The sequence below is a fragment of the Lepisma saccharinum genome, chromosome 1 (genome assembly GCF_977018435.1).
Source record: "Lepisma saccharinum chromosome 1, izLepSacc3.1, whole genome shotgun sequence".
NCBI lineage: Eukaryota > Metazoa > Arthropoda > Insecta > Zygentoma > Lepismatidae > Lepisma > Lepisma saccharinum.
The window spans coordinates 202,714,997-202,859,175 of record NC_139229.1 but is presented as its reverse complement, the minus strand read 5'-3'; the positions used below and the strand labels follow the sequence as shown (position 1 = coordinate 202,859,175).

At 37.3% G+C, this 144,179-nt stretch overlaps 3 protein-coding genes across 12 annotated transcripts; 2 read left to right on the top strand and 1 right to left on the bottom strand.

Moving 5' to 3' along the window:
- The first annotated feature begins 37,053 nt into the window (after positions 1 to 37,053).
- On the top strand, positions 37,054 to 88,049 carry LOC145978332 (protein-L-isoaspartate(D-aspartate) O-methyltransferase-like). Of its 10 annotated transcripts, none has more exons than XR_014440681.1 (10): positions 37,054 to 37,212; positions 45,983 to 46,115; positions 51,377 to 51,519; positions 53,734 to 53,838; positions 54,608 to 54,728; positions 57,844 to 57,929; positions 59,100 to 59,272; positions 61,040 to 61,330; positions 76,705 to 76,768; positions 87,882 to 88,049. XR_014440681.1 is itself a non-coding variant. In XM_083110963.1 (9 exons), exons 2-8 carry the CDS (start codon positions 46,061 to 46,063, stop codon positions 63,464 to 63,466), a joined length of 699 nt encoding a protein of 232 aa, XP_082967089.1. In that variant the 5' UTR covers positions 37,061 to 37,212; positions 45,983 to 46,060; the 3' UTR covers positions 63,467 to 63,507; positions 76,541 to 76,674. The 10 variants fall into 10 exon arrangements, 5 of the variants coding, with proteins under 5 accessions (XP_082967051.1, XP_082967089.1, XP_082967070.1 ...); XR_014440680.1 differs by lacking the exons at positions 76,705 to 76,768; positions 87,882 to 88,049 and adding exons at positions 63,451 to 63,507; positions 76,541 to 76,674; XR_014440684.1 differs by lacking the exon at positions 61,040 to 61,330 and adding an exon at positions 63,451 to 63,507 and having other exon boundaries at positions 37,061 to 37,212; positions 87,882 to 88,048.
- A 19,532-nt stretch (positions 88,050 to 107,581) lies between these two features.
- LOC145978330 (uncharacterized) lies at positions 107,582 to 122,562 on the bottom strand. Its single transcript, XM_083110898.1, has 3 exons — positions 122,419 to 122,562; positions 112,868 to 113,494; positions 107,582 to 111,186 (listed from the first exon to the last, which is right to left on the bottom strand). Exons 2-3 carry the CDS (start codon positions 113,332 to 113,334, stop codon positions 110,271 to 110,273), a joined length of 1,383 nt encoding a protein of 460 aa, XP_082967024.1. The 5' UTR covers positions 113,335 to 113,494; positions 122,419 to 122,562; the 3' UTR covers positions 107,582 to 110,270.
- Positions 122,563 to 123,142: 580 nt separating this feature from the next.
- Positions 123,143 to 133,670, top strand: LOC145991223 (zinc finger MYM-type protein 1-like). The gene is made up of 2 exons (XM_083127184.1): positions 123,143 to 123,283; positions 130,332 to 133,670. Exon 2 carries the CDS (start codon positions 130,443 to 130,445, stop codon positions 132,750 to 132,752), a length of 2,310 nt encoding a protein of 769 aa, XP_082983310.1. The 5' UTR covers positions 123,143 to 123,283; positions 130,332 to 130,442; the 3' UTR covers positions 132,753 to 133,670.
- Positions 133,671 to 144,179: the final 10,509 nt, after the last annotated feature.

Sequence of the window (144,179 nt, the reverse complement as noted above, 5' to 3'; positions counted from 1 at the left end):
AAATTTGCAGGTTACGTAGGCAAGAATGGGAGAATCTGTTCATATTTATTTCATAGTTTCGCCTCTGGAGTTATATTAACATTGCTTTCACTGCAGTCATTTTATCTCTTAATATCCAGGAAATATAATCCACATTAATTGTCGTTTGGCAAGGTTGGTATAAACTCATGATTCAATTTCAATAATACCAAATTATACTGCAGGTACCAAGGAAAATACCCCGGGGTTAAATTGACATGGCCCTCATTAAATTCATTTTACACCTATTTGAAACGCTCGGGTGTAAAACATGGTAAGTGACATTGGTCATTTCTGAGTTCATTAAGTAAAAAGGCTATTAGAAGCTACACTGTAGAAAAATTGTTTGCATGTTGTGTTTACCAATTTCAGAAGGCTTCACTCAGTCCAATGCAAATTGTACAGGGTCATCGAAAAAGGTGTCCGTGATTTCAAAATGACATAGCTAAGCTTATAACAAACGTAAATTATTTATTAATATACCAAAAGATGCAGAAAATATTCAAGATTTTTACATTACCTACAAAGTTTCAATGTGAGCTCCCCCTGTTGCTCGGCAAACATCTAGGCGATAGTTAATCTCAGACCATGTACGCTGAAGCATGTCCGGAGTCACAGTTGTTATCGCGGCGTTGATTCTTTCCCTTAAATGGCGCAAGTCCCGTATTTTTTCAGCGTAAACAATATGTTTGAGATAACCCCAAAAGAAAAAGTCCAGAGGAGTAAGATCGGGGCTTCTAGGTGGCCACAAAACAGAACCCTTCCTTCCAATCAAAACGACCAGGGAACTTGTTATTGAGAGCTTCTCCTACAAAGAGGCTGTAATCAGGTGGTGCTCCATCTTGCTGAAAAATTACACTTATTCCCTTTTCTCTTTCAATGTCATCAATTTGTAGGAAAACGTAAAGGTTGAGCATACCAAATAAGTGTCACCTGTAATCGTGTTCTCAGCAAAAAGAATGGGCCTACAACACGATCGTGCATTAGTCCACACCACACATTTAGCTTAGGCGAACCACGAACGTACTGGAAAACTTCATTAGGTTGCTGAGCAATTGTTCGCTCACAGTACCCGTTTTTCTTTGTCATATTAACTTCAGAACCGTAGCTAGGGTGCGGGAGGAGTCGGCATTGAGCGCCGAACGATCTAAGTGAAAAAAATGTAATAGAAAGAATGCCATGACGCCACCGTGAAATAATTTGCGCCCTTTTCAATCAATATTGTTTCCAGTTTGTAAAATCTTGGATCTAAAAATTTTCTTCTTTTACGTCGCTCCATGTTGCATTATGTGTAAAACATATTATGTTGTACATGAAAGTTATACATGTTATATATGGGGTGTAAGGGGTGCTCCTTCCACGTAGCGCACACAATAGTCAACCTCACTTCCACATAGTACACCCTGGACTTTTAATAGGGACACTTAGGGACGAGGTAATCCAGCCTCCACTCGCCACTCACACTAATCACCCTCTCTCTTGGCGTACTTAGCGTCGCTTGCTACTCTAGCTGTTTCATCTTACCAAGAGCGGTTGTGTCCCTTAAGGAAGGATTTCTGTAGGAAGAGGATAACAGTAATAGTGGAAAGGAAAATTACCTTGGCACCTAATAATGAATTTAACCAAGGTGTGTTTACTTGTTTTAGTTAAAAACCTAAGCTTGTATCAACTTTAAGAATAAATACAAGGCATTCCCTGACATTCGCTTCGAGACTCGGCTGTACGTACACGTTCGTCTACTGTAATTCTCCCGATTTCTCGTACAATAGTCTCTCTTAACTCATGGATGGTGTGCGGATTGTCTTTGGCTTACATTTAAGAATTTTAGCGGCTCTAAATGCTGTGATTTTTGAAACACCCGTTTCTTGTGAGAGGCGGCGGATAGATTTCCGAGGAGACTGTTCTAACCTTTGTCCTATCTCATCGAGTTTTTCCTCAGTAAGTACACGTGGGTTTTTCTTTCCTCTTTTATTCAGAACTGACCCTGTTACTCTAAACTTTTTACGAGGTTTAATATTGTGGTCCTATGTGGAACGGGAACACCAGGAAATTTCGTTGCAAAACGTCGTCGCACTGCTCCACAATTCCTCTTTCCGAAGTAACACTCGACAAGATAAATCCTTTGTTGTAATGTAAACTTTTGTGGTGCCATATTAAGCCACAATCTTCAACACACGGACACGACACAACAAACGTCCGAGGGAGTATTATACTGGTGTCCGTCTGCAACGTCAACAGGAAGGGAAAGAGAGCGAAGGCAGGGAGAGCGAAAAAAAACAGACTGTAGCGTGCGACTGTCGCAGACCCCGTTCACCGGGAAAGACAATCTCTGACGCCGGGCCGCTTGCCGCCCAGTCTCGTAGCGAATGTCAGGGAATGCTCTGTATATGTATATATAATAGATTATGATATGTGGAATAAGATGATTCGTTTTACGATACTTAATTATGTGTTAGATGCTTAGATCTTAATGGTTCACATGATTGCATGGAACCATATTAAAAAGTTTAAATTCCACATAAGTGTAAATATAACATCATAATTTAATTGTATAGCTTAAAGAGAAAATATGATATGATATACAAACTATAATAATGTATAATATAGAAACATACTGTTAGGTCCTTAGACCTGAAACCTCCCTGGGTGAAGGGAGAGAAAGGACGACACTTAATGTTGATACTGCGATTGATGATCGGGTCCATGGACCCTTTGACCTCCCAGTATAGGAGGGATAAGATAGTACAAGAAGTAATATTATAGACATATAATTCGGTCCTTAGACCTTGTAGCCTCCCGAAGTAGCAGGAGTAACTTATGGTTGGGACTACCCTGAACTAGTTGGGAGTTTCCTGTCTTCTTCTTGTTTCCATTGAATGGTCTTCTTCTTCTTCATTCAGCTATCTTCTTGACTTCCTCCCTTAGTCATCCTTCTTAGCTTCTCTTGGACCTCTTGTGGGATTCCATATTGATGTTATTATTCTTGTAGTTTTCAATCTCTAAATGTTGGTCCAACATTGTTCAGTCCATTTTATCAGGTTCTATCACTTCACTTCACTGCACTATTGTCTCTTTAATAAACTTGAGGATACAGGGTCATGCCCTTACAATTGACGACACTGCAGACTGGACTGCAGACTAACGAGGCTCTGGCGACTGGCCCCATGGCCAGAATAATTCTGCGTCGTCCTGTGTTTTGTCCTTATTTGTGCTGAGCGCCATTTTTAGCCTCAGCTTTTAACCAAGGTAAGGAAGTTTTAATTTTCAGACACGCTTTCATTTTTGTTATGATAAGGGGCTGGACCCCGTATAGTGTGACGGGTGCAAAATAGCCTCAGTGCTGACGCACCCAAAATATTTTAATTCAAATTCAAACATATATGTTATATGCAAAAATATAATTATATTCGGAATGCATTGCTCATGCATTTTCTACCATTAAAAAATACAGTTTGTGTGCTTGTTTTTCATTATTAATGTGAAATGTAACGTTATGGAAAAACAATATTCAAAAAAGCTCTCTTGTTCCAACAAAAATGTTCTAGCATCGACTTGTACCCCATTTTTGCGTAATTTACGAGGATAATGACGTCTTTGATACTACTACTGCCACTACTACTACTACTAATAATAATAATAATATTGGTTCGTTTATACTGGTACTTGCTCCCCTAGTGTTCAGTTCTTTAAAGTCATCGGAAATAAGCATAGTCGCAACTAGCGAGGAAGAAGGGACTAGGAATTTCCTAGCTTCCTAACTGATGCTCTTATGCAGGCCAGAGAGCGCTCCGTGCCACAGTGTTCAATTCTCACAATCTAGCTGGAAATAATTCATTTTTCGAATCTTGTATTCACGGCTAACTGCTACACAGGTGTGTTAGGAAATAACCAGGGGTAATTGTGATGATTGTTTTTCATTTGACTTTGAACCGGAAGTTATGTTTAGATCGTCATGAACCTCGTGTCACTAGGCAACAAGCGCAGAGGCATTTAGTTCGCGCGTGGAGCAGCTCATGTTTAGACGCGTGCTGTATTGTTATTTATTGTTCGTGACTTACTGCGTTCATTGTAGTGGTAACGTGGGTATCTCTGCTGTGTTTGTGCGGGGTGTTTGTGTAGCCATATCGTAAGTACTGTTTGCAATAATGTTAAGTGAAAAATGGTGCTACAAAAGTATTATGTTATTCCCTGTCAAAACTTGACGAAGGATTACAAAAAAAGTACCATATAGTACACCCGTGTAATTTGCACATGTTGCGTAACGAACTACCCGCTTGCGTAAAAGGTTAACACTACGTGCGCGTAGGTGCGCGATTTACAACAGCGTATAGTTTTATTGCGCAGTGCACCCTGTTCAGGCGGGAGTTGTTTGATGTATGTATGCAGTCTTCTCCCCAAAACAGAAGCGAAGAACTGTACAGATTTGTTGGGGATAGATTGGGGACACAAGATTGTCCTCCAGAAGTCGAAGAACGTATTGTCAGTGTAATTAAACTGTATTGTGTGAAAATTAGGGCCCGATGGTTGACGAGTAACAGGCATAAAGACAGGTTTTTGTGAGGTAACGCACAGTGGCTCAATGATCAAATCAGTTTTCCACCAGAGGTATACGGATGTGTTCCTGGTACGTCCAGTGGATGTGGTCCAGGTCGTCCTACGAAGTTGTTCCAGGAGAGTGGCCCAAGGACGAAGAACAAGGCAGTTGCAGATCCGGTGCGGAGCCGAAATCAGGGAGAATTGTCACAGTTCACAAGATTTTAGTACATGGTGCAGACATTATTCGGTCTTGCATTCTGCCTATCGGGCAGCTGTCAGAGGACGTACAGGAGGTAAGACATAAGGACATTAGGAAGTTCAGGGAAGGTCATAGCAACAAATGAAGATTTACTGTACATTCTGCTTGCGTCCTCGGATCCGGTAATATCATCGCGCCGAAAACTCCCAATCAAGAAGTCCGGAGCACTTTCACCAGCAGTTCTAGGTCTGCTTTCATCCGGTCTCCAAAGAAGGGGCAGTTCTACCATACCAGCATCTGACAGTTCTGGGAGCAGCAGCGCGAGCGGAATGAATGAGGACACTGATTAAGATATGTACATACAATTCTATCATTGCAATCTAAATGTCTTGACTCAACATTGACCTGATGTGTAATCATCTTTTGTAATTCAAATAATATTAGTAATAATAATTCATTTGAAGTGCATTTTTTTCATTTAATCATTTATTCTCTGTGCAATTAATAATGTCATCTTACTAGTATCAACAATTAAATTATTAGTTTCATATTTGTCAGTATCAATTATGTGACAGCTTTCCAGCTCATTACAAGCACACAAATATTTTTTTATTCTAAAGTACTTCAGTTATAAGGACCATCCGAAATTTAGAAAGTAGTCTGATTAGTGTAACTTTCTACGTCACTCTCGGTGGCAAAATTAGTGCGCAGGAGTAACAGCAATACCAAGCATGGCTAAATATTATGAAAAGAGGTTAATAAGATCAATGGAGGACAAGACAACTAGTCTTAGGATTTTTTCCAGCTAGATTGTGAGATTTGAACACTGTGGTGCGTTGCGAGCTTCCCGCCTGCACACTGCTCCTCCAGTCAGTAAGCAATAAAGCCGGAGAGCCGCTTGGCCCTGTTTCATCTGTTGTGATTATAATGCCAAACTGGACTCTTACGAATCAGCTGACGAGAGGATTCCCAGTAAAGGCACTTGACCGACAATTAACGGGGTTACTGTTACAAACATATGTAATGACCCCGAGTTTGCCATTACTTCGTGGTTTTATATTATTATTATTATATATATTATTATTTCATGCTTATTATAGTTGGTATTATACAGTTCATAATTCATATATATATTCATAAATATATTTGCCTTTAAATGTTCTAAAGATTGTTGTAAGTTTAATTTTAATCAAGTTAGTGAAGCCTAAGTTAATAATTTCTGAGTTAAATTATTTATATCTATTTGTTGTTTCATGTTTCTGGCAAACGCAGTTCGTTTCTCTTATATTTTGAAAGCCATTGTTGATTTATTTAAACTCTTGTGGTGTGAGAAGATCACGCGCTTTTCATTGCATTGTTGCCACCACATACCTAAATTCACTGTGCCAGATTACTGTTGGCTTTTATCAAACTTCCTAGTATTAAAAGGTTATTGTGTCTGGTAGCACTGTGTAACTGAGGAGGTGTTTTTGCCTTCCAGAAAAACGGTTACTAGTCGCGCGGAGAGATTTGAAGTAGCAAGAGGTGATTCGCGTTACGGGAAAGATAGGCTTACGCATCTCGTGCTGTACCGTTCGAAAGTATTTGAATTGTAATTTTAGTCTTACATGATATACGTGCCTGCCTATAATAAACGTAAAGTTGAACATATTGCGGTTTTTCTTTATTTCGAAAGTGTATTTCGTAGTTATGGATACCTGCATCAGGAGGACAACCTCTTGGGTTGTCATTGGACTTCACCTGTGGATCCAAGGGGAAGGAACGCAGTATCTCAACCCGAACCCTGGGATTATCCAGCATGCTCTGCTGAGCTTATAAGGTAAGTGTACTTGTGAAGTGCACCGCTACGCGGGACGTAGCACATACCTATACGTTTCTTCTCACTCTCAGTGGCTTCCATGTTTAATATGGCTTCTTTAACTTATTTTATAGTGGTATTATGGTATTATTTGCACATCCATTTTCATGTAATAATTTCATTGAAATATGAATAATAATTAGCTTCTGTTTTAAAATTAGAAAAAAATTTGCTAAAATACGAGTATATCAGTGCCCCTGTTTTCAATCAATTGCAGCAATGTACCTGTTCATATAATTTTATTTCCATAATAATTTAAAGGCAATTTAGAAGTTAATCCTTAAAGGTTTGAAGAAATTTGAAAAAATCACTATAATTACAATCATATTCTAGTGTTGTGTACAATTTTGCTGTGTTGATTATTATTTGATTACATTATCGATTTAAAAATGTTTACTAAACCAGAGGGATGAGTTTAGATCCGTTAAACTAAGGTTGCACCGAGAATGAGTTTGGGAGTTCAACATTCTGAATTCCTTCGAAATAATAATACTAAGAATAAAACATGAACAATTAATATGTGTCCACTTCTTTTACATCGCAATATACAGGGTGTCCGGCTTAGAGCTATAAAGAAAGAAACTGTCCCAAAATCTGTTTGACCAAGAATTTATTGGGAATGAAGGCAGGGGCGGATCCAGAAATTTTCGACAGGTTGGGTAGAAGCTCCATATTGATAGATTAGGGTGGGCAGAATAAATGTAAGACCATATAGTATAGTATATATATCGTCGATGTTTTCACGAACTGGCGAATATGTCAACTCCCCTGCATCACGAACCGGCGAATGTGCAAAATTTGACATTTTGAGTTTTTGACGCTGTATATGTTGGAGCAACTTGTACTTTGCTCTGGCAAAGTTTCAAGTTTCTATTAAATATTGCTTAGGAGATAAAGATGGACAACGTTTTGACGAATATGAAAACTAGTATTGTGATAATTTCACGAACCGACGAATATGAAATTCGCCACTTCGTGGAGAAAAACATGATATAATTTTGCAATCTATTAAGGATGTGTCAGTTCGACGACATCTTGCCTAACAGATGCGGCTGTAATAAAACGTTTTATATTTCATTTTTTCATAAGAAATATAACCCATTTGTAAGATATCAGAAAACATGTAAGGCACAGTTGTTTGTATTTATATTGGAACAATGTACAGTCTATATTTTGAGACTTTCAATGAAATTGGCAATCATCTGGTTTACTTCTCGCAACTAAATTATTTCGAATGGTTTATAAAAGAAATGCCAAATTTCTTTGATATTATTTTGAAGAATAGCCTTCTAGTGGTGTGGCTCGTTGTGTAATTATTCAGAAGATATGAATAAGGACGTGCTTGTGAAGTGGACTGATTGCAGTACCAACATCGTCAGAAGACAAGAACTTACACTCCCCCAAGGATAACTCCATTAAGCCTTGTTTCCATGATTATGAAAAACTAAATATGCTGACCAAGGCAGTAATTTATTTTATTAAAACATAAACTAACGTAACGTTTCAACCTTCTAGCAAGGTCTTCTTCAGACTCTGTATCAAGTACCTCCCAAGGAATGAAGAAGTTGCAATATGTAGCGGAAGTAAAAATGTGGTGGGATCCTGAGAACATTTATTATGAAGGTGTTGTGATCGGGATGGAAGAAGATTCTGAAAGTGGTGATACAGGTGATGAACTTCCTCTGTCAGTGTCAAAGAAGAGCTCAGGTGGTGTGATCAATGACTCGAGTGCAGTAGTTAGTGACTTTGACAGTTCTTCAGAAACGTTAGCGGACGATGAGAATAAGGATCCTGATTATCTTAAATCTTCCAGTGAAAATGAATCGTCCGTACATTCCTCACCGAGGAATGTTCACGCTGTATGTAGTTCCTTGCATTGTGAAGAAGAAATATTTGCTGCATGCAGGAATTGGTTTGTTACAATCACTTCATATTGGATTGCGCCGAGCACAACAGACGTGTTAGTGAACAAGAGAAAAACAACCCTCCGGGATCAAGCCACACAGATTTTAAAGTGGATGGTTTTCAAAAGGAGGATGTTACTCCAGTAAAGCTAAAGGTTTCCGAAAAGGAAAAAGTAAGAAAAAATGTAAAAGCCTGTCGTTCTTTGGGTTATGACTATGTAAGTGAAAAGAGTCATCAAGTTATTCCTTCTCGCAGATTGCTTCGTCCACGTTGTCAGTCACGGACATGCCAAACAAGAGGATTGAAGTGCAACGATTTTGATGACAACACAAGAATGAAAGTTAATAATGCGTATTATAATTTAGTAAATTTTTCCCGACAACGAAAATCGTTAAGTAAGTTCATCGCTTCCAAAGCTCCTGTAAGGTCAGCGAAGTCAGAAGACAAAAAGAGGAAGGAAAGAACGCTTCATTATTTCTTAACAGATGACCATAACGTAAGACAAAGAGTATGTCGTAAAATGTTTCTTAACACACTTGCAATTGCTAAGAGACAAGTAATGACAATGATAATGAAGTTAAAGAACCAGTCCATGGTAGAAGAAGAAAAGAGAGGTGGACGTCAGACAACGTTAAAAGAAAGAGACGAAAAAATGCGTACATATATTAAAAAACACATAAATATGTTCCCTAGGATGAAATCTCATTTTTGCCGCAGAAGTTCTAGCCAACAGTATTTGTCGTCCAACTTGAGTATTGCAAATATGTATGAACTATTCAAAAAATAATTTTCAAACAGCTCGGCATGTTACTCCTTATACAGATCAGTTTTTAAATGTATGAAGTTAAAATTTCGTTCTCCAAAAAAAGATCTTTGTGGTTTGTGTGAGACGTACAACTCATTGACATCAGCTAATTGTTTATCTAATCATTCTGACTTGATTGAAAAATATAACAGGCACATACAGGAAAAACAAAAGGTGAGGGAAATTAAAGGTGCGATAAAAGATACAGCTGTACAAAATCCGCAGGAGTTCGTGGCTGCTTGCTTTGACATGGAACAAGTCATAAATCTACCACAGAGCAAACGAACTGAACTGAATTACAAAAGAAAATTATCAGCCTACAATTTTACAATTTATGAACTACTAGCTAGTAAAAGCGGTCATTGCTACGTTTGGCACGAAGGATTAACGAAAAGAGGTCCGAATGAAGTTGCAACAAACTTAAGGAAGTTTCTGCTGATGAAAGATGAACAAGGTGTAAAACAGGTAGCGTTCTTCGCCGATGGATGTGTATCTCATTCTGCCTTCTATGTTCGTTTATTTTTTAAACAATGAAGCACAAAACATCAACACCATACATGTTTTCTTCTTCGAAACGAGTCACGGACAAAGGGAAGGTTATGCTATTCACAGTACAATTGAAAACGCACTTCGACGGAGTGAAGATATCTTCATCCCTGCCCAACTCATGCCGGTAATCAGGATTGCAAGAAAGGAATAACCATATGCTGTTCATGAGTTGCATACTAAAGACGTCTAAGATTGGAAACAATATTCGCACTACCTGCGTATCCTAAAAGTTAGAACAACAAATGAGGGTCAACCCGTGGACTGGACAAAAGTCATGCAAATTCAAGTGCGCAAGGGTTGTCCCAATATATTTATAAAAACTTCGCATAACCTAAACACACACTCAAGTATATCACTTCCTAATCCACGCAGTGCTAAAGAGGACAATTTACCACCAAGGGCTTTTACTTCAAAGCCAAAACTGCCTATGAAAAATTACCAGGACTTGCTGTCATTATGTCAAAGAGTAATACCAGTAATTTCTCATCCTGATTATAAAGACTTCTATGTTAGATTACCTCAATAATTGTACAACCATTTTGCGTCTATTAACTTTGTATTTGATAACAGACTAGTGTTGGTGAATGTATTACTATTTTGTTCCTTACATTTTATTTCCTGAATTTTATTATTCTTGAAATTTATTTGCGGATACGTCTAGTGTTGTGTGAATTTTTCTGTTTCTCACTGTTACGTATTAAACTGTTATGGTGAATGTTATGATTAGTGTATTAAGGATTGGCCTCATATTTAACTCTGTATAAACATCCAATAAATAAGTTGAAAGTTTTAGCCTTGAACTGTAGAATTCGCAGTTTTAGTGAAAATTATAATGACGAATCAAGCTAAAAATATTCCAATTTTTTTGTTTTGTTTTCACGAACTGACGAATAGATTCAATGAAATCCTTTGTTCATTTATTGTTCACTAAAATTCTTTCTACGGTGTTCTTTCTCATGTGAACTAACTTCTCAAACAGCATTTATTGTTATCTCAAAATATAGTTTAGCTCGAATATTTTTTTCAATGATTCGCAAGTAACGCAAAATTGGCTACTTTCAACTTCGTGTTTCTCAAAATCAATATTTTGCACATTCGCCTGTTCGTGATGCAGGGGAGTTGACACATTCGTGAAAACATCGACGATATGTATGTAAGACGTATTTATCCCCCTCTCTCTTACACTCCAGATTCTCCTCTTACTTCTTTTCCCTTTCCTTTTCTTGTTTTCCTCTTTATTGTTTTCTAATCTATTCTCGCATCTTGTTCCATTTTCTTCAGCTTTGTCTCTGATGGACACAATCATTTCAAGGAAGTGCTTATCCATGCGCAACCATACATTATAATCACATTCTTTCATGCATGTTAACACAGTGAAATAAATGTGAATTAGTTTTAAGCTTGTGTTGCAACTACAGGCACATACTTGATTTTATGTATTCGGCGACAATGATAGACAGCGCGATGGTAGACAATCGTGAAGTAATTTAAATGCGTGTTCCTGAGCACAGTATTTTAAACGTATGAGTTTTTGACTGAAAGAGTTTTCTTACTCCTTGGGGGTCACTTTACTTAGCTTACTTGGTTCGTACCACTGAGAAATCTATCTGAATGTTTGCAGCAGCGGCGATTGGGTGCCAACATTTGAGGGGCAAGGACAATATACGTTTTCTTGGTAGAAAAGTCTTAGCATAAAGAGGTCATTGTGCGGGGGCAAAATGTGGAGGGGAGTACTGCATCCGCCACTTCCCGCTCCTTCTAATCGCCACCACTGAATGTTTGGATTAAAATGAATGTCTTATTAGGAATAATTTAAAACACACACGGAAAACCAATTCTTTGTTCATTGTCCATGAAGTATTCCTAGGCTAATGAAAGGCTATTTTGACAAAATATCACTCATAAGTAATAAACATGTAAGATTGAAAAATCTGTTCAGAATTGAAGAGATTATTAGCTAAGTTGCTATTTGTTTTCGGAACTGTCATGTTACTAATGCGGGAGAAGCAATACACGTATGGTTACATGAACGTATTTTCTGAGGTAACAAAATGATTTAGGACACAAGGAATTCATCAAAGTTCATCACCGTACCAGTAATAATTCATCTATTTTTCACAGATGTATTGGGTTGTATGGCGTGACCATTTCGAACACACTAGAATGTCAACCTCTATCCTGTGCAGCATACCCTAGAAACTTCTTTCTTTCAGGGCAACGAGTCCCTGGCGCCTGGAACCACTGTCAAAGTAATAATTTATTAGGGTTCGTATTTTGAGTGTCAGCGTATGTTTGTTTTCGACTCTTGGTTACTTTCATCTAATCACATTGAACCTTATCGTCGTCATTATCAAAATTAGCAGAAAAATGACTTAAAACAAATCAACCACAACTTACCCTTCCAAAAATGGAGTTTCATTAGTTCATACCTCTTAGAAAGTTGAGGTGGTACTTTCAGTTGCACAGCGTTTCATTAGTGGATCCAGGCAGCTAATTCCGTGAACAATGACGTTGTTTTCCGAAAGTCTCAAATATGTGTCTCAGGGCAATTATCCTCTTAAAATGGACGCATCTTCTGTGGTGATAAAATGACACGTTTGGTGCGAGTTCTTTCTGTATTTTTTTCCCCCAATGGCATAACTTTGTCGTTATAATAATGTCTGTTCGACTCCCCGTCCTCTGGTGGAAGCACAATGCACACTGGTTCGGACTACACGTTAAACTGTAGGTTTGGTCCCGATTAGCCTATCTGAGCATAAAAGTGGGCTTAAAGACAAACTAAAAAAATCGACTTCTACACTCTGTAAAGAAAAAATAGCGACACTTGCTAGGATATGTTGTTCACAAGATTCATTAGCCAACACCCCCAGTTCTTTTCTATTTTCATTTATTGTTTTATGTTTCAATGCAAGAGGCTCCCTCTGGTGCTACTCTGTTACATGGAGGCCGATGAGTGCTTCGTGCGATGCGAACTTCACGCCTGCACAATGCACCTCAAGAGCAACAGAGTAGCGCCAGAGGAAGCCTCTTCCATTGAAACATAAAAAATAAATGAAAATAGAAAATAACTGGGGGTTTTGAATAAATGTCTTCGTTTTCGCAAAACCACCACCTGTTTCTTCTGCGAGGATAGGAGGGAGTGAGAGAGGCATTACATGACGAGAGGTTTTCTATCGAACGACTAGGACTGACGATGCCTCCTGTCCCTCTCACTCCCTCCTATTCGGTCCCTTGCAACGTTTCAGCAGCCCTGTATTCGAGAACGCTCCTTCACAAATACGGCTGGTGGACAAATCCTGCTTTATCTAATTGTTTAGTTCACTTCATAATCTCGTGAAAACCATATCCGAGCAAGTGTCGCTATTTTTTCTTTACAGAGTGTATATACTTCGTGGCATAACTTTATTTTCTTTACTTCAGCTGTATCTATAGATTCTGTTGACATTTTTGGCTGATTCATGTGGCAACATTTAGGTGTGCAACGAGGATTTCTAAATACCATAAACCAACTCATTAGCAATTGAATAATTACAGCTTTTCCCATACTTAAAATGTATTCACTTTGGTATTGTAGTGATTATTGTGATTCCTTCTTATACGAGCAGGTAAGGTAAACTGACACAATATCGGATACCCGCCCAATATCGGATACCATCATTTCTCGGCTCGTGGGTGCTGCCATCTGCAACAATCCACTGAACTACGTTCGTCGATTGCCGCCAAGACTTCATTGTAACAGTGATGCCAAAAGCAGGGAAATTTCCCTCGGCACCGGGAAATTTGAGGGTGAAAAGGGAAAAGGGGGAATTTAATGAAAAATAGCTAAAAAGTAGGGAAATTTAAACTCACATTTTCGTTTCATTCTTTTAAAAAGTTCGAAAATATTTTTTTCAGTGTGTACTTTTTCCAAATGAATAGTTAGCAACAGTGACAATTTTCAGTAAGCTTTCTTTCTCCCTGTTATAGATGCACTTGACCGGTCAGTCTTATATTTATCACGTTTCCTAGAAAGGCCTCAAGGCACGAGCCGCGTTGCACCTGGAAAAAAATTGGGACGCGATTTTCAATTTTTTTCTTGTTCCATCCATCATTTCAGAACGTGTCTTAGTGGCTGTGTGTGTGACTTTGTGTGTCCTGTGTCGTTGCAAGGAGAATGGATGAGGGGACTGATAGGAACTCCCAAAAAGGTTAGAAAAAGTCGTGGGGATTTAACTGCGGATGAAAAGATATCTGGGAAACATGTGAAAAAAATTCATATTGAGTGGCTGCCCATTACTTCACACTTTTATGATTTTCATAAATATTTAATAATAATAATAAAGTTTGTTCCTCAGGCAAAACAGGCGTGAAAAGAAAAATATTAACAGCAGGCCCCTAGCTAAGCATTGACAATGGGTGGGTTTCAAAGTCCGACAATCATTGCGCCGCAGGCCCCCCCTGGAAAATGAAAGTCAACCAAAAATTAAGTATTTTACACATATAATTTCATTTTAGCCACAATAATATATGTATTAATTATTGCATGAACATCATAAATTCAAATTTAAGCAATGTTTTTTTTTAGGGAACAACACTATTTTTGGAGAAAATGTGCTTTGTTTGCCCCCCTGGAAAAAATACCTTCCTTGCCCCTCCCTGGAAAAAATCCTGCGGACGTCCATGGCCTCAGACGAAAATATTTTTGGTTTGGGGATTTTTTCAATACATTAGTGTTTTATTTTAAAAATCAAATGTTTATTTTAGGATAATTATATTATGAAACTATGATCAGTATCTAGTATTTTATTCAATGGGGGGGGGGGGGTTGAACCCACTAAACTCCCTTATATACGGTCCCGATTAACAGTTATAGTAATACAAAGATGTGTTTTGAAAATCGAGGGAAATTAAGGTCGAAAAAGGGAAATTTTACACTGGTAAAAGGGAAATCCTGCATTCGGAGATTGGCAACACTGCATTGTGAGTGGGAACGCTGTTGAGCACACTTCGCGTGCACGATCGACGAAAATAGAAATTTTCAGTTTCTGAGTTTTTGGGAGCATTTCATCATCATAGGTTTTCACATTGAAAGTAAGGAGAAACTAAAGCTTACTTATATTTCATAGAAAGATAGAATAATAGAGTTTGTTGATATGCTAGTCCTGTTCCGTTAAATCTCTTTGTTTGATATTAACATTATGTTTCCCACGAGGCAGCGTTCGGCTTAATATCGGATAGTGAGGCCTGCCAAATATCAGATATCCGATATTATGCAGGTTTCACAACGGGTTCTTCATTGTTCTGTTACAGATGTCGAAGAGAAAGCAATGGAGCAAGGAGTCGATGCTGAAGGCAGTGGGAGCTTTTAAAAATCATGAAATCGGTTCAAGGCTTCAAAAACATTCAATGTACCGCGTTCGACACTTGGAAATTATGTTAATCATCCAACAAAAAAGACTGTGGACCTTGTAGCAGTTCCTTTAAGACGGAAACCAACTCTCGAAACAGACCTAGAAAATGTGTTAGTTAAGTATTGTGAAGAACTGGATAGACAGTTTTATGGAATACGGCTGCGAGATATTCTGACACTAGTTTGAAACTAGTTTCTACTGACGCCGATGATTGTGACTGCATCTACTGTGGCGAGGCCTACAAGCACGACAGCAGGGGTGAGAATTGGATTCGTTGCCTTCAATTGGGCACATGAATTATGTGCTGATAGTGACAACTGGAAGACATATGTATGTAATTTCTGTAAAGCATAGCAAGTCATTCAATTCTCTTTTGTACTAATCATACTTTTGTGATCCATGTTATATTTGAGCATTTGCATACTTCCAGTAAAGTAAGCAATACGTTGCTTCTATCATGAGATGTATTTTATTTAAGATATAATGTTAATATGTATATTATATAATGTTAAATTCCTATCCGATATTAGGCATACCCACTATCCTATATTCGGACGGCTTTTTTCGATTCCTCAAATTTCATTGTTTTTTATTTTGTACTGTACAACAAATCATTTAACAATAAGGGAGATAAACACATAACAAGGCAAAAGGTAAGGTACCAATAGTTCATATTACCAAAAATTATGCATTTCTGTTAAATTTTAGTGGGTTAATTATGGTGATTTCAAAATGTATCCGATATTATATTGGTTTACCTTACATGTGTAGAACGAATATAAAGTTGATATTTCGCAGACCATATATACCTATATAAAAATTGTAATTAAGTAAAAAAGGGACACTTCTGGAATTCCAATGCAGAGCTAATTAAAATTATATTATATTCTGTAGCATACTTAAACCCGAAGGTTTATGGATGCAGCAACACAAGCCTTCCATCTGTCCCTATCCTGGGCAAGAACAATCCAATCTTTCTCATCCTTACAGATTTATTTTAGGTGCATCTCAACATTATCCCTCCATCTTCGTCTTAGTCTTTCTACTGGTCTCTTACGATCAGGTTTCTCAACAAGAATCCTCTAAACTATTATTTTCTCCGCCATTCGTGTCACATGGCCTGCCCATCTAAGTCTGGTTGATAAAATTATTCTAATAATTAAAAAGTCGAAATAATTTATTGTGTTGCTGGAGGAAGTAAAGCTAAGATGATGTTTTGATTTGTTTATTTGGAGATTATTTTAACCATACCCGGCCGGGATTTATATACGTATGTGGAGGTCCGGAGCTTACAGCACCAAAACCTCACTCCAATCCCCTCTACACAGTTTCAGTTACAACTTCTCGCCAAGTTACATGGAGTGGTGTGTTATTATATTTTTTCAGCATCCGAAGTACCTAATTTTTTTATTATGTGGTACTTTTCAAAGCAGTCTTTCCCAGTGAAGGCCTGGAGCTGCAGTCCTGATGTTCACCCTAAATTCTGATCTAATCTTGATCATACCCTGCATAATTTTGAGCCTCCTAAGCCTACTAGCTGCTTTTAATCATGGAAGTGTTAATTTGATCACAGTTCTTTCGTTTCAATAGCTGTAGTAATTACTTTCACTTTCTAATGACAAAATTGGCTTTTTTATGGGTTGATAATATGTGAACATTTCTAGCATATATATATATCATGATAATATTCACAAGTAAAATATACATGTTATGAACACCAGAATACACTTATATATTGAATCATTCATATATCCCCAAGTATATGTACTTATTGAATTTGATTGGGTGGGCAATCATTTGGGCACAGAAACTTTTGAGTGGGCGCTTTCCCACCCGTGCCCACCCCTGTCGCCGTCCCTGAATGAAGGTGTATCCTGATACACAATACCTTGCCATTACACATCACAAAATGAGAGACACTGGCTCAGTCACTGTCACTAACAACACTAGGGTCACGGACTTCAATTCGACAAATGATAACACAGAACACCTTTTGTTGTGGAGTCCACTCCGCCATGTTTGTTTACTGCGCGCGACACCGTTTTGTGTTTTTCGTAAACGGCAACAGATGGCAGTACCGTATGTAATGACCCCGAGTTTGCCATTACTTCGTGCTTTTATATTATTATTATTATTATTATATCTTATATTATTATTTCATGCTTATTATAGTTGAAATTAACGTATTATACAGTTAATATTTCTGAGTTAAATTCTTTATATCTATTTGTTGTTTCATGTTTCTGGCAAACGCCGTTCGTTTCTCTTACATTTTGAAACCAATTGTTGAGATATTTAAACTCTTGTGGTGTGAGAAGATCACGCGCTTTTCATTGCATTGTTGCCACCACATACCTAAATTTTCTGTGCCAGATTACTGTACATTTCTAATATATTACTGTTTGCTTTTATCAACTTCCTAGTATTAAAAGGTTATTGTGTCTGGTAACACTGTGTAACTGGGGAGGTGTTATCGCCTTCCAGAAAAACGGTTAGGAGTTGCGCGGAGAGATTTGAAGTAGCAAGAGGTGCTTCGCGTTACGGGAAAGATAGGCTTACGCATCTCGTTCTGTACCGTTCGAAAGTATCTGAATTGTAATTTTAGTCTTACATGATATACGTGCGTGTCTATAATAAATGTAAAGTTGAACATATTGCGGTTTTTCTTTATTTCGAAAGTGTATTTCGTACTTGTGGGTACCTGCATCAGGAAGACAACCTCGTGGGTTGTCATTGGACTTCACCTGTGGATCCAAGGGGAAGGAACGCAGTATCTCAACCCGAACCCTGGGATTATCCAGCATGCTCTGCTGAGCTTATAAGGTAAGTGTACTTGTGAGTGCACCGCTACGCGGGACGTAGCACGTACATACACAGGTTTTGGCTGTGGCAGGTATTCGTAAACTGTAGTGAATGCTTCTTTTATTATATCTATAAGCCGGACACACTGTATTTAAATCATAACACTGGTTTTATCTTATTCATAGTTGAAGTGCAATAAACTGAAAAAGATTCAAAATTCCTATACCAAGTGTTCATATTAATGTATTGTTTTAAATATATTACTATTAGAGAGAGAGACAGAGAGAGAGAGAGAGAGAGAGAACCCTGTCAAAAAACCTCCACACTTTCTTTTGTTATGGGCACGCGTTAAAATCTGCCTTTATATATGTGCAGAGTCATGTTTTTCTTCCTCTAATTGTCACTTCTATAGTTATTACCGGCAATAAAAATGGGACATCCAGATCCTGAAATACTCGCTCCCCTGCAAGGCGTTCTGTGTGTTGCCTAACTCTAAGGCGAAAAGTAAATTTTTATTAGCAAATTTTCAATGGCAACTTCTAACAACGCCGTAGAGTTAGGCAACACACAGAACACCTTGCAGGGAAGCGAGTATTTCAGAATCTGGATGACTCATTTTTATTGCCGGTGACTGTACCTTGCTATTTTATATTAAAATACATTGTACGAAATTGAACCACCGAAACAACGAAAGTTGCTTAAAAATTGTACGTAGCTAATGCCCTGAAGTTGGTGTCCCATGAGGCTTACTCTGATGAACTTCTAATGTGCTGATTGAGATATAAGTATAACTGAAGCTTCTACGAAGAAGCTTAAAAACAAAAAGTTGCATCGTTCTTTCCATAAATCTTCGCTGCGGAGAAAAACAAACGGATCGTGTGAATGTTCAGCAGATGTCGTTAGTTGTTTTATCAGCTTGGCAGAAGCTTTGTCGAGGAAGGCGTTATTGGAATCCGTTAGGGTCCTTGTCTCAGATATTGGTCCTGCATTCCAGGAACGGAGTGAAGTAAACAAATGGGGAAAACGGAAAGGTGGAAACAAATGCTCTATTTGGCACGCTAGTTTCTAAGTATTGATTATAAGTATTACTGTAACTGGAGGAAAAGAGGTCTATTCTTTAAAAATAATGCAAAAGTTTGCACCCTTTTCCCAAAATAGCGGGAGAAGAAAGGTCGAACGCCAAATTTTTATTTTTTTCCATAGAAATTTGGGAACTTAGCCCCTCCCAACCACATTTGTCTCACTTGGACATTCTGAATTTATACGGTTGCGTGCTCCGATGTTTTTGCTTACAAATAAAAGTTACCCGAAGTAGATTGCTCAAATAGTCTGAGATATAACGTTTTTCTAAAATAAGTGTAAAAATTTGAAAATCGCGCGGAAAAGGCCGCGGCCAGAGAGGGGTTACTTTCGAAAACCAGTTCGGGAGTCTAAAGGTTAATGAAATCGAAACGATCCGTAGTATATTTTAATTATTATGGACAACGAACTCCAACTTCCAGTCATTCAACCATCGTTTTCCAATCAAGAAATATTCAAAAACATTACAGGAATGCAGTGTCAGACAGCACTGAAGCTCTTCCTGGTCATCAGCGGTATAAACATGTAAACAGACGAAATCCAGTACAGTCCTGACTGTGTATTTGTTTAGTAAATTGAATTGCAATAAATGTCTGGCAGGCAGAGAGTTCGGGGTCAGTTCGAATTGAGGTATTGAGGAAGAAGTTACGATTGAATAGAGAAAGAGGAGGAGGTTCTAGGGAGAGTGTGTTAACGCGAGTCGCAAGTCAGACTCTACGAACAGTCACAAGCATAACCTCTCCCAGTAGATCTTCAGTTGGAGTACAGAGACAGGTATATCCTTACATTACCCATGCTGATCCAGTCTTTAGGGGTGTGAAACTCAAGTGTCGTGCATTGCCATTCAAGTGTGTAAATTTAGTACCTCTAGCGCCTTACCACCAAGCTCACCACGAGCAGAGAGTGCTTTATCATCAAGGATGAATGATTAGTGAGCTACATTCCCAAAAGATCCCCCCATACCAGAGGGTATGAGACGTGGATGGAGATGCTTAGGGCTTTCATCCATTTTTTTTACGGAAATGAGATGAAAATTGGTGATTATCCTACGTGGTGATATACGCAGGATTTTACTTATGAAAATTTCAATTTTAGAGCATGAAAAGTGAAACCACCTAAAAATTAAACCATTAAAAGTATGCATTTTGAAGCACAGAATCTGGAAAGTTGCGCGCGGATTTATATTAAGTATTAAGTACCAGCGGGGAAAAATAGTGCAGCAAACAATGATAGATGTCGAGTTCCAACTCGAGGATGAATCAGATGAAACCCATCGACCTCAAATCAGGTCGATCACCCGCAAAATGTAAAGATGCGGAGGAACCTACGCCCTAGCTCCGTCGCGGTTATCCGCGTTGGGCTGGCGTTTTGGTATCAGGAGCGTCCGACATTCCGCATGGCGGAAGGTTCTATGTTCGGCTTTAGGGAGGCCTATTTTGCCAAAAATGCGGCCGGCCCCGGAACGTCCGTGGACGTTTCCCTATCAATCCGCTCCTGGTAGCGCTGTGGTTCGTTCGCGAATCCGGTACCCTGGCTACAACAGAATTCCCACCTGGGAAATTTTTACCTTTCCCAGAATTTTAAATAAGGTAGAAGAATAAGACATTTCGATTCGATGGTTTCTTGCATTTACAGTGGTTTTTAGAACGTAAAAGTTAGGAATTTTTTTTTTATCATGATCTTGGATACGAAAATTATCACAGCGTTGTTTATGAGAGTTAAAATAATGCAGCAAGCTACAGTAATTTTAAACATTTTTTTGATATATATCTAACGTTCCTGTGCATTTTTCTCAGATTGTGATTAGGCTTATCCTTAAAATATTAATTAATTAAAAACGTGGATTAAAAGTGAATATTGAAGTTATATTATGAATGAGGAAAATAAATTACAGTTTATTGACTCTGACTCAGTGGCACTATTGTGCATTTTAACGAGTCATAGCAGAGAGTATGCCTTTTTGAATCAATATTTTGTTTTTGTTATTATTATTAATTGAAATTCCTTAAAAGTTTAATTTAAATTTTGTTTAAAACTGACCGTAACTTGTAAATGATTTAGAATGCTTGAACGAGGATATCACATTTTTACAAATATATAGTTTTGGGAAGGAATAAGGCCCCGAGGACCACTCATTTATATTCTTAATGACAGAAGTCTCATAGCACCTCATGAAGGGAGCTTAGATTAAGGAGATAGTCAAGTTTATACGAGTAGTCACTTGCCTTATGTTACCTTAACTTACGAATACATTGCCTCATTTTAAAATTCATGTTAATATGTAAAAAAACGAAACGCTAATTATATTCCTTGACACGCTGTACAATTTGGCGTACCGTGATTTAGGGTATAAACCGCCCGATTAATTAAAAGTTCTAGTTTAGAAGTTATAGATGTATAAATAGGCTGTAGTGACGTGAAATGTCCGTACACAGATAAGCAGCAGTGACGTGAAAGAGTCCGTACATATATATACATATTCTTATGCTTTAAGCACAGTTAGGCACAGCCAATATGGATAACTAGAAGAGAATTAGGAGAGCACTTTACACGGCGTGGACGTTTCTCACATATTAACGAGATTTTTTTTGCTATTATATTTTTTTTTCTGTCCGAAATATTGTTTTGTTTGACAGTTGAATATTTATCCTTAGCATGTTATAGCTTCGAATGTTAAAGACATTAAAATGTAGATTGTGTTAAATTTTAAAATATCAATATTGCAATTTTTGCTCCAAGTTACGGCATTTATTAATGTTAAACAGGTCCTACACGACTCAAGTGTGTACAAAGTAAGTTTTTTTTAAGGTCTCTATTAATTTATTCAAATTTCATAATATGCGATAATATTTTGTTTAAGTGGTATAATTTATACTAGCTTAGTAGTTACATCACTAAACTTTTAGTTATACTTCAAAAGAAGGTAAACATTTATATTAGCAAAGTTTTGTATCAAGCGCAAGTTATTGAGAATATTTATTTCATATGAATACGCCGACGACAAGATTTTATTGCGCCCAAATAACAAGTATTTTCCTAGGATATTGGATCGCGACCAAATCCATTTTGCTATCTCAGAATGATTATGGTTAAACCACAACGGTTTTAGTTTTAAGCTGTGCTACAATAATATGCTAAGCATATTTTAGAATGGATAGAGAGAATGATAGATTCTTCATTTTTAGTGATTAGCATAATATAAGGCAATTATCGCATATTTATAGATTAATTATTTTATTTTTTGGATGGTCGACTTTAAATAAGCATCGTTTCGCGTGTAATTTTGTATTTAAGTATTTTTTTACGAGCACTTGCACACTATGAGTAATATAAGAGACTAAAATAAGATTTTTTTTTACACAGCAAAGTTTAAACAGGCTTCTACAAGTACATGTAACCAGTAGGAAAAATAAGTGCAAGGCGAAAAATAACATTATTACTTGTTTAGCTTTAAATACGTTTTCATATGTCCTTATAGGGTCATTCCACATCAAATCAACGCAAAAACTAAGATTTTGACACCCATTAATTCCGATTTCGATTAAATTTGGTATACGCCCTTCCTTTATAGTTGAAAGAAACACCCTATTTTTTTCACTCTATCTCAAACGGTTTTCATTTTACAGCACTTTGAAATGTCATCAAATCAGTGTTGTCTGTCACTCTTGAGACCTTCGACCAGTGATGTGCGTCTACGCGTAAACAACGATAGTCTACATTCTATACGCAGACAATTTTATACACGTAGATGACGTAATCTAAGTAAACAACATGGCGAAAGGTGATAACTTAATTAAGGGCGCCGTGGAAGTAAAACAAAATTATACTACGTATCAGTTGCTGATGTGTGAAGAGAACTTTTCATACTCTTTCTTCCAAATTCGAACAATTTCTCACCTAGGAAAAACCTAAGATAGGAAATATTCTAGTGTTTTATGGGAAAAATACTAATTTTGCCTCACGACTGCCATCTGTTGTTTCTTTTGCATACTATTTATTTTCTTCCATAGTTGATAATAGAAGAGAAGAGAAATTTTGTTGTAAATAGGATTCTTTTCAGTTCGTTAGGTACCAATATAGTTGAAAATGTCACTTTCTTTTCATGAAACCCTTGAAAATTAATTTTAATGCACTTTAGATTGTCTACGTAGTCTATGTAAACTACAATCCAACGTAATATACGCGTAGATTACGTGTAGACAACGCATGTAGACGTAAACTTATAGTCTACGGCACATCACTGCCCTCGACACAAGATACACTTACTTACATTTTATTTCTTTTGTCCTTAACCAATCATCAGATCTCTTTGAAATTTTACACAAAGTTCAATGAAATAATGAGGATTTCAGAAAAAAATACATCAGCACTCAAAAAAATTTATAAATGCCTATAAAAAGACTAATAATGGATTTGTAGCCTAATTTTTGTGGTGGGAAAACTAGGTTAAGAAAATCTGAATTTTCATCATGTGGGTATGATGGAACCAAAAACTTTTGATGTTGGAAATCATTGCAAAGACATGCTCTTTCCCTACAAGAAATAAAATTTTTGGTTTTTTTATTCCTTCTAACGAAAATTTTACGATTTTTGGAAATTGCCTAAAATTTCAGGGTCAATCCGTACCAAATGGTCCAGTAGTGATCGCTCGACCATTTTAAAAATTTTTCATTTGTCTGTCGTTGTAACTACAAGGGTAGTTCAAAACAGACATTATTTTTCTAAAACTAGACTTCGTTTGAAAATAGCGGCCATTTTTGTTTTATGACTTGCAACATTTTTGGCCTATGCAGACAGTTGCGATAATTATGATAACTCAGCTAAGAAAAATTATAGAAATTTGGGGTAAGAAACATTGTTTTCAGTACATTTCAGGCTACATTTTATGTTTCGTATATCGAAATCGGAGTTGGTGGGTGTCATGACCTCGTTGAAATGGCGTGGAATGACTATATAGTAATATGGTATTTTCATTTCAAATGCACAAGACTGGTTTTCTCATCAAAAGTAAAGTAGAAGAAGCAATACATTCAATCAAAGTTAGCCACCAGTATTTCACAGCAAATCGTTATGTATTTTAGAAGTAATCGATAAACAAACTGGGCGTACATACGCAAACGAATCTATTTTCTCATTGTCATTGTACAGTTAAACGCAGAAGCATGTTAAGGACATAGGCATTGATGTAGATGCATGCAATACATTATTGACGCAAAGGTACATTTCAACGGTATCAGAGAAACACAGCAGCGGCCAGAGTTTAGTTACACGGCTTTACATATCTTGCGCCCTCGAATCTATGACCGGACGAAGAATTTTGCTAACGTAAGAAATATCGAATAATAAGGTAGTTAATTTCTAAGAGTAACCTTTCTTTCACCTCAATTTTCACCTTTTCTAAGTGGTGTATCCTCTATAATATCACTTTGCCTGCTTACAATACCAACTTGACTAACAAAAAAAAAAATAATGTTGTTTTAGTATATACATGTGTGTGTGACTTTCGTTCAAGATTCCAGCGCCGACTTGGAAATAGGTTATTTCTCATTCATATATGTCCTTTAATCGTCGCGATTTACCTAGGTTTTAACCAGTTTTAAGAATTGGAAAATATAATTTTATGTGGATGGTTTTAAAACATCACGAACATTCTGAGGACCACAAATCGTCATCTGTAGTACGGGCATATTATTCTAAGTGTGGATCGTTAGTGACAACTCTAATTAGTGATTCAAGAAAACCGACACTACATGTCAGTTGTTGTGGATGCATAGCGGTATGTTACTATTCATTCAGGGACCTCCTTTTCGAGATGATGAGTCTGAGATAAGCCTTAGCAGAGGAAATTTCTTGAACCTCTTGAAGTAATTTCCAAAATGAGGCGACATTATTCGGAAATGTATTGAACTTGAACCTTAAAGTGCAAATTATACTCACAACTTGATTCAAAACAAATAAATCTGCGTAATGTCCACACTTATTCTCACCACAATAAGCCAGGACGTGGATGAGGCGAAAGTATTTGCACTGATGTAAGATGAAGCAAAAGACATTGCGAGAAAGGAACAGGACAGATATTTGTATTGGATTTGCCGTCCTTCAATCACTAGATGCAGATTCGCTCTTTGCACATATAATAATTATAGAACATATTTTCAAGAACTCCATAGATGCCTGTAATTGTGTAGCACAAACATACTTTGGAGTGGTAGAGTGAGAGGTACACCAGGACAGAATATTTCTTGAATTATGAATAACTGTAACCTTTTTCAGATTTTAATTCCTGTGATATCATTTCCCTGATGAAATGTGAAACGCAGATTTTGCCCAAAACTCTTCAGCATTACTAAGTAATCCACTTCGCCTTCGATATCTTAGGAAAGTATAAATTGACATTTTACAAGGTTCACAGTCTACTTGTATTCTCTGTAAAAATCCCAGTTTCCAATGCAGCATGTGAAAGAACCTCTTCTTGTTTTAAGCCTTTGAAAAGATTTGCTGGTAAGACTGCAGAATATGGGCTGCTTAGAAGGAATGTGGTTCCTAATTTTTTGGTAAGGTATTGAAGTAAGTAATCGAATAAAGTAAGTTGTAAAGTGCGGAAATGTTTTTTTATTTGAAAAAAAATGAAAAATACATGTCCATGCTAGAAGGTTTGCATAGCGGAGAAACAATCGAAAAAGCGACATTGTTTATCACGTTCCTGCATGAAAATAAAGAAAAGGGTAAGGAAATCCAAACCAATAATGTATTATAACAAAACATAACCGAAATTTTAATGAAGGGAAAGCTACCTGTGCAGTCCCAAACCATTTTTACGGAATCATCTAATGCTGCGAAATGACAGCCGATAGTATGTCTATGCGAAAGGTCTAGCTTATCGCACAACACTTGAGCACACGTGAAAAAGCTTGTTAATTTAATGCCGGGTGCCTCCGTTTTCACATAAGACTATGTTGGTTATGTATTTATGCTAATGAAACCTAACCTAACAGACCTAACCTAACCTTGTAGGCATTCCTCGTCAGTAGGCATTCCTCGTCAAAAGAAATGAAAATGTCTATAAAGAATATGACGTCGGAACACAAGGTGGCCAAACTGTTGTGCGGATAGGAAGACTCCGAAACAAATGAGGGCAACAGTTGTTAAAGAATATGGACGCGAACGAATTGACAAATGCATTGCTTTTAGTACCAGGAAAAACATTTTTTTACGCTGAATAATATAATAGTAATCCGAAAAGGAACACCGGAAAATCGAAGCAGAAGGTACGTACTTTGTGTAAATATAAATTTTGTTCGTGTATTCAGAGGAAAACAGCAGCCCATGTTCTGCAGTGAGACCGATTTGCTCGAAACAGGATGCTGGATATCAGCTGCCTCATTTGACTGTCCTCGCTATTGAGAAGAAATTTCAAGTCTTGAACGTATACCGAAGGTGGTCAATGTGTTCTCCAAAGCACACACAGCAGAATTCTCGTACAGGATCATTACACTTCACCAAGCGACTTTCGTTGTTTCTAATACTTAAGAAAATTAATTTCTTCAAACGTGATGTTTAGTTTTGCAAGAAAATCAAACTCCTAGAAACATTTTTTCGTCGTTTATATTCTTATCTTATAACTTGAATATTTATATCAGTAGTTTCATCTCAAGAAAGACGATGAATTGTAAAATTATAAATGAGGAGCCTATTTTATAACTTTTTCTACCTGTCTTCCAATGCTGAAATAAGCCAGTAGAAACGTCACAACTTACGGCATTTCCTACGAATAAAAAAATAATTAACGCCTTTATTAAAACGAATCATATGGAGATAAACTTGTAATTAAGAACTAAATTTAGGCAGTATACGTCTACTCTCAATAAGGGACAAACACAAAATACCACATATGAATGTAATAATAATAATAATTATTATTATTATACATATGTAGTGTTTTCGGGAGTTTTAATGTGACTGCCCCCCTAAAATACTTTCTCGTCCCCGCTAAAGCCCAGAACAAAGTTTGGGTATCTGAAAACGAAGACACACCAATGTCAGTGCGAAAATCACGATCTGTGAAAAAGAGAATGGTGTGCGTGTTCTTCACCGCTGGGGGGGGGGGGAGGGGGTTGTGGAGCGCGTGGTGCTGGAAACACGGAAGACAGTCAGAGGCAAGTGGTACACTGGGGAATGCCTGCCCAGAATTGTTCAAGCACTCAGAAACATCCTTCAATGCTCAAGGCTCAACACGTTGATTTTTCACCATGACAACGCTCCTGCACACCGTTCCAAAGTCTGCACCGATTACTTGGAAGGTTTTTGGGATGAATGTAATGCAGCATCCTTCCTACAGTCCTAATCTCGCTCCATGTGATTTCGCACTGTTTCCTCACGTTAAGAGCAGGCTCAAGGGGAGACTGTTTGCCAATGACGAAGACCTTCTAAGGACCATCGTCTGGGGGAGCTGGTTCGGCGGTTGGTTTCGAAGAATGAAGAAGTGCATAGAGTGTGGTGGAAGATACTTTGAAAGAATGTGAAAATATAAGCAATATTGCAAAACTTTCCTAGTGTCTTACCTAGTGCCCGTTCTACACTACGTATCCAGTACCTTTGTCGAATGGACGAAAATAACATCAATCGCTCATGTTCTGATGCAATTAGTAGGCGGGTGAAGTGACTCTTTGCATGTAAGATAATTTGATGCTTACTGCTGAATTTCAAGTTGCCATTTTCTAGCCTACTTCCAGCATTCTCTGATTGTCCAGAAGAGAACTTACATCTCATCTTTAATATTTTTGCTGTTACACAAATTATAAAATTGAAATTGGATTGAAAATGCTTTAGCGTTCGTGCTAAGTTCACTCTTGAGTCCACCATTTAAATAGAAACTTGATGCCATTGGCCGTCTGGTCTGCACGTAAAAATAAATAAATACATGAGCACTAATTCCATCTCGAGTATCATTTTGTCCTGCTACTCTTAGATTCTGCTAGCCTTGCTTTTTTTACTTCAATGTTTGCCCACCCCCAACCCTATAGAACATAGAATTGATTTCCGACCAAGGTTGGGGGGGGGGGGGGTAATGACATCCTGTGGTAGAGCCACTGGCTATCTTCCGTCTGCCCTAGATGCTTCGGTGTCAGGACATAACGCGAATTGCACGGCAACTTCATCTTTGTTAAAATCCCCTTCTGCCTCACTATCCTACATCAACGAACTATAAAATTTCTTCGTGAACTTTGTGCTCCTCGGCAAAGTCTGAAATTGTACTTTACTGATCATGTTACGTGCAACATCTAGAACGTACTAACAGGTTAATTGCCCGTCACGATAGAACTGGCGTTAAATAATTTCCAGAGCACAGCCTGATGATATATCTTGATAGCACCTGAAATTTTTGTTCCAGTGCGACTTGAAAAAAAGGAACAACAAGTAGGCGGACAAAAAGACCGTTTAACAAAAATACCGAAAAAAGAACTCGCTGAGCTGTAGGCAAATATTGAAATACACAAACAGGCCACTTAAACCAAAAGAATTGATTGATTGATTTGGTGTTTGAAGTCCACGTTATGCACAGTAAGGCTAATCGGGACTGGACCTACAGTTTAAAGTTGGATCCGAACCACTTGTGCCTCCACCAGGTATCGAACCCGGGACCCCTTAATTACAAGGCGAAGACGCTACCACTGCGCCATCGGGGAGGCCAAAAAAAATAAGAAAAAACTCTTAACAACAATACTGACGAAAGAAAAGACAACGGCCTCTGATCCCTATAGAGACTGCCGACAGTAGAGAAAAATATATGTGACTTGTCTTTCAATGATTGGCTGTTGTATACAATAACAACGGTCTCACTACAATACCTAACATTCGGGCGCTCAATGTGACTACGACATGACACTAAGAGTTAATGTTTTCAACATAGGTTTTGAATATGGCTGCTGAACGGGGTGCGGAAGAAAATTAGGGGTTCGCGGCCCCCTGGCGCCGAATCCGTATCACACCACAATTTTTATTGCTTTCTAACAGAAATAATAAATGTGAAACACTATCACCTTTTTGTCATGTTTGATAATTGACCCAGTTACCTGTAATACATCTTTCACTAGCCGACCTCCTTTGTGGGGTGGTTATACAACGCAGTGCGACGAAAGGATCGCTGTGCAAACCCCAGCCTGGGAATAGGTGTTGTTTGTGAGTGCCCCTAAATCAATTTCATATTATCACTCGTTCTCATCGTCGCGATTAACTAGAAGTGGCAGGAAAGCGATGTTAAGTTCCAAAAATTAAATATCCACTCTCTCTCTCTCTCTCTCTCTCTCTCTCTCTCTCTCTCTCTCTATCACATGCATCTACATCTACACATGAAAGTGACTTCATGATTTCGTTTTTTTTGGGGGGTACGTATATTTTCTTTATCTAATAGATTGGTTGGTGCTTCAAGTCCATTTTCTGTATGCACAGTATGGCTAATCGGGACTGAATCTACAGTGAAAAGTGGGATCCGAACCACTGTGCCTCCTCCGGGAATCGAACCCGGGACCCCTTGGTACAAAGCTCTATCTAATAGAACAATTTCAGGTTATATAGCGGACTTTTTTTTATAGCCAAAGCTCACAAATTGATCTCTCAGTAGCTTCTTTCTTATTGTTATCACCTGCATAACGTATTTCACATTTGATTAATTTTGTAAATGTATTAATTCCGTTGAAAAGGTTCAAAAAGTGTGGGTTTTTAAAGCAAGGATGATGTGTAAGGGGTTATCCTTTTCGAAGACCCCAAAATGCCAACCTCTCTTTAACGTAGTACACCCTGGAATGCATTTTGCAGACTTGGCGTCTGGAAGCTCAGGCAGTAAAAATCTCTGTAGGGCTTGTCTCTTATCCTGTCCATTCATGTTTGTGATTATTCCTTCGTCATTTGCATCTTATCGCCATTCATCTTCATCTTCAACCTATTTCACCACATAGTTCACATTAGCCCACTTAGGCTAATAAGGCCGGGAACATGAACCTTTTCCTGGCCTCGTCCCAGTCATGAAGTATGGCTAGGGTTCCCAGACGTCCGGTTTTTCCCGGACATGTTCTACATTTTAGCCTTATGTCCGGCGTCCGGGACATTTGAAAAATATCATAAATGTCCTACATTTTGAGCGTCACATAATATTATTTAGGAAAATAGGTAACAGAAAGAAATCATGCAAGTTACAAGTCTATGCACTACGCTTCCAAACTCAATAGTGAAATTTATTTTGATTCAGTCATTGATGGCCGTGTGCACGAACGAAGATCAATTTTAAACTCGGATCGGGAATGGATCACTGGAAAATTCCATTGCACGAAGACGGTTCAACACATGATCGCGATCTCGGAACATCAAAACGAGTTTATCTTCTGATCGGCCATTCGCGACCGTTTTGGTGTCTGATCCTGGTTCACGATACTGACGCTTCGACTGCAGGCAGTTGCTTTTTTAATATAAAAAAAGCGGAAAGTGATATCGAGGGCGTGCAAACGCTAGAGATGTTGGATGTACAATGCTGATAATTCGAGAACTATGTAAACTAAAAACTGCCAAAATAATAATAATAATTTGTGGTTCTGTGGTGCAAAGTCGTAATGTCTTTAAATACTGTACTTTCTATCCCAGAAAACAAAACATATATAAATGTCATATATTACGTGCAAGGTAAATTAGAACAGAGCAATGTTTACGATATTTCTACATGGTGTTGAAAATATGATTGTATAAATTTACGAAATATACATGTTACTGGCTATTTACACGACACGACAATATAAATATATAAGAATTAAGAAATGAAAAATTCTAATACTTACCACAGTACAGTAATAATAGAAATAATAATAATAATATATCTTTATTGTGGGCGAGGTTCAGCGTACGCTGTTCTCTCAAAATCGAATGCATTTCATAAGGCATTAAAGTCCAGTAGAAGAAGGTTCCATGCTTTCTCCTCCTTTTGTGTTGTGCCGTCAGTTCTTTTTTAATATAATTATTTCCTTACACTCCACTACATCCTTGTACATATTGACAAGGTAGATTAGTACATCTCTCAAATGCAGAGAAGTTTGCAGCCCGAATTATCTTCTTCTCCTACATGTTGATACTTTACCACATCACATTACTCTATGGGGTTCTTGATTGTCATTTGTTTTAGATAACCAATCAGGTATAGCCTTACAAATTAATCTCGGATCAGTTGAACGGAATCTCCTGAACGTCGTTTTTCGTTGTTGCAATGCAAATCTTTAAGCCAAGTTAATTTAGAATGGATTAAAATTGATCTCGTACATCTGAACTTCGAAATAATCGGCGTTGGTGCACGCGGTCACGAGTCATTGCCCAAAAAGAAAAAAAAAGTTTGTTCTGCTATTAAACAAACAGGAAAACGGAAGCACTTAATGAACAAAGTTTTGGGACCACTTTTGATAACGTCACTGTTCAATGCCTGAACAGAATTTCTTGCCTTAGGGTTTAAACTAATGGAACAAGGTGTTGCCCATTCTTATTCAATATTCAATATAATTTGATTGTAAAGCAGGGGTATAGAGAACAAAATTATTCATGGTGTCTGCCAGTCAAGAAAGTCATGGTAGTCAAGAAAAAGTAAAGAAATTAACAAGTAGGTCAAGAAATCAATAAAAAGGCAATAAATTATTCTTGTGGTCAAGAATTTTTGCTATCATAATGACTGATTGGTTGATTTAGTTTATTTTACTTCACTTTTTTCTGTCCCTTTGGCTAATCGCAGGGATGAGGATGAATGGTGGTAAGATAAGATGGATGAAGGGACAGTCACAAACATATAGGGACAACCGACACAAGCCCCACATAAGTTTATACTGGCTGTGAATAGACGCCAAAGCCTCGCTTATCTGCCAAACACAGTTCAGGCTCTTTGGTAGGGTATTTCATTAAATAAAGATTTATTTTCTTAATGACTAATTTTCAACTTTACCTAAGTAGGGGTCGAATAAATAGACATAAAGAAAAACGGAAAAAAGGTATAGAAAAGTCCAGAAAAAGTCAAGAATTCTGGATATGTTATTTTGGTAGACACCCTGGACACCACTCAAGATGAAACTTCTCGAACTATTTTCAATTACGGTAACTGATGAATATTTGTTTGCCATTACAGGTCATAATTCAAATGTTGAGAGAGTACTTTCATTACCATCACCACAATAGACTCACGAGAGAAATTATTTTTTCGTGAAGTCTGTAAAATGTTTGTTTGGTACTGGTCCCTATAATTTCAAAGAGTCTGACTGTCCACTCTAACATAAGTATAGTTTGGCTAAACCTGAAATTTTGATAAAAATTGTGTCCTCTGAGAAGTACCGCTTAAATCATGTAGTGAGAGGTGCATTGAGTAGTATGATTGAAAGTTTTGAAATTTTGCATTTAAAAATTCATTAAGAATTCATTTTTTTAAAACTGAAAAGTGTCACTTTTCAAATACTTTCTAAAGTGTTCTATATAAATATGTATTATTTATTGAGAATGTTTCGTGTCCTACATTTTGACTTAATGTCCTACATTTTGGGACAGCATGTCCTACATTTCCCTTACAGCGATCTGGTAACCCTAAGTATGGCGGCACTCTCTACAAATTTTGACACATCTTCCCTCTCACTGGATGCTCTCGAACAGAAGAGGGCGTAAGAGCGGTGCTTTCTTGCTTCATTGATTTGTTGTTTTAAGTCCACTTTATGCACAAAAAGGCTAATCGGGACTGGATCTACAGTTTAAAGTGGAATCTTGCAATTTTATGTGCTGGCAGCATGTTTAGCATCAATTTCCTATGTATTTAAATGGGAGAACAATTTGCGATTAAAATTACCACCTGAGCTCTTTGTAGGATAAATCTTTGTTTACATTCAGCAGTAGTGCGAAATAGCAGCGTGTTGTCGTGGCTGGTATGGTAGAAACGTTTAAATTACGCGATATTTTTAAAAATTGCGAATGCGATGTAAATTCCAGGAACTCTAACGAAGCTGTGCTGAGAACGAAGCATTTAATTATGATAGGCAAAAATGACACGGAAAACGCAGACGGAACTAATATATATGCACTGGTTCTTCAAAGCAGTAAAAAAACTGCACCTCATGTTTTATTGTAACTTGGGTTCTCTTAAATTGAATTGACCTGTACTTGAAAAGCTGGGGCAGGAGAAAATTACGAATCGTTGCAATTCTTTCTCGAAAGAGGAAGGCTGGTTCAGTGGCGTACGCAAGGGGGATTACGAGGTTTAAACCCCCCTTTAGCTTTTGAAATCTTTTGAAAAATGCTGTGAAGAAAATTAAAAATGCCCAATTTATCACAGTCAAAGATCTGCGACAATATTACTACTAGTACTAATGATAATAATAATAATAATTAATTTGAATTGTTATTCCCATGCAGCATGGAGAAAAGCACAGTATTCCAAACACACCCGTCTTTCATAGTGAATGCCTTGAAAATTTAAACACGATCTTTTTAAAATAAAATACGAGTATGAGGGCAACTAGGATTGAAAAGAGAAAAAAGTTGTTTTGTATCTCAGTTGCAACAATGTTCAATGAGCATTTATTTTTTCAGTAAACAATGAGAATTAACTAAAGAAAGTTTTTGGTTCGTTGTAAGCGGGTAATGTATAGACAAAAGCTAGGCGGACAAGAATACACAGCCACCAATCCGCCTTCCCATTGTTTACACTGGCACGTTTAAATTTCTGATTTCAAACGACAATAAGATTAACTATTGTAAAATGTTTTGTTGGTAAGAACAGCGAGACAATTCAGATGTGAATTATCGGGGACATTTATGCGGGGACAAAAGCTGAAAAATTCCAGCCAATGCTGGGAATCGAACACTGTCAGACGCACTCGACCAGACCACCGTAGCTCCTTGGATGAGTTCCATACTTTGATTATTTCAATTTATTTTAATATATTTTTCTTGTTTGTATGGATTTTCTTCACACTTTAAATGTCACCTCGTTGACTAGACAATTATTTCGTAACAAAGGAAAAAAAAATGTTCTCAGAATTTGAGAAAAATCGAATGACTAGAAAGTAATTTCGTTCTATTCCTTTCATAAATACTATATTTATGCAGATCTCCACTACTTAATAGTAGTAGTAGTATTGGTAGTAATTCAACTAATTAATAAATTATAAGTATTATTATTTATAATTATAATTATTTAATTAAAGTATAATAAAACAACAGTAATGTGAATTTTGATAAAGCTTTAGAAATAACCCCCCTTGATGAAATCCTGCGTACGCTACTGGGCTGGTTTAATAATAATTAATAATATTCACGATTACATGACCAAGTTATCCTTATTGAAAAAGGACAACGTACTGAATGAAACAGCAACATTATCATGTCCATTTTCATTTTCTGGTTACATTTCAAATTTAACATTAATTCATTCTCAAACCCTGTTAATCGACTTGCACCTGTTCCAAATTTCACACATACATAATACATGGATCCATTGGGTAAGCGTAAGACGCTTCATGACTTTTCGAAAAAAAAAGTTTTGTTTATAAAGTACAATTTAAAACTTTACTTTCATGGTAATATATATTTATCTCTCGAAAAATAAAGTGAGCAGACTCCTGCATTCTTCGTAATTTCCTTGCCGAATTACAGTCTTATCCAGGCCAGTAGCTAGAATTGATCTCCGGGGGGGGGGGGGGGGTAACGGGTTATCAGAGGGGGCTTTGTAAACCAAACCCATTTTTTTTTTTTAAAAAAAATGACAGTATTAAATGAAGGTAAATTACGTGTGTCTGTGTCGAAGGGAAAGGGGGGGGGTCATTAAGTTATATAAAATTTATAAATATCATACGAATAGTACATTTTTCTACATCTTTTAAAACATCTCTTGAAATGGTAATTGAGTGATACTGAAATTATTCGTTACACACTCCATACTATTTTAGATGATACAGACAATTATATCACACAGAACAAAAAGCGTACAGTACATTCCACTCCTGACTGTAGCAACGAAACTCCCCTTTGTTCCCAAAACCTGTGATCTATTGACCTTTGATGCAGATGTGGAGGGAATTTGCATGATACCATCAGTAACAGATTTCTGGCTAAACGGGAGGTCGCAACAGGGACAGTGAAGATACAGATAAAGAAGCTTCCCTATGAAAGAACTCGACTCATAAACAAGATGAGAGAATGAGCTGCTGTCCATGTTCTGTGCATTTATCCTTAAAGTTGTGAACTGTCCACATTTTCACTCTTCGCTGCAAACAAATTACACAAAATAGTTGTACCTAATGTCAAGGGCTGATGGCAGTGCCAGGGGGGGCAGACGCCAGTTCCAGGGTGGTTAAACCCCCTGGCCCCTGCCTGGCTGCGAGCCAGGTGTTATCCCTCATGTCAATCTTCTGTCAATCAATTACGTTTTCCCTGATTTATTTATAGATTTCATTTTGTTGATTCCACGGGTGGAAACACACAAACTTTTAATTTCTGAGCCATAAAACGATAGAAAAAAAGGACTTCAACACAACTTATCCTACTATAGAGTAGTTCCTGAAAATCTCACCAGATGGCATATCGGTTAATTTCAATTGCGAATTGCCCATCAAAAGCGTGGGTACACAACAGGGGTGCTGTCACCTACAATGGTTTGCTTTGACCAGGCCCATTTACGGGTCCTTTAACAACCCTGTCAAGTGAGTGCCAAGAGGCACTCTTAAATTGAGTGCGATAAGTAAAACCCCTTAGAATATAGAGGGTAAAGTATAAAAGGTATAGAGAGAGCGTGTGTGACGTCAGCTGAAGCCAAAATAGCTTGCGGTGGCCACCATGTTGGGATGTTCCACACGGCTGTTGCGTCTATTTGTAAACATTCAGTGAGAGGGAATTTCGTCGGCAAAATCAAGGCTGCTTGCTATGTTTCTTTGTTTAAATCGTCAGAAACAATAACACGAAGTTCTTAGTAACTAGTTTTGACGAAAAAACGACGACCTTTTTAAGTACTGTGGCGTGTTCATTTACCATATGTAATGCTAAGTTAGTATACCAGAAAGAGTTTCATGAAATAACAATAGAATCAAAATAGGAGTTGCATTATAACTCCTACACTCGTAAATGCATCACGAAACATTATTATATAAAAATATGAGCTACGTACAAAGTTTTAACACGACTTAATAACAATTTACGCCACCTCAATAAGTAAGCTTAAGTCGAGATTATAGGTAGATTTCGGACCGATACGCGACACTCGAGAAGCGACAAAAGACAGGAGCCCGTTCATTTAATGGAAGCATTCAGACCGAAGCGACAGGTGACAAGCGATAAGTCTCTCTTGGCAACAGACTCTCAGAAATGAATATAATTTTTTAAACCGAAGCGACACGCCAAGCTGCACGTGTCGCTCAGAATGGGCTGTTTTCTAAATATCGTGTCGCCTCGGTTTGTTGGCGGCGCATGCAAGGTTAATTTTTTTTGCTTCAGACTGAAGGGGCTTGTGTCGCCTCAATAATACAGTTTTCAGATCTAATGTACACGCGACTCGTGTCCCGTCGGAATGTCATTTCGTGACTGCAAATTATTCCACAAATATAACTGTTTCCATCAATTCACGTACCGCCTTTCAAGACAAACAAATCTACATAATATATTCCAAAAACTAACAAAGCCGCATTACTTTCATAACAAAATTAGCACCGACATTGATCGCACTGCCATCTATGTTTCTCATCCGTCTGGGGAACCAGTTTCTTGGGTCGTTTTCCACACTATGTCATTCAAGGCGCTGTAGTAAAACCCGACAAATACAAACATGCGGGTCTTGTAGTTTGTCCAGCATTGGACATCACACCATACAGCCCCACAATTTTGGTTATCTCATACCATGCATTCATTCCTTCTATGACATCGGTTAATTATTGCCAGAAGCCAGCCAGATTTTGTGTCCCTCCTATTTTTTATTGTTTATATTAAATCTTCACTTATGCTACGCTGTGTTGGACAATTAGTAAAACACCTACACATGTTGTAGAAGAAGAAATGAAGTGGAGAATCTTACTTGACGGTGCGTATTAGTTCTTTAAAAAAGATAAATTTCTAAATTATGTCGATAGTACGTGCAACAGTTGGTAACAAACTTCCACATTTGTCAACGTAATACGTGCTCACACCCCACGCGACGAGCGTAAAGTAGATGGCAATATATACGGATGGCTGCAAACAAGAACAGGGAGTCGGAAGTGCGTACTATAATCCACAAATGAGGATCTCTCAGGTGACACATTAATATTCACTGCAGAATGCTTTGCCATATTAAGGGCTATAGCATTCGGAATCAATCCTGCCCTCTCTCACATGTTAATCCTTGCAGATGCAATGAGTGTTCTTCAAGCATTAACAACATCCTATCCTCTCCTTTGTAAAGTATCACTGTATGTTCGGTTACTTATAAAGCATGTACAAAAGGCAGTGAAGCAAAACATAGACATACAATTCACCTATGTTGCCGTCCCCCGTGGTTAGCACATCACTCTACTACGACGCCAGGGGTTCCGGTCTGGGCATGTATATTTGTGAGTGTCCATTCATCATGTCATCACTCATCCCAATCTTCACAAATTAGCCAAAAGTGACACAAAGAGCGAAGTAAAATAAAACAAATCATGGTACTATTATCGTATGGGTGAAACACCTACGAATCATATATTTCGGACTTCTTTACATTGCTAACGTGTTGCGGAACATTTCTTAAGGCGAAATAATGCATTTCTAACTAAGATAATGTTTATTTTCTCTATTTACGAGTACTTACTGTTACTTGTTATTTCGAATCTGTAACACACTATGGCCGTGATAGCATACTGGTTTAGGGGGCGTTCTGAGAGTGTTTTGTTGATTTATGCAGTGGTGCAACCTCGTTCACCGGAAAATATCTACTTTCGTGCCCCTATTTGAAATTATGCTAATACGTCGCATTTACGTGTAGAACTTGTAAAATAACCTTGCGATTTACCACGTTCATTGTCCATACACAGCAATTCGGAACCATCTTTCTTTCGCAATTCGGAACCATCTTTCTTTCGCAATTCGTTAATGCTCTTCCTTTACGCACAACACTCTTGCAACCTTGAATATTGACGTCAGACGAGGAATGCCTACGTGGTTAGGTTAGGCCTGTTAGGTTAGGTTCCATTAGCATAAATACAAAGAAAAAATAATATTTTCGCTAAGAGACGCGTTACCTTTGGATTGCCTAACATGAAAAAGGTCTCTCCTGTGACGTCAGAACACAATGTTGCTAGAGTGTTGTGCGATAAGTGACACCCATTCGGGTCGGAACCATGTTTCTTTCGAAATTTGTTAATGCTCTTCCTTTACGCACAACCATCTTGCAACCTTGAATATTGACGTCAGACGAGGAATGCCTACGTGGTTAGGTTAGGCCTGTTGGGTTAAGTTCCATTAGCATAGATACAAAGAAAAAATATTATTTTCGCTAAGAGACGCGTTAGCTTGTATTGCCTAACATGAAAAAGATCTTTCCTGTGACGTCAGAACACAATGTTGCTACAGTGTTGTGCGATAAGTGACACCCATTCGGGTCGGAACCATCTTTCTTTCGTAATTCATTAATTCTCTTCCTTCACGCACAACAATCTTGCAACCTTGAATATTGACGTCAGACGAGGAATGCCTACGTGGTTAGGTTAGGACTGTTAGGTTAGGTTCCATTAGCATAAATAGAAAGAAAAATTGTAAAAACAGCTCTCTCCTGTGATGTCCGAACACAATGTTGCTACAGTGTTGTGCGATAAGTGACACCCATTCGGGAAAAATGGCTTGTTCCGAACTTGACAGGTGGTTCTAGTGAAAACACGGCGAGGCTGAAACACTGGCTACGGGGTTGCATCGTCTTAACACACGGAACATTGCACTCTCATGCAAAAAGCAAATGGCGGGAGCAGAAACAGCATGTCGGTCAGAGATTTTCGCAGAAAACAAAACGCATTCACATTAAAATGGATCAAATCTACATTCAGGAACTTCCAAAACGCTCAAGAAAATGATTTCCGTAAGTACTTTCTCCTGTAAATTTGAAGGAATCCGTTTTACCCATACGATAATATTACCCAAATCATAACAATTTACCTATGTTAAGGCACATTATGACAACACAAACAATCAAATAGTAGATGTAGGCTATATGCCAAACAAGCTATAAGAATAGAGAGTGTTACTGTCACCCACCTCCCATACACAGATTTCTTACCAAGAGTCAAAAAGAAATTAAACTCTCACTGGCAACGATGGTGTGAAGACCAATTTTCAGACCACAGGTCATACATACAAATGGGTGACATGGTTTTATGCATGTAATCTCCCCAAAAATCTTTTAGACCTTCATCATCCGATTGCAGACAGGACATGTCCGTACCAACTCTCATTTAGCTCGTCTGAACATTATTAAAAATAAAAAAAAGTAGGTATTTGTGGGGCAAAATGCCAAGATACTAATCATTTATTTTTCCAATGTCTTGAATTCAAGCAACAGCAATCATTACTATTCGATGGGTTAAGAAAGTGTCATGTCCAATTCCCAACTTCTATCATCACGCTATTATCAGAACCGCCATTAGTTGTAATGTGGATACTATATGGATATGCCAGGAGATGCAAAATACTCATTTAAATATATGCTTTTCGAAACATAAACAAAAAAGAACGAACAAACAAAAAAAATCAAACTACAGTTGGGGGAAACAGTGTGCAGTGTGATATAAAAAGTGAAAACAATCTAGTGATTGGGACCACAATATGATTCAGTAAGTGTGACCAAAGTTGACATAAGTCGACAGGATCAAGAAGAGAAGAAGAAAAAGTAGATTGCAACAGCAGTGCGTATCCAAGAGGACAGTAAATGAATAGATGCCCACAAAAATCCTGCAGGAGTATCAAGAGAGAAATCATTCTCCAGAAAACACAGTCATAACATAACAACATAATTACTAAGAGTCTGAAGTATGTGTTAAAATACATAAATAGAAACCGAACCATGTAAAAAATGTCTGTATATGTACCACAATTAATTCGGAATAAAACAATCGAAACTTGAGCCAAGGTATTACTACGGTCTAAAATACAGAAGTTCACACATAACAGTTTTATGTATTTTTATGTTAATTCTTAGTATTCAGTATAGAGTTCAGGTAGGAACTCTAACCTAGAATATCCAGTAACCAAATAGTGAGTTCAGTACTAATAAATATATAATTTGTTTTTGTAATAAATGAAATGTAGTCGACAAATATTAAATTGAGAATTAAGCCAAATCTAGAATCATTTGAAAGAAAATTAGCTAGAAGTTATTTCCGCGGTAAATGTCTGTTATATCGGAGACACATTTCTTCATTTTTACAAAATAAACTACTTACGGAAATGAGTTTCTGTAGCATTTTGAAAGTTCGTCGAGGTATTTTCTCACCGTAGAATGCTGCACAACAAGAAATTAGCACTTTTGATATAATAAACTTTCATTTTGTGCAAAGCGACAACATTATGCCGTTGTTTCCATTATGTACCTGCAGATGGCACAAGCATCGAAAGTCACGCGGTCTCGCCAGTGTTTCCAAACGTTCCTTTTTTTACGAGAATTTTTTTAAATTTTTTTAACTATGCTTACCTAACCTTGCTGGAAATGGTCCGTGGGGCTATCGTGAATGGTTTTTAGGGCTATCCGTCAATGGTTTGTAATGACATAATGAACACGAAAGTAGGTATTTTTCAGTTAAGAAGGTTGAAACACTGCATACCCACTCCAAATCTACAAAATACAAGCGGGACGCACGATGATCCACAGCTGTGCGTGCCATATTGTATCTTTCGCAACGGAAGAGAGGACCCAAAAGAATTACTCGTAATGTGAAAAATGGAAGTTATTTTCATGTAAAAAGCATAATTGCACCTTCAACTATGTTCCGCAATACACAATTGGTAAGTACGAACCATTTGAAACTGAAAATATCCGATAGAAATGTGTCTCCGATATAACAGACATTTACCATTTCCGCTTAATTTTCGATTGGTGAATGCTTCCATTGATAGGTTAGGCCATTTGTGTGTGACAGAGAGAGAGTGTGTGTGTGTGTTAACACTTTAATTTTAGAGTAGATAATACAGGAACTGGCAAATAGGAAGGTGACTAGTATAAAAGTTTCTTTCAAGTGCAAGGAAATCTAATGAGTGTTGGCAGAGCTCTGTTATCAGTTCTTCTCGCCTGTTTATTGCAGTGAAGGGGAAAAGGGAAGATGAAAAATCCCTGACTGATGTTCAGCGTGATATCCTAGGCAGTTGTACTGTTATTTCTCGATTTGGCCAGTTGAATGGAATGTGGCAGATGAGAGAATTGCCACTTCCGATTACATTTGGTGTGGCTATGGTGAACGTTTTCTCCAATCATATGGCAGAAAGCTCAACAGCTTTTCTAGTTTCTGTTCTATCCCAAACATTTGCAATGAATAATTTCTTTATCTTACAAATGTTGAAATTATGTTCTCAAAGCTGAAGATTATTTGGTAACACTTTACTATACCGAGATGGATTTCTTCAAATTTACAGGAGAAAGTACTTACGCAAATCATTTTCTGTAGCGTTGTTGATGTTCGGGAATGTAGTTTTGATCCATTTTAATGCGAATGCATGTGGTTTTCTACGAAAATCTATTTCCGACGCGCTATTGCTGCTGCCGCCATTTGCTTTCTGCACGAGAGCACAATACGCCATCGTATTGTCCGTATATGCTAAATTGAACGAAAGGAGTGCTAATGGAACCTAACCTAACAGGCCTAACCTAACCTAGTAGGGATACCTCGTTCCCATGATGGTTCGTGGGGCTATCGTGAATTTTGGGGCTAACGTCAATGGTTTTTGGGGCTACCCATGGATGGTGTGTGGGAAATAAGGAACAACAGTAAGTACACGTTAATGTAAGAAATAGACATTATTTTCGTTAGAAATTCATTATTTCACCTAAAGAAATGTTCCGCAATGCAGAATAGTACGTTAGCAATGTAAAAAATTGCGAAATAAATCATTGATAGGTGTCTCCGGTATAGTAAAGTAGTACCGATTATTTAACATTATTTTTTTAAATCTTGCAAACATGTTCTATGTCCTCCAGTACTCTTTTTAAAAAAATCATCCAGTATGTAGAAATTTTACTGATTTCCTTATGTTAAAACATACTTTCCTGAAATAGCCTTTCCATTTTGTATTTTTTTTTTAAAGGTTTGGAAATTTGACACTTATGATGCATTTAATGCATAATAATCTAACCAGGTTCATGTTGAGGTTACCTTTGGCTCTGAAGTATAATTTAGTCCTCCATTGGTAGGTGTGTGCGTGCATGGAGTTACATGGCCTATTGTTTTTCTTCCTTTTAGCTTCTTTTTGAAGTGTTGAAATGTCAGGATTTAGTATTTGTCTTTGGAGAGAGGAGCGTGACTTGGTGGTCCAATCAGATCAAAAACCTAAAATTCTACAAGCAGTTAAACCAAGTGTCAAGCTAAGTTTGCAGCAGGTTTCATGTATCAATCCACGCGAGAACTGAGCTCAGAATCTTCCGTGCCAGTCTTGCCTCAACCGCCGAGCTGCTTACATCATAGACACTGAGAAAATCCACAGTATTTCCAACCGCACAACACATCAAAACCTGCATGCATGTCAGGCGGAATGTATTTTTGCTTCTTTTTGTCTCCTGAAACATAAAATTTTAGAAGTGCTTTTTGCGCATAGATTATTTAATAAATGTGTCATTACGTAATATAAATGCAAAATAACTTCTAAACATGAGAGCATGCACAAAGAAGAAGAAACAAAGATAAAAGTAAACAACGATAGGCCCCTCTTGAATTTAATGACAAATTATTGTTTTTGGTTTAGAAATAAATAAATTTATCAAAAACTTGGTTGCTTCGTTCACAATACATCCGTTACTGTAAGACACACACACTTCAAGTTATACCAGCAAGAAAAGCATGATTTGTTGTTGGTGACAATCAGGTGCATTGTCTGCTGCTATTACTCTGGTTTCAATTTATGAATCACTTCACTAAACCAGGATTCAAATCTTGGTCTGTCCATTTCTTGCTGATAATCGCCCTTTCTTTGCACGCAACAGTAAATATGCACCTTCAACGAAGACTTCATTGGCGCCAGTGGGTGAAACAATAAGCCTCCCCCTTCCCCTCTTCTTTTCTCGTCGGTTTCTTCAGCCCTGGCGGTGGTTTTGTACGGTGGTGTCCTTCAATGTTTGATTGGGGGGAGGAGGCCCCCCGCCTCCTCCCCCCACCAACTTAAAGCACGTTTCGTCCAAATAATAAACATGTTTCTTATCACAGCGATATCTTTTAATACCAGGGAGATTCTTTTGTCGTCAAACAACAAACAATCATGTCCTCTTCCTAAACTTAAACTGCAAATCATTCAGCACCCGTGATACAGTTCGTGCGCACATTCACGGCAAATCACCTCATGCCCTGTTTTACTTTGATCATGTTGTTGCAAGGAGGATTATGCATTTAAAACAACTTGCTTGATTTGAAGAGTTTTTCCCTTCAGATGAAGCCCAAAATAACACTCGGGTAAAACCACATGCTGAACAGGAGATCTCGATTCAGCCATTCTCACTGCTCTATAGCACCATTATTAATCAATCACATCACAATAAACATAGGGTTAAAATAGTGGGATGTGCAACACTTGTATCACGGATTCCACGCACTCTGCAACGTATTCAGTCTTGCTTGACTCACTCTTGATCTTCAGTGCAATACAAACTCCAGTTGGTGAATCTGCAGATCCTAGTTCGTCTGCACAGTGATTGTAACCGATCAAGTACATACCTGCTAATGGATGTATTATTTTGTCTGTATTTTACAAATTAAATGACTGTTTTCTTGCAAGTATGCAGTTCTGTCTGAATAGAACCCATCTCAGTGGAACTATATTCTGTGTGCCCTTTTGGATCTACGTATGTGAAAACCTGCTGCAAAGTTGACTTGACGTTTGACTTAGCTAAGTCTAACGATAATGTGTTTCACAATATTACAGAAGTGATAACTCTGAAGCTACATAAATATTATAGAGACTTGCAAGATGATTTTGAGGAATTTTGAACAAAGGCACTTGAGATAGGGATGTCAGCTGTGGTAATGTTGAACTAAAAAAGAAAACGCCTTGAGGCTTGATCCTCACCTCACCAATGGCATTATGAAACAGCTCAATCAAGAAAGGGTATGTGGTTACTGCACCTGCAATGCTGCTTCTTTTTATTTTTATTTTTTACATTTACGAATCCTGCACAATTATAGGTATTCAATAGTTCTGCATATATATCTTGTAATAACACTTTTATGTAGATTATTATAAACATTGCCAACAAGTATACTGTCCATGAAAACCAGTGCAGATGTTTTTGATGAAGTACTATCAGCATTACTGAAAAAAACATGACTTTTCCAAGTATAAAATATAACAGGCTTCTAAAAAGTACATATTGTTTTTCTCAGAGTTATACGGAATGACAGTATTGTATTGAATCAGATGTTACCTCAAAAGCTGACAGGTGTTTACAAGTAAAACCTTAATACACAGGTAAAACACATACAAAGGTCAGTAGTGCATATGAATGCATGTAGATGTACACTAAGCTCCTAATAGGATTTTGCACAACCATGATATATAAACAAACATTCCTTTGGTTTGTGAATGCAGTTTTGTAAATTTGATGATATATGCTACACTCCGTGGCAAAAAAATAATCACCACCCTCCCCTAGTGATAAAATATAACATTTTCTTTGAAGCAGTATGTTTTATTCTTTTTGTAATTATTTTGACAATTGTACATACTGTACGTAATTTTAACATTTTGTGATAATTTACTTAGCCTAACAATGAAGGTAATAATGAAGAAATCGACAAAGAAAGTGGTTAGTTGATTACATTGTTAAGCTTTATGGTCTTTATTGCCTTCCGCTATTGTTTAGTTACCTTTGTTTGGTCTGATGTATAGTTCAATTGTTACATTTGTTTAGGGATTTGTTTCATAACCTCGCTGAAAGGTTTCTTGATCAGAAGTCATCCTTTTTGCTCACACAAAGTACAGTAAATCGAAATGGGTAGAAAGTAGGGTGTTGGAACATTATTTTGGCCACCCAATCCACCGGACCAGAACCCAATAGAAAATCTATGGCACATAATGACAATGCGTCTCCTGAACAAGATCTTCTGTAATCGATGGGAGAGCTCACTGAGGCACTTGTTAATATCTGGTACCGAGAAATTTACTCTGAAACATGTTCCCATTTAGTTGCTAGCATGCCTCGTCGACTTGAGCCATCACGAAAAGCAAAAGGTGGACAAACGAAATACTGACTTCCGGCAAAGAGGTGAAATCGTACATTATTGTACTGCAATTACGTTTGGTGATACTGTGTGAGCAAGAAGGAAGACTTCTAATCAAGAAACCTTTCAGTGAGGTTATGAAATAAATCCCTAAACAAATGTAACAATTGAACTATACATCAGACCAAACAAAGATAACTAAACAATTTCTTCATTATTACCTTTATTGTTAGAGTAAAAAAAATTCAGAAAATGTTAAAATTACGTACAGTATGTACAATTGTCAAAATAATTACAAAAAATAAAACATACTGCTTGAAAGAAAATATTATATTTCATCACTAGGGGGCGATGTAGTGTAGTTTTGTGATAATACCGACTGTTGTTTGTACTAGGAAATTGAAACATCATCTATATATATATATTTTTCAGGTATGCCGACCATTGTATGCTTTCATTAGGATTAGTTTATGACCCCTATTTTGCCCGACATTCATTCAAAGAGCAAGCATGGCATGGAGGTCTCATGGAAAGAACAACGCTGACATGGTCCGTAGTCTACGGTGTAAGTATTTTGTTTCTGTATTTTTTATTAACATGGTGTAGCACTTGGAATTGTGCGTAGATAATTATGTTTTGTGTCGAAGTATCATCAGTGAAATTGCCCCCCCCCCCCTCCCATGGCAGAGTGGTTAGCACATTGTGCTACGATGCCAAGGGTCCTGTGTTTGAATACTGGTCTGGGAATGGATATTTATGAGTGTCCATTCATCATGTCATCACTCATCCCCATCTTTGCGATTAGCCAAAAGTGGCACAAAAGCAAAGTAAAATAGAATTCTATGTGGATATTAATGAAGGGGAACATGCATAAGTGACTCATAAGTTTTGAAAAAAAAAATTACACCAGAGTATAAATGTGACACCTGGACATTATATCACTTCCTCAATTTTACTTACAGTTAAAAAATATATGTGCATTTTTAAAATATTGTGGTAAAATACCCTTGCAAGCCCAAATTTCTGAAATTGAATTTTCAAGATGGACTCACCTTTTCGATTCTCCATCAGTAAAGTTTGCAAAAATGTGTGTTTAAGTCCAGTGGCGCAGGAACGTTTTTCATTTGGGGGGTACAAAATTCAGCCTCCCATATATATATATAAACACACATACTACTGCACCTAGAAATACATTTCTGGGGTCCAACCAAGTGTTGCACTAATAATAATAATAAATAATTATATTTAATTAAATTAAAATATTAATTAAATATGTAAGTTATCTAGCTTACGTGTAGTTAAGATCGCCAAGATTTGCATAAAAACCACTGCCCTGGCAAGGAATGTAATGTCAAATAGAAAAATAATTGAATATTTATTGAATAACAAACAAGGAGTTAGATCCAATTAACGAAAAGTAAAGTTTCTGATTAATATTTTATGGATATTATCATTAACAGTGTGTATAAATCTTTGGAACCTATCAAAGCCGTATGAGCCAAATTCCTTGCCTTCCAATAAGTTCAGCAGAAATAACCATCGATTATATAACAAATGCTAAACATTATTCTAATTATTTACTTTTACTACTTGGTAAGTCTTTCGAGGGAGTGTCCGGACCCCCTCCTACATACGTCCTTGATACTTAGGTATAATGTGAAGGAATGGGAAATATTCTATTTATTCTAATAACGAATGTCCTGTTATTTAATGCAAAATTTGCATAACTATTTTTTTCTTTGTTTTTCTTAGAATTTGTGTTTTTTTGACAGATTTTAAAACCAGATATCAATTCTGAAACATATAGACTTCGTTCTGGGCTTATTTGAATTTAACGGTACGGAAAATCAGGAGTTTGAAATGTGAAAATTGCGAACAAAGATACATCTATTAATTTTAATGCAGGTTGAGATTAAAGGGGGTGAGGAGGATCTTGAGCCACCCAACCAGGAATAATCACCTCCCACCCACTGGATATAGAAACCACATTATTGAATATACCATACTTATAGAGTTCCACTTCAGTTCAGTTCATTCTAATTTTAAATTCCCATAGCTACACATAAAAATATCCTTAAACAATTTATGGCAGATGTACACATCTAATGTCTTTTAGGAGCCATGTATTTGGTATTTACTCAGACATCTGTAGGGCGTTATATTAAGAAAAGAAAAAAAAACTGAGTTGAGATGGTTCCCGATCAACTCGTAAGAAGTCTAACTTTGAAATATTTGTGAAACATTTGACAAAGCATTTATTTGTTATATAATTAGATGTACCTAATGACACTCTTCAAGCACTGAAAGTACTATCATTAGTCATTACATATAACTAACTAACTAACTAACTAACTAACTCTCTAGCCTTCTTAAACCCGAAGGTTCATGGTTGCAGCAACACAAGCCTTCCATCTGTCCCTATCTTGAGCAAGATCTATATACTCTTTTCCATCTCTACCGATTTCCTTTAGGTCCATCTCAACGTTGTCCCTCCATCTTCATCTTGGCCTTCCTATAGGTCTCTTACCATCAGGTTTCCCAACAAGAATCCTGTGAACTCCTCTTTCCTCTCCCATACGTGCCACATTCATTACATATACAAAACCGAAATCATTCAGATGTCAGAGGAAGCAAGAAAAGACATACGCTCAAAAGGTTTGTTTTTTTCGTTTCAATCTTTGGTGGACAATATGAAGAACCGCCCAAGGTATTTTTTCGTATGTAGTAGTATTAAGTGCAGATGTGTGTGCTTTAGGGTGACATGTCAATTTCTCATTAATGTGAAAAGGTAAACTTTAATGTAAGCAAAAGCACGTGCGCGTCACAGTTAAAGATTTTCGCATCTACAAAGAAAATGCAAAACACATTCCCACCTCGCCGGCCTCCGTGGTGGAGTGGTTAGCATAGCGCTTTGACCAGTGCCGGATCTACAAGCCTCAAAACCCCGCAGTGCGGGGGGGGGGGGGGGGGGCTGGAGACAAGTAAGCATTTAGGGAGCCCTAAGCCATTGACATAGTATAGGGTTCATATATGCATATGTACAAAATAAACTCAGTTACTCAGGGGTACAGAAATGAATACAATATATACAGGTAAAGGTAAAGTTCCCTGTGCTGTGCACCGTGACATGAAGGCACGGGGTAGGTAGAGTTTCACATATTTTTGTTGTCGGCCATCTTAGAGGTGATGTGATCAGCACCACGCTGCAGTCGCATTTGATTTAAGGCTGGGTGGGCCCTAGAGCCGCTTTATGCTGGGACAAAGCCCAACAAATTCCGATCTTAAGACACCCACCCAGGTTTCCCGTGTGACAGTCAGACAAAATCAAATGAGGCTAGAATTTCACTAGCAATGCAGAGGTGAAGGTTTCTTCAAACTATCTTAAATCAGGAACAACTTACGACTGCATGATTGTAACAAATGTATCATTTTCCAGGTGTGAGAAAACAGTGTCAAATACTCGTATATACACCACATCACCTCCATTTCCATTTTTTTAAAAAAATGAGTTGAATTCAATATGGTGGGCTTCTACTTGGAACACACCAATGTGGTTCTCCCCAAGCCAGTGGTTCTCAACCTTTTTCTGTCTGGGACCCACCTTGAAGGATATTACACTTCATGGAGCCCATAAGCATGGCCGCCGGCAGAATTACTTGTAGGGTTGTGTACAGAGTATAGAATCATATTGTCTCCTAACATCGAGTACTTTAAGAAGCCCTCTTTTACGCTTGCTTATACAAATTACATATACTACATTCTAAAAAAGTAATTATGTAATTTAAAAGACTAACCATGAAAAATTCCAGTGAATTCTTAAAACCGTTTGTTCCATTTGTTCATAGGCGGTTAGCTTTGTAATCTAAGCAATCTCGATAGCACGATAGCAATGTGAAATGACTACAGGTGACACCTCTTGGCAATCGCACATATATATGTGTGGGTGTGTGTGAGTGTGAAGGTTGGTAGGTAGAAGGGGACCCTTTGGCAATATTTTGCGGGAGCGCCTAAGATTTGTAGATCCGGCACTGGCTTAGATGCCAGATGTTCCAGGTTGGTCATGTGAGTGTTCATCTATTTCATGATATCATCACCCATCCTCATCTTTGCGATTAGCCAAAAGTGGCAGAAATGCGAAGTAAAATAAACCTAATAGATCAATCAAACATTCCCATCTCACTCAAAGACCTTGTTAATCCAATCCAAAATCTACCAACAGAACCTGCAGTGAGTTTAATTTATCTCGTGCATTCATCTGACTAATGTAATTTTCTTACAGATTGACTTTAGGGTTTAACTTAAAATGGCGTTGTTTGTGTTGCATTCGATACCAAAATTAGATTTTAAGCCATTAATGTCCATTTATAAGTATACCTAATACATAGGTAAAAATAATTCCCCCTCCTCTGATAATATTGCAAATTGCACCCTGTTTAAATGTCTAGGAAAAAATTCATTTCACCTAGGAATGATATTGCGATGCGATGAGTCGAGAATTGTCACAGCCTCATCTCATCTCCGGTGTGGCGAGGTCCGTCTCGTTCTTGTTTATTTTTGTTTCGGTTTCCACTCAGAAGTCATTAAAACTTATTCTAAATTCACTTCATGCTCAGATAGGCTAACCGGGACTCTATTTTCAAAATCTCTTAATATATAGGTTTAAGTATAGTTTTCCGAACACCCCCTTACAAAGTTATGAAAAATATGAGTGAGGTGAAGTACAGCAGTACATTGTACCCTCAAGTTGGTCTGTAGCGTCTCGTCTCGTTCGTGTAAGTATTTCGTTTTGGAAAATTCCATTTCAAATATTCAAAAGGAAATGGGATCAGTCATATAGCCTACTCTTCTGATGAAGATTTGTATCTTATCTTCAAATCGACGCGACCATTTATTTAGAAAATTGTACCCCCCCCCCCTTTTTCCCAAAGGAGCATTCGTCTGCAGCATGATTTTCTGAGAGCAAATCTGATTCCATCGTTCCACACATATTTTAAACAATTTTCATCTCCTTAAAGAGGTTTCCAAGAACTTAAATCAATGAGCTAACTAGTAGCAACCACAATGTTGTAGAATAAGTTTAGAATGGTTTGAATTTCTGTGGTAAGAAAGATAATGTTTATAAGTTATAAACAATATACACTTTCTTATTGGGCGAACTGAAAATAGGTTCTTTCAATTTGCGTCTGCTGTCAAATTACCAAGGGGGTGGCGGGGGGGTACAATTCAATTTACGGATTTAGGGGGTGCAGTACCCTCTTCAAAAATTTAGGGGGTGCAACGTACCCCTGTACCCCCCCCCCCCCCCCCCCGTTCCTGTGCCACTGTTTAAGTCCATGTTATGTGCTCATTGGAACCGGACCACAGTTTAAAGTGGAATCCCAAACAAAAAAAGACACATTGTCAGAGGGAAGCCTTTAGATTTCCTGTAACAAATATGTATCAAAGTTCTACCTGTTTAGTTGTTCTTAACATTCCGCTGTTGACGAACCTCCTTATTTGCTAATATGGCAACTGGGTTATTTATAAATCTGAAATCAAATTCAGCGTGGACACAAAGGATGGTGCTTTTTACATCAAGAATACCAATTTACAACCATTCCTCATCTTATAGACATATGGGTTACTGCCCTCCATTACTATCAGTTCTCTCCATTCTCTGCTAAATCAGTGGTCATTCTTTTTATATTGTCTTTTCTGATGTCAACATGAATATTTTTAGTGTCCAGTACTTATATTCTTCGATATTTTGACGGAACACACACATGATGATGTTAAATGCATTTGCAAATACATAATTAGTATTACTTATATGTGTGATTGTTTCAGTGAATGGCATAGTACGCAGCAGACGAGTGGAAGAAACAATGTTGTCTGTTGACAGGGGAAAGTATGTCAGACATTCCCCACAGCCATACTTAGATGCTCCACAAAGCATTGGATTTGGTGTTACTATTAGTGCACCACATATGGTAAGTTTGATGATCACTTCAGAATTTCTAAAGCTGTTTGTACCCGATCAAATTAACCATGAAAAAGTCGTTGAATGCAATGTTTAAAGGAAGTGACGTCAGAGCACACGCCATGCTGCTTCTTGCATTTGTGGTTACTGTCCAAGAATTTCTAAATAGGAACTGTTCTAAATAATGCCATCCAAGCCTGACTGTCGACCAAATAGAGCATGTACTTTTGAAATCAGTTATCAAAAAGAAGCATTGAGGTACATAATGCTACTTACTTTTATTCTGTGGTAAAGAGAAAGGCAACGTGGAATAACACGCGAGAGTTGTTTTTGTGACTTGCGAGCAAGAAAAGGAGGAACAGTAAACCATTGTCATCTGTATATATTTAATTGCAATTATACATCATTTGTCATCTGTATATATTTAATTGCAATTGTACATCATTTGTCATCTGTATATATTTAATTGCAATTATACATCAAAGAATGATGTATATTTCTATAGCAGTGAGTAATGTGATAATATACATTCGACATCCAACCACACTAGCAGCACAATACAATGATCTCCCCTCAAGTATTGATATATTTTCCTCAGAGTTTGCCTTTCGGTCTTCTATCAGAAGAAATACTTGTAATTAATATCGCATAGTGCCATCTGTTACTTATTTTTTTGTTCATTTGCTATTCACTTTTATGTTGTTTTGATACTCTTAATTATTTTTTATTTATTATTTTTTTTTAAATTTTTTATTTTTATGCTGATTATAATTATTGCTTTCTCATTGTTGACAATTTCAGTGTAAAATGGCCACCTGTGCTGTATCTGAAATTTTCTCAGTAAATAAATAAATAAATAAATAATACTTTGTGTTGATGATAAATTGAAGTTTAGATAAACACAATGATAAACAACTACTGTATCTGTATGTCTGTGCAAATTAGATTTTTATAAAATTATTTTGTTATGTTGACATTGTTTTTCTGCTGTCTCAATACATTTAGACCTTTAATACGTACGAGAAAATACATCAACATCAATCATGTTTCAAGTTTCTAATATACCCTACATCTTACTTTGGAAGGAAAATTATCTTTGTTATGGCTAATCGCTAGTCTATTTATTGCTTTTTGTGCCATACACACTGCCACGTTTTGGTTCAGTGTGAACTTGTCCAATTTTTCTTTGATTGTGTACCTATGCAGTTTCAGACCATTCAATAGGAACAATGTTCAATTACTTTCAATTGTCAATTTTAAACATTCAACGACTTTCACCGTGATTTATTATGATCATGTAATAAGAACTTAAGTCAAATTATGATGCCATTGTTGCTGTGAGGAAAATGTCAGTTATTATATATCAGTGAGATGTGTGCAAAATTAATAACATGACTAATACAAAAAGTTCATCCTAATTATGCCTTTTGGTCAATGAAACTTCAGTTTGCATGTAACGTTTAGAATTTAACATGCAAGGAGCTAATTTAATTTGGGTGAAACTTGAGTATTTCCTTGTGTGAATCAAACTTGAAGACACAGAAGTTCAGTTTTGTCTGTAGAACAAGCATGTAATACATTGTAGTTTTGCAAGTTTTACTTGAAAAAATGGTGCTAAAAGATACTTATTCAGAAATCTAACATTGGAACAAAGGTTAGGGCACCAAAACAGTAAGCTAGAAGTTCTATTCATATTTTGGAAAATGAGAGATCACTGTTTCCGCAAAGCTGTTTTTAGTTTGTTCTATTAATTTTGGTGGCCACTGCCACCATCCTCGGTGGAACTTGTTGTGTTGTTGCCTGGAGCATTGTTGTTTTTTTTGTTCCTCGATTGTCACTAGGTCACTGGTGTTACAACTAACACCAGTGAACAAATTCAGGAACAAAAAACAACAGAAATGCACCAGGCAACAACTGAACAATTTCCAATGAGCATGGTTGCAGTGGTCACCTAAATTAATAGAACAAACTAAAAACAGCTTCGCGAAAACTGTGAGCAAATGAGTTTCTCTATAATTAATAAGTTGTAGACAAGTAACTTAACAGTGAAATAAATGTGTAATTTGTAGTTAACACATCCTTGTTCACATTAAATATTACCTGATCAACAGAAGTTTAGCCAAGATGTAAAATTTGCTGATGTATGAATGTAAAAAACTTGAATAATGTTGAGCCATTGTGTAAATTATGTACATAGAAGTAATGTATACATTTTATTTCACAGCATGCCCATGCATTAGAACTTTTAAAGGACAAGCTTGTACCTGGTGCAAGAGCCTTAGATGTTGGATCAGGAAGTGGCTACTTAACGACATGTATGGCGGTAATGGTGAGTTGTGTTCTCTCTAGTGTGTGTGTGTCATTAACAGTAATTTTTCCTCAACAAAATATATTTACTGTAAAAATAACATTGCAAATATAGTTGTCAGATAATGCAAAAGGAAAATGGACTAAAATAATGATATAAACTTTCCAGATTTTTGTTAATAGTGATAACTGTTATATTGTGGTAGTGTCACATTAATAAGCAATTACAGTAATCTTTTGATGGATTTTCCCATTCACAGATTCATATCTAGTTAAGCACCAGTAATTTTATGTATTGATCAAGATCAGAAATTAATGTTTGAGAAAAATCATCAGTAAAGTCCGACCAGCCAAAGAATAAACTTCAGGAAACCCAGACTTTTCACCTCCAGTTGTGGGAGTTTCAAGGGGATAAAGCAGTGTTGTTGCACACCTGATTTTTGTCCAGTCGTGCACGACACGTTTTGCTGCCAACATGCATCCCTCACTTGCATTTCAGGGAGAATCAGGGAAACCCATTCGCTTGATACACGGTGGCAACCATTATTTTTCACCATCCCTGTGTTGTTGAGGGAGCCTGTTTCGGAAACTACTTGAAACAAAATATTTGGCAATGCACCACGGCACCAAATCAATTGGTTCAGCGGTTCATGTGACCCTCCCTGGCTTTCGATGGAAAAGACAAAAATAGAATTTTGAAATTTATTTTTTGGCCGAACAGGCTTTAGTGGGAATTATTGAAATATTCTTTTTTACTTTATTCAAATATATAAATATATAATTCTCTCTAGGTTGGAGATACTGGGAAAGCTGTTGGAATAGACCATATTGAAGAGCTTGTTGAATTTTCTATTGACAATGTGGAGAAGGATAAGCCAGAACTCCTGAAATCAGGTCAACTGAAGTTGGTAGGTAAGTTTCTTTTGAAATAATTCTTCAAGCTTCCCTGGAATGGAGAGTTTTTCTCAGGATATCAACCAGATGATTTCCATATAGACTTTTGAGAGCTAACGTGACTCTCATCTTATGGGGTTAAAGTGATAATCCCTTTATTATTATCACTTTAATCCCTGAAGATAAGAGTGAAATTAGCTCTTGAAAGCTGGTTGATATTCCGAGAAAACCTCTTCGAGTTTATTTTGGTTTTGGTGGAACTATCATGTAATCAGATAGCAAGCTTGTCAGCAGTCCAGAAAAATCATCGTTGCAGTATTATTTGGTTAAAAAGATTTACACTTTCAGTGATGTTCTTTAATTCTGTGCAACTTTTGCACTTGAGCCAACAAAAAAAATGGAGATAACTTATTAAAAAATGCTACCAGGACTAATTTTCCAGAAAGCTATCACTACTGAGCAAGCCCAGGTACTGACAACACCACCAAACTTGATACACTGTCATGAAAGCAGTGGCATGGGTGTCAAATGCTTACATCTGGGGGGTGGTTGGTATTGCTCTAACAGTATGGACCACACAATGCATGAGAATAAGACATGGTGGACAATATTTCCAAATAATTTGTTTTACCATTCATATTTCAAAAACTTCACAATCCAACATACATTTTGAAGTGAACATTTAGAGCAAAATAATGTTATTGTACATTATGATAACTCAGGATGATTTTGCATTGCATTGAAAAATATAACCAAGTTTTGTTCATACTGGTAATGTGTGCAACAATGGTTGCATCTGTAGAGTCAATATTAGTGAAAGAAGAAAACGTAATTTTTGGGTGTGAACCTGATGAACGAGTCACTCTCTCAACCCATATTAAAAGCGTGGAATAGTGTTTTTAGTTGGTGTGTATCAATTTTTCAAATACACTCTGTAAAAAAAAATTAGCATCACTATTCTTATTACGGATGTTGACAATTTTGAGTTTCGCATGCATGCATCTTTCCTGCACAACTTGAAATCAATTGATTGAAGTATTGGTCTGGATTCACTGCGTAGTGTGGTGTTATTCTTATGTTGATTTAGTGTTTGGAGTGTCCGCTAGAGGGTGTTGCAATCAGTTACTGCTGCAAGGCTTTGTAATCAATTGTCAGGAATCTGTAAAACGATTGTTAGTAGTGCAACTTGTGACGTGTTTTATGTTGCAACTACATGTTCATTATTGACAGTTTGTATACATTACCATATTTGTGAAGTGTTCTGGTGCTGTGTAATGTATTTGAGCGTGTTTTCTCGAAACAAATGGGCAGAAAGTGTGACATTTCACCACGTAAGCAAGGAATGGTTCTTGCTTTGCATGTGGATGGTCATTCTCAGAGAGAAATTGGTCGACAACTTCAAATGCATCAATCCACAGTTAGCCGCTGCCTGCAAAAGTAACAAGAACATGGAAAATCATCACTGAGAAGTCACTGTGGCAGAAAGAAAAAGATGTCACCTTGAGTGGATCGTATGATAAAGGACATGGCACTGAAGAACAGATGATTGAGTTCACGCCAAATTGCACATAAACTTCAAAATAAGGTGGGAGTTAATCTTACTCATGCTACTGTAGTATCCCGACTAAAGAAACAGGGTGTTTCTAAACACGTCCCACGTAAAAAACCCAGACTTACTTACGCACATGCAAAAGCTAGACGTGAGTTTGTCACACGTTATGGCGCATGGAATGATACAGATTTGGAACATGTGATATTTTCTGATGAAAAACTATTTAAATTGCTGGGAAATGACAGCTCAGTTAAACTGTAGATGCGGAAGGGAGAAGAACTTGCAAAATCTTGTAGTTTAGAGAGTCAAAAGTTTTGTGGCAGTGTAAAGATTTGGGCATGTTTCTCTGCAAAAGGGATTGGCAGGATGCATATTTGCACATGGACTGTTAAGGCTGATCAATATCTGAAAATCCTGAATCGGAAAGTTCTACAAACTGCAGGAGATCATTTTTCTGGACAGAATTTGGACTACTTTATTTTTCAAGACGATAATGAAACCTGTCACCGTGTTCAGGTGGTGAATAACTAGTTTCATGATATGAATATTGAAAGACTTTGGTGGTCACCCAACTCTCCAGACATGAATCCTATAGAAAACCTGTGGGCTATGATGTGCAAAAAACTTGATAATCAGACGCACAGGTTTGGAATGAAATTGAGGTCGAAAATTGTCAAAATCTCATTCATAGCATGCCTCGAAGGTTGGAAGCACTTAGGAAGGCCAGGGGTGACCACACTAAGTACTAGTCAATGTATTTACTTACTATCATTTCAAATTAACATATCATGATGCATTTAAAACCTCTGTTCAATCTTTTTACTTGTAAAAATTGTCTTTGTGCGAAAACGTTCCACAAGCTATATTTGCAATAATTTTGATATTAGTTCTGTCAAGTGCATTATGTACGTAACTATGACTTAAATAATAAAAATATATTGTACAGATATAGTGTTTTATATCATTGTTAGGAAAACAAATCGACAAGTCGAATTAAATCAATAAAACAACTGATAATTCACAAGCGAAATGCTGACGACCAAAAATAATGAAGTGATGCTATTTTTTTTTACGGAGTGTACAAGATATGATGTTTCACTGCAACATATATAATATCATTTGCAACAAAAAACTGTGAGTTTACGAATATAGAATTCATATTGTTGCCATTAATACATTCTTTTTAAATCACTTGAAACACAAAACACACAATTACGTAAGGAAGTAGTGTACAGTACCTTCGGCACTTCTTACAGTGACAAATTTTCATTTTTTAAAAAACTTGGTGCCATTTTTAATGAATGGTCAGTATCGTGGACATCCAGAAGTCAATGAAAAATTACATATTTCACATATATAATTTCATTTCAGTCACAGTAATATGTGTTAATTATTGCAAAGGCATTGCAAAAACATGACAACTTTAAACTGAAGCAATGCTTTTTGAGGGGAGGATACTATTATGGAGAATGGGCTTAGTTTGTCTCCCCCCATCCCAGAAAAAAGTTCTGCAGACGTCCGTGGTCAGTGGTTGCAGAACTTTTTGTACTTTTATAACAGTTTTGCAATTTTGAATTGCAGTGGGAGATGGAAGGCTAGGTTATCCAGAAGATGCCCCATATGATGTCATACATGTTGGAGCTGCAGCTCGCACTCTGCCACAAGAAGTGAGTATAGACATTGTGATCGCTCTGATGTTGAAGCCCACTACTGTGAAATATTTGAAATTTTTACCTATCCATTTATCTATATATACAGGATGTTTCCATGACCTTAATTCAAACTTGCAGGGTGGATGGAGACTGATCAAGTACCAATGTGAGATAAGGAACCCCAGTTCGGGAACGTGTCATTAAGGCAAAAAATGTTACAGTAATTGTTTAAAACAGCAGGCCCCCAGCATCAATGCAAGCACGACAGCATTGCAAGAAGCTCTGTCGCACCTGTTCAAACATCCCTGGAGTCGTTCTGACGATATTGCAGGTAGCAAGGATTCTTGCCAGAATGGTATGCAAGGGGTGTCCCTTGGCTCAGCATCCAATCATCAACCGTTTCAGTGAGGACCTGTTCGCAACAATCCGTGCTATATCATCAGAACGACTCCAGAGTGGATGCGACAGAGCTTCTTGCAATGCTGTTGTGCCTGCATCGATGCTGGGGGTTGCCATTTTGAACAATTACTGTAACGTTTTATTCGTAGACTGTTACGATACACTGCAGTAATGTCCGTATTAAATTACAAGATGCATCTTTCAGTTGTCGTATTCCACCGTCATAGGCATCTCCACTTTTTAATGACACGTTTCTGGACCGGGGTTCCTTATCTCATATTGGTACTTGGGTCAGTCTCCATCCATCCTACAAGATTGAATCAAGTTCACTGAAACACCCTGTGTATAAATCTGGAGGAGGTGAAATTGATCAGATATTTTGTTTCAGTGCTATTCAAGTTTTTTTATCTTTTAAATGCATTCCTGAGCACTAAAATGTCACTACCTGATATGTGTGCATGTATCTGACTCACTCATATTGTTAGTCTCCAAGAGACATATAAATTTGTAGGATCTATTAAAAATAAGATGGGGTAGAATTCATGTATTGAATGTCGATGCAAACTATTTTAATAGTACCAGTCAAATGTGTCAAGCAAATTATGCTTTATGCAGAAATTATCCATAATTTGCTTCAGATAGGATGCCATTTGTTTTTCAGTTTCTTGATCATCACCAATTAGTATTATTTTCTAACCAATGACTCTAAGATCGAAATTTTAAAAACTGAGTATTATGTCTTGTATTATTTATGACAATAACACATCCCTTGTTCATTTAAAACAGCTGGTAACACAGTTGAATCCTGGTGGAAGATTGATAGTTCCAATTGGGCCAGAAGGATGGAATCAACAGCTGGAACAAATAGACAAGAAGCCAGATGGCTCCGTAACAAGAACACCTTTGATGGGTGTGGTGTTCGTTCCACTGACCGACAAAGATGCACAGTGGCCAGGAAGGTAGGTTGCTGTCAGCAGTGTTCTTTTATTAAACTTTAATGGATAGATGCGATATTTATATCTTGGGCCACGTGACATCAATTAATGTGCCATTTCTTGAAAACTACGCACGATATTTCAGTTCTGTCATTTTAGATCATTACTATACATACATTATATCGTAATACAAAGCTACGAATGAGAAGTGTAACCTGGTCATGAAAACCTACAACAATGACTGGGGGTTCGTTGTGCTGACCACATGTCACCCCATAACTGGTTGGATGATCTGCCACCTTGGGTGAGTGAGTAAGTAGGATCAGGCGAGAGTGAGGTCAGCAATCGTAGGTAGGCCTGGGACCTCAATGGGCTGTTGAAAAGCACACACTTGAAAAGTTTCCATCTGGAAAGGCTTTACACACAATTACAAGTAATTGATTTATCGTTTGATTTTCTTGTTGTTGCTTCACTTTCTGAATGTGAATGAAAATAAGCATATACAATATTCTGATATCTTTGTAGTTGTCCAGTATTCTCTCACTGGTTTCATAAAAACTATTGCAAATAACATACGTGATCACAGATACACAAGCTTCTTTTTCTTTTCCATTATCCTGATAGGGCCTCCCTGATGGTGCAGTGGTAGCATCATTGCCTTGTAATCAAGGGGTCCCGGGTTTGATACCCACTGGAGGCACAGCACATAGTGGTTTGGATCCCACTTTAAACTGTAGGTCCCATCCCAATTAGCCTTATTGTGCATAAAGTGGACTTAAAACACCAATTCAATCAATTGATTCAATCCATTATCCTGGTAAGTGTGGTGAATGGCACCTGTACCTCAATAATTCCGTTCCTGTATAATAGAGATAGCCTTAATTTCTTCAACTACTTGCATTACCATGCACAGCCAGATGCACACCCACACCAACATATGAAGAAGGAAAAAAGGAACCAGAAGGGTGGAAGTTGGAAGAAAACAGTCAACACTTAATCCATCCAAAATGCCACTTTCACCATTGCCACCAACAGCCACAGCACTAACTTCAATGGTTGTTTTTGAGAAGCCATTATTCACCAACTATCTCTGTCAAGCAACACATCTTTTCAGAAATACTTGAAAGGCTTATATCTCCACAGTGCTCTCTGTTAGTCAAGTGTGGTAAGTAGAATCACATGTCTGTTGTAGGTTCGGTCTCCACTACAGGTCAAATTTGATCAAGAGAAGAAGTGCTCTTTTGAAACTGTTAGAATCAGTATAGTTTAGGACCAGGCTCTAATGATAAGACTGTTTATGCAGCCCATGGAAAATATTGTACACATAGGTATATTTATCATTCAGAAAGGAATGTTTCTGCTACAAGACAATAGCAAATTTACTCGCCTACTGTTGGATACTGCCAAAAATGTAATATGCAAGAAACAGAAAAGTTGCATCAGACGATCCTCCCGTCCCCGTGTTTTTTTTAGCATCATTTGAACACCTGGAGTGCTACTAAAACAAAACTCCCATTTCAGAAGCTAGGGGAAAAAAAGCACTGCAGGAGGTAGTTGCGATGATAACATTTCCCCAAGAAAAAGACATTCTACAGCTACTACACAGTTTGTTCTTAATTAGAAAGCAGTTTCCTTAACACAAAAGTGGATGGTACCAGTTGAGTAAGCAGCAGTGATAATGTAGTATTCTGTAGATTTTTACCTTTTGTGGCTTTGGAGATATTTGTAGTCTCATTGTGTATGTAATGATGATATAAATAATTTCTTACGTGGAACTAACATTATCTGCAGGAAAGATAGTCAGGGCAGCAAATTTGGAGAGAGTGATTTAAAATCTTTACCGAGTGAAGAATTGGGAGAGAGTGATTTAAAGTATTCACTGAGTGATGAGAACAAACCTTCTGACAGCAAAGAGGCATCGCCCTCTGTGAGTGAGGAAAGAGTTCCGTCAAGAACATCTTCGGAAGAAGAGTACTAAACTAGTGAAGATCTAATTTATTCAGTCTGGCTTAACCCTTCCTATATCCAAACTTCCTTCAATAGGATAGAAAAGCATACAAATGATACAAAATTTTGTGAAAGGTAGGATACAAGTTTATCATAGAGTTGTGTAGGAAAAATCCATATTCTGTAGATAATTGTAGTATTTTTCAAAAGTATATTGTAAAATAATTCTAGATTGGTGCAATTAAAACCAACAACATGTGAAAAAACATACAGAGATTATACAGTGCATGCTGAGTGCTTGACTTTCAGTCTCACCACTGTTCCCAGGATTGAATCACAGCATCACTCATTCTCATCATCTCTATTAGCCAGATGTGACAGAAAAGCAACATGAAAAAACAAAACACAGAAACACAGATTATAGAGGGGAATGATTGATGCATTGGTGGAAAATTATAGCCGAATCAATTAACCTGATACCTTGGCAGTGCCAATATTCTTAACCAACTCAGGTTACCACGCTAACATCTGGCTACAATGTTCTTGTGATAGAGAGAGTATGTGAAACTGTGTGCTAAAGGTTCACAGGTTGAAACTCAGGAAGGCAGTTTTTCACCAATTTCTCAGTTGCTTGTGAGAAATTATTTGTAATTAAATGTACATTATTATGTTTAATTATATTATTAAATTGGTTTAATGCATGTCATGGGCCTCTTTGGAAAGAAACAAGAACCTCATGATTACAGTGGATTTTGTCAATACCATACAACAGATTTTGCGATGAATCAGTTTGTTTTTTTGGAATTATCTGCAAATTATTCAAGAATATTCATTTACAAGCTATGTTTCTGTGAAAGAAAGTATGTGAAATCCTTCCAAATGGTTACGCAGAATTCAATATATTCACAAACCGTTTGTGGTCATACACATTATTCTATCATATCCTGTTAGAATGTGTGCTATTTGTATAAGATAATACTTTGAACACTGTGATGAGTTTTTTTTTTTTTTTTTTTTTTTTTTAAGATTCTTCTCTTTTGAGAACTTGTTAACTTGTTACTATCAAATTTATCCTCCTAGAGACATATTCATTGCAGCAGAAAATTGTCCATTTTGTAATTCTGATTTACCAGGGTGAGTCAAAAGTTCATTTGTTTTTTGCACATGGACATTGAGACTGGAGACACAAGGCATGAAATCGGACTTATTCAGCAAAGTACGGGGGATGAGGCAACTCTCCTGGGTAACAATTCGTGACCTGTGACATGGACATTATCGACATGCAACAAGGCCTTTTCCGAAACATCAATGTTGGGTATTTCTGGAGCATAGCATCATGGACCCACTGAGGTTGTACAGCATAAAGGTTCCCATCGACAGCAAGACTGTCTGGTACGAGTTTCAGAACAATGGACCATCGATATTCCACCATATGCACAACATGACCTTCTTTTCAAACATTCCCCTTTGAACAAGTGGCATTGCTTCTTTCCATTGCTACAACCTCTGTAGTATCATAGAAAGATCCACTTTTTGTCACCTGCGACAATTTGACACCAAAACCTGTCGTCCCGTGGATTTTGAAGCATTTGTTGACAGATGGAGACTCGTCCTTCAGCCTGTTGTGGTGTCAACTTGCAGGGAACAAGTTGAGGCTGTCCAGAGACAAAACTCATTTGTTGAAGAGAACGAAACACGGTGCTGTGGGACAATCCAACCTGTCGTGCCAGTTGCCATGTACTGACACTTGCATCGGCTGTCAAGTGCTGTAGCAGGGCATTTGTACCCATGGTACCTGGTCTCCCACGTCGGGGCTTGTCTTCCACACTCATGTCGCCAGACGAGAACCGCTTGAATCATTGCTGTGCTGTCCTAATGTTCACTGTGCCCTCACCTTCCACCACACAAATTTCCCTCACAGCTTTCACCCTTTTTTTCCCAATAATGTCGTAATAAGATACGCACGGCCAATTTGTCGACCTCCATGACGGACCGTCGTACTTGCACTGTGCCATATGAAAATGTGTTGTGCCTGTGTGAATGTGTCTTGTGCCCACCACGAGGTGCTCGCTTGGCTTTCCAGGCTTTTTCTCCGGCTTCGCTGTTTCTCACGTGAAAAAAAGAACAAACTTTTGACTCAACCTGATATTTGAAGTATTGAAAATATTCTGCTTTGTGCTGTGTTATTGTGTTCCAAGCCTCATGTCATCAATATAGTCTCTCTTCAGTGAGCTTCTTTCTCTCTCTTGTCACAGATGCAATCTTTGGTAGAGTGGTTCGTCTTGGAAGATTTATTAGAAGCTGCGTTTCTGGTAGGTCAGTTTGTCTTCTAAATTTTTAATCTCGTGGATTTTTGGGTTAAGAACAATTTCACGTAACTATTTACCAGAAAGCTTATCACAGAACATGCCAGTTGAAAATGTGTGTGTCACAGGAAGTTGATAATTCACAGATCTCTTACTTCACCGAACATACATTGTGTAGTTGCAGCTTGAATAGCTTCAGAAATACTGCAACATTAATAAATAATCAGTTTTGATTGATTGAAAGATTGATTTGGTTTATTTTACTTCGCTTTTCTGCCAATTTTTGCTAACGCAAAGATGGGGATGAAATTGATGAAAGAACTCTCATAAAGAGCATGCATGTCTAGGCCTAGAATTTGAATCCTGGTGTCATAGTGCCAACCACTTCGCCACTGAGGTCAGCTAATCAGTTGTTGAGTTTGAGTTATCTTACCAAGTAACATGCATATTTCATTTTTGATGGAAACACGAAATATGAAATAACATGTGGTAATGTTTATTTTTCCTGTTTTGGAAATGTGTGAGATACGGGTATCTAGTACGTACCATGTTTTGTCATGAAATTATATGAAAAGAAATCTTAAACATGGAATTTAGAGTTCATTTATCGACATAACAATTTCTGAAGTCTCTGGATTATCCTCTTAGTTATGCAAAATCATGAAAAATTGAGTAATTCTGCTGTAAAATTTCAGAAGGAAAAATGGACTCCTTTAAATGGGAATAAACCTAACACCTTGATAACCACATAAATGTGCTATTCGAAAATAATTGCTTATTTTGTGTAATAAGTATAGTTTTCAAATCAAATTTGGGTTTTTATTCACCTTTTTGACACCAAAATGCCATTTCATATACTGCTTGTACCTGAAATGTGTCCAGTTTTTGTACCAAAATTTGATCTTTATTCAACATAAAATATGTGACCCTACTTAACCACCATTGACATTCCAGGGTGGCAACTCACCGGGAATTCCTTGAATTCTGAGAATTATGCGTGAATTCTACTTGAATTTTTCTCCGTAGACGTGACAAATTACAACTTGTATTAATCCGAATCCTATTCACATTTTATGCAAATAAAAATTACTTTTTTAAGTCCACTTTATCCACAGAAAGGCTAATCGGGACTGGATCTACAGTTTAAAGTGAGATGCGAACTACTGTGCCATGTGCCTCCACCGGCTGTCGAACCCGGGACCCCTTGATCACAAGGCGACGATGTTACCACTACACCATCGGGGAGGCACAAAAGTTGTAAAAGAGAGAATGCATTGGTTGCCCGTGAAATTATTTGACCCTATTAAATCAATATTGATTTCAGCCTGCAAAAAATTAGATCAAAAAATTTTGTTGCTCGCTTTGCTCACATTATTTCATTGTTCTCCATAATGCATTGTATTGTAATTATCAGACAGAGAAATAACACTTGTCTTAATTGATTTTTCTTTAAATGTAGGAACATTTGTTTTGAGGTAAGGGAGGGTGCACATTTGAGAGACAATTTATGTAATTTTTGATGTTGGTTTATTGTGAGATGGATGAATTGGTTGTGTCATGTATTTAAATAATATATGTTCTATATAATATGTATTAAAGGAACTTTGAATATATACACAATTTAGTGTCCACGTTGCTCCATATTTCATATATGTGAAACATATATCGTGCATGAAAGTTATACATGTTAATGTAAAAAGGAATTATATTTGGAATAAACAAAAATACGTTAGAGTATTCAAATTGGTCTACTTACGCAAGTGAGTATGTATTCTTAAGTGGACGACGTTTCGGAAGCTTTACTGCTTCCTTCCTCAGGTTGTCGTTTTCAGCTCGGAATATCAAGCCATGTCAGAGAAGTGTCATGTAAGGATACTGGGTGGAAGGTTTGGGTTAAAAACACATTTCATAGTGCTTGACCTATACAGAATTAAAACCACTTTGCTAAAAACCCCTTAAAACTCACAATAAAACATGTAAAAACCACCGCTACGGTAAACTGGAGTGGCCGTTGAAAGCCTAAACTCCTTGTCAAGGTGAAGCGAGCAGGCAGATGGCGCCGCACATTGGAGTGGTACTTCCCCTCCCACGAGAGATACCTCCCCTCTCTTTTTCTTCCCCTCGTCACCAATCCAAGGAGAATTCCCGTTCCACCTCGGCTGCTTTCCTTACCTCCGATGTGACATGGAAGCCCATCGGGGCCCTTTTATTATTCAAATTGTCCCACTTTTTAAAAAAGCTAATCCATACGTCATCTAAATTGCCCTCGTCCCGGTTCAGTTTATTTCTGTGTCCGGCGCATATCAATGCCGTTTCGTACACGTTCCTATCCAATTTACTATTACTTTTTTGATAACCTCTCTTTTTATTATTCTATGCCCACTGTTTATTATATGCTCTGCAAGCCCCGTTTTCGGATCCCTTTCTTTGATGTTATTATCATGTTCGCCCCATCTAATACGCATGCTCCGGCCGGTTTGTCCAATATATTCCATCCCGCAATTGCATTCAATCCTGTACACCCCTTTTTGTTCATCAGGGTTATCTCGAATTTTTACCCCCCTCTTATAATCCGTGAAATGCTTTTCAATATTTCTAGGTGCTCTCGTCCCGCATTTCACACCATACTTTTTCACTGTTTTTTCAATTTTCTCAGTGAGCCCTTTACAGTACGGTATCCCAACATAATTAACTTTACTATCCAACCCTCCCTCCTCATTTTCCTCCTTTTCTAACCTGCTATCAGAATCGGGGTTCCCCTTTGAAATATTCTTCCTTGCTCTCCTAGCTAACACGTTCATTTCATATTCGGAAAATCCATTCTTCATTCCTACCTCTATTATCCACGATATTTCCTTTTCTTTTTCTACGGCATTATTGCATAACCTCTCAGCCCTTATGAAAAAGTTTAAATAAACATTCGATTTAACCCTACTTGAATGTTCCGATGCCTTATTAATATAAAGACTGCCTGCCAGGGGTTTGTGAAACACCCCTGTCTTTATCCCCTTTTCAGTTTTGGTAATACTTAGGTCCAGGTAGTTGATTTTACCTTCCACCGAATTCTCCCTAGTGAAGCTTATTCTGTCCTCTTGTTTTCCTAACTCCGCAAAAACAGTGTTAAGATCTTTTTCTTTTCCAACTACAAGGATATCGTCCACATACCTACAGTAATATTTTATGTTTACTCCCACCCTTTCCATAACCGCTTTTTCTAAGTAATGCAAGAAAATGTTTGCCGCAAAACCCGATATCGGGTTGCCCATCGCTAACCCTTCTTTCTGTCGAAAAATCTTATCGTTTACGCGGAAATAATTGTACCCGGTTACAAGAAAAAACCACCTGACATATTCCCATGCTACCAATATATCCACGCCATGGTCTAATAGCCATCTTTGAAGGCAGTCACCGGCTTTCTCTCTCGGTACACTAGGGTACAAATTTGTTACATCAAAGCTGCTAATTTGGTCATCCCTCCCGATTTCTAAATTTTCAATTGACTTTTTTACCTCAAAGGAGTTTTTAACGCTATACTGGGTGTTAACATTAATCTTCTTCATTCTTTTAATTAATTCCTTTGCCAACCCATACCCTGGGTGTTCATAGGTGGGGATTATTGGTCTAAGTGGGATCAGTGCCTTGTGCGTTTTTGGAATGCCGAATGCTGTGGGGATATTCCCCTCCTTCACTTCTTTAATGAGCTTCTTCTTTTCCCCGCTGCCTAAGGTTATGCTGGTTTCTATCCCACGTCTAATCTCATTTCTAATTTTACTAATTGGGTTCCCATTAACCATTTCGAAATCATTATTTAGAAAGCATTCTTCTAACTTACTTTGATATACGCCTTTTTCTATTACTACCATCTTATTCTCTTTGTCAGATCGAATGAGATACACATTATTATCTTTGGCCCATTTTTTCATAGTGTTTAAATCATCCCTAATTCTCCAGTCACTTTTCTCTTTTTGCGTTCTATTCCCACCCCTGGAAACACACCCTCTCCTAATTTGACTCAACATGTGTTCATCAATAATATCACGTACACCCTGCCTGACTTTGGACTTATCCTCTTTCTCGTCTAACTTCCCGATAATTTTCTCCGTGGCGATAACAACCTCCTCTTTCACAAACCGTTCGTTCTTTACAGCGAATTTATGCCCCCTGCTCAACATATCACCCAAACCTTTTGGGGGGTCTAATTTTGTCAGATTTAAAAAGTTTTCGCCCATACTATCGATATTACCCTCACATATTTTAGTTTTATTAGTCTGCTTACCGATGCCTAATTTTACAGTTTTTCTCCTTATGGTTTCTAAATCTTTAATTTTTGCCTTTTCGATGGTTCTAAAATGCCGCTCTTCGATGCGCCTCCATGTCAAATCGTCGAGTTTTTTCCCTATCTCCAAATGTAAATTATAACATTCATAGTTCAGTCTATCCACCTGCCCGTAAGCCTCCCTTACGCATTTCCCTAACATTTTATGTTGCAATTCTAATTTTTGCAACCGACAGTTATTGCTTAAAGGTTGATATCCCCATTTTAAAAATCCTGGCAAAACACCCATCCTCTTACATTGTTTAAAAAAGCCTATCCTATTCAAGGTTTTATTAAGTCTTATCCTCAACTTCTCGAATGCACGCACCTTTCTCCCCGTATCGGAGGTCAATAACGTGCGTGTTACTCACTATCTATAAACAAAAATACGTTAGAGTATTCAAATTGGTCTACTTACGCAAGTGAGTATGTATTCTTAAGTGGACGACGTTTCGGAAGCTTTACTGCTTCCTTCCTCAGGTTGTCGTTTTCAGCTCGGAATATCAAGCCATGTCAGAGAACTGTCATGTAAGGATACTGGGTGCAAGGTTTGGGTTAAAAACACATTTCATAGTGCTTGACCTATACAGAATTAAAACCACTTTGCTAAAAACCCCTTAAAACTCACAATAAAACATGTAAAAACCACCGCTACGGTAAACTGGAGTGGCCGTTGAAAGCCTAAACTCCTTGTCAAGGTGAAGCGAGCGGGCAGATGGCGCCGCGCATCGGAGTGATACTTCCCCTCCCACGAGAGATACCTCCCCTCTCTTTTTCTTCCCCTCGTCACCAATCCAAGGAGAATTCCCGTTCCACCTCGGCTGCTTTCCTTACCTCCGATGTGACATGGAAGCCCATCGGGGCCCTTTTATTATTCAAATTGTCCCACTTTTTAAAAAAGCTAATCCATACGTCATCTAAATTGCCCTCGTCCCGGTTCAGTTTATTTCTGTGTCCGGCGCATATCAATGCCGTTTCGTACACGTTCCTATCCAATTTACTATTACTTTTTTTGATAACCTCTCTTTTTATTATTCTATGCCCACTGTTTATTATATGCTCTGCAAGCCCCGTTTTCGGATCCCTTTCTTTGATGTTATTATCATGTTTGCCCCATCTAATACGCATGCTCCGGCCGGTTTGTCCAATATATTCCATCCCGCAATTGCATTCAATCCTGTACACCCCTTTTTGTTCATCAGGGTTATCTCGAATTTTTACCCCCCTCTTATAATCCGTGAAATGCTTTTCAATATTTCTAGGTGCTCTCGTCCCGCATTTCACACCATACTTTTTCACTGTTTTTTCAATTTTCTCAGTGAGCCCTTTACAGTACGGTATCCCAACATAATTAACTTTACTATCCAACCCTCCCTCCTCATTTTCCTCCTTTTCTAACCTGCTATCAGAATCGGGGTTCCCCTTTGAAATATTCTTCCTTGCTCTCCTAGCTAACACGTTCATTTCATATTCGGAAAATCCATTCTTCATTCCTACCTCTATTATCCACGATATTTCCTTTTCTTTTTCTACGGCATTATTGCATAACCTCTCAGCCCTTATGAAAAAGTTTAAATAAACATTCGATTTAACCCTACTTGAATGTTCCGATGCCTTATTAATATAAAGACTGCCTGCCAGGGGTTTGTGAAACACCCCTGTCTTTATCCCCTTTTCAGTTTTGGTAATACTTAGGTCCAGGTAGTTGATTTTACCTTCCACCGAATTCTCCCTAGTGAAGCTTATTCTGTCCTCTTGTTTTCCTAACTCCGCAAAAACAGTGTTAAGATCTTTTTCTTTTCCACTACAAGGATATCGTCCACATACCTACAGTAATATTTTATGTTTACTCCCACCCTTTCCATAACCGCTTTTTCTAAGTAATGCAAGAAAATGTTTGCCGCAAAACCCGATATCGGGTTGCCCATCGCTAACCCTTCTTTCTGTCGAAAAATCTTATCGTTTACGCGGAAATAATTGTACCCGGTTACAAGAAAAACCACCTGACATATTCCCATGCTACCAATATATCCACGCCATGGTCTAATAGCCATCTTTGAAGGCAGTCACCGGCTTTCTCTCTCGGTACACTAGGGTACAAATTTGTTACATCAAAGCTGCTAATTTGGTCATCCCTCCCGATTTCTAAATTTTCAATTGACTTTTTTACCTCAAAGGAGTTTTTAACGCTATACTGGGTGTTAACATTAATCTTCTTCATTCTTTTAATTAATTCCTTTGCCAACCCATACCCTGGGTGTTCATAGGTGGGGATTATTGGTCTAAGTGGGATCAGTGCCTTGTGCGTTTTTGGAATGCCGAATGCTGTGGGGATATTCCCCTCCTTCACTTCTTTAATGAGTTTCTTCTTTTCCCCGCTGCCTAAGGTTATGCTGGTTTCTATCCCACGTCTAATCTCATTTCTAATTTTACTAATTGGGTTCCCATTAATCATTTCGAAATCATTATTTAGAAAGCATTCTTCTAACTTACTTTGATATACGCCTTTTTCTATTACTACCATCTTATTCTCTTTGTCAGATCGAATGAGATACACATTATTATCTTTGGCCCATTTTTTCATAGTGTTTAAATCATCCCTAATTCTCCGGTCACTTTTCTCTTTTTGCGTTCTGTTCCCACCCCTGGAAACACACCCTCGCCCAATTTGATTCAACATGTGTTCATCAATAATCTCACGTACACCCTGCCTGACTTTGGACTTATCCTCTTTCTCGTCTAACTTCCCGATAATTTTCTCCGTGGCGATAACAACCTCCTCTTTCACAAACCGTTCGTTCTTTACAGCAAATTTATGCCCCCTGCTCAACATATCACCCAAAGTTTTTGGGGGGTCTAATTTTGTCAGATTTAAAAAGTTTTCGCCCATACTATCGATATTACCCTCACATATTTTAGTTTTATTAGTCTGCTTACCGATGCCTAATTTTACAGTTTTTCTCCTTGTGGTTTCTAAATCTTTAATTTTTGCCTTTTCGATGGTTCTAAAATGCCGCTCTTCGATGCGCCTCCATGTCAAATCGTCAAGTTTTTTCCCTATCTCCAAATGTAAATTATAACATTCATAGTTCAGTCTATCCACCTGCCCGTAAGCCTCCCTTATGCATTTCCCTAACATTTTATGTTGCAATTCTGATTTTTGCGACCGACAGTTATTGCTTAAAGGTTGATATCCCCATTTTAAAAATCCTGGCAAAACACCCATCCTCTTACATTGTTTAAAAAAGCCTATCCTATTCAAGGTTTTATTAAGTCTTATCCTCAACTTCTCGAATGCACGCACCTTTCTCCCCGTATCGGAGGTCAATAACGTGCGTGTTACTCACTATCTATAAACAAAAATACGTTAGAGTATTCAAATTGGTCTACTTACGCAAGTGAGTATGTATTCTTAAGTGGACGACGTTTCGGAAGCTTTACTGCTTCCTTCCTCAGGTTGTCGTTTTCAGCTCGGAATATCAAGCCATGTCAGAGAACTGTCATGTAAGGATACTGGGTGCAAGGTTTGGGTTAAAAACACATTTCATAGTGCTTGACCTATACAGAATTAAAACCACTTTGCTAAAAACCCCTTAAAACTCACAATAAAACATGTAAAAACCACCGCTACGGTAAACTGGAGTGGCCGTTGAAAGCCTAAACTCCTTGTCAAGGTGAAGCGAGCGGGCAGATGGCGCCGTGCATCGGAGTGGTACTTCCCCTCCCACGAGAGATACCTCCCCTCTCTTTTTCTTCCCCTCGTCACCAATCCAAGGAGAATTCCCGTTCCACCTCGGCTGCTTTCCTTACCTCCGATGTGACATGGAAGCCCATCGGGGCCCTTTTATTATTCAAATTGTCCCACTTTTTAAAAAAGCTAATCCATACGTCATCTAAATTGCCCTCGTCCCGGTTCAGTTTATTTCTGTGTCCGGCGCATATCAATGCCGTTTCGTACACGTTCCTATCCAATTTACTATTACTTTTTTTGATAACCTCTCTTTTTATTATTCTATGCCCACTGTTTATTATATGCTCTGCAAGCCCCGTTTTCGAATCCCTTTCTTTGATGTTATTATCATGTTCGCCCCATCTAATACGCATGCTCCGGCCGGTTTGTCCAATATATTCCATCCCGCAATTGCATTCAATCCTATACACCCCTTTTTGTTCATCAGGGTTATCTCGAATTTTTACCCCCCTCTTATAATCCGTGAAATGCTTTTCAATATTTCTAGGTGCTCTCGTTCCGCATTTCACACCATACTTTTTCACTGTTTTTTCAATTTTCTCAGTGAGCCCTTTACAGTACGGTATCCCAACATAATTAACTTTACTATCCAACCCTCCCTCCTCATTTTCCTCCTTTTCTAACCTGCTATCAGAATCGGGGTTCCCCTTTGAAATATTGTAAGAGGATGGGTGTTTTGCCAGGATTTTTAAAATGGGGATATCAACCTTTAAGCAATAACTGTCGGTTGCAAAAATTAGAATTGCAACATAAAATGTTAGGGAAATGCGTAAGGGAGGCTTACGGGCAGGTGGATAGACTGAACTATGAATGTTATAATTTACATTTGGAGATAGACGATTTGACATGGAGGCGCATCGAAGAGCGGCATTTTAGAACCATCGAAAAGGCAAAAATTAAAGATTTAGAAACCACAAGGAGAAAAACTGTAAAATTAGGCATCGGTAAGCAGACTAATAAAACTAAAATATGTGAGGGTAATATCGATAGTATGGGCGAAAACTTTTTAAATCTGACAAAATTAGACCCCCCAAAAACTTTGGGTGATATGTTGAGCAGGGGGCATAAATTTGCTGTAAAGAACGAACGGTTTGTGAAAGAGGAGGTTGTTATCGCCACGGAGAAAATTATCGGGAAGTTAGACGAGAAAGAGGATAAGTCCAAAGTCAGGCAGGGTGTACGTGAGATTATTGATGAACACATGTTGAATCAAATTGGGCGAGGGTGTGTTTCCAGGGGTGGGAACAGAACGCAAAAAGAGAAAAGTGACCGGAGAATTAGGGATGATTTAAACACTATGAAAAAATGGGCCAAAGATAATAATGTGTATCTCATTCGATCTGACAAAGAGAATAAGATGGTAGTAATAGAAAAAGGCGTATATCAAAGTAAGTTAGAAGAATGCTTTCTAAATAATGATTTCGAAATGATTAATGGGAACCCAATTAGTAAAATTAGAAATGAGATTAGACGTGGGATAGAAACCAGCATAACCTTAGGCAGCGGGGAAAAGAAGAAACTCATTAAAGAAGTGAAGGAGGGGAATATCCCCACAGCATTCGGCATTCCAAAAACGCACAAGGCACTGATCCCACTTAGACCAATAATCCCCACCTATGAACACCCAGGGTATGGGTTGGCAAAGGAATTAATTAAAAGAATGAAGAAGATTAATGTTAACACCCAGTATAGCGTTAAAAACTCCTTTGAGGTAAAAAAGTCAATTGAAAATTTAGAAATCGGGAGGGATGACCAAATTAGCAGCTTTGATGTAACAAATTTGTACCCTAGTGTACCGAGAGAGAAAGCCGGTGACTGCCTTCAAAGATGGCTATTAGACCATGGCGTGGATATATTGGTAGCATGGGAATATGTCAGGTGGTTTTTTCTTGTAACCGGGTACAATTATTTCCGCGTAAACGATAAGATTTTTCGACAGAAAGAAGGGTTAGCGATGGGCAACCCGATATCGGGTTTTGCGGCAAACATTTTCTTGCATTACTTAGAAAAAGCGGTTATGGAAAGGGTGGGAGTAAACATAAAATATTACTGTAGGTATGTGGACGATATCCTTGTAGTGGAAAAGAAAAAGATCTTAACACTGTTTTTGCGGAGTTAGGAAAACAAGAGGACAGAATAAGCTTCACTAGGGAGAATTCGGTGGAAGGTAAAATCAACTACCTGGACCTAAGTATTACCAAAACTGAAAAGGGGATAAAGACAGGGGTGTTTCACAAACCCCTGGCAGGCAGTCTTTATATTAATAAGGCATCGGAACATTCAAGTAGGGTTAAATCGAATGTTTATTTAAACTTTTTCATAAGGGCTGAGAGGTTATGCAATAATGCCGTAGAAAAAGAAAAGGAAATATCGTGGATAATAGAGGTAGGAATGAAGAATGGATTTTCCGAATATGAAATGAACGTGTTAGCTAGGAGAGCAAGGAAGAATATTTCAAAGGGGAACCCCGATTCTGATAGCAGGTTAGAAAAGGAGGAAAATGAGGAGGGAGGGTTGGATAGTAAAGTTAATTATGTTGGGATACCGTACTGTAAAGGGCTCACTGAGAAAATTGAAAAAACAGTGAAAAAGTATGGTGTGAAATGCGGGACGAGAGCACCTAGAAATATTGAAAAGCATTTCACGGATTATAAGAGGGGGGTAAAAATTCGAGATAACCCTGATGAACAAAAAGGGGTGTACAGGATTGAATGCAATTGCGGGATGGAATATATTGGACAAACCGGCCGGAGCATGCGTATTAGATGGGGCGAACATGATAATAACATCAAAGAAAGGGATCCGAAAACGGGGCTTGCAGAGCATATAATAAACAGTGGGCATAGAATAATAAAAAGAGAGGTTATCAAAAAAGTAATAGTAAATTGGATAGGAACGTGTACGAAACGGCATTGATATGCGCCGGACACAGAAATAAACTGAACCGGGACGAGGGCAATTTAGATGACGTATGGATTAGCTTTTTTAAAAAGTGGGACAATTTGAATAATAAAAGGGCCCCGATGGGCTTCCATGTCACATCGGAGGTAAGGAAAGCAGCCGAGGTGGAACGGGAATTCTCCTTGGATTGGTGACGAGGGGAAGAAAAAGAGAGGGGAGGTATCTCTCGTGGGAGGGGAAGTATCACTCCGATGCGCGGCGCCATCTGCCCGCTCGCTTCACCTTGACAAGGAGTTTAGGCTTTCAACGGCCACTCCAGTTTACCGTAGCGGTGGTTTTTACATGTTTTATTGTGAGTTTTAAGGGGTTTTTAGCAAAGTGATTTTAATTCTGTATAGGTCAAGCACTATGAAATGTGTTTTTAACCCAAACCTTTCACCCAGTATCCTTACATGACACTTCTCTGACATGGCTTGATATTCCGAGCTGAAAACGACAACCTGAGGAAGGAAGCAGTAAAGCTTCCGAAACGTCGTCCACTTAAGAATACATACTCACTTGCGTAAGTAGACCAATTTGAATACTCTAACGTATTTTTGTTTATAGATAGTGAGTAACACGCACGTAACCAATATGTTATTATATTTGGAATGCATTTATCAAGCATTTTCTGTCAAAAATAGTTTGTGTACTTATTTACCATTATGAAATTGAACGTGTTGAAAAAATAATTGAAATCGTTTGTTTGAACACAAATGCTGTAGCACAAACTTCTACCCCTTTTTTGCATAATTTATGAGGATAATAACGTTTTTGATACTACTACTACTACTAATAATAATAACAACACTGTTGGTCCTGGCAGGTTCGAATCCCAGCTTGGGCATGGATGTTCGTGAGTGTCCATTCATCCATTTCATCATATCACTCATCCCCATTTCTGCAAATTAGCCAAATGTGGCACAAGAAGCGAAGTAAAATAAAACAAATCGATAATAATAATAATATTTATTATAATTAAAATTATTAGTAGTATTAGTATGTTTATCCTGGCACTTTCTCCCTGCCTGCCCAGACAAAAATTCGTGGTTGCGCCTCTGATTGTGAATAGAAACTCAGCACCTTAAATTAAATATTTTAATTATATTACGTATACAGTTTAATTGAATTATAATTTTTGGATGTTGGAATCACATACTCTTTATACAGGGTGTCCCACTCGTAAGGGGCCCCAGAAAAAGTGTTATAAAAATCATCACTGTTGACAGTAGTGTCAAAAAAAATTGGCCCGATGATGTGCCGCTGTGATAATGCACAGAACACTCCCACCTTCTGTGAATGAAGGGGTTTTTAAAAAATTGCATGCTGGTTGTCACTACTCCATAAACGTGTGTTTTGTGAGTTCACGTATCCTGACAAATGGAACCACGCTTCATCACTGTACCACGTGTACTGCAATATCCCTGGCCTTTCAGCGACGAGTTACGTGAGAACATTCACGAACATGCAGCACCGTGTTGAACTGTGTATACAGGTGGGAGGAGGTCACTTCCAGCATTTCTTGTAACGTACCTTCATTTCTCAACCATAAAGGTATGTCATGTACAAATTTGGTTTCATATCCTCTTTTATTAAGATTTTTATAACACTTTTTCCGGGGCCCGTTACGAGTGGAACACTCTGTATTATTAAGATATTTGTGTGTGGATCTTGAGAGGCGGCAATACGTAAGGTTGAAATAGAGAAAACATCTGCTTGAATTTTTGGAAAGTTCGCCTTGAAAACTGGGAATTATAATTGAATTTTATCATGGTCCTAGATTAGCCACCCTGCATTCAGACAGATAGAATAAAATAAACTAGCATTTGCTAAGTCTTAAACTTGGAATAATGTAGATTTTCGGTTTTATTACTTTCTGAGGTCATATTCAATCAGTTGTCTTTCACAGTGATGTTGAATTGAGCTATTAAATTCGGTACCCATCCAAGTTTTATTTTAGTATCTCCAATAGTTCTTGACATATCTATAGTTGACATAAATTGCCGGACAGTACTGTCATGTATATTTTTCAGATTTGGCAAAGTTATCACTGAAGTGTGTGCATGTGAAGCAAACGTACTCGTAACTTTAAAATTATTATTTCTATAACGTGGAGCCCTGCATAATCATATGAAAAGTTGTAAGCAGAAATAAAATTGCAGAATTTTGGGGAGTACAGAAAATGCATCATTTTCAGTGTCATCAGGAAGTTCCTACGACGTGCAGTAAGGAAGAAGAGACAAGAAAAGAAAGCAGCAGAGGTATGAACAAATTGTGTGTTGAAATGATATTTCCTAACAATATTTTAAGTGTCGAGAATTGAATTAGTTTGGAATGAAAGTTAAGTCTCACGCAAATATACAAGCAATTATTGTCTTTGTATGGAACTATAGATTACACAATTTACTGTACAGTTAAAGTCGAAGAAGTTCTATAATGCCAAAATATTTATTTTATTAATTTATTTCAGAAATTGAATGCAACAGGTATATTACTCAGTTATTGCATTCATTATGCAATAGTTGAGAACATTATTGATTAATTGCACAGATCAATGTTATATAATATAATGTAATATATAGACAGAAAACACATTTAACAAACATACAGGTCTTATCGTAACGTATGTAATTTTAGTATTTTCCTTTGAATATTGGGGTTGGGCAAAATAGGTCCAAACTGTTTTCACTTTTAATGATATCGTTAAATGTTTTGCACATGTTCCAAGTTTGGGATATTGCCAGTGTGTGTGTTCTACTTCGTTGGAGGCTGAAGAGTTGCTTACTTGGTCATAACTTGGTTGAGGGGACATACAAATCGAGCTGTGACAGAGCGAAGGGAGCTTAAATGTGATTATTTAGGATTTTGTGGAGGAAAATGATCTGGTGCATGATGCGTCTGTTGTCAAGAGTTGTTTGGTTAAAATATCTGAGAAGGCTCTCACGGGATTCCATTTGAGAGTAAATACCATCTAGTTTGTACTTTACGTGTCTTAAGATTTTAATTTGTTCTATTTTGTTTGTCTTGCTGGGTTTGAGGGTGCTACACTATGCTTGTGTATTCAGTCTTCGCTCTAACGTAAGCATTATAGAGTATTATTAAGCTTCCGACACTTTTGAACTCCTTGCATGTACGCATTATAAATCCCAGAAGTCTGTAAGCCTTGTTTGTTATGAAGCTAACGTGCGCGTGAAATGTAAGTTTAGAATCAAACAGAACTCCTAGATCTTCGATTGTTTCTACCTGTTTTAATTTTTGTTTTTTTATGCAATATTCATATTTTATTGGTATAGTGTTTCGAGTATATGACATTTAATAACATTTTTGGCTGTTTATGATTAGTTTGTTGCTTTCGCACCATTCCACAAGACTGTTAATGTCCGATTGTAACTCGGTGCAGTCACTGTAACTGTATATTTTAAGTAGTTTGCAAAAAGTAGCTTACCTGATTGATTCAAATGTTCATGAAGATTGTTTATATACATGAGAAAGAACAAGGGACCAAAGTTAGAGCCTTGGGGAACTTCGGATGTAGTCTCGAATTCATCGGAAGTATTTCCCTGAAACGTGACTTACTGTTTGCAGTTTAAGTAGGATTGACACAGTTGTAACATTGAATTCGATAGATTGTATGATTTTAGTTTTTCTATTAAGATTCTATGGTTTACAGTATCAAATGCTTTCGAAAAATCTGTATTTATTACATCTACTTGGGCTCCACTATCCATCGTGGTTGCAATAAAATGAGTTATTTCGGAAAGGTTGGTACAGACAGACTTTTTACGTAAGAAACCATGCTGATAAGGAGAGATCACTGTTCGTATGTGATAAGAAATATGCTTGTAAAGGATTTGCTCCAAGAGCTTGGCAGGTGCTGCCAGGATTGCTATTGGCCTATAATTCTCTACATCATTTTGCTTATTTGTTTTTGGTATCGGGGTAATTTTTGCTAATTTCCAAATATCTGGAAATGTTGAAGTGGAGAGCACAAGATTGAACAGCATGCGTATTTGAGAATCTCACTGCATCCTTTAAGTACGTAAAGCAGAATTTTATCGGAACCAGTAGATTTTTTCGGCTTAAGATTTTTTATGGCATCTTCGATTTCTTTAAGACTAATATCTGGTACAGTTAGGTTATCGATTTCACTGTAAGATTGAATATTCAACATCTTATTTTTTCCATCATCTTGCCAGTACACCGATTGAAAATTTTTAGCAAATGCTGTAGTTGCTTCTGGAGTGTCAGAAAGTATTTTACCTTGATATTTAATGGGTTCTGCTTTTTTTTTTCAAAGCTGAAAATGAGATTAGGGGTATGAAATATGTTACATTCTGTACTTGAAATACAGGGTGTCCAAATTGAAACACCCTAATTTCAAATACTTATATTAAAACATGATATACAGGCAAGAACAGTGTGGTAGGTGGTATATGATAGCTTAGCTGTGGAAATGTTAAATAGGTAATGAATAGTAAGGATTCGTTTATTTTGTATCATTCCATGGGGTGAAAAATGAAAATGATAACCAATGCTCAAAAAGCACAAACTGTGTGGTGGTGCGCAGAATTGGGATCCATTATTGCAAGAAATCCGTTCGTACACAAAATTTTGGAAAGCAATCTCACGTGATGCCATACGAACGGATTTCTTGGAACTTCGTGCAAATGCATCTGCAATGCACTGAACGTTTTCCTCTGATGTTTGAGATCGGCCACCACCATGCCTCTTAGCAACAGATCGATCCTGTCTCTAGAAACTCTGCTTTCCATACCTTGATTCTCTTGGCAAAATAGGTCCACACTGTTTTCACTTTTAATGATATTGTTAAATGTTTTGCATATGTTCCATCTGTGATACTCTGCACGAAACCGTCATTGAACTGCAATAATGGATCCCAATTCTGCTTACCACCACACAGTTTGCGCCTTTTCAGCATTGGTTGTCAAAGGCCTCCAAACCTTTGTCAGAACATTCTACATCACGATCTGTTGTCACTGTTACTTTGTTGTCACTGAACGATGGATTTAACTCTTTCGCTGCGGAATTCTCTGACACACAATATCCCTTGGCTGCGTAATTAAATTTGAAAAAAATATTATTTTTATAAACAAATAGTTTTCACAATTACATTGCATTATATATGAGAGAGAACTTACAAAATTCATTCCTTGCACTGGAAAACCATTCTGTAGTCCCTGGTGGTATGATATTTTGAAAAATTTTGAATTTTTTTTAAAAAAAACATTTTTTTAGAAACAATAATTTTACAAAAATTTTTTTAGAAACAATAATTTTACACAATTACATTGCAAAATATGTTATAGAGAACTTACAAAAGTCATTCCTTGCACTGGAAAACCATTCTGTAGTCAATGGTGGTTTGAAATTTTGAAAAAAATTGAAATTTTGAAAAAAAATAATTTAGAAAGAATAATTTTAAAAAATTACATTGAAAAATATGTTATAGAGAAATTACAAAAGTCATTCCTTGCACTGGCAAAGCATTCTGTAGTCCCTGATGTTATGGTATTTCTCAAAACACGGGATGACGCAGATTGCTGGAGCGGCGTGGAAATTCGTAAGTAGTATCAGGATACTGAGTGGCGAAAACTTCAGTTTGTTCTGCTGTGTGTTCAAATACTGAGTGGGGGAAATATTTGATAAAACAAGAAAATGGTGTGCTAAAGACTATACTGTCACCAAGTAACTTAGCACTTGCCTGTGTCGAACTTCCCGCACCTAGATCAATGCTGCTTTGCACTCTGCTCCATGATGTTACGGACGGCGGTACAAATTCTTCACCAGACACTACACAATCACTGTCACCACTTGAAGTCTCATAAAAACTGTCGCTATTATCGTCAAAACTTAATTCACCTTCTGATTCAACAGTTGAGTAACATCATTATCAGACAAGTGTTGACGACTTGAAGAAGCCATGTTGTTTACATTCGAACATGCAATTTGAAACTGACATGTCAGAGCACTCAACGCTCGTATTCTAAACGGAGTCGTAATTAGCGACATCATACGGATATAAACAAAACTACAAGTTCAAATAGTTCCAAATAGTATCAACAGATGTCTAAATGCTACTAAAAGCGACGTACTGCGGAAATGCAACACTCGCAGCGAGTGGAAGTATGAACTCGCAATAATGCGACTTCTGCGGAGCAAGGCACCTGGCGTGCTGTGCATAAATGCGACGACCGCAGCGAAAGAGTTAACCATGTTTCCGTAGCCACGATTACGTCAAAATTGTTACTTAATATACTCTAGGTAAAATATCTTGAGCTTGCTTCTTAAGCCCCGTACATTTTGATATGAAACACTTAAGAGTTGCAGTCCTTTATTGACAGAATTGCTGGTCATGTGACCTTTACCACTTGTTTGCATCTGGCCTCACCTCATGCTCTCGTTGTACAAGCACATCTCAAAGAGCATGTGAGGATGGCAATAAAGCATTATTTAGCGTAACTTCCAAAAAGTTTAATACCGTTTTTGTAATTGTGTGGGCCAGGCAGACTCATCAATTCTGGTATGTATATGAGACTTTGTGTCTGGCAACATTGTACACAGAGTGGACATATTTTATTAAAAAATTATGGTGTGTATTGCAGTAATGTAGGGACTGAATTGATTAATCAGTTTAATTAACCCTTTCCCTACCATGGTCAATTATAGATGTTCTTGCTTCTTATTTTTCACTCGCTCTCGGCACCTGATTTTCGCTTATAAAAATCAAACTATTGGTCATAATGTAATTAAATTTGCTATGGACATACCTTGGTACATGAGAAGTATGGTGATGTCATTGGAAATGATGCCACAGTGTCTCTAGTTCTTGTGTGGGCACGCATGTGCAACTGGGCGATTCTGCCATTAAATGCCAATCGCATAGACATGTGCTTTCAATCTGAGTTCTTGGTCCTGCTGTTGTGATGCACCTAATAGTGGTTTGTGTTTGTTCTAGTTTGGTTGAAAGTTCGTGCTTACAATCAGTGGTTTTGTGACTACAGTACAGTAACAAATCAGTACCGTACGAGTCCGTACTCAGTGGACCAGCATGTGATTTCTTCCTGTGGCGCATGCTGATAGAAAAGTCTTATCGCAACAAGCTATGGACTGTCATGGAACTGCAAGACAACATTTGGTGCGAAATTGACCCTGTGACTCCAAATCTGTTGGTGGCTACCTTCTGTTACATGGAGAGGCGTGTGCAGGCTTGCATTGATGCTAATGGTGACCACTTCCAACACTTGCTGTGACATCACCATGCTTCTCATACAATAACCCCATAAATGTGGAATTTGTTGAACAAGTTGCTACTGGAAAATGTAGGTTTTTTTCGTCTAATTCAGTATACGCCCTCTGCATTGTGCTTCTGTAGTGCAGACGGCATATATATACACCTTATGTTTGTTTCAACTATATTCAATTTACTGTGGCATATATAGTCTTACAGATGTTTGGTGAGAGTTCTAGCTGTAGTAGAAACAAAAAAAAGTAGCAAGAAAGGAAAAAAAGAAAAGGAAGAAGGGAGAAATGAGTTTTTATATAATTTTTCCCTTCTTTTTCTTTTTGTCTTTTTCCTCTCTTGCTACTATTTTTTTTTGTTTCTACTACAGCTAGAACTATCTCGCCAAACATCTGTGTGACTATATACGCCACAGTAAATACAGAAGGTTGTTTCATCCTTATGGTAGTGAAATTCATCCCCATTTTAGTAGGCTGTAAACCCCCGTTTCCACCAGCGAACATGTTCTATGTGAGAGCCCTGTTCATGAACAATACCATGACAACAGAGCTTCCATTGTAGGAGACATCTATTGAGCACAGCCTGATCAAGTTTTGGTCACTCGCCCCTGCACACTTTCCAAAGACCACCAAGCGTAGTTGTGCGACGTTTTTTGATGTTCTGTTTCAGGAGGCCAAACACACAGAAGTCCATGGGTGCTGCATCAGGGGACTTGACAGGTATGTCTCTAAATGGGATAGCCTTCACACCTGTCTCCTGTTCCATACTGAACATGTAAGCCACTGTTCTTCTCGCCGTATGGCTGCTGGCCCTGTCGTGGTGGATGTGCACTTTGTCAATGTCATTGCCGTACAAAGCAGGGCATGTTGGCGGTAGATGGGGTCTAATACGTGCTCGATGTAGTAGGCTGCATTCACCTTCACATTCCATGACACACGGTGTATAGGAAGCTTCCCATTTGCACAGAAACCTGCCACTACCATAAACCCTTTCGGGAAACTTACTTTGCATGATCCTTCCCATCGATAGAGCGGTAGTAAATCTCGTGTATCTGCTTGGATCCCATCAAATACACCCATGCCTCATCTAAGGTGATAACATAATGCCATTTGTTGCCTGCCAGGTAGCCTTTATACAGCCATTTGCATGCCACCTGCCGTTGTGCAATGTGTTTCGCTGTGAGAACGTGAACCTGCCACTTGTGTGCACTTTTGAGCCCCAAATTATGGCGTATGATTCGGTTTACAATTGCTGTTGACCATTGTACACGTCTGGCTATGTCCCGTTGTGTGGGTGGATTCTCCTTGGTGTGACACACTGGCGTACCTTAGCAGCGACGTCCTGACTGCGTTGTGGAGCCGTTTGTCTCTTTTGCCACTTTTCACCTGGCAATGCATGAGTTGAAGGTGGGTTTGCATTGTGATGGATTGCTGCATGGATTCCCTTATCAGACACTGTGAAACCTTTCAACTGGCACTGCTCTTTAATTCGGCTATAGCTGTAGCCTATGTCGGAAAGGGCTACGATGTAGCCCTCCCAAAAGGTGTGGAATTTCGGAGGCATGTTGATCACACAACTCTTCTTTCCCTCGTTTGTTCGATTAACTGTCTGGCCTTTGGATGCTATGTGGATCACGACGCTGCTGCAAATACAGCGCTTCTAGTAGTGATTCGTGAAACAACCTTCTGTAGAATATAGCTGAAACAAACATAAAGCATGCACACACACATACACACGCCTTCCGCACTGCAGCAGGACAATGCACTTAACTAAATTTCCCTTCTTCTTTCTTTGTCTTCTTCCTCTCTTGCTACTATTTTTTTGTTTCTACTACAGCTAGAACTATCACACCAAATGTCTGTGTGACTATATACGCCTCAGTAAATCGAATATAGTTGAAACAAACGTAACGGGTATATATACGCCTTCCGCACTACAGCAGCACAATGTGAGGGGCGTACATATACATACGCCATCCACACTTAAGGGGCTAAGGTATGTCCATAGCAAATTTTATTACATTATAACCAATAGTTTGATTTTTATAAGCAAAAATCAGGAGCCGAGAGTGAGTCAAACACCATGTACCATTGTTGAATTGATTGAATTGAATTGTTGTTTTGTCCACTTCATGCACAGAAAGACTAATTGGGACTGGGCCTACAGTTTACAGTGGTATCCAAACCACTGTGGCATGTGCCTCCACCAGGTATCAAACTTGGGACCCCTTGATCACAAGGCAACAATATTATCACTACGCCATCAGGGAGGGCCTCTACCATTGTTGTGTATATGTATTTGTGCCAAACAATGCTCTATGTAGCGTGGTTGTTTACTACTTGGAACTCATTTAACTGATACATACATGTTGAAAAGTTATTGAAGTGAAAAACTACGATATTCATTTGTTAATAAGTATATTTTCCACCAATAGCAAACTGTAAAGAGGCTTGTATGTCAGACGCGAGACATCAACATCCAAAAAGGGATATTTGTCTGCACAAGTTGAATATAAGGTCCCAGGTTCGATACCCGGTGGAGGCACATAGTAGTCCAGTCCCCATTAGCCAACCCGGAGTCAAAAGGAGGGACCGATGAGGATATCGGGCAAGTTTATCAAAAAAGCTGATAGTGATCTATCTTTTTTTTGTAAAAGAAGCTCACAGATGATGAAACTTGGTGTTACTTGATTCAATCAAAGTGTGCTTCTTCAACATGGAAGTTGTTGTCTTCACTGAGAGTGAAGAAATTGCAGTAGGATCGGAAGCAAAGGGAAAGTCGTGCTTGTGGTTTTCTTCGATTCTCAAGGAATTTTACATTTAGAATCCAGTCCGGAGGGCACAACAGTAAACAAGTAGAAGTTTTAGGTCATTTACAGGATTCCATTCTCCGTAAGTGGCCTGAGATGTGGCAAAGTAGACAGTGGTACCTTTTTCATGATAATGCGCCTGCCCACTGGTCCATACTAATCGCTGAGTTTATGACTACACATGGAACATATGTGCTCAAACCTTTCACCTATTAACCAGATTTAGCCCCTTGCGACTTCTATATGTTTTTCCCTCATGAAAACCTATCTAATGTGTTGCATTAGAAACGGAGGTGATAGCAGCATCACAGAAGTCATTATGGGATGTTGCAAAACATGGCTTCCAGCGCTGACAAAAGTGTATCATTGCCCAAGGGGATTACTTTGAAGGTGGTTGAGCATCCGTGTTTTGAAATCATCGTTAGGAACTATGAGCAGAGTGTCTGAAATTTTGAATTGTACCTCATATTCCTAAATGAAGACTCTGAAGAAGACATTTCAATTGAAGATTTGGAAAGTGATCTTTCTGTGGGGGAGTATTGCCTATGAAAGCTGTGGGGAATTTGAAGTGACAGAAGTCAAAACCAAAATGCACTTGTATGTTTTAAAGTGGTCGCTGATACTTTTTACACATATTTAATAACACAGGTGCAGGTTTTATGTGGATCTTGCAAACAATGAAGCTGATTTCTCTACTTGAATGTTCACTGAAGGGCTGCTAAAGTGATAACTGAAACAAACACACATGCATCTCAACTAAAGTCTGGCGGTGAAAAGTCAATAGTCATTTGTTAGGATATGGAAAATTCATACAAGTGATAAACTGCATCTGATTCTTGTGCTAACTTTTCTGATGGTCTGCAATAACATGGCTATTCAGCATTACATAGTCTAGAGACTGGCCTCTGCATTCAGAGGCATTTACATCAGTTGTTCTAAGAGAAAAAAAGTTTATTCTTCTAGTGCTTTACCATCCCTCCTTCCACCCCCTTCTCATCAAGAAAATCATATTTAGATTTATACAACTAGACATGAGCAATTGTGACTATATACTCTCTTCTATTAATTGATTGTTATTTTGTTATAAATATTTTATGATAAACACAGATTTTGTATGAAAATGTGATTTTCCCTCAAGGTATTGACAGAAATTAGTCTGCAAGGGTTGAATTCTAACTTGGTAGGGAAAGGGTTCAGTGTACAGTTCTGCTGTTTTATTGGTGATGTAAATCGACACAAGCTTTCAAAGTCTGCAATCAGATTTTTAGCAAATTTTAAATGGTTTTCAAGTTTTGGCTTCTCATTTGGCAATAAAGTTGAAGTGAGACAATTGCATCACACTGTATTGTCACATAGTTGTAGCCCATACTAATGCCATGTTTGTTTCTCAATTAGCTGTATTTAATATTATCCAATCTTTAGTTGGTTTCCATTGCATAGGTGTATAGTATGTATCAAATTGGACAACTCGTTTTCAATTGTGTTGAGAATCTCTGGCACATATTAAATTTTGATATTGATAAAAAGGCAATAAAAGAAAATAATGAATGTTTATTAGGAATTAGCATGGTGTATCATAGTAATACCAGGTGTGTCGGTTAATAATTCTTAATTGATCCGAAAAAAACCCAACAAAAAACAAGTGTATCTGGGGAGAACTGTAACATGCTTTATTCAAAGTATGCGCCATTGCTAGCTATACATTGTGTACATCTGTCCATCAAATTGTGGATGCCCTTCCAGAAAAATCGTTCACATTTTGAGGTGATCCAGTTAGCAAGCCTTTGTTTGACATCTTTGTAATTGTTGAAGTTTTGCTGGGAAAGTGAGTGAGACATCGATGAAAACAAGTGTATCCAAAGGGGCTAAGTCTGGTGAGTATTGCAGGTGGGGCAAGAATTCCCAGCCAAGTGCAGAAATGGTGTGTGTGACGCCTTTCGCTGTGTGTGATGAGGCGTTGTCATGCTGCAAAATCACTTTTCCGTGTCTTGTCGCCCAATCTGGGTGCTTTTCGATCAATGCATGGTTCAAATTGATGAGTTGTTTACGGGAGCGAACGGCATTCACTGTTTCACCTGGTTTCAGAAGCTCATGGTACACCACACTTCTGATCCCACCAAATGCACAGCATTGTCTTCCTTCCGAAGCGATTCGGTTTCGCGGTCGATGTTGAAGGTTGTCCTGGGGCAACCCATGACTTTTTGCATTTTGGGTTCTCGAAGTAGATCCATTTTTCGTCCCCAGTCGCTATCAGATGCAAGAAAGACTTTCTTTCATGCCGAGAAAGCAACACTTCACACACAGTTTTTCGCTTTTTCATTTGTCTGTCGTTGACATGATGTGGGACCCATTTTCCTGCCTTATGGATCTTTCCCATGGCATGAAGACGATCAGATATGGTTTGGCGACCAACATCTAACTTCCTTGCCAGTTGTTGTTGCGTTTGCGTATCGTCTTCGTCCAACAGTGCTTGCAATTCGGCATCTTGGAATTTTTTCAGCTGGCCCGGGCGATCTTTTGTCTTTCAAGTCGAAATCAACGCTCACACGCATCTTGCGTTAGGACATTGTCACCGTACCACAAGGATACGATGGCTTTCACTCGCGTTTTCTTTTTATTGAACAAGAAAAGCACAAGCTCCTTATTTGGTTTGAAGGTCAACATGTTTCCCTCACAAACCCAATATCACAATCACCACTCGGTTGCACATCCACGGCGTTTTGACAGGTACTGTCCTGGCAACACACTGACGTATCAGTTGAGACTGTGCACCAACCCTTGCTTCCAGCGCCATCCAGCGACGAAATTAAGAATTATTAACCGGTACACCTGGTATTACATCATCCAACATGCAAGACTACTCTCAAATTAATGGGAACCACAGATGCTCCTGGACAATGGTTTTTATATCCACTGTCAGTACATGTACCTAGGTTTGTCTTAATTGGGAGTGGACCTCAGTTTACTAAACTGTGCACCCACCAAGAACTGTACCTTAGGAAACCTTGATTTCATGAATCAATATGCTATCAAGACAGCCTGTTGGTCAGCAATGACACTTCCAAACATGTCTCTTTTAAGTCAGAATTTATAATAAATTACTTTTCATTGTTTGTTCGAATATTTCAGTGTTTTCTGTAGAGAAAGACATAATCTGTCTGAATAGGAACTCTGGCTCACTATACATAAAAGTATATATTTTTAAAATAATCATTATGTTCACAAATAATACTTGTTGCAAAAATGAACTGTGAGTATGGATTGAAATTTATTTGTTAATGCTGACATATGGCTTTTCCTCCAGATGCTGTGAGATTTCTTGACTGATGCTGTTGGAATCTGAAACAGAAGCAAGAGGTCAGAAGAGAATAAAGTGAAGATCCCTCAAGTGGATGAGCAAAGCAGATTCTTTCTTTGTATCACAGCAGATAATATACATGCTTAAGTTTATTGTATATATATATATATATATATATATATATATTTTATTATTTATAATTCTTAAGCAGAATGTTGTAGCTACTTTTAAGAAATCATGTAAAATCAAAGGCAAGACAGAACTTGTCCAATTGTTCTCTGTAAATAATAAATCGTTTTTGGAAATAATAAATGTTTTGTTAAGTTTATACTGTGTAGAAACTCAAGTGAAAAATGTAGGCTCGACCAGGACTTCAACCTGGAACTGTGCTATTGCTCTACCATCTGAGCTACTGATCCAGCCCTGGTTTTAATTATATACACCTCCATGCCAAGAGATACTATAGATGACATCAGTGTTTCTCAGGCAACAGATCCCATTGCAGTTTCACTTGGAGAGAATTTCACACAGGTAACGCAGCAGAAGGATAAAAATCAGGCAAAACCAGGGCTAGCTCAGTAGAGAAATGACATGGAATGCCAGAGGCCTAGGTTAGACTCCCTTTTCATTTAAATATCTACAGGGTACCTCTCCTGTGTGTGCCAAATTATAAGGCTAGTATTTCCAATAACAAACATTTACACACTTATCACCACAATTTCCAAAATGTTACATTGTTGATTCTTTCCTGATTGCAAATATACAAAATATGCACGTGAAGAAATGGCAAACTTTTTTGAGGATTGGAAAATACAAGAATTTATTTAAGATGTTCATGGAAGGGAACTCACAAAGGATGACACATTGCAATCATATCATTTATAATTATCCTGGGAATTATGCAAAATGCATAACTTTCATTAGCACTAGTATTGTATAGAATTGATAAAATTAGCTATTTTATTTAACTCGCATGTGAAATAAATTCGATATTATAAATTTATGATATTTTATACTTCCAGTATGTATATTCATACCTACATATATTTTAACATTTATAAATATTGAACTTTTAAGTTGTTTCAGTGTTCAAGTTCTGGTGTTTGTGCCAGTAAGAGTATCAGCTCAGCCCTAGAATAATACACCCTCTCTGCAATTGAACATAATATTTACATGAAAAAAACAATAATAATAAATCCTGCAATAAAAATATTTCTTTTGTAGCTTGAGTGTGTGTTTATGTGCATAATGCTGTCTAGATACTTGGTCAGTGTTCTCGTATCATTGAAGGTATTGTTCAACAAATATTGAAAACTACTTCAATAAGTGACAAGTAAAGCATATCTAATAATCTTACTCCCATCTTTGGTTCCTATTTTCTTTTATCTTGTCTTCACATAAAATGATAATACCACACAGTAAAACTTAATAGTAATTTGTATTCATATATTTTCTGCCTGTTTAGGTTCATACGATTATGGTTAGATGAAATGAAATTGAAGGAAGATCCATGCCCAGGGTGAGACCTGAATCTGGAACCTTCAGTGCTGAGACTGAGTTAACCATTCATTATGTTCAACCACAGAGGTAGAATGACACTTACAGAGTTAGAATCTAAATGGTGAACCTATAGGTCGTTCATAACTGACCATGGATTGAAAGCTAACCTTGCATTTACAAAGAATGATTTCCTCATGAAAGCAGCTCAAATAGTTCACATGTATCAGATCAAAATTCATCCTTTGGTATTACACACACACAACTGAACTCAAAGAATTGAATGCAAAATAATCTAACAGTTATTTTTAGTGGTTTTTATTTTATTTTTTCTGCGACGTTTCGTTCTGGTTTCTCAGAACTTTTTCAAGCTACACCAAGATATACATCCAACACAACCTCACATGGCTAGTCACTCTAGAAGTGTGAAAAAGTTCTGGGAAACCAGAACTAAACGTCACAGAAAAAATAAAATAAAAACTACTAAAAATAACTGTGTTAGATTATTTTGCATTGTGAAATAAAGGCTGTTATTTTTACTACAACAGCCAATGAAGAGTAATTGGACATACTTGCAAGAAAGTAGCAGAACTCTACATGGAGAACTTGCAAACTTCACGTGACAGTGCTCTTAATTGTATAAAATTATTTGTACATGGGTCAGTCAAAACCTTAGTTGCACAGCATGAGAAAACAAACCAGGAGCGAACATTCACAAAATTTTTTGCATATAAAAGTTCCATATAGAAGATACTTTTCAAGGTTATCACCTCCTTTATTTAAACATTTGTCCAGGCATGTCACAAGTTTGTCTATGCCTGCTGCGAAGAAGTCACGTCCAACGTCCGATAACCATTGACAGGTTGCAGCTTGCACCTCATCATCAAGAGTGATATCGTCGCTTTGCAAGTCCTTTTTTCATCACAAGGTACAAGATCTGGGCTATAAGGGGGTGATCTCACACTTCACACAGAAACTTGCACAGAAGATCCGACGTTAGTATTGCTGCATGCGGTCTCGCATTGTCATGCAGGAGCACAATGCCTTTTGAAAGTTTACCTGGCCATCGATCTTTAAGTGCTTTTTGCAATTGTGTTAAGGTTTTACAATAAGACGATGTATTAATCGTGGCACCCTACAGCATGAATTGGGTATACACCACACACATCTTCTCTGTCAAAAAACAGCATCAGCATTAACTTACCAGCAGATGGAACTGTTTGGCACTTCGTTAGAGTTGGGACGTGGGATGTTTCCACTTGAGGGAGCTGCGTTTCATTTCAGGTGAGAAATGATGAACCCATGACTCTTGTCCAGTCACAATTTTGTCCAAAAACTCCATCCTTCATGTTGATAACATTTCAAAAATGCTTAAGCACTGTCAAAATGCTTCCCTTTGTGTTCGTCCGTCAATAGCCGAGGCACCCATTGTGCACAAACTTTACGGAATTCGAGATGCTCGGAAATGATCGTATGCACACTTCCATGTGAAATACAGAGTTCATTTGCGATTTCGTCTATTGTTACACGTCTGCTAGAATGAGTTCATTCACGTCAGTGCCGATCTTCGCATTTGTCGAAGTTGATGGTCTTCCCTCACGGTAAGTGTCGTCGAATATCTGTACGTCCGTTCTCAAACATGGTGCACCACTTTGCGATATTGCATTTTCACCATACACTTCGTGCACCTGCTGATAAATTTCTGTGCAGTTACACCCTCTTGCCCACAAAAACCGAATCACTGCACGCACTTCCACTTTGGATGCCACCTGCAGCTGCCGAAACATGTTCACGACTGGTTAGCAAGCAACCTCCAACTGCCACGTCAGTGTCGCTACGTCACGCACAACAGATACATGTCTGCAGTGTTGTTAACCTATTGCAAGAAAATATCCCTGTACCAAAATTTTTGATGGGGGTGTGCAACTAATTTTTTGACTGGCCCACATACCATAAGTATGAAGACATGTACAAGTAAATGAAACCTACAATGGAAGATGTTAACGAAGTTTAAGTTTCCTTTAAAATAAGCTAAATGGGTTTGAACTGTGGATTAAACTGGGATCTAATGTACTGAAATGTGTGTCCACCAGCAACCATGCCTTGGGCTTCTCCATTACTACTAGTGATGCCACGAATTGGTAAATTTACTTATTCCATTGTACCATAAAATAACGTTTCAATCAATTCTGATACTTACGTAATTCAACAGTGGAATGAACCATGTTATTCCATTCTCCCGCATTATACATTCAATGTTCATGGTTCCAAATAAAATTTTCATGAATTTTACATTTTCCTGCATTTTAAGTTATTTCAAGTTGGTCCCTTAAAAAATGTAAAATCAAGGTTCCACTCCTCACAAAAAATTTGGAATATTGTTATATTAGACAATAGGTGATAGACACTGCCTTGGAATGCAAAAACACATGCAGGGTGGCTACAAACAAGCAGAAATAAAATTCCCTGACTTTTCCAGGATAATTTTTCCCTGACAATTATAAACTAAATCAATGTTTTTGCAAATGGAAATAAAAAAGTCATACAGATCCAAGTATGTATTGTATTAAGTACCAATATTAGCTTACAAGAAATTGACTTCATTTCTCTATGATTTACATTCAAACTGGAAAATAGTGAATTTGGAAAATTATTACAATTCACAAGTTAGGGAGGGAATGCAGGAGTTTTTGATGTGCAGTCAGGTTTCAATAAAATATTTGAAAAGTTACAACTAAATGAGATGAGTGTGAAGTGTGATTGATGAAAAAATAAATTTTATAATATATCAATCTACTTAGCCTTTCTCGTTATTATATGTTGATATTTCCACTGAGGTTTGGAACCTTCTGCTTGCAAGAACCATGAGTGCGGACATTTTTGATGCATTAACCTACTTCTCTTTTATCTATACAGCAAACAACTTAACTCTTGCACCTAAGTGAAACAATTGAATCGTACAAAACAAAGTGTCATATTTCCTTCAATGTCAATGGGATGTCTCCTTCAGTACAAACAATCATAGTATATCCAAGTGAAATACTGTGAAATTGGCTACATGCAGTTATACCATTATTGCTGGTGAAAAGAGTATACAGGGATGTATTAAAAATTTAACAGAAGCAATTTATAGAAGGGGAATCTACTGCTTGTACAGGTGCCTGATTTACCTAATTAACAGGAGCACGCTATTGATAAACGTATTGAGGGGCAACCAGAAAAAGTTCCAATGGCATATGTACATGATGCTAGTGGTCGAAGCGTGACATGCATATGTAGGTGGGGAAAAGTGGCTGTAATCTAGAACTGTCCTTTCTAGATGACAACTCTCAGTCTCCCACTGACTGTGAGGTACGTGTGGTAATCAGATTATTGCATGCTCAGAATCTGGCTTAAAGCCACCAGCAATCGTGTGAGGTGTACAGACTGGATGTCATGAGCGATAGTATGGTCAAACAATGGTGCAGGCAATTCACGGAAGGCCAATCCAATGTGCACGACCCCATACAGCTGAGTAGATTTGGGCTCTCTGGCATCACATCATGAGAAATCTTAGACCACAGTGCCGGCTTTGCATGTACAGACTTTTTATCTTTTTGTTCAGCTAAAGAGGTTTCTGGCAGGACAAGGTTTTGACAGTTACACTGTAGTACAAATAGTTCGTCTTTGCTGACACACACATGCCATGGCATACAAAATATAGAGCCATGCTATGACAAATGCCAGAACAACTGTACTGATTATGCCAAAAATTAGGTTAGGAGTCACTCTAACTAATGTAATAAATTACTATTGATATTCTTCTTTATTTATGCCTGATCGGTAGGTACCTTGACTTTTTGGTATCTTTGGTGTTATTTTTTTATTTTTTACTATTCAATGTTATTTTTCCCATTTTCATTTTAGCGTATTTTCTGGAAAATATACCTAAAATTATACCTTCATGGTGTTTTTAAACTACTGTTTTCAATTGTAGGTCCCATGGCCTACACATGTTTGTAAGACTTTGATACCTTGGAAGTTATTTTGTGAAAGTTATTTTCCATACCACCTTTTTAATTTGAAGGTAAGGGGATTTTTCCCCATATATACTGAAGGGTGCAAAACAGTCATACAAGGTGATACACCCAAAAATTTTAAATCAATCTCACGTGGCAGATACCAATATACGAGGGTCACTATTTATATTTTGAGCCTTGGCAACACTGATTGAAGTTAGGCGCGATTTGACGTTTGCACGGAATCGTCTGGCATTATTGATCATAACGTACTTCAAATGTTTTGTCAATAGCTTCATTTGTGTTGTTTATGTTGCCTTGGAGATTACGCGACAACAATAAAATGGAATTAACTCATGAACATTTTCGTGCAATGATTTTTTACGATTTTCGACGTGTATTATCAAGACAAGAGTGCATCGATCAACTTACTTCCACATTTGGCGATGAAGCCCCATCCTTTGCCACTGTGAAACGCTGGTATAATGAATTTAATCGTGGCCGCCATTCGCTCACCGACGAGATTCACGAAGGTCGTCCAAAATAAGTTGTTGTTCAAGAAAACATTGATGCTGTGCAAAACCTAATACTTTAAGATCGTCATGTGACATACTGTGAGATTGAGGCAACCATAGGCATTAGTTCCACCAGCATATATAAAATATTACATGATCATTTAGCTGTGAGAAAGGTATGTTCTCGTTGGATCCCACACAATTTGACAAAAACTCAAAAAGACACTCGCGTCAATTGGTGCAAACAAATGCTCAATAAATACAATTGTGGTGCTTCAAAAGAAGTATATAAGATTGTAACAGGTGACGAATCATGGATATATGTATATGAGCTGGAACGTAAACAGCAGTCGACTGTATGGGTGTTTCAAGATGAATCCAATCCCAAAAGTTGTTCGCGCTCGAAGCACATCGAAACAAATGGTCGCCTGTTTTTTCGGGAAAAATGGTCATGTGGCAACTGTGCCTTTAGAGGAACGTAGAACGGTCAACTCTGAATGGTACACAACAATTTGTTTGCCAGAGGTCTTCGGTCAAATACGGAAAACAAACAAACGCCGTCGGATCATTCTTCAAGACAATGCCAGCTGTCACACATCTCGTCTGACAACCGACTTTATGAACAGTCAAAAAAATCGAATTGATGGGTCATCCGCCGTACAGTCCTGATTTGGCACCCAATGACTTCTTCTTGTTCCCGAATGTCAAGAATAAATTGCGTGGACAACGATTTTCGTCGGCGGAAGATGCCGTTGATGCCTTCAAAAAACATATTATGGAGGTGTCTCAAGAAGATTGGAAAAACTGCTTTGACAAATGATTCGAACGAATGCAAAAGTGTATTGACCATAAAGGAGAATACTTCGAAAAACAATAAAGCAGTTTTCAATGCCAAATTCCTGTTCTTTCATTGTTAGGCTCAAAATATAAATAGTGACCCTCGTATTATGGCACCAAAAATTGGTAGTGCCTTTTTTTTTTAGTTTCCCGATATTCGCGTTTTTATTTTATAATATTTTTCTGCCAAATATACCCCCCCCCCAATCTGTTGATAGTTCTGTCCTTTTATTACTCCTATACAGACAAGAACATTGATTGATTGATTGATTGATTTAGTTTATTTTACTTCGCGTTTTGTGCCTCTTGGCTAATTTGCGAAGATGGGGATGAGTGATGAAATGATGAAATTGATGAATGGACATTCACAAACAACCAAGCCCGACCGGGATTCGAACCCGGGACCCTTGGCATCGCAGCGCGATGTGCTAACCACTCGGCCACAGGGTCGGGCCCAGACAAGAACAAATGATAATTCAATGAATTTTCCACAATATTTAAAGGCTTGTCAAATTGTTCTGCCCCTCCGGAAAATTCTCCCTCTCCCCCATCCCTGGTTTCTGGCACCGTGGTTGTGTTGTGCATAAAAGGGGCCTAAAAGTTGATGTTGAGACTTAGCAACAAGATGTCCTGTTTCCATGCAGCGCTTCATAACGGCATCTTTGAAATACATTCATTCCATCGCATTAAAAAAAAAAAAAAAGAAAAAAAAATCTATCAAGACAAAATTCCATGACTATTTTTGACTTCTCAAATTCCCTGACTTTTCCCAGTTTTCCAGGTCTGTTGCCACCCTGACATGGTATCAGTCTGGTGGACGTTCTCATCTTTTTGCTGACATATGCCAGCATGCCTATCACCTAGTGCCTAATCTAATAATATTCCAAACTTGTTGTGCCTAACATAACAATATTCCAAACTTTTTGTGAGGAGTGTACATACACATAAAAGAGTAAGAAGGCTACATGGAGAAAATATGAACAAGATCGTCATCCTAACCAGAACAAATAAAATGTTGAAAGATGACATCCAACACTACTTCCTTTCAAATTTTTTGTAAATATCTACAGAAATTTTACATTGGTTCATCTTCATGAGACAGAAATATAGTGTATGAAATTTGAAGACATGACAACAAGGAATAGAACAATACAGTACTATACTATATTGAACCTGACAACATGTCCTATTTTATCAAACTTCTGGAGGTACGAAACTGAGTGTGAGAATCAGTTTAAATGTGGAATTATACAGTTTCCAATATACCAATTTTGGCTAATATTCATACTTCAGAAACCATCATCACATCATAAAGCACAAGATTGATTGTCAAAATCAGGAACAACATAGTCGAAGACTATCAAATATATTATTTCAACACTCAGCACACTTTCCTCCAGATGGGAAATCTTCATGAATAGCTAGTGATTTTGAATTTTAGCAGCTTCCTTGGAGTGTCTTACAACTATGCTTTTTTTTAAATATTTTTTTTTCAACTCAAAGAGAGTGCATATAGTCTTTAGTAATAACAGTAACTCATGGGTCATATTTGCATGCCAATTTAGTAATAACACTTCACACTTGGGACAAATGTAAAACATATTGACATGATTTGAAACACAGTAAATATTTTATTACAAAAATTACAATAATTGCAATGAAGCATAATGTACAAGATTTTGAACAATTTAAGATGTCCTACATGCTATTTTTGTAAAGCTTTTCTGTGATTAAACCACACTTAATTTACATTTATGATTTACTGAAATGAACATAAATATTATGTTAAAAATTATCTAGAAACATGATATAAATATACTTTTCACAAGAAATATATAATTTTAGCTTTTTAATAATGTACATGTAACTAGGTTTGCAAAACACATTGTATTCAAATACAAACTTGTGCCTAATGTTGTTTTCATGTATTTGTATTTTTGTTTCAAATCACTTCTCTGTCTCTTTCAGCTAATTGTCATGAATCAAGATTACATGAAATTGACACTCACAATGGAATATGAGTATAAATTATAATCACAGTGTAAGTGTAAAGCTTGATACCGTTAATGCAATCCCAGGTTAAGAATAATTGATTTAGACAATGTCATTGTATGCTGGACTGTTGAAACAGACTTGAATAAATGAACATCAAGTGGCCATGTTTTCTCTACTGGAAGCTCTACAGTTTTCTTTTTTAAAATACTTTTTGTGTGGGGACTTAGCCTATGACTGACCCTGCAGAGCGAGTTGGGTGCAAGTTGGTGCAGAACACACCAGTGGTCAGTATTACTTGCTTCACCTAAGCTTCTATATTACAAAAACATATTAAGCAAATTACAATTAACAAAATGGGGTAATTTGGGTATAGTGACATCAAGGGTGTATATTATATACGTGATATTATCCTACTTACAGATTTCAAAAGTGAATTGCAGAGTTTATATTTGCATGTATGGTTGAAACTGTATATTTTTCATGAAAATATCATCAGAATATTTGTTCCATATTTAAACAATGTCTGTGTGTGTTATTTTTTCCTATTCTCAAAATGTGAAAAATAGAAGTGATGTTTGATTATTTTTTACTTTCACCAGTGCAAGCATTAACATCTTCTTCATGTTCACAATTTTCTAGTTTGTAACCAGTAAGTTTGTCAAATAAAATTATTCAGAATGCAATGTTAAATACTGTATTCAACAACCGGTACTTAAATACACCTATGGCAGGCATAATCAAGGTATACACAGAGTTCAAAGTAGGTTTTACATGCAGAATCACATTATAGCCAAATTCCCCATCCCTGGGGAAGTTTTTTGACTGCCATTCAAGCAACTAGCAATCGGCACTTTTAGAAGGTCCTACTGCCAACAAAAAATCAAAAGTATTAATAAATAATATTTTGAACAATGTTATGGGTACCAGAACTTTCAAAATCCTGTTTTATATACTCAAATTACTCCGACTCCCACTGGAGCATAGGTGGCAACACTGCGAGTTCACTAAACCACATGCTGTGCTACTGAGGTGTAAGTCTTACTTGCATGTTTAGTTCATACCTCTATAAACATTAAGTGTATAAAACTGCTGACAGCAATTATTTTTTTAAAAAAATGCTCTCATAGCAGGCAACTTACTCTTCTTCTTTCAGTGAACTTTTAGATTTAGTTCCAAAGAATATTCAACCGTTGTTAAATTTTAAATGGATATTTCTAACACATTATGTGCATTGTTTTCTATTTAAAATTGTTCATATTGGGATAAATATTGAAATGTGTCCATATAATTTGTGGTACAAATATAAGAATGTCCCTCTAATTTGGAAGCGAAGTGTGAGGAATGAAATGTAAAATTCACTGAAGTGACTATGCCAGCTAAATAGATATATTCTCTGTCAAAATGTCTGCCTCTTGACAGGGTTATTAAAGGTCCAGGAATTTATATTCTAGAGGGTTCTGCAACATGACCGGAATGTTTTTTCTCACATAATTTAAATCCAGTCCAAGTTGTATTTTCATTGAAAAAAGGTTCCTGGACAGTATTTAAATTGATCCAGGAAAAAAGGTTCCTGGACTGAATTGAAATTCTTTACAGATAAAAAGAACCCATTTATGGTTCCTGATTTTCTCTCATGGACCGGAATAATATGTATTTAAAATTCCTGGACCTTGAACAACCCTGCCTCCTGACCTTACACATCTGTTTTCACCATCTTTTCATTTTAAAGTTAATAATGCTGATAAGCAACCAGTGAAACCTCAGAATTTATTTGCTATCATGATCAGTATCAACTTGCTGGTTCATATTCAGGGATTACATTTTTGTGATGTATTTTTACCTGGGCTTGTTTCCATGCAGAAATGAATTTAAACATGCTTTAAGCTTTAGTGATCACAATAATGTTCGGTTTTATTGGGCATATAAATGCATATTTTTTGCCATATTTTAGCTTTAGGTCATATTTTCGGCAAAAACGTATAAAAATATTTTTGATTATATTTGGGTAAACATTTCACCAAATATAGTTCATAAAGCCATAACTAAGCTGATAATGCACAATGTTAAAAAATCTAAACTTTTTCTTTTTCAACCCCAAAAAATATTATTTCAGTTTATATTTCATATCTATGTTTCAAAGAACACTACTTAAAAATAATGATATTGTAAAAATGCCTAATAAAAGACATATTTGGTCATTTAAAGGCATGGTACGAGGGTCACTATTTATATTTTGAGCCTAACAATGAAAAAACAGGAATTTGGCATTGAAAACTGCTTTATTGTTTTTCGAAGTATTCTCCTATATGGTCAATACACTTTTGCATTTGTTCGAACCATTTGTCAAAGCAGTTTTTCCAATCTTCTTGAGACACCTCCATAATATGGTTTTTGAACACATCAACGGCGTCTTCCGCTGACGAAAATCGTTGTCCACGCAATTTATTCTTGACATTCGGGAACAAGAAGAAGTCATTGGGTGCCAAATCAGGACTGTACGGCAGATGACCCATCAATTGGATTTTTTGACTGTTCATAAAGTCGGTTGTTAGACGAGATGTGTGACAGCTGGCATTGTCTTGATGAAGAATGATCCGACGGCGTTTGTTTGTTTTCCGTATTTCACCGAAGACCTCTGGCAAACAATTTGTTGTGTACCATTCAGAGTTGACTGTTCTATGTTCCTCTAAAGGCACAGTTGCCACATGACCAGTTTTACCGAAAAAACAGGCGACCATTTGTTTCGATGTGCTTCGAGCACGAACAACTTTTGTTGGATTGGATTCATCTTGAAACACCCATACAGTCGACTGCTGTTTACGGCTGGCTCATATGCATATATCCATGATTCGTCACCTGTTACAATCTTATATACGTCTTTTGAAGCACCACAATTGTATTGATTGAGCATTTGTTTGCACCAATTGACGCGAGCGTCTTTTTGAGTTTTTGTCAAATTGTGTGGGATCCAACGAGAACATACCTTTCTCACAGCTAAATGATCATGTAATATTTTATATATGCTGGTGGAACTAATGCCTATGGTTGCCTCAATCTCACAGTATGTCACATGACGATCTTGCAGTATTAGGTTTTGCACAATATCAAATTTTCTTGAACAACAACTGATTGTGGACGACCTTCGCGAATCTCGTCAGTGAGCGAATGGCGGCCACGATTAAATTCGTTATACCAGCGTTTCACAGTGGCAAAGGATGGGGCTTCATCGCCAAATATGGAAGTAAGTTGATCGATGCACTCTTGTCTTGATAATACACGTCGAAAATCGTAAAAAATCATCGCACGAAAATGATCACGAGTTAATTCCATTTTATTGTTGTCGCGCAATCTCCAAGGGAACATAAACAACACAAATGAAGCTATTGACAAAACATTTGAAGTACGTTATGGTCAATAATGCCAGACGATTCTGTGCAAACGTCAAATCGCGCCTAACTTCAATCAGTGTTGCCAAGGCTCAAAATATAAATAGTAACCCTTGTATGTAATTTCTGATATTTTTTAAGTGATAAAAATTTCAGCCCTAGTCATGTTCATGTAAAGACATGTTTTTTCCATTGGGAAGATAAAATCAGCCATGGAAAATATGTAAATATCAATTTTGGTGACAAAAAATTCATGACGGAATATTTACAGCTCCTCGCCAAAACTTACAAGAGGGGCTGCATGTCAGGAGAAAGTGTGTGTGTATGTGTAAGGCCAGCCGCACACTGTACCTGACATGATGCGATGCAACATGACGGGGCATGACGCGACGCAACGTAACATGACAGAATACAAAGCACCACAACAAGACAAGTCATTTGCTTCCGACAAAACGAAACAAATATTTATTATTGTTATCAGTGCTTTTTTTCTGGAAAGAAAGTTTTCGTTACTCTTACAAGTTGTTTTTTTGTTATTATTTATTATTGTGTTTATCATAAGAACTGCTCTAAATATTGTGGTATCAAAATGATTTGTGATTTGTATTGATTTTGATTGATTGTTAGCTTTATTTACTTTGCCTTTTGTGCCACTGTTGGCTAATTGCGAAGATGAGGATGGGTGATGAAATTGATGAGTGGACACTCACAAACACCCATGCCCAGACTGGGATTCGAACCTGTGACACCTGGCATCGTAGCATGATGTGCTAACCACTCTGCCATGGGGGCCGGCTGTGATTTGTATTATTATTGCATCCAAAGTAAAGGTATAAACACAAGATCTATCACATCTGTCATTTCAGGAAATTAGGTTCTCATTTGCATCTTAAACGAATAGCACTCACCACAATATATTGTTTTTATCTACATTTCCGGTCCGCCCACCGACAGGAGACAAAATGAATACAAGAACTTTCTGCTATCTCTTTCATCTATTCTTTACAAGGATTAACGTAACAAAGAATGGAATTTTGTATGGTGCATTAAATATATAAAATGAGTGTCCAATGCCGCAGCAGGAACAGAGTTATGCCAGAATGGAGTTCCAATGCATTCCGGCTCACTTTAAGGCTCACTTGATTGCCTGAAAGTCAAGCCATGTTAAAGAATAGGCCCAAATTCCCAGACACAACTGTAGCATTAATATAGATTCGGTAAGAAAGAAATTTTTCGATATGAAAGATTGTTTTATTCACTAGAAATTTGAATAGGGGAGACCGGGGTAATTAGAACATGGGGTTATTGGAACATGTTAATGTAGAATAATTTAAAACGAAAAGACTGGTGTAATAACATTTCATACCTATGTACCTACACTAAACCTACATGCAGAAAATTTGTTATTGGAATAACTACACAAAAGTAAGTTTTATTTGACTTTTATTATACACCTGCAAAAAATGATGTGACGCATGTTTGGTGTTTCTCTGCTTCTGCATATACTGGATGTGAATGAAAGAACCCTTGCAAAATTTTCTTCACCCCTATAATAAAACATAAGGGCACACATCTTTTCATGTGAGTTTGGTTGTCTATGGGCATTTTGCCTGGTTTTTATAAGCAAAGTTCTTATTACCCCAAAAATTTCTCCAAAGGGGTTATTAGAACATTGCGTAATTTGCTTGATTTTGCTTGGGGTAATTAGAACAGTCATGGGGTAATAAGAACATCATCTTGAAATACCATGAATATGACAATAAAAATAATACATTGTCATAACAACATTTGAAAATGGTTAGGCTAAGTTCAAAGTTCCACATTTGTGCAATATTTATAATAATTTAGTCATAACAGTTATTTTTGACTGGCAATATGAAAAACAAATATCTTCAATCATATGTGTTCTTTCAGACAAGAAAGATATGATACATTCAAATTTATAATTAAATTTATTGAAATTGTGTACATTTGCATTGGCATCAAGGTTTATATACAAAGGTCAACTCTTTAAAATTGTACAATGTATAATATAATGTCATACTTGGTATTTTGTATCAACATTCAAAAAACGGTAATTGTAATCATTAGATAAGTATATTGTGATATACATAGTAAAATAGAATCAGAGGATGACGATGTAGTCCTATTCAAACTGGAAAAGTACTACGCTGTATATTACGAGCGAAAGTGGTATGTTGGTAGAATTATTAAAATCTCTAATGGCCAGTCTAAAGCAACAATCAAGTTTCTGGAGGAAAAAGAAACTGGCAAGTTCGATTGGCCACGAAGACCTGATGTTGAGGAAATTGATAGGAAGTTTATATTTTACGGACCTTTGGAGTTAAATGGAATCGGTCCATTTACCCTTCCATTGTATGACATCATTAAGAGCAAGTATGAAGCTTTCAAAAAAGAAATCAAACATTCAAATCAGTAGATCTACTGGTGCCAAACTGACAAATGTTAATATGGGTCAAGTGTTCTTTGGTGTAGCTTTTGTCATGTAGCCTATATTTTATGGTTTCATATATAATTGTTTTTTGAGACTGATAAGCTTAATTTCTGTATATATTAGTTGTTCACGACAGTTAAACCTGTTAATGTAAGTTATCTTAAGTGTTTTCATAAGTATTAGCACTACTTGTTACAAATTGGAGTAAGTTTTCCTCCAAAAAAGATGCTTTTTTGTACTTTTTCTAATTGATATACTAGATTGTACATGTAACTATTAGAAGTTTTTTCTTTACTACATTGTAGAATGGCCTGTAACCTTTCAAATAAATCATAGAACACTGATTTTCATTCACACATGTTTGCTTCACAGCTGGGAAATTGAACTTTATGAAAAAAGACGTTAACTTGGGATTTTATTTAAACAAGCATTGATAACTCCAGAAGAAGTAGAGCTATTGTGTTCAAATTTGCAGGATAAATGAGACATTTATATATGATGTTCTTATTACCCCAACAGCAATCTAAAGCTATTCAGTTGAAATTTCTAACTTATGTTCCATTAACCCCAAATGGGGTAATTGGAACAATTTTATGGTGTCATGACAATTTTTTTTTTTGGACGAGTATTTGCAATGCAGGTATGGTCATTATTTTTTTCAAAAATATACAAAAGATGTTCTTTGAAATGGTAGAAATTTTTAAAAAATCCATCAGTAACTTTCTGAGTAATTTACAGTGGAACTTCTACAGGCTGTTTCCTGTTCTAATTACCCCGGTCTCCCCTACCTATGATTTTGTTATGATTAAAGGTATTGAAGTAAATAACAGAAAATATAAGGTCTCAGTCATGTTCAAACTGCTGCGTACAGATGGCGTTGAAGTGGTAGTTCTCGTCAAGACCAGTGCATGTTTGTCTTTTCTGATCAGTAAGCAAGAATTTGTTGTGAGACAACGAATACAGTGTGTAGCCGCTAGTACCTGAAATATCATGTGAAAAGGTGAAAACATTTCATATCTTCAGAATGGAGTGGTTATGTTTATGGTTTTTGAAGTGCTGTATCGTCGTGGTGCTAATTTTAGCATACACTGTTGCCAAAATTTTACTCCGTGTTTTCTAACGATTTAATCATTGCAAGTGCTTGATTGCCTGAAAGTCAAAGCAAGCTACCAGAAAATAACTAATTTAACTACTACATATAGGAGAACAAGGGGACAAATATTTCATCGGGGATATGAGAAAAATGGAGTAACTTGAAAAGTAAGTCTTATACTTAATTGTTTGTTGCTTGATATTCCCCATTAAAAACAAAACGTTTGTAATATGAAACAGATGCAGAATGTATATTTATTTAATGTTGAGAAAATATAATGTAAATTAATTTCTCCATGAATATCGCTTGAACGTATCTGCACGAGGATGTAAAATTTTAGGCTATGCATGATCCAGATATTTATCGTGTTAGGGGTTTTACTAGAGGCAAGAAATATGCCTCTAATATGCATTACACTCATTACATATGTTATAATATTAAATCAGTATTGCACGAAATGCTCCATCACCATCCTACCTGTTCTATTAACATGCACATCGAATCGTTTATAATTACAAATCAGGCGATTGTTTCACAATTTCATTTTGCCCTTGTACGTACGTGGTTGAACAAGTCGTTCGGACCTGTTTTCGACATTTTTCTTTCTATTTAGAAAGTAGGAGGCAATTTATACAACTTGCAAATATTCATGCACATGCTAGTCTAAGTAAAATTGGATTCGAATATATTTGGTATTAGATTTCTGAATGTTCTACATGTTATAGAAACAGTTCTGTTATATTATTTCACTGAAGAACTTCAGAAAACTGTTGTGGAAAGTGTATAATTCTCTGTTCTCTTGACCTTTAAACATTTAGCACAGCTCGTAGTAAAAGTTTATCATAACTTCATGCTTTAAGGTTTGTTCTTAAATTGTAAAAGTATGACAGCTAAGAAACTAAAGGCTCACCATCTACCGATCCATAGTTTGCATGTTCATGGAAAATTTACAAATTAGTATACTTGTATATTAGTAAAGATTATTAGCTCTCATATTGTGAAAGTACAAGGGCAATCACATAATTGTGGATAGCATAAAGCATCCTGAAGATCATATTTTGTTTTGATCATGTACATTTACTTCAATATCCTATTGAATTTAAGTAGTCTGTGTACTTACAGTTTGCTTTGAATTACAGTTAGGTGTGAGTATGAAGCTTGACTACAACATTAAAATAGTTATGTCAAACCATTTTGCATTGTAACAATTTTGTATTTCCAACTGTAAGGTACTTCTTGTTATAAATAACAATGTACATAAACTTGCGATTTTTGCAAACTTGAGTAAAGTGTTGCTAATGTATTAATACAATTACAAAAAACAGTAAGAACTGAATTTCCATTTCATTATTTTTTCGTTATTTTACTTCCATCTTCTACCTCTTGCGACAATGAAGATGAATCATTAATTTATGAAATGAATGATGAGGATAAACACAATCAAATCAGGGTTCGAACCTGACTCCATAAAGCGTTGTACTTGCACATAATATGAAATAATATTTATTATTTCGTGTTCCCTGTTAGGCACAAATTAATGTTTAACAAACATTATAAAGTTGGATCTGAGGCAATGAAGTGAACTCTATCGTGAAGCAAACCAGTAACCCTTTAATTTCAAGACGATATCGTCAATCATTTAGATCCATTATTTTTACATCCATTTACAGAATACGTAAGTTTTGTATTTCATTATTAATATTTAACTTGTCTAAGGTTGTAACAATATAATGTAAATATTTTAAAAATACATTATAAGTTGTCTCATACACGATGTTAACTTCATTTTTATTCTTTTTTTTCAGATAAGCATTTGGAAGTTGAACTTTTGTAAAAGAGGACAACAGATTTGATTGACAATAGCAGTTCTCCACCATCGCAGCTTGCAGATAAGATGCTATGAAATACAAATCGTTAATGATGATTGTGTGTAATTTACATAATAGAGTAATATACGCTCTTTGGAGTGCATAGGCCTACATTGTTTTTCATTTCTCCAGACAACTTGGTGCAATGGTGATGATTTACTAGACATCAAGAGTCCATAATCTGCTCAAGAAATGATGATGTTTGATGTATTAATATCATGCTGTAAGTGGACAGAAATTGTGAATATATTCTTAAGCAACTAAAAGAAGAAACAGTGTGTATGGTGCGATTTGTTTTTCTTGTGTATTAATGAATGGCAAATAATCATTGAGATATTTGTTAGTTGCAATTTTAAGCATTATTTTAAACCAAAAACCTAGGAAATTCAGTTCGTTCTGAACTAGACGAGTCTCGCACAGCAAGAAGGATACCTCTCAGAGAACCAGATAATGATTTACAAGTTACGATGAGAAAAAGAACGATACATTGAAGAAAAATATTAACATCAATTTTGATGATATCATAGGTATCTAATTTAGTAGTGTCGGTAAGCAGAATTTGTTGTACGTACTTTTGACTTTTTGAACTATGGACTATTGTATTGTATTTGAGAAAACTAGTTAAATATGTTTCACAACAACGACAACACTTTTCACCGATGACCACCTTAAGTCTCATAAAATTAGAATTTAGTTAATATACGTTTATACATAAAAATATATGGGTAATAAAGTGTAAACTAAATCTCTGTTACTTAAAAATGAATATCAGGCATTTATTTTTGTTTGGAAAAAATATATTTTTGTAGGAATGTTGATCAACCAAGAAGTTGTATATTCCCAACCTAGTTGTCAGAGATTGCATGTCCATGTGCTCATGGCGTAGATGTACTAGCATAAATAAGGTAGGGACAGTTTTTGGGTTTTTGGTTATGGAAATATAACATTAAATTGTAGATATACGGTGTGTTCATTTCGATCTTCAGCCGAGAGATAGGGAGAAGCGTGGCGTGCGGCACTGACGGAGATGCCGACATTTGCAGCCTGTAATGCCCACTTATTTTTATGGACATATGCAGACATTTATATAAATATTGAAAAACGAGCACTAACCTGTGTTATAACATGCAAAAGTTCTTCTGTAATTCATCCAAGTTCTGCCCTTGCCTTATATACACAAATAAATACACTTTAGAAACGATGTTAAGAGCCACAGATAATAAAACATTTTAATCATAGTTTTGACCAGTAACGTCCTGCTTAAGTTTATATCCTTGAAAGAGTTTTGTGTCAATGGGTATCGTTTGGAGGTTTCGAATGTGCAACACTGTATCAAGATTATGCTGTAGACGAAACCATTAAAAGTCAATGGTCTTCGTGAGCTTCCTTGCAGTCCGAAATCTCCGAGCTCGAGTTTTTTTGTTCCTTCGCGACTAGATGAAGACAGAGCTGTGAATATAGTGGCGAGCAGATGTAAACCAAGAGCGTGTTAATTTCGTACTGTGCGCAAGTGTTATTCTTGGTTACTTGTTTGTGTTATTGCAGTGTGTATGTGTGTTGTGTCAGTGAGACGATTGGAATGCCAGCCGCAAAGTTCACGTTCGAACAAAGAATTTTTATGTATGACACTTTACGTAAAAACAGACTAATGTCGAGACGTGTGTAGGCAATTTGTACAGAAATTCCCAGGCGTTTCACCTCCACATAGAGATACGGTTAGACATCTTGTCCTTAAATTACGAGAAACTGGATCGTTAAATTTTAAAACACCTAAGCAAAAACGACGGATTCTAACTGAAGCAAAACTCGATGAAATTGGTGCAGCGTTAGAATGTTCTCCAAGCAAACCTCTACACCGTGTTTCACAGGAGATGGGCATGTCAAAATCATTAGCACATACAGCCACTAAGCTAATAAAATTAAAACAGTACTCTTATAACACAGGTTAGTGCTCGTTTTGCAATATTTATATAAATGTCTGCAAGTCCATAAAAATAAGCGGGCATTACATGCCGCAAATGTTGGCATCTCCGTCAGCGCCGCCCGCCACGCTTCTCCCGATCTTTCGGCTGAAGATCGAAATGAACGCACAGTAGTTACCAATTAGCCTTTCTTTACATAAAGTGTACTTCAAACAAAAAAAATTAAAACATTATTATTATTATTACAATTTTAATAATCATCCTTCTTTCAGTCTGGCATTTGCTTGACAATATTGCGAATTTGCGGCTGAAGAAGATTCTTTTCCATGCAAAAAATAAAGAAGAAAAACTAATACTTAATTTAGTTACTAGTTATTTGGAGGATTAACAAAGTTACAGTTACTAATTTCAAAAGTTACTAGTGTTAATTGAAAATCTTGTCACTTGTTACTGTAATAAATTCATTACTTCCAAGGACTGGATATCAGCCAAGGCCGTTCAAGGATTTTTTCTCAGGGAGGCAGTAGTGCTCAGTGTGAGGAGAACATGGAGTGATGACATCCTACAATTAAGAAAATACTCATAAATCTTCCCCTTCTAGGATAAAGCTTCAGCTCACCTTTCACTAAACTGGGTGAAGCATCCTCCCCAAATAGGAATTTCCACTTCGAGCTCTTATCTTGGCCTTCAGTTATAAAAGCTCACATTTTACGTTTTATTATTATTACTATTGTTTACAAATCAAAGAATTGGAATTGAATACCATGGTGTTGAACTTCAGACCCGAGTCTGCTTATCGAACTGCAAATTGAACTCGGATTGCTTCCTTTCCATGAACATCAATCACTTTGTTAATGAACAGTTCTTTGTTCTTTGCACTTTCTTTTAGATATATTATTGTAAGATGCCTCTTAATCTTCAGTCTTTCGTCGCACCCCTCAATCATGTTTTTACGCTACAATTTCACAATTCGAATTACATGAAGCTTTTCCAGATATCTAAGGGGAGCAAGTGCTTCCTGGCCTCCTTTTCTATGGGCACCCTTGAAAATTAACGTTACGAGTGTTAGCATTTATGCAATAATGTTTTTGTTTCTTTAAAAAGCCGGCCCCCATGGCAGATTGGTTAGCACATCGTGCTACGACGCAAGTGGTCAGGGGTTCGAATCCTGGCCTGGGCATGGGTTTGCGAGTGTTCATTCATCAATTTCATCACTCATCCCCATCTTCACAAATTAGCCAAAAGTGGTACAAGAAGCAAAGTAAGATAAAGCAAATCAATCAATTCATAATTCAACATTTTGTGACCTAGATGAAACACATCTATTACTCGTAGTCAACGCAGCAGTTGCTTCAAATGTAATTGTATTATACTTACTTGCTCTGTTTGGTGTATGAACTAACCACACGATTGTTTTTATTTCTTGTCAATATTTTTGAACTTTTACTACTTTCCATTGCTGATCACTCCTTCTTTTTTCTGATAAGAGTATCTAACTGATCTCATAAAAATCAAAAACATTGCTGCACACCTACAAATGTTGTCTAAATTCCACTAATCAACCTGACCTCATCTTCCATCAGTAAATACCCTGATCGACCAACCTGTATGTACTTATCTTGATTATACACATAGATCTGGCAACATGGCACTCAGTTGCCATGACAAATGGTGCTGCCATCTGTTATTGAAAAATTACAGCAAAATCACCTTTAGTACGGCCTTAAGTGCTGCCCCCCTCCAAAAAAAGTAAAAGTTTAATTCGCGTACTGCAACTACATAGTTATTCGAGCAATAAATATTAAAGTGGGCTGAGGATTGTTTTTCTTGTACAATTTACAATATGTTTTGTACATTACAAGATAATTTGTAATAAACCTATTTTTTTCACATAATGTAATTCATCTCCTGTGCCACCTAATTTCATAGCTTATCCATTTTGTCCTTATTATGGTGCTCAGTTGATGAATAATCGTACAGCGGTGGCCTCGCTTGCAACAAGAACAATTACTTGCTATGTATCAAGCTCTATTTTTAACCTTGACCACACTGTCAAACATACTTTTATATGTGCTGTTAAATGACACATGCAGGTGGTGTGCTGAGAAGAAAGGATTCACACATGCACAGAGCGTTTTGTCGCATCGTGCTCCTGCGAGACCAAATTCCCGGGACCTTCACTGTTTTGTCGCAAACTATCGCAACGTGACTTGAGTCAAATGTTTCGTCCAGTGTGCGAGGGTGTGAGAGAGCATAAGAGCCCCATGTTAAACGTTCCCCCAAGTTGGTTTCCAAAAAAAAATGACTCGTTGTGTCGTGTTGGATCCGGTGTGCGGCTGGCCTGATGGGGAGGAGTGGGGGTGGAAAGAAAGTGATCTATCCTGGAACATCAAAAACTGACTGTTGTAACTTTGCTCCTTGATGTCAACAATGAGGATGAATGATGAAAATGACTTACAAAAGAACACCTAAATTCAGGTCAAGACTCAAATCTGAATCCTTTAATGTCAAGTGAATCACTCAACAAGATTGGCCACCAAGATAGCGAATGTAATACTGAAAAATTTTGATCCAGAACAACTGAACGCTGGGATGTTAAACATTCTTAATGAGCACAAAAGTAAATGAATGCCCAAGTGACCTTTGTTAGTGGAGGGGCTTCAGATGAAGTTACAAGAGAAGCAATTATGTTGACGTTATCGCACTATAACAAGAAGGAAAAGGTCTCATGGTTTAACCTAAATTTTCTTTCTCATTCATCACTTCCAATTTACAGGGGCCATCTAATTATTTTTGTAGTGCACATATTTTCTTTTTAAATATGGATTACTAAAAATCTGCACACATGAAATGCTTATTTACATTGTGAACTACTTTTTGGTGCTGCCTCAAGGCTGCTTTCTGCGTGAATTTCTTTTCGCAAAGTATGCATTCAAAAGGTCTCTCCCCTGTATGAACTCGGCTGTGAACTTTTAACTCCCCTTTGTGTGAAAATCTCCTCCCACAGTCAAAACACTCGTAAGGTTTTTCCCCGGTGTGGACTCTTGCATGTGCTTCTACCTCGTGCTTCTCTAAAAATGATTTCCAACAGAAGGGACACTGATACGGCTTCTCCCCAATATGCCTCTTGATGTGACGTGTGAGGTTCGACTTAGTTGCAAATTTCTTCATGCACTCCGAGCATTCAAATGGCCTTTCCCTGTCGTGCACTGCACTTGTGTGTGCTTTCAACAGAATTTTGGTTGTGAACCGTTTCTCACATACCAAGCAAGCAAATGGCCTCTCTCCAGTATGCAATTTCTTGTGACACTTAAGAGAGACAACCTGTGAAAATGTTTTTCCACACTCGGGACAATGAAAAGGTTTTTCACCTGTGTGTGTTCTCATGTGATTTTTTAGGTTGTAGCTGCCAGAAAATCTCTTCTGGCATTCCGGACACTCAAAGGGTTTTATTTTCCTATGTATTTTTGCATGGTTTTCCATTGCATATTTGAAAACAAACCTCTTCTTACAGTCTTGACATTCAAAAGGTTTTTCATTACTATGAATTTTTTCATGATATTCTAGAGCGCTTCTGTATAAAAATGTCATGTTGCACTGCTCACATTTAAAAGGTTTCTGTTCATTATGTAATTTTATGTGTTTTTTTAAGTATGCTTCCTTGAGAAAATGTTTTCCACACATTAGACATTTAAGAGATGAATCTTCTCTTTGTCCAAACCTCGTATCTGAAGAAACACTGGTCCTATAAAACAATATTTGCATTATAGAAAAAATTTAAAAATATGCACTTCTAGAAAATGTACAATTATATTATTTCGTTAAAAAGGTAAAATTCTCACAGTAAGTTCATATTCATACCAGAGAGGAAAAAGGCAGAATTGATAAATGAAAATGCACATGGCAAAGGAGATCATGCAACCAACATGGTCAGACAAGTGGTAGAAACTTCTAAGAGTTTCTCCAGAAAGGATACACCATCAATGTAACACCATACTGTGACACACTGTCATCAGTAAACTGCCACGAAGAGCAAGTGACACAGCATGCTTAGCAGTGGCTTTATTCTTCTGCATAACAAGGACCCTACAGGGAAAAGGATACTGCAGGTTTGCTGTAAAGTACTTGAACACCCTCTCTCCCCCTACATATCAGACTTGAGCCTCAGGGTGCTGTTGCAAATTGATCCTGTTTCAAGGGCATCCTTCCAGGAAGTCATTAATCACCTTGTTTCTCAGTGTGGCATGAGTCTTAAGGCTTGACTGTACCTTTTTCTGATGCCAGCACAGCCATTTTAGAAATTCCCTCTTCTTTTCAAATATCACCTTGGTATTACAAATTCTGAAAAATTACATCTGCTTAGAATTCCTTCTAGAGCTTAGTAGGATTACTCAGCTACGAAACTATTAGTTTATAATAAACTAATAGTTTAATAAGCTTAGGTAGACATGAAATTATTGTAAATATCTAGACAACAGCAAAACCAAACCACACAAAGAGTCATGTGAACGCTCTACAAGGATTTGAAGCAGATGTAATGTTTCAGAATTTGGAATTTCATGGTTTTTCGAAAGGAGAGCAAATTTCAACAATCGCTCTGCTGGCATTGACCCAAGGTCCAGTTAACCCTTAATTCATTTGATATGCACTCAGTGATTTGTTTCTCTGCAGTTTCTGAGCAGTTCATTGTATGCAAAACGTACTTGCTGTAACAAATCAGTTCAGAAGAATGGCACAGACAATGCAACTGCCATATAAATTCAACTACAAAATGCATGCAGCCATAGCTAAAGCTAATAGAATAGATTTACAGAATGATCAGTGACATCTTTTCACGCTTTTCAATGCTGTTTTAAAATCTTCATTGGATAAATGAAGGAATGATTTATTTTACTTTACATTTCTGCCACTTTTGACTAATTGCGAAGTTGAGGATGAATGGTGATAAGATGAAATGGATGAAAAGACAATCACAAATGCATTAGACAGCACAAAACATGAGCCCCACATAGCCCCTGGCTGCAGAGCCTTGTTTGACTGCTAAATGCAGTCCAGAGTATACTACATGGAAGCAAGGTTGATATTCGGGTGTCTGAGGAAAGGATCATTGGAAACTATCATCTAATATCTATGTTATATGATATGCAAGTTCCGTAGGGTATGCATCTGTTCACGAAAGCTTCTTTGCATAATTCTGCACTGCATTAATGATGTCAGTAACCTACACTTGTTTAGCAGACAAAGGCATTCAACAAACTTTGTGATCGAGAGCACTGAGCTGGGGCATTTGACAGCCTGTCAAATGCACCCAATATATATGTGGAAATATCTCAGGATAATCCCTTGTTTACAACTACAAGGTACCTTTTCATTTAATCCCCTTCATCCTCCATATTGTCACAAATCCATAAAATAAATGTGTTTACCTGGATATTTGATGGTCATTTTGATCAAGTGCAGCAAAACACACTGTATCTTGTGGTTCCTCCTTAATCTTTACTTCAGGTGTGAGAACATCACATGCTAGAAATTCTGGTTGTAGTCTATGAAAACATTCAGCATCTGACTCTGTTCTTGGACAAAATGAGTCAACCTCACTAATATTAGTTTCAACAGTGCATATTACTGGCTGCTCGTATTCAGAACACTCACCAAGTTGTTCAGGAGAACTGTCAACATATTCAGTTTTAATATTCACTGCGAGCACAGTACATGCATCTGACGAAACTTCAGATGAAGCTTCCAATTTTACTGATTGGGTTACACCTCGTGGTGTACCATTTCTTCCATTATTCAGTGTTGCTTCACATTTCAATTTATTCATGTCTTCTTGCTGTGATGCTTTTACACTTTTGGAATTATTATGCTTCTTTGTAATGCACACATCCAGCATACAATCTTGCCTTAAATTTGCGAAATTTCAATTATTTTCTTGTAGTTTCTACAATCATATCTGAAGTGAGAGCAGTCTGCTGGATCCTTGTCATGTCTTCAAGTTGCATTCATTTTATTAACTATAGTATTCATAGCTATATCATTTGGGTTAGAGCACCCTGAAATTGGAAAATACATTTGTTGAGTACCGGAAGCATGAACAATTACGGATTGGTCAAAGACAGAAAATACACTTTCATACATTGAATTACTGCATTTGCATTAAAAAACAGGGTGCATCTTATATACTGATACTCAATTTTTGATAACCTTCACTTCTGGAATTTTCTCCGTTCTGAGTTAGACAATTTCTTCCTTGCTTCCTTGAAGCGTGTGAGTTATGTACAGTTCATACATTAAATCAATTCTACATATGAGGATTTACATTCTGATTTATTTTACTTCCCTTCTTGTGCCACTTTTGGCTAATTTGCGAAGATGGGGATGAGTGTTGACATTATGAAACTGATGAATGAACACTCACAAACATCTATACCCAATCCAGGATTCAAACCCAGGACCCCTGGCATCGTAGCATGATGTGCTAACCACTCCACCACGGGGCCCGGCTTGTTTAGAAGACATTTCAAGTAGGGATGGCCAGATCCGGATCCTTAGGATCCAGATCCACGGATGCAGAACTTTCGGATCCGTTTTGCTATCCAACATGAGCGCTTCTTTGGAAAGTAAAAATGTGTTTATAACATATTGTCACCTGATAATGTATATATATATATATATATATATATATATATATATATATATATATATATATATATATATATATATATATTGTATGTGTGTGTGTGTGCGCGATTTGTAATTAATACACTTACAAGGGAGGTCTAAGTCTCCCCCTCCGATTTCCATAAAACTTGCCAGGTGTATAGAGTAGGGATGGCCAGGAGGTTATCTAAGTGTCCCCCTCCATTTCCATGAAACTTGGCAGGGGTATAGAGGGGCCCAAAGGAAGAAATAGGTGTTTTTTATGTTTCGGCTAAAAAACTGTTTTAGGGGGCACCTCCCCCCTCAAATGTCAAGATGAGGACAAATTGAAGTGTCCTCACCTTGACATTTGAGGGGGTTTTGCCCCCGAAAACAGTTTTTTTAGCTGAAACAAGAAAAACACGTATTTCTTCGATTAGGCTCATCTATTCAGCTGCCAAGTTTCATGGAAATCGGAGGGGGACACAGGGGTCAGATCCCTACTTCAATTTGTCCTCATCTTGACATTTGAGGGGCGGGGGTTGCCTCTAGAACAGTTTTTTAGCCGAAACAAGAAAAACACGTATTTCTTCCTTTGGGCCCCTCTATACACCTGCCAAGTTTCATGGAAATCGGAGGGAGATAATTAGATAACCACCTTGTTAGTCTTACACTTTGTAATTATATAACACTGCATGTATTATAATGTTTTATTTTAATTTTTAAAACTGTAACCGTAGAACAATTGTATAATTTTTGTATAACATTTCTATCTTGTTAAATGTGTTAAAGGTTTCATCCTGGAATAGAATGTCTCACATTTATGTGTGTTTCCATTTCCAATACATTCGAATGAATACATATTCATTTCAATGGCATTTACAAAATCACCTCTGACATTTTATGTTAAAGAAGTAAGATTATTTTTGTGCACTAGTGTGTTAGCCGATGCGTAGCAAAGTATTTTAGGAACAACATTTGAAAAAAGATCTTGTAGGACTAACTAATAAAAAATTTCTTTGTAATTGAAGATCATAATACCTTTTAAGGTGTAGTAATATTAAAATGGGATTCAGATACGAAACTCTCGAATCTGGATCCGGAATTTTCAGACCTGCATCTGGATCCGGAATTTTCAGATCTGGATCTTTCGGATCTGGATCCGAAACTCTTGGATCCAGATCCGGATTTCTCGGATTCGGATCCATTTGGACATCCCTAATTTCAAGTGATTCTTCATTTAGCTCTGGAGATGAATGTCTGGGTTTTGACAGAGAAGATTAAAATGCATTTAGATTACATAAGTTATTTTTTTGAAAATAGCCCTAGATATTACTTTATATTTGAGATACTGTAAATTAATTACAATTCATTGATAAAGCTCTTTCCTCAAAAAGTGAACTGTGTCTTATATGCCAGCAAATACGGTAAATAAGATGAGCATGATACAAATAGCTTTAAATGATGTAAAATGGAACCACAGACCAAAAAACCTGCGCAGACCAGCAACTACTGTGCACTGTACTCCTCAAGCTGGGGAGGGGCACCATGCTTCCTTATGGGCCGAGCTGAAGGGAAGGTGCGCAAATGATTTTAGCTGAAGGTTTTTTTTGTTTGTGGTCGCTCTATAACTTTTTCTTCATTAGTAAAACTGAAATAAGAAATGAACCTGTGATTCATTAGACACTGACTAAACATAAAAAAAAAACATTTTTTACATGGACAATAATTTTTGTTTTGTGGCCTTGACAATACATACACACACAATTACATATTTTAGTATATGTATAGCAGCGGTAGCTCAGTCATTAGGGCACCTGACTACTATGCACAAGTCCCAGGTTCGATCCCCAGCAGGGGAGAATTCAGATATTTTCAAGTGGCTCCAGTACCCACCCAGCATCATATAAAGTGGGCACCTGGAGGAAACTCTGGGGGGTAAAGTCAGCCAGGAACATGGTGCTGATCACATCACCCCCACCTTCGGCGGTGATCAAGAAAGTGTGGGGAGGTGGAGAGCACACAAAGCACAGGTGAGCACTTTACTTTTTACTTTACACATTTTAGTCTGGCAGTGAAGCCTGTGTTGCCTGATCACAGTCCAAAATTCCCAAAAGATGAGAATTTAGCCAGTCACCTCTTTGATGGGTGCTAATGAACCTAAAAGCACATCACACAAAGCTTGGGACCCAGGTGACATTTGTCAGCTGTGCCCCAGACATTTTTATTTTTTCCATAAGGATTGCATGGCTGGAATGTAGGTTCATCTCCACCAAACATTCTCTACAACTCTCAAAGGGCTATTAATTTATTTTTGACTTGAGCTAAAAGTTGTGTAGAATATCATGAAAGAGTCACTCACAGAATACACATTCATTGTAGATTGTAAACAATGATTTAGCATTGTAATGAAGATTGGCACTGAAAATGACCAAAAAATGATGCTATGAGAAGAGTCTCAGATTCTTAGCATTTGCCATGTTGGAGATGTTGACAGTGTATTGGCAAGGCCTAGCCTATCTACTGAGTCAAAAACGCATGAGCTATTTTGGCTATTAAGGTTCTATACCATGACTGTTGAAGCAGAAACAAGCAGAGAGAGGTGATGTTTGCAAAAACAGTGGATGATCTCTTTGACATTCCCTCTCAGGACATTATGAAAATGACATAAGTAGAAGAGGATGAGTTGTTTCAGGAAATGCAAGACAAGCCAATGATTGTTTAATTCCAAAGTCATCAAGGTACACAAATTATTACTCACTGTGTGTTTTCTAGAGAATGGTTTATCCCTTCTGTGTACTACTATGTGCATATATGTGTGCTAGTAGGATTTTTTTTAATGCCATCATGGTTATGAACTGCTGCTGTTATTTCGTCATGTGATGTGAAGTATTATGTCCATTGCTTTCAGTTCTGGCTAGGCAGGTCAAGTTTAGGGCTCTTAGCCACCGGTACTCTGTGTCTGGGACGAAAGTAAACTAAGAATGGCTGCTCCCAAAAGCTATTTTTCAAATAACAATTTCTCATGTATAAAACACTTGGCGAAGCTTTTAACTGTACTAGTTAGTTTTTCCAAGCTTATGTTTCTACATAACAGAACCAATGTTCAAAAAAAATTATTGTCTTTAGTTCTCCTGAGGCAACCATTTTCCCTACATGGCGCATGGCTTCTTTTTGCTCATGTAGCAGTTTATGGAAACCTTATTATCTCAAAAACAGTTAGAGCTAGAGATCTGAAACAAACTTCATGTTGTAGCTAATAGAGCATACTTTCTGTGATATTCAAGTACGTTTTGCTTAAAATTGTATCCTAAGTGCGAAAATTATGGTGGAAATTTGAAGTTTTAAGGCCGATTTTTTTAATGAAGGAGTTTAGTCTAAGGCTTAAATTTTCTTTTAATGTGCAGACCTACCTGCAGGGTGTCTGTAAATAAAATATCAGTGCTTAGAAATGCACCCATTATCTACAGCATGGGTTGAAACATGGCCGTTCATGGAATTTTGGGGTTAAATATCTCAGATGGATCCTCTTGAAAAATTCTGAAATTTGGCAGAAAGGAAGCCCTGCATGAACAGTAAAAATATCAACTTCTAGATTCAACTCGTTTTCGTCAATATGAGATAACGTATGTGTCCTAATTTGTGACGTTGCAAAGTAAGGTTAAGCTACATGTATAGCTAGAAATGGAGTCTTTTCTTAAAATTGTTAACCCTTAACCGGTGAGGTGTGGTCTACCAGACCACATGACATTTATTTTAAATGCTAACTTCCGCTGTTTTGTTTTCAGAACTCTCATACTCCCTCTACCTTCGACTCGGGGCAACCTTGACTGCATTACAACCCCAGCAGTCAGTCGTTCGAGTGCGGTGACAGAGTTCGTTGAAATTCGAATGTGGTCTGTGAGACCACACCTCACCGTTAATGTAATATATTTTTGAAGTGGCTTTATTTTACGCTTCCTTCAAAAGTGTCATGATTCGTACATTTCACGATATACAATCTATGTTTATGATGGCAGGCCCATTCAGGCAGTGTTCTGAAGTTCTTCGAGCGGATGATCCAGATTTTAGCGATAAGGTATCCCTCATTTAAGCAGAAGATGATGAGAGTGATGTTGACGATATAGATGATCAATCTGCTATTCAGTCTGACCATGTAACATACTCGGACGAAGAATATGAAGATAGTGAAAATGAAACAGAAAACGAGAGCAACAAAGTGACAGTTCTTATTACTATGGAAAGAATAGGTACAAATGGTCTTCTTTTGAGTCAAAGAGAGATGGCCTTTGGCGGTTTTCTTCAGATTCTTGGATATGGCTAGCATCAATGCCTATGTCGTTTTTCAGTCATACCCACAAAATACAAACTTAACTCGCATGAATTTTGTAAAGGATGTAGCAAGGCAATTGGTATTGCCACACTTGGAAAGAAGACTGGGTAACATGAGAATACCACTTGATCTCCGATCTACTATTCGACGAATTTTGGAGAAGGCTGCGATCGAACCTCAACCTGTTGCAGGTGAAGACAAACTTCAAAAAAGAAAATTGTGTTACTTGTGTCCTTCAAAGAAATACAGGAAAACATCTTGCATGTGCACATCATGCAAGAAACCTATCTGCCTTCAGTGTTCAAAGAACATTTGTAATGAATGTGTTGACAGTGTGTAACCTGGGATCCTTTATTGAAAAAAAAAGTGGAAAATTGGATGCTTGCAAGTTTTTACATATTCGTGAATTTCTGATTATATTTTTATTATATGCTTAGGACAGAGCCTAAAGACTCGGAACGCATTAATATTTGATCAGTTTCTAAGATCTACATGCTATAAATGTATATTTTCTTATTTAACACAAAATTATGTATGCCATATGCTTATGACCGACAATTCAACAAAATAGGACACATTAGAATAGTTTTCCAGCAACTGTCCATTTTTTTTCTAAACATGTAGTATCCTATCCTATGACTAAAATAATAATTACAATCAGAAGTATTATTATTAAAACACAACTAAGAAATCAAAATGAGTGCTCACAGACCACACCTCACCATTTGCTTTCTACAAATGACACCTCACTGGTTAAGGGTTAAAGTTGGGTTAAAAAGGCCTCAGAAGATATAGTAACGTAGGATTTTAATACTTGACGTACAAGAAATTAAAATTACAAGGTATGACAATTGAAGATATGCAAAATCTCATTGCAAGGGATTGATTTATTTGGCACCCACGTCTAATTGGTGGTGTCAGCTCCAAAACTGAGAGTTTCCTCAACATTTTATTTACTGGAATCCAAGTGTCAGCAGGTATTTTTTGAAAAAATATAATAGTGCATGTAGTTTAAAAGTAGGCTATTTATTTTGGAGTGTCAAAGCTGTAGAAGATATGATTTTTTGTTGCCTGTACTTTTCACTAGTTTTTGCAAGAAAGACATTCGTGGAAGGAGATATGAGTCATGCACAGCAGAAAGTACTTACGCAAATCATTTTCTGTAGCGTTGTTGATGTTCGGGAATGTAGTTTTGATCCATTTTAATGTGAATGCATGTGGTTTTCTACGAAAATCTATTTCCGACGTGCTATTGCTGCTGCCGCCATTAGCTTTCTGCACGAGAGCACAATACGCGCTATTGCTGCTGCTACAACCTGATGTGTCGAGGATGCGTCGTGAAGTTGTTGCCGGGTGTGGAAGATGCCGTGGAATTTGTAATTCCGATGTTGTCCGTATATGCTAAATAACCTAACCTAACCTAGTAGGCATATCTCGTCCCCGTGATGGTTCGTGGGGCTATCATATGTAAGAAATATACATTATTTTCGTTAGAAATCCATTATTTCGGTACTACTTTACTATACCGGAGACATGGCGATAGCTTACAACAATACCTAAGCCAGTATTCCGCTTGACGGGGAGCGTGCCTACATGTTCAAACTTGTTACGAAGTTGCAAACTGCACGAAATCGCAGAATAACAATGTTGCATGAAACAGCTTGTTTTTCTCGTTTCACACAAATTATATGCTCTGTTTATACACTTTGAACATACATTTTTATTGACATTTGTTGGTGAAACCTTCATTAACATTAATTTCCAGGTACATATGAAAAAGATTATATTTACTAGTAGATGTGACATTTTTCCTCGGAAATTCTATGTGTACGAATAACAATGTTACATACTGTATATATATATATATATATATATATATATATATATATAGAGACACACACACACACATACATACATACATACATACAGCGTGAGGTACCTAAAAGTACCACCTGAAATAGCGAAGAAACCAGAAACAGTAGCGATGTGAGGTTTGCGGGAAACAATAATATCAAATGTGGCTCGTAAATCGGAGGTATGGGGTGGGTCGAAAAATATCGACAAATGGGGCATCTGGAGCAAAGTCATATTTTTTTATTGTCATATACAATAACATGCATAATATAAAAGAGCACACGCAGAGAAACACAACGCCGTTGGTCTCATGCATCTACTGCACATAGGAACGAAGATATGGCCATGTGAAAATATGTAAACAAACTAACAAGTGGCCCACTTGACTGTCAGTACCACGGCATGTAAGTCTTCTCAGGTGCCTGACAGAACTGCCTTTACGCAGAGCAAGTTTTGATAGCAGGTCCAGGAGATCGTATTAGTTCATAGCAAGCAGTCGTAGTGGTAAGAGCAAAGATTATGGTATTCACAAACATAGAAAAAGCGGACATGATCCTGATTTATAGGGAATGCCTCAGAAGCCTACCGTGTGTACGCAGAGAGATATCTGGACAGACGACAGCCATCTCGACGTCTGTTTGGTAAGTTATTTATTAAATTAAGAGACACCGGAAGTGTAACACCACGAGCACGTGTGCGGAACAAGCCAACTACAGGTGAGGCATGTGCAACAAATGTTCTCGCCGCTGTTGCTGTGAATCCGCACGTTAGCTCCCGTGAAATTACCAGGGATGCTGGGATAAGTCAGCGAAGTGTATTGCGCATTCTGCACACACACAAGTTTCACCCATATCATATCTCCCTCCATCAGGAACTTCACGGGAATGATTTTGTGGACCGTGTTCGGTTTTGCACATGGTTGCTACGACACGACACACCCGATTTGTCACGTATCCTCTTCACTGACGAGGCAACTTTTACCAATCATGGAAATGTCAACCTAAGGAACATGCACTATTGGTCGGTGACAAATCCACATTGGCTTCGCCAAGTGGAACGCCAGCGCCCATGGAGTGTGAACGTGTGGTGTGGTATAGTGGGTGAACATCTCATTGGCCCTTTTTTATACAAGGGACACTGAATGCTGACCGATACATACAGTTTTTACAACATGAACTGCCTGTACTATTGGAGGACATACCACTTCAGACAAGGAGGGACATGTGGTACCAACATGACAGGTGGTCAGCTCACAGTGCAAGATGCGCTACAGCATGTGTGGAAAATACATTTCCAAATCGTTGGATTGGAGGTGGAGGGCCTGTCAAATGGCCGGCTCGTTCCCCAGATTTGACACCGTTAGACTTTTTCCTGTGGGGAAAGCTGAAGGACATTGTCTACCGGGATGTGCCAACAACTCCAGAGGATATGCAACACCGCATTACTGCGGCCTGTAGGGACATTTCCTACGAGATGCTACATTCTGTGCAACGATCTTTGCGTGGGCACCTCGTTGCCTGTTTCGCAGCTGACCGCTCACCACTTTGAACACACACTTTGACAGGTTTTCGCTTCTTACGCAGTGGTTCTTCGACATACTGTCATGGTCATTTTCATTATGCTGTAACACTGTCAAATACATGATGCTGACGATGTCTACTGTATTTTTTCTTCCTTTAACATGTTCTGTCTTCATCTTGTCCAAAGGCTTCCGACATCATATACTTGTACATGCCATGGTACTGACGGTCAAGTGGGCCACTTGTTAGTTTGTTTACATATTTTCACATGGCCATATCTTCGTTCCTATGTGCAGTACATGCATGAGACCAACGGCGTTGTGTTTCTCTGCGTGTGCTCTTTTATATTATGCATGTTATTATATATCGTTCCATTTAAAAAAATATGACTTTTAGGTGCCTCACGCTGTATGTGTGTGTATATATATATATATATATATATATATATATATATATATATATTATATCGTTCCATTTAAAAAAATATGACTTTTAGGTGCCTCACGCTGTATGTGTGTGTATATATATATATATATATATATATATATATATATATATATATATATATATCTGAAATTGAACTTGTTAATTTGTTTTACAAAATGGAAAATTTGAAATAGTTATCACGTACCTAATTCTTCGACATGTGAAAACCTATACATCTTATAATGTACGACAATAGCTAAATATATGTTAAGTAACCTTGCTTTATGAAAATCATTATTATATGCCATGCAGCATATATATACACCATCAGCGCCTACACATGAAAGTTATCAAACAATGCACAGACTATACTTATTTACTTTAGCAATAGTACCGATTTGTATTCCCTTATCGCACAACACTTCTGCAACATTGTGTTCTGACGTCTTATAAGAAAAGCTTACGTTGTTAGGTTAGATTTCTTGTTTGGTTCTATTAGCAAGAATACACTGCAATTATTATTTATGCTTAGATAACTAAACCTAGCGACGTTAACCTAACAACTTTGGCATTAAACATAAAAATAAAAGTTGTCTCTAGAGACGTCAGAACGCAAGGTTGCAGAACTGTTGTGCGATAAGGGAGACACGTTCAGATTCACACAGACTCTTTATCACATATGACCCACCTTTAGCGTTGCTAACTAACCGTCATATTTAACAACTAGATAAAAAAAAACCACTACATCAGCTCATTCACTAATCTTATCTTTATAATATTATGCAGTATAATGCTTTCTATGCACCATAGAAACATTTATCACTTAAATGAAACAGATAGCTGGAAAACTGGTATTATATCAACAATGAAGAACGGATTCTTCTCGAAAGTTGATTTAGTGACGCAAGAACTAGGTTGCTACACTGGTTGGCATGGCACCAACAGCAAAACAACTGAATCAGTATTCAATCGTTTTCTTTTTATTATTTATTTCCCGCCTTCAAGTTTTGTATCGTATCGGTGGACCCTTTTGCAAAATATTTCGTTATTCAAACTGTAGACCTAGGAAGGTAAGGTTTAAAAATTATGTGTATATTTTTATGCGTACCCTACCTTGTTGAACTTTTTAACATATTGGATGACATTATTTATTACGCGGTAAAATTTTCGTATCCACAAAACATATTTCTTCAATTTTACAGGAGAAAGTGTTTACCGAACTGACTTTTTGTACACTTTTGAAAGGTCGAAGTGTTTTTCCCCATCGGTTAATTTATTTCGCCGGTAAATCATGTATTTTTGAAGATTAATGTTTCTCCAATGCACGAAAGCTGTTGCCTCAATGCCCATCCACTACGTGAACCAAATGTTGCTTGCGTTCGATAATGTAACCCCCGGTCAGTGTTTCCAACTACACCGTTGTTTTCCAAGAACATGACAAATTTGAAGATTACAATTTTAACTGTTTGCCTAACCTAACCTAACCTTGCCGTGCATGGTTCATGGGGCTATTTATGAATAGTTTGGGGCTATCCGTGAATGGTTCATGGAGCTATCCGTGCATGGTTCGTGAGGCTATCCAGGCATGGTTCATGGGGCTATCTGTGCATGGTTCGTGGGGTTTTTGAACCTGAAATAAAATACAAAATCAGTAACACTAAAGTAGGTATTTTTCGATGAAGAAGTTTGCAACACTGCATAACCACCGATCATGGACAACGCTAGTCAAGATTTCTTCGCCATATTGCATGTGATGCAAGCGAAAATGAACAAACAAGAATTACTCTATATGTCAAAAATTGAGATTATTTGCATGAAAAAAACGAAATGGCACCTTCAAGAATCATTAGGAATGCAGAATATGTAAGTACCAATGTGGAAACGAAGAAAATAAAGGAATGGTAACACTTTACAATACCTGAGACGGATTCCTTCAAATTTACAGGAGAAAGTACTTACGCAAATCATTTTCTGTAGTGTTGTTGATGTTCGGGAATGTAGTTTTGATCCATTTTAATGCGAATGCATGTGGTTTTCTACGAAAATCTATTTCCAATGCGCTATTGCTGCTGCCGCCATGATGTTGTCCGTATATGCTAAATTGAACGAAAGGAGTGCTAATGGAACCTAACCTAACCTAGTAGGCATACCTCGTCCCCGTGATGGTTTGTGGGGCTATCGTGAATTTTTGGGCTAACATCAATGATTTTTGGGGCTACCCGTGGATGGTTTGTGGGAAATAAGGAACAACAGTAAGTACTCGTTAATGTAAGAAATAGACATTATTTTCGTTATAAATTCATTATTTCACCTAAAGAAATGTTCCGAAATGCAGAAGAGTCCGTTAGCAATGTAAAAAATTGCAAAATAAGTCATTGATAGGTGTCTCTGGTATAGTAAAGTAGTACCAAGAAACTTTATTCAGTAAGTAATTTCTCCTGTAATTTGAAGAAATCCGTTTTCCGGATACGGAAAGTTTACCGAAACGACTTGAGTCGTGTTGAGTAATGAGTTTCTGCAAGCTTTCCAACGTTCGTCGAGGTATTGTCTTTCATCGTGGAATCTGTTTGACTAGGAAATCATGTATTTTTCAACAGAAATAACTCACTGACGCACAATTGCCATTGCTTTCGCTGCGTGAACTTTTTTTTTACTATGCTTGCCTAACCCAACCAAACCTAACCTAACCCTATGGAAATGGTTCATGGGGTTATCCGTGAATGGTCTGTTGGGCTATCTGTGAATGGTTCGTGGGGCTATCCGTCAGCTACTTGTGCATAATGTATAATTTCCACTGGTGATGAACACGATAGTAGGTATTTTTCGGTGAAGAAGGTTGAAACACTGCATACCCACAACTTGAGTCAAGTTGTGCCAGCCTTATTGTGTGTTCCGTAAGCGAAGAAAGGAATAAAAAAAAACACTCAGAATGTAAAAAATTGTGTTTGTTTTCGTGTAAAAAGCATAATGGCACCTTGAACTATGTTCCGCAATACACAATTGGTAAGTACGAACCATGCGAAACACCAAATATCCCATTTTCATGTTTTGGTAACACTTTACTATACCGGAGACGGATTTCTTAAATTTACAGGAGAAAGTACTTACGCAAATCATTTTCTGTAGTGTTGTTGATGTTCGGGAATGTAGTTTTGATCCATTTTAATGCGAATGCATGTGGTTTTTTACGAAAATCTATTTCCGACGTGCTATTGCTGCTGCCACCATTTGCTTTCTGCATAAGAGCACAATACGCTCTTGTATTGTCCGTACATGCTAAATTGAAAGAAAGGAGTGCTAATGGAACCTAACCTAACAGGCCTAACCTAACCTAGTAGGCATACCTCGTCCCCGTGATGGTTCGTGGGGCTATCGTGAATTTTTGGGCTAGCGTCAATGGTTTTTGGGGCTACCGGTGGATGTTGTGTTGGAAATAAGGAACAACAGTAAGTACTCGTTTATGTAAGAAATAGATATTATTTTTGTTAGAAATTCATTATTTCACCTAAAGAAATGTTCCGAAATGCAGAATAGTACGTTAGCAATGTAAAAAATTGCGAAATAAATCATTGATAGGTGTCTCTGGTATAGTAAAGTAGTACCTTCGAAACAATAAAAATTGAATAAATGTCGCCTGAAATAAGCCTTTTGTCGGACAATAGGCCATTTTAAAATTACTATTGATACTAGAATGCATTTCGACCTTTCCATGAAGATACGGGAAATGGTAGGCATGTTGTGCCCCAATTAGTTTAAATAATTGCAGAGTTGTCTCAAAGTGAGTGCCCCCCACCCCCTCAATTATTTTCGACACTAGGATATTTTTGATTCAATGCTTTAATCAAAAACATGCAGGGTCTGTTCGTGAAGGCATCTTTCACAGCTGCTTGCATCTCTTGTGTTGTGTGATACTTGTTATTTCAGACTCTGTCTTTGATGAACCTCAGAGGTGCGGTTGGGATGGGATTTCTTGAAGTTAGGCCAAGGGAGTTGGATAATCTTAAGAACATCTTGCCCAGGATCGGTCTTATTTTTGTAATCACGCATTTGCAATGCGAAGTGCGCAGGAACATGACACAGAATTCGGCTGTGCTACTAAAATGATGATCTCCATACTGATGTTCCAAAAATTATTATGAGATATCTGTCCAATAGCATCCAATCATAACCGTCGTAATGTCAGAAATATAGAGGGGTATGTCCACTGTTTGACCACTGTAAAACCCAAGAAAAACGATCTTCCTTGCAGGTAGTTTCCAGAAATGAAAGTTTTTTTTTTTATGGGGGGAGGTAGGAAAATTAGTATATGAAGTTAGTCACTGTATGCATTGTACAGTGGGATCCATAAGTATTACCAAGCAAACTGTCCATCACCACGTTTACTCCCTTTGTTTTATGCAATGAGAGCTTGAAGAACTGACACAAAACACCAAATTATCTTATTACAACCTCTGAACCAGTAGACGTAAAATAACAGTCCTTAAGAACATGTAGGATGGACATAAAAACCAACGAAAATAGTCATGGACAATTTGCTGAGCAATACTTATGGATCCCACTGTACTATTGTCTAAATTCTGAATGCTAGATTCTCTTTCGTGCATGCATTTGTTCTACATAATATAAATTAGTTGCACAGTTAAATGCAGGGTTGTTAAAGGTCCATTAATTTTATATCAATTATAAAATTCATTCCAGTCAAGGAGAGAAAATCAGCAAGCTTAAATAAGTTCTGGATGCATTTAAATATGGTCCAGGAACATTTTTCAGTGAAACAATATGCAACTTGTACTGAATTTAAATTGTGCAAGGAAAAAGGTTCTGATCCTGCAGCAGAACCCATTAGAATTTATGGGTTCCTGAACCTTTAACAACCCTAGCTAAATGCACATAACTGGATGATGTCCACCTCATTTTTAACTTGAACACTTATTGTTTCTTTCTTACAGTCTACATTTTCTGTCCCATTATATTTCCATAGGACAATATATGGGTCAATCCTGTATTACTTCTGTGACATTTTACACAGAAAATTTAAGGTTCTGAGATTGGATCAAAACATTCATAATGAACTGATTTCATTAAATGTTGCCAGTCGGCCGAACACCTCTCACTCGTTTATTTCGTCACTTTTTACATTCGTACTTACCTATTGTGCATTGCAAAACATTCTTTAAGATGAAATATTGCTTTTCTGACGTTTTGTGACGAAAATAATGTCGATAATAGCCCCTCGAACCATTCACGATAGCCCCAAAAACCATTTATAAATAGCCCCACGAACCATACACGGATAGCCCCATGAACCATTCATAAATAGCCCCACAAATCATTCATGGCAAGGTTAGGTTAGGCAAACATAGTAATATCATGAGGAACACATGATTTACTGCTCCAGCAGATTCTACGATCACAGAAAATATCTCCACGAAGTATCCAAATGCTAGATAAACTCATTCCAGTAAGTACTTTTTTGTGTAAAAATGAAGAAATCTGTTCGGACGATAGGCAACTCTTTCCCTGATTTCATAGAATTATGATGTGCTAAGAAATTAAAATACTTGAGTATAATAATAATAATAATCTTTATTCATCCGTTGACCCATTTTCCATGGGTATGAATTTCGTCAAAGATACATGAAAATATAATATAAGCTTTGGTATACAGTTTAAGAACAAAAATTTTTACATGCTGCACATATGTGATAAAGAAGTTTACGTAAATTGTACATTATATTCACAATATTAAAAACAATGATGAGCATATATACTTGTAATATATGTAGTACATGCATGATTTTTTAAAATTGGACATTATTCAATCTATGACATTATTGAATTTCTTTGATACTTGTACCCTTTCTAATTTATAGTTCAATAATGTCATACAGAACTCTGTCTGTGAGGTATTTTTTTTGATTAGCTGCAATTTTTTCTTTAACCCTAGAACACTACCGTACGTAAAATTTACGTATGCTTCGCGCTCAATTCCCTCCCCTACCTCCCACATCTCACCCACCTACCCCTCCGCCTATGGTATTCCTCGGGCATTCTGTCAGGCACGTGGCAGCACTATGGTAAGGAGGGCGGAAGCAGTGAACGTCTTTAGTTTGTGTGTTATGTGGGACTCTGTACGTCAATAATACGTAGCGATAGTAACAGAAGAAAAATCTTGCACGTAATTTTGACGTGCATGTAGTAATAATGCCATTTGTATTCACATAAGATTTGCATGAATTTTTCTCTTTTTTTCTATAATATGATCAACATCGCAGCGATCAATGGATACATTATTCACACTCACAACTTCTACAACAATCAGGGCAACTCAGAAAAGAGACCATTCTCACGAATTCAGTTCATGCTTCACCTCCATGAGAACTTGACCAAGATCTGGCAGGAGCAAATGCTAATAAATCCGGGACTGTCACAGGAGTTAAGAAAGTTAATTTTGAAGGTACTGGGGAAGGAAGAGACAAGTACAGTAGCAGCCACGTCACAAGGGAACAGAAAGTATTGCAGTTTCTGGAACTACAAGATAAGGAGGATGACAACTACTTACTGCTCCTGTCGGAAGTCAATTTGTGGAACACTACCATACATAAAATTTATGTATGCTTTCCGCTCAAATCCCTCCTCTACCTTCCACCTCGCACCCACTCACCCCTCCACCTAGCAGTGCCTCAAGTTGTCTGTCGGACATAAGGCAGCACTTTGGTAAGGGTGCAAGCACTGATCATCGTGATTTGTTTTCATATGTTGTGCGCTGTACGTCAATTTTACGTAGCTGTGTAAACGAGAAATATCTTTCACATTTGTAAATTCGATTTGAATACTTAGATTTTGAAAATGAAAGTTTAGAAGCATGCACTATTTCTTGTAAGACTTTAAAAAATTACATTTGTTCCTTATTTACAGCATTATGAATATTATTATTGTTTGCTTTTCATTGTTCAAACTTTTCGCCCTCATTCTTAATGTACGAACGGGCTTGTCAATCAAGATCTTCTCTTAAAATATTCTATGTTTAATAAAACCATGTTTATACATTTTAAAATGAAGAATAAAATTCCAATATAAGGAAAAATAAACAAAATAATGTTCACAATGAATAGAAATTTGTTTTCATAATGTAGAGGTTGTTTTAAAAATAGATTCCTTCATGTACATAAAATTTATGTAGCGGTAGTTACAGTGTTCTATGGTTAAGGGGGTGATATTCTTTATCCAAGAGGGAAGGTTGTTGTGAAATTTTATACCTGCAGAGTGTGGGGATCTCTCTGTCAGAGTTAATCTGTTAGTCTAGATATGGAAGTTTTGTCTTTGTCTTGTATTATGTCCGTGAATTTCTTTGTTTCTAACTTGTGTTTTGTCATTAAGTACATAGATAATAGATTTATAAACATACAGCGAGTATAAAGTCATAATTTTGTTTTCGAGAAAGGCAATTCTGCATGTGGATCTGGATGGTATTTTGCATATAAGTCTAATAAGAATATGATGCCATATGCTGAATGCATGAAAAGCATTAACAAAAGTGCACTACGTGTATGATGCTTTAAAAATGAGGCAAGTTTTGACTTCATTTGCGTGTGAAGCATAGAGGCTGCAGATGCTAGTAATGTTTTTTGATGAAAGTGTAAATTATATGCATTCACAAACTAAACCTTAGCACCTAAAAATAATAAAAATTCCACATTAATTCATTTTGTTATTTATATGGAGCAGGGCTACTTTTCATGGAAAACCCCACATATTTTAATGTGAACAACTATTTGTCAGCTGTTTACTGTTGAACAGACCAGCATCTAGATGCATTCAGTTTGTAGAATTAAATTCATGGTCTTGTATGTGGCATCTTCTACTCTCTGTAACTCAGTAAACATATGTGCCATGAGAATTCTGAAAACTACCTCAGAACACCGATTCTTCAGCAAAAATTGAAAAAGAAAAGTTCGAAAGTCCAGAGTAGGTGAATGAGTGAAAGTAACTTTTATTGCAAAAAATTGCAACCCATATAATTGCAAAAATTGTTTTCCGCTTGAACTATTAATACATTTATTTATTACTATACTGTGTTGGTGTGTGTCTGATTTTTTGTCACTACTTCCTTTTCAGTTACGAGTCTTCAGTCTGTTAAGCACTGAATAGCTATAACATCATGTTTTGACTTCACCTGAGCACCTTCAATTATAAGTATGCTGAGAGCAAGTAACTTGTATTATCCTCATGCTACCTCAATACAAATGTCTCATTTTTGAGATAAGATATAGAAATATGGATGGAAATGAAGTTAATAATGACATTCCAGAATTTTTTGAAGTGATCCTAAAAGAGGAGCATATTGAAGAATTGGATAGTGTTGATGTGGCTTTGGCTCCAGATCTTAGTAATCAATTATCAAGTGAAAATGACTGTAATTGTGTGATTGAAGAGTTGTTGATGGGGAAGCCATTTAGTGGAAGAAATTTCGCAGACAAACTGGACATTATCTCAAAAGGACGACCAACTCCATTAATCCCCAGTCTTTGTGTTGTGGTAAAGAATCAAAAGCGCTTAAAGGAAAGCCATTATAACATGTTTCCCTGGTTGTGCGGTTGTATGAAAATTTCAAAATTATTCTGTTGGCCATGTCTTCTCTTTTCCGTAGAACAGAATACTTGGACTAAAACAGGGCTAACCAACATGAATCATCTTCATGTTCTCAAGAGAAGACATGAATTGTCCAAGAACCATGTGCTTTCCGAGATTGCTTTAAAGCAATTTGGTAAAACAAAGATAGAGTTTGGTTTGAGTGAACAATTTCAAACTAACAAAGATGTACATAATGAGCTTGTTAGGCACAATAGGTACATTTTGACACGTCTCATTGATGTAACTTGTTTTTTGGGGGAAAATGAGCTTTCATTCGATGACCATAATGATTATGCGAATTCTGTGAATCAGGGGAATTATGTTGAACTGGTGAAATTATTGCAGAGTAGTGATAAGGAATTTGATGCCTATCTTCAGGGTGCAAGTGTTTTCACGGGTGTCTCCAGTGGCATTCAAAATGACTTAATAAAGTGTGTTTCTGAAGCTGTGATTTTAGAAATAAAGAAGGAAGTACTGGAAGCTCCATTTGTGGCAGTTATACTGGATGAAACTACTGATAGTACAAATAAATGTCAAGTCTCAACATTGTTACGCTATGTTACCAAGGAAGCTGAAGTTCAGGAGAGATTTGTAGGGTATAGTGACTTCGGTAGTGGCCGAACAGCAACTGCACTGGCCCATTATGTCTTCCAGATCTTGAAAGAGTATGAGTGTGAAGAAAAATTAATAGCACAGGCCTACAATGGAACTGCTTTAACATCCAGACGTCATCGTGATTTACAACTACAAGTGAAAGCAAGATACTGTCAAGCTTTATTTGTTCATTGGCATTCCCACAGAATGAATTTTGTCTTGAGAAACTGTGTAGATCACATCAAAGAGTGTAAAATCTTCTTCATGACACTATCAGGACTCTCTACTTTTTTTTCCAAATCATCTAAACGTGCTTATGCTCTGGACCAAGTATGTGTATCACCAACAAGGTGGAACTACAATAGCAGATTAGTTTGCACAGTTATGGAACATAAGAATGAGCTCATGGGACTTTTCAAGCAGATAATTGATCATAGAGATCAATGGGATGTCGAAAGTTACAATGGAGCAATAGGTTTCGTCTCTACTCTCCAGGACTTTGATTTTAGTTTCATACTAAAGTTGTTTAGTTCTATTTTTCCTCAAGCTGATCTGGTCTTTGAAATTTTGCAACGAAAGATATCTGATGTAGACTACTGTTCGGAAAAAATCAACCACTTTGAAAGCTATCTAGATGAATTGAGAAGTGATTATGATGCATTTTGGGCAGAAGTGATGGAGCAGGATACTTCCCAAGAACAACATAGCAAAAGGCAAAAAGTTGAAAGTGTTCCAGGTGAAAGAAAAGATGCATATAGAAGTCTCTACTATAAGGTGATTGACTCCATCAAGAGCAAGCTCAATCAGAGATTTTCAGATGTAAACAAGCTACATTTCATTGCTCTTTTGGATTCATCAAGGTTTCAAGAGTTTTCTTTAAAGTTCCCTGAAAAGGAATTTGCTTGTCTTAAGACATGTTATGGCCAATATTTTGATTTTCCACGACTGAAGATTGAACTTTCAGCGATTTACTTAAACTCTCAATTCTCTCAGGATAGTGTGTATGAACTGCTCAAGTATTTGCATGTGGGAGATCTCAGTGGAATCCTATCACAAGTGTACACACTCGTTAGTCTTGTGCTTACAATTCCAGCAACAAGTGCCTGTAATGAAAGATCATTTTCATCTCTAATGAGAATTAAGAACTATTTGTGTAATTGTCAAACAGAAAATAGACTACCTGAATTGTCATTCCTGTCCATTGAAAGGGCATTGCTTTCATCCTTAAAAAAGAAACCCAAATTTCATGAAGAAGTGATTGAGTTCTTTGCCAAGAAGACTAGGATAATAGAGCTTTTGTACAAGCATTAACAGGAATTTTCTTGATGAATGAATTTTAATGTTTGAATGATTTAAGTACATTTATTGATTTACATTTCATTATAAGAATGCAAAGTTATTTATGGAACTGACTGAGTGAAGAACTTGTTGAATGACTGAGAAATTGTGCATAAAGTGTAACACATATTATTCTAATATGACTCACAAGTCACCTGATGTTGATTTTTCAGGTAATTACAGAAAATGATACTATTGTACCTCTAATGTAGAATAGTGACTTCTGTGAAAGTCAGCATTTTTTAACTTGTTACAGTAGTTGAAGTTCTTGCATAGACACTGGTTAATGATGAAGGTTGGAGTGTTTAAAGTTTTGAGAACATCAATTCATGCCACTAATAATAATGTTGTAAAACTTTCAAGAAACATAAAAAAGAAGTCTTTTTAATTGAAAACACAGTCATTTCTTTCTGCACTTTACCTAATATAAAATTAAGTCTCTGTTGAAAATCATGATGTGGAACATCAAGAAGGAATGTCTTCAAAGTGTGTCTTTCGAACCTTTGGAATTAAAGTTAGCCGAACTGATTCAGAGAATGGCACATTAGAGAGTTTAGAAACATGCCTCAATCAACAAGATTCCATCCATTTTCACTAGAAACAGATACTTTTGATGAGAAATGTGCAAAGAATAAGGAATCTTCAGTTATGTAGAATGGTTCTCTGGAACCAGAGAGAAGTAATAAGGCTATTGAAGTGTAAGAATTGTATTTTCTCTTCTTCCACTTATTATATTTATACTCTGGCTGAGCCAATACCGATGCCAATATTGATACTTGTATAATTCTAGTTTAAAATAACAAAGGCTACTTACTGAGTCAAAATTACTCATCACAGGCGCATATCTAGAAATATATTTTAGGGAGGTGTCTCAGAAATACATAATAATAACAATATAAATGTTTGTAATTAATACGTTAATATAATATATAGAGGTAAATAATATGTAAATTAATTAATATTGTTATTATTACACAAATAGTAAAAAGATTCTATACAATTAGAGATATAACAGCACATATTCATTATCTAGTTACGTGTTTATACCTTGCCTAGAAAGCAAACTAATAAAGCTCATAACTAGAGCCTGGACTTGTACGTAATTACATATTCTATTTCTTTCTAGATACATACCTTGAACAGGAAACTGTCAACAAATTATATAACTGACATGATTTTGCATAAATTTTATATTACATATTTTTTACATATTTGCTAGGATATTACAAATTTTACATATTTGCTAATTTGCTTGACATAAAACAACATATTTCGGTAATATTTTCCTATCTTGGTCCTTTTATCTACATATTTGATCTCTGATACATGAAGAAAATTTAGCTCATGTGATGTCATATTTTCTAATCAATAAGATGCATAGTGCTTATGGTCACCTACAATTGACTGTCAAGTCGATAGACAGGCTGAAGAGAAAACCTGGAACTGTTATTTATTGAAAGAGATGCTCCCACCGACAATGACGGCAGTGTATGACAACTGAAAACGTGGAAAAGTACCTAGCGGTTTACTATGTAACAAAACCTAAGTAAGTCCGGTGTGCAGTAATTCTTCTTGAATCTGCCCATAAATTTACATATTCTACAATAATTTGTGATAAGAAAAGTAATTAATAGTTGACAAAATTAGTTTCTTAAATATGTACATGTTACTGTGCTTTTTTGAGTTTATAAATTTGATACAAATTTTAATTTGAACAACTTATGTCCTTAAAATTATGTTGAATATGTTCAAATAAAATAAATGTCTAGCAGAATTCTTCAAATTGCTTGGATACTTGATTATTATTATATATTTTTTGATACTACATATTTAGCTATATATACTTTTTATAATACATATTTAGCTACATATTTTATCAATTATTGTTACATATTTATGTACATATTTTGTACTGTGATATTATATAAAAATCCAGGGTCTACTCATAACTAACTAGTCGTACAAGGGTCCTGATAATTGCTGCAAGATCTGAACAAGAGTATTTTATTTCAGCTTATTCTCATTATACAACCTTGGTGACAATGAAGTTCGACCAGAAAGGAATACGTGATTAAATGCACAGAGGCATAGGTGGTGGAATAGGTGACCCGCAGAAATTACGCATGTGTGTAAGAGGAGGCGTCTGAGCAGGCAAGAATCGTGATCCCAGCATGTTGCACCCAAGGTCACGTAAAGAACGAAAACGGGGAACTATACACGTGACATTGAACTTCGACCAGGCACCAGACCCATACGGAAAAATTCCAGGTAGTGGCGCATTCGACGGAAGCATGACGTCACGGACACGATAAGGGAGTCCGCCGTATATAAGCGCGTGCTGTGCACCGAGAAACCGCAGTGCATCATCACCATGGCCAGGGGCAAACCTATTGACAACACCGTGAGGAGAAGAGTGGTGGAGTTGCAACGGGATGGACTCAGTGAACGGGAAATAGGGCGCCAACTGAACTTACCCAAGTCAACCGTCCACTGCATCATCAAACACCACCAAAATACGGGTACTACAGAGCCAGGTAAGGCCCCCGATCGAAAACGCCTGCTGAGCGTGCGTGACCTACGGATATTTAGGCGCTATATCCAGACCAACAATCATGTTTCTGTGGCCAAATTACGACTGTGGACTCGAGAACGGTTTCACATTGAAGTGTCAACCAGAACCATTCGCTGTTACCTACAGCGATGCGGTTACCGAGTGTACAAGGCGAAACGTAAACCCTTCCTTTCCATGTTGAACAAAGGCAATCGACTACGGTGGGCACGAATGTACCGGGGATGGACATTTCGGCAGTGGAACAGGGTTTTGTGGACGGACGAATCCATTTTCAATGTTGTGTACGGGAAAATACGGAAACAGTCATTTGTCGGAAGGAGGAACAGAATGAAGCAAAATGTTATGCACGTCGGGTACAGAAACCTGCGCCAGTGATGGTATGGGGATGCATGACGGCATCTGGGGTTGGCCCACTACACGTCTGTGAGGGCATTGTGAATGCACACGCCTATACACGCATACTGGAGCGGCATCTTCCCACAGTGCGAAGGCACCTGTTCCACAGGCGGCGTCTCATCTTTCAACACGACAATGCCAGGCCTGATACAGCGCGGCTGACAAGAGAATGGTTGACTCGCCATCACGTGCGAACTCTGCCATGGCCACCATCCTGTCCCAACCTCTCGCCCATTGAGAATGTGTGGCGTGTTCTTAAGCGACGTGTGCAACAGAGGGGACCCACGACAGTGGCTGCTCTTATCGCCTGCCTGCAGGAGGAATGGCACCGCATCGATGTGGAATACCTTGAACGACTCGTCCGCAGCATGCCCCGACGCATTGCCACAGTTATTCGCCGATGGGGCGGCGTCACACCATGGTAAACAGGATCCCCTCTAACAGTGGTCGAACTTCAATGTCACGTGTAGATGGACGAAAATGTTTTATTTTGTGTGGACACCATACATTGCTGCGTTGCAGCGGAAATTTATGTTTTCCTTTGTTCCATGTAGCCTGCTGAATAAAATATGTTCAGCATATGCATGTGTTCTCCTTCTTTCACAACGCACTCCTATATTTGTGACTGGTCGAACTTCATTGTCACTAAGGTTGTATGTGCTGATTTTCATTGCTGGCTTGGTGATAGAGTTCGTGAAGTGCACAACTTACAATATCACCACCGAAGTCCCAACCTGGGCATGGATGTACTTTGTAAATGCCCCATCAATTGTTATTTCACCTAATATTCGCCATCCTCATTGAAGCCATTAGCCAGTGGCAGAAAAGCAACGTAAAAGAACAAATATTATTGTCTTTATACATGGTGATGCTAGCAAATACATATTTTTTTTTTTAACACTTTAGCTGCCATGGGCATTTTAGCAAATTGTCTATAGCATGCACAGTTGTACCACCAGCAGGTCATGTGTGTGTCTTCTCAAGAGGCCAGTTAACCCACCGGCAGTAAAGTGGCCATTATATTTGAATTTCTCATGTTTTGTAAGGCTCTGGGTTTGATTCCCGGGATGGGTGATCTAAGGTCAGAATTTTTGATACCTTGTCCCCCCATGAAGCAGCTCCGGTGTTCACCGAACCTCTAATCAATGGGTACCTGGGGGTTAAAGGTGGCCGGAGCATGATTCTGATCACATCACCTCCAAAATGGCCAAGATCGAGAATCCGTAAATGTGCCTTCATGACACGGTGCTATATGCATGAGATCATTTTATTTTTTACCTTACCTACTTTTTCTTATATTTGTTTGTATATTTACATATCTTTTATTTATCTTATATTTATAATATTTATTCTTATTTATTTAGTATACATTACAATGTACATTACAGAATAAACATATTGCACACAAAATACTTTTCATTGGGTTTCTTTCCACTTTTTCTCACAATTAATTTGAATTGTGCAATGAAATGTTTTTAATAATAATACAATAGTTTGTGTTTACACACACAGACACACATGTACACATACATACATATATATATATATATATATATTGTAAATAACATGACAGAAAAAAATAGCATAGTATTTTGATAGGCTTCGTTCAGTTTTGGAAAAGTGTTCTTTATTTTGCAAAATATCAAAAGTGGAGTAACGAAAAATGCAAGAAAACAATAATTATAACAAGTAGTGACAACAATGCCTCTTATCAAATGAAATCATTGTAATAATATTTCTGTTGATAAATTTCCTCTGAATATTCAAGCACATGAAACATTTCATAAACGGTAAGCAGATTTCAATCCCGTGAACCACCGGCTGTCATGTTGGCCTTACATGCATAAATTCATGGTAGAGCACAAAGAGTTTGACAAAGAAAAAAACACAATTAATTATCCGACATATTATGTCAATCACTGACATACTTGATGTATTCGCGCCCACCACCAAGGATATACAAAATACCCTGATCAATTAATGGTAGATGAAATAAACAAATTTGGAGCAAGGAAGGAGATTGCATGACTTTCTACCAAACCTCCAGGAAAGACTCAGGATGACTCACCTAAATCCTGCCCGGGGATTGATCCAATATCTCACTGGGCATGGCCCATACGGAAGCCACCTGGCAAGATTCAACTTAAGACCTTCGGAACATTACCCTACCTGCCCCAACAACACCAACTCTCCTGAACATAAGCTGTCCAACAGACAACCCACACATTAATTCCCTGAGACAAGAACTTCCACACCATGACACCTACCAACTGTTATGATCGGAACACTTCCCGGCTCTCAATACACTTGTGGATCTTCTTTCCAAGAACGAACTCCTCCCGCCCCATCCAAATCGACAGCAAAGACAACCACCTCCCCAGCCCCAACCAGTAGACAGAAAAAAAGCACGAGACAGAGAGAGAGAGAATGCTACCGGCAAGGACGCCAACTCCCCAGCCCATCCTGCAGGTATAAATCACCGGAGATAGTCCAGAAGATAATTCCATATTGTCTATGGGCAGACAGGCAGCAGTCAGAAGAGAAACCAGGAACCTACTATGGAAGGAATCATTGATGAAATCTGATTAGATGAAACTGAACATCTTCCGCCCCAAACTTCCCAAATTTACTGTCATTATGAATCCTGCTGCGTCAATTGCAGTCGTCATCTTATCCTCATTCATTTTCAATACTGAGGCCTTTCCCGGTATTCATTTTCCCCCAATGCCACAAAAATCAACCACCAGAATACAGAAATAATTCAACTATCCTGAAAAAAACAACAAAAAAACAACTGGATCACAGGGATACTAATCATATGATTAGATGAAGTGTGATTTAGATAACCAAATTGTACCCCCTAATTTCACCAACCATCCCAGGAAACCCATATATCCCCTATCTAACCTAATACTGAAATTATCCCAGTATGTTAAAAAAAAAAAAGCCATGAAAAAATTTAACCTAAATGCTAACACCACCAATGCACAGAAGTTATTTCATTCCTGTACATTATCTATACCTAATACCTAAAATGTAGCATAAACTATTGTAAACCAATCTGTTTCTGAGACTCAAGAAATAGGTTGGTATCTTTGTTTTCATTTTTTTTCTTTTTTATGTATGTGTGTAATAATTATAAACAATAAAGGGCAAAAAGAAAACGGGGGAACCGTATAACCTTTCGCGGAACTGACACCCTGGATTTAAATGTTCAGGCACCAGGACATAAGTGCATACCTCTGAATGTGTGTGGGTAGAGGTTGGGCATATTCAGGGGTCCCCCCCATTTTTTTAGCAATCATGGGTCATGCAGGTACTTGAAGGAAGTAAAGAAGTAAATAAGACTGTATTACTGAAGATGAAATTTTGGCCTCCTGGGTGCGCCAACCAAAATCTCTGCTTGTTTGCTAGTAAAGCAAACGCTTGTACCGCCAGCGGTACATGTGGCAGCTAAAGTGTTAAAATGCACATTTGCTGAAATTTAGAAATGTGCATGGATTGCAAATATGATACCTACACATGATCTACAAGAGAATGAAATTCCTAATGACACTTGTACCCGTATTTCCATACGTGCACACTATTATCAATATCTACATATATCATTTTTCTTCTACATTTATTATTATCGAACATTCAGCACGTCTCCAAATCTCCGTCAGTTTCAGAGATGCCAAGCAAAGGTCATTTGCCTTGCCCACAAAAGGTGACGGCTATATTTACACTTTCTCTCCCAGAAGCTCCTTTGTCTCCCCAACGTGAAATATTTCCATTCTTCCCTGCAACCAACCCCCTCCTCCACATCAGCCAATAGAAGCTGGACATGGACAAAAGCCCCTAACCCAACAGTGAATTTTGGCGGTTCAGTATGCGTCTATAAGCTAGACAGAAGAGTCGGTGTTGAGAATTCAGGTGACAAGTGTGTGTCTAGGAATAGTACAGAAAAGTCGGTGTCATGAAGAGTTTGCGTTAAGAAGCCCGTGTCCGTCAGTGCCCAGAGTATTGCACATAACATTTGTGTTAAGATGAACGGGATAGTTTTCGTCACAAGATAAACTATATCTTTTTTTATATAAAAGTATATATATGTAACTGGTCAGTGCACAGAAGACAGATGTGAACTGTGACGTGTGCTTCCGCAGCCTGATATACCCTATATGTAGGTATCGTCACCCGAGAGCAGTGTGATTGACACCACAGACAGTTGGGACAACCAGTGCTCCCCTAAGGACAGACAATGGATACATCAGTACACAGCACCAGGATATCGGTGTAAGTGTGACCGGAATTGAATTTAAGATGTGGACTTGCAATTCACATATCATGTAGATATTCTTAACATAATACATATTCACATATGACAGTCCATCAATGAAATCGCTATAATTTCATATGCAACCCCATCCTTTTCCCCCATCTCAATAATATTTTCTATTTGTTTATGTGCACCGTGCAGGTACAGCTGGGCATCGAACCCTGGATGGCTTGGTCCCCAACCGCCTATTGTTCGGCTTCAACCAAGCAGCCCAGGGGGAAAAGAGCTAGCCTGTACGGCCACACACTGACTTATAATAGTTGTCCAGGACTACTTTATTGTTGACAAAAGTCTATGTAACTGATATCTTCATTTATCCACTGAAACTTGCAAAGCATTACTGGCTTTATACTCATAATAAAGAAAAAGTGTGAACATCTCCTATGATTATGCTATTAATAAGTTGAGTTTCGTATGAATTTTGAAACACTTTCTGGAACTGGTATTAGTACCTCTACACTATTAAGTTAAAAACTGTATACGAGGGTTTCTGGAAAAGTTTCTGCAAACTACCACCAACACTGCTGCTAGTGTTCCACTATTATAAAAATTGGAAAAATAGACCTTTTTTATGCTTAAATTATCTTTGATTGTTTGTTTAAGCGTATTTGTTTATTTTTCACAGCAGTTTGAAGTAGTAGTTTCGTGTGAGAAATGGAAATTTCTCGTGACCACTTTCGGGCAATGATTTTTTATGATTTTCAATGTAGTTTAACATCGAAACAATGCATTGAGTGACTTCATTTGGCTTTTGGTGATGAAGCACCATCCAATAGGACTGTGTACAATTGGTTTTCCAAATTCCAGCGTGGTTGCACATTTCTCAGTGATGAAGGTCGTCCATCCACATTCGTTGTTGCCAGTAATGTTGATGCTGTGCGTGAAATGATTGAGAGAGAGATCAGCATGTCACATACCGTGAGATTCAGGCATCCTTGAACATTGACATGAAAGCAATACATACAATTTTGCATGGTCATCTAAACGTACGGAAACTTTCAAGACATTGGATCCTACACAACTTGACCGAAGCTCAAAAACAGGCTCGTGTAAATTGGTGTAGTGAAATACTAAAAAAGAATTCAACCAAGGCAAGTCAAATTTGGTGTACTACATTGTTACAGGGGACGAAAATTGATCTATTCATCCGAACCCAAAACTAAACAGTAATCCACTGTTTGGGTGTTTCAAAGTGAGCCGAAACCAACAAAAGTTGCTCATTTGAGGATTGCTGCCAAGCAAATGATTACTTGTTTCTTCGGTTATACAGGACATGTGTCAACAATAGCTTTAGAAGATCAAAGGACCGTAAATGCTGAGTGGTATACAACAATTTATTGCCAGAGGTCATCAATGAATTGCATAAAACAAACCCAAATCATCGCATTATTCTTCACCACAACGCCAGATCCCACTCAACACACCAAACTTGATTTTTTGTCCAGTAAAAATGTCAAATTAATGACTCATTGTCTGTACTCACCTGATTTATCACCTAATGACTTCTTTTTGTTCTCACCCATGAAAAATAAGATGTGTGGTGAGCGATTTGTGTTGCCTGAAGCAGCTGTTGATGCATTCCGACCAGCGGTTTCTGAGGTATCAGCTTCAGAGTGGAAACAATGTTTTCAAAATTGGTTTGAGCGTATGCAGAAGTGTATCGATCTAAAGGATGAATACTTTCAAAAACAACAAAGCCATTCCCAGGATTTCACATGTCTTTTTTCATATTGATTGCAGAAACTTTTCCAACAGCCCTCGTATCATGAGTAGGGCTTGGAAGTTGATGAAATATCATATTTTATATGGGCCTTAAAATAATATGCTAAACCTGATAACACCCCCTTTTCCTTCAGTTAGAACCAGAAAACATGGATTTTATTTTGCATTTTTCAGTATTTTTGCCATCTTTATTGCATTTTTCCTAATTTTTTAGGTTTCTTTTTCTCCTCCCCTATTGTTTTGTGAATTTTAAATGCATTTGCTAGCATAATTACATATTTAAATTTTCTGACATGGTCTTTTTAGCAAGTTTGCCATTAATAAAAAATACGACCAATGCAAAAGCACAATATTATTTTTAACCAAAATGTTTGCGTTAAATTTATTTTTTCTGTACCATACTTAAAATACTTTGTGTAGCCTACTTTAAGGTTCCCTTGCTGGCCACTATTATAACTTTCATGTGTGGTTTTAAAGTAAAATTAGTCACAATATAAACAAATGATAATCTGATGCACATGGAACACAATTGCATTTTCAGATGCTGACTGACTACTGTATCGTGCAATGTCCACTCTAAAAGGAGGTGAATGACTTGAACAGAAAACCTTGTGGTGTATTTTATGTAACTTTGAAGTAAAAATGAAGATAACTATATTAGCAATTATTTGCTTTTTTCCCCTTTGCTTCAGTAGTTTAAACCATCATACAACAGGTGTTAGAGAATTATTCAACTATTTTCTTGTAATGTAAAAAAAAAAAAAAACTTTCAATTTAAGAGCAAAAATTTTTAGGTCATTTTTCTTTATATATTTAAGTCAATCTAAGTCATTTTTTGAGATTGTTTAGGTCATCAACTTCCGAGACCTAAGCATGAGGTATGGACAAGTATGAAATTATCTCTTCTTTTCAATATGTTTATCACTGTAGTTTATGGTCAAGAGGTAAGTCACATGGGGCAGTTATTTCACATCCAGAATGGTCAAGAATTGGCTCTGTAATAACTCAGCCATTATATACTTGCCCTTTCAAAAGAATCTTGCAGCAGCATATGTAGTCATCATATTTGAAACACGTATATTTGGCAACAGCAGGATAAACCTTCTGGGGCCTATTGTTTTTAGTTTAACGTTAAGTCGACTTTATGCACAGATAAGCTAATCAAGACTGAACCTATAGTTTAAAGTGGAATCCGAAGCACTATGTGCCTCCATCAAGTATCGAACTTGGGTCATCCTGATTACAAGGCAATGATGTTACCATTACACCATTGAGAAGCCAGGGTTCTAGTGATCCAGCAATAAATAAATACACTTTATCCCAAAAAGTCATAATGTGAAGTATTATGAAAATATTACACAGTTCTCTAAGGATATGTGATGCAAGTTATAAACGTCACCCTGATGGTGCAGTGGTAGTGTTGTCACTTTGTAATCAAGGGTTCTGGGTTTGATACCCGGTGGAGGCACTGTAGGTCCAGTCCCGATTAGCCTTACTGTACATAAAGTGGACTTAAAACACCAACTCAAACAAACAAGCAAGGTGTAAATCGCTTTTGAGCTCTCCCTGGAATGTACACTACTATTTTATCCTATGATAGTTCTCACAAGGGTGGATAACAATCATGATTTTTTATTTAAAAAATGATTACTGTGATTTTTTTTACACTAGAACTGCGGAAGCGGTCATTTTGACCACTGCTGAATTTCAGTTGCTGTTAAGACATAAATATCTCTTTGAATCATCTGAAATTCCTCGACTTTTGTTCTTTTTACGTTACAATATATTTTTGATTTAAAAATTTTAAAAAGTAAATTTATTATGTAGTTATTCATCGAAATACCTCCAACCGTGGGAGCGGTCAAATTGACCGCTGTGCAATACGCTCCATTTTTTATGCAAAGGTAAACAGAAAAATGCAAACCTCCTTTCGGGAGATGTATTACAAAATTCACCTTGAAGCTACTGCCAACTGGTGTGTCATTTATTGGATTTATCACTAGGTGGCAGCAGCTTACAGGTGAATGTTTAATATCTTTGTTTGAGCCAAATAGGGAGTTGCGAAACTTTGCAAGCACTGTCTTTGTTTGTTGTCTGTTCTTGATATTTGTTTCTCGCACACATGAGTGATTATTGTGCTGTAAAAATGGCTGAATGTGGACTATCAGCTGAAGATATATCAAAGTATCCAGACTGAATTCAGGACACAGATGCTGACAATTACGATGGAGGTGAAAGTGAAGAGGATCTCGATTTTGTTCCACTAGAATAAGACATTGAATTGAACTATTCGTCAGAAGATGATGAAGAAAACGAAGCAGCACCTGTTTCTACACAGTTCAATGGGGAGCAAAAAGAAAAACCACAGTGTCTCCAGGTGAGTCTCCTTTAA

What these genes read in the sequence shown, in the direction of transcription:
- LOC145978332 (XM_083110925.1), top strand. Translation starts at nt 46,061, where the DNA reads ATGGCATGGAGGTCTCATGGAAAGAACAACGCTGACATGGTCCGTAGT. An exon ending in CTATTAGTGCACCACATATG is followed by an intron (nt 51,520 to 53,733) that starts GTAAGTTTGATG and finishes TTTATTTCACAG; the next exon opens with CATGCCCATGCATTAGAACT. An exon ending in CTCGCACTCTGCCACAAGAA is followed by an intron (nt 57,930 to 59,099) that starts GTGAGTATAGAC and finishes CATTTAAAACAG; the next exon opens with CTGGTAACACAGTTGAATCC.
- LOC145978330 (XM_083110898.1), bottom strand. Translation starts at nt 113,334, where the DNA reads ATGCTGGATGTGTGCATTACAAAGAAGCATAATAATTCCAAAAGTGTA. An exon ending in AATGACCATCAAATATCCAG is followed by an intron (nt 111,187 to 112,867) that starts GTAAACACATTT and finishes ATTGTTTTATAG; the next exon opens with GACCAGTGTTTCTTCAGATA.
- LOC145991223 (XM_083127184.1), top strand. Translation starts at nt 130,443, where the DNA reads ATGCTACCTCAATACAAATGTCTCATTTTTGAGATAAGATATAGAAAT.